The following is a 144179-nucleotide window of genomic DNA, read 5'->3' as shown; positions in this document are numbered from 1 at the left end:
AACATATCGGATCTTCCCAACGCGCAAGGCGCCAGTGACTACACACACATGGCATTGAGAGGGCAGTATACAACACTGCAGAATTCATTAACAGGAAAGGATTCCAACTGATCAATATTCAGCTGATCTGTAATCACTTTCACTGTTTCCTGGAGGTGGATCCCTGGCAGCTGCCACTACTCCTACATCCCGAAACACTCTCATATACCTTCTGTATTTGAGTGTTCAGGGGCATTATAGGACTGGTTGTTGGGGACAAGAACTACACACTATGACTATGGTTCATGTTATACTGGCACAACCTCTGACTGATACGGAAACATGATATAATGCTGCCCGTGTTTTGACTGGGGTTGTGGTGGAGCAGATAATAGCAATATACAATTGTCAACCTGGACGTTCCAGGAAGAGGGAGTGGTAGGATGTGGCTAGAATCAGGCAAGAGGGGTGCTATAGAGGCATGGTAGTGAGTTACAGCGTTGAGTTTGGTACTATGTGGTGAGAGATCTCGCTAAGCCTCATGGAGAGAAACTCTCTGCAAAACTTAACAAAACTGACACTTAGCCAAAAATTTCAGATTCAGCCCCATTGAATAAAGACTAGCTCATAATATATAGTTTGGAAAAATGATTACATGAAAAATAGTTACACATTGGACCTCTATCACTTTGCATTCAGGGTGAAAATTTGTTGGTATTGTTATAATAAAGAAGCAGTCTACCACACATTGTGTTCTGCAATCAGGGCTGTGAGCTAATACAGACATTGCCAAGATTCACAAAAGTTCATAAATCATGTGAAATAATTCCAACTCAGAGGAATTTATATTTTATCTGTTAAGTCATAATGCTTGCACGGCACAATGTTATGAATAAAGCATACCATTTTTCAAAATAATGTTGCAAAATCTGGAGTCACTGGCTTCATGACATTGCACTCAGACTGGAGGGGCACCAATATGCTTGTAGGGAGGTTTACTACTGCCACTCAGGAAGGTTTAAACCATTGTGCCAGAGGTTCTAGAACTAGAGCAGTAGGTCCACATGTGAGGTAATTGAGGAGAAGACAGGGGTTAAGTATGTAGGAAGAGTATCTGAAGTCAGGTTATTAAACAAAGTGGGACTGGCCGTCTGAAGTATTTATTTTAATGCAAGAAGTATACGAGATAAGGCAGATGAACTTAAAGTCTGAATTAGAACATAGAACTGCAATGCTGGAGACATTACAAAAACTTGGCTGAGAGAAGGGCAAGATGGACAGCTTGGTGTTCCGGGATTTAGATTTTTCAGGACTGATAGTGAAAGATGTAAAAGATGTGGGGGTGTTGCATTATTAATGAGGAATATGTCACAGCTGCATTAAGAGAAGACATCTTGGAGGGCTCATCCAGCAAGGCCGTTTGGGTAGAACTTAGGAATAAGAAAGGTGCAATCACAGTAATGGGGTTACACTATAGGTCTCCCAATAGCCATTTGGAGATAGAGGAACAGATACATAAGCAGATCACAGAAAGACGTAAAAATAACAAGGTTGCTGTTGTGGGTGAGTTAAATTTCCCCAGTGTTGACTGGGGGTCCTTTTGTGCCAGGAGCTTAGATGGGACAAAATTTGTTAGGTATGTCCAGGACGATGCATAAACAATGTACTAATAGTCCAACTAGGTAAGGGACCATACTAGTCCTTGTCCTGGGGACTGAACCTGGCTGGGTGATGGACGTTTCAGTTGGGGAACATTTTGAGAACAGTAATTCAGTAAGTTTAAACATAGTTATGGATAAAGATAAGACTGGTCCTCAGGTGAAAGTGCTAAATTGGGGAAAGACTAATTACAACAGTATTCATAGAGTCATAGAGATGTACAGCATGGAAACAGACCCTTTGGTCCAACCCATCCATGCCAACCAGATATCCCAACCCAATCTCGTCCCACCTGCCAGCACCCGGCTCCATATCCCTCCAAACCCTTCCTATTCATATATCCATCCAAATGCCTCTTAAATGTTGCAATTCTACCACCCTCCACAACTTCCTCTGGCAGCTCATTCCATACTCGTACCTCCCTCTGCATGAAAAATTGGCCCCTGAGATCTCTTTTATATCTTTCCCCTCCCACCTTAAACCTATGCTCTCTAGTTCTGGACTCTCCGACCCCAGGGAAAATACTTTGTCTATTTATTCTATCCATGCCCCTCATGATTTTGTAAACCTCTATAAGGTCACCCCTCAGCCTCCGACACTCCAGGGAAAACAGCCCCAGCCTGTTCAGCCTCTCCCTATAACTCAAATCCTCCAACCCTGGCAACATCCTTGTAAATCTTTTCTGAACCCTTTCAAGTTTCACAACATCTTTCCGATAGGAAGGAGACCAGAATTGCACGCAATATTCCAACAGTGGCCTAACCAATGTCCTGTACAGCCGCAACATGACCTCCCAACTCCTGTACTCAATACTCTGACCAATAAAGGAAAGCATACCAAACGCCTTCTTCACTATCCTATCTACCTGCGACTCCACTTTCAAGGAGCTATGAACCTGCACCCGAAGGTTTCTTTGTTCAGCAACACTCCCTAGGACCTTACCATTAAGTATATAAGTCTTGCTAAGATTTGCTTTCCCAAAATGCAGCACCTCACATTTATCTGAATTAAACTCCATCTGCCACTTCTCAACCCATTGGCCCATCTGATCAAGATCCCATTGTAATCTGAGGTAACCCTCTTCACTGTCCACTACACTTCCAATTTTGGTGTCATCTGCAAACTTACCAACTATACCTCTTATGTTCACATCCAAATCATTTATATAAGTGACAAAAAGTAGGGGGCCCAGCACCGATCCTTGTGGCATTCCACTGGCCACAGGCCTCCAGTTTGAAAAACAACACGCCATCACCACCCTCTGTCTTCTACCTCTGAGCCAGTTCTGTAACCAAATGGCTAGTTCTCCCTGTATTCCAAGAGATCTAACCTTGCTAATCAGTCTCCCATGGGGAACCTTGTCAAACACCTTACTGAAGTCCATATCGATCACATCTACTGCTCTGCCCTCATCAATCCTCTTTGTTACTTCTTCAAATAACTCAATCAAGTTTGTGAGACATGATTTCCCACGCACAAAGCCATGTTGACTATCCCTAATCAGTCCTTGCCTTTCCAAATATATGTACATCCTGTCCCTCAGGATTCCCTCCAACAACTTGCCCACCACTGACATCAGGCTCACTAGTTGATAGTTCACTGGCTTGTCCTTACCACCTTTCTTAAACAGTGGCACCACGTTAGCCAACATCTAGTCTTCCAGCAACTCACCTGTGACTATCGATGATACAAATATTACAAATATTTCAGTATTAGACAAGAACTGGAGAAATTAGATTGGAGGCAGCTGTTTGAGGGTAAATCCACATCTGACATCTGGGAGCCCTTTTAAAGGACAGTTAATCAGAGTTCAGGACCAGCGTATTCCTATGAGGATGAAAGGTAAGGATGGCAAGATACAAGAACCCTGGATGACAACAGATATTAAAAGTTCAGTCAAAAAGAAAAAGGAAGCATATGTAAGATATAAGAAAATGAAATTAGGCAAGGGTTTTGAGGAATAAAAGGGAAGCAGGAAAGATCTTAAAAAAAGAGTTAGAGGGGCTCAAAGAGGCCATGAAATATTCTTGGAAAGGAGGATTAAGGAGAATCCCAATGCATTTTATACATATATATAAGGAGCTAGAGAGAAACCAGGGATAGGTAGGTCCACTCAAGGATAAAGGAGGGAATTTATGTGTGAAACCAAAGGAAGTGGATGAAGTGCTTAATGAGAACTTCACATCAGTATTCACCAAGGGGAAGGACATGGTGGATGATAAGGGAGGGGTATGTTGATATTCTAGGTCATGCTGATATTAAGGAGAAAGAGGTGTTACATGCTTTGAAATATATGAAGTTAGATATGTCTACAGGGCCTGAGGATGGTAAGGGAAGCAAGGGAAAAGATTGATGAGGCCTTGACAATGAGCTTTTAAATTATCTTTCCTATCGTCAAGGTCCCTGAAGAACTGAAGATTGCTGATGTTTTTCCTTTGGTTAAAAAGCACAACAGGAATAATGCAGTAAATTATAGGCTGGGGACCCTTACATCATTGGTAGGAAATTTTTTTTTTAGATTAGATTAGATTCCCTACAGTGTGGAAACAAGCCCTTCGGCCCAACATGTCCACACCGACCCTCCGAAGAGTAACCCACCCAGACGCATTTCCCTTTGACTAATGCACCAAACACTATGGGCAATTTAGCATGGCCAATTCACCTGACCTGCACATGTTTGCGACTGTGGGAGGAAACTGGAGCACCCGGAGAAAACCTAAGCCGACACAGGAACAATGTGCAAACTCCACACAGACAGTCACCCGAGGCTGTAATCGAACCTGGGACGCTGGTGCTGTGAGGCAGCAGTGCTAACCACTGAGGCACCGTGCCACCCCCAGGTTGCTCCAGTTTCCTCCCACAATCCAAAGATGTGCAGGTTAAGTGAATTGGCCATGCTAAATTGCCCACAGTGTTCAGGGATGTGTATTAGTCAGGGGTAAATGTATAGTGATTTATTGGAGAAGGTTCTGAGGGACAGGATTTACTTGCATTTAGAAAAGAATATACTTATTAGAGATAGTCAGCATGTCTTTATGCGGGGGGGGAGGGGTCTGTCTCACAAATCTGAGTTTTGTTTGAGAAAGTGACAAAGTTGATTAATGAGGTGGAGCAATGGATTTTGTTAATATGGACTTTAGCAAAGCATTTGACATGTTCCTTCATGGTAGGCTGATCCAGATGATTAAGTCACATGGGATCCATGGTAAGTTAGAATCAAAATTGGCTTGGCCATTGGAAACAGAAGGTAGTTGTGGAGCGATGTTTTTCTGACTGAACGTCTGTGGCCAGTCGTGTTCCACAGGGATCAGGGCTGGGACCTCTGATATTTGTAATAGATATATAAATGATTTGGGTGAAAATGTATATGGCCTGTAAGTTTGCAGATGATGCAGAAATTGGTGAAGTTGTAGATAATGAGGAAGGTTCTTAAAGGATGCAACATAATATAGATCAATTTTAAAGTTGGGCAAGAGTGATAGATTAAGCTTAATACAGAAACATGTAAGGTGATGAATTCTGGAAGGTCAAATGCAAAAGGAAATTATACTGTTATATAGTGCCCTTAGGAGCATTGATATACAGAGGGATCTTGGCATGTGTCTATAGTTGCCTGGAAGTGGCAACACCAGTGGATAAGGTAATAAAGAAGACAGATGGCATGCTTGCCTTCATCAGTCAGAGCACTGAGTATAAAAGTTGGCAAGTCATGCTGCAACTGTATAAAACTTTAGTGGGACCACATTTGGAACATTGTGTGCAATTCCAGTCAGCACACTACATAAGGGTGTGGAGGCTTTGGAGAGGGTACAAAGAGGTTTACCAGGATGTTGCCTGGATTGGAGTTTATTAGCAATAGGAGAGGTTCAGTAGGCTTAGATTGTTTTCACTAGAATATTGGAGGCTAACAGCAATCTGATAGAAATATATAAAATCATCAGAGACATAAATAGGGCGGATAGATGAAGTATTTTTCCCAGGACAGAAGTGTCATATATAAGGAGGAGGACAACTCAAAGGGAATGTGCAAGGCAAGTTTTTTATACATCGGGTGGTAGGTGTCGGGGAGGTGATAGAATACAATAGCAACATTTAAAAGGCATTTAGACAGACACATGAACAGACAAGGAAGACAGGGATACATACCCTGTACAGGTAGATGGAGTTGGTTTTTAATGGACATCTTGGTCAGCACAGACATGGTGGGCCAAAGGACCTGTTCCTGTGCTATAACATTCTCGGCTGTATGTTCTAAGTAGTATTCTCAGTTCGCATGGTGAATTGTACTTACTTTCCATTCATTCTATTTCCCTCTGTGGTCACCCACTCAAACTGTACCAAACTGTGTTAAACCTGTATATCCTGTTGACCCTGAACTGAGCTTTAAATATTAGATTGCAGCCATGACCAAAACAAGTATTTCCAGTGATAAAACAGTCTCCACTGACTGCAGGCCCTCTCTTTCTGAAACGGTTACATTTGTCATTTCAAAGCTTAAATACTACAATGCACTCCTTTCTGGCCTCCTGCCCTTAAACTAAACTCCAATTCACAAATTCCAACATTCTCGTCTTAATGAAGAAAGGGAGATTTTCATTCATAATAACACTTTCAACAAGCAACAAACTTCTCAAAGTGCTTTACAGCCAATTAAGTACATTTGAAGCATAGTTGCTAGTGTAATTGAGCTTGTAAGTAGGTAATTAAATCACAGCAAACTCCCACAAACAGCGCTATGAGATTGACCAGATCATTTAATAATATCATCGCTAAACTATTAATCCAGAGACTCAAGCAATATTCTGGAGATCTAAGTTCAAATTCTGCTACAACAGATGATGGACTTTGGATTCAATAAAAATCTGGAATTATGTGTCTAATGATAACCATGAAACTATTGTTGACAATCTGGGAAACCCCGCATTTGGTTCACGAACGACCATTCGGGGTGGAAACTGCCTCTTTTCCTGGTCTGGCCTACATGTGATTCAAGACCCACAACAATGTGGTTGACCTTTAGCATTAATGTTGCCCTAGCCAATGATGCCCACATCCAAAAGAAAAATTGTGAGGTAAATGTTAGTCAACATAACATGAGAAAAAGGAACAGGATTAAAACATCTTACCCTTTGAGCCTGCTTTGCCATTCAAGTTGATAATGGCTTTTTTTTTACCTCAAAGATATTGTTTCACAGTATCTCCATTTAATGCATTTAATATCTAGAATCCATCAATTCCTGTCTACCAATGACCGAGCCTCCCTGGCCCTATATGGTAGAGAATTCCAAAGATTTTTCATTCACTGAATGAAGGAATGCCTTCTCACTTCAGTCTTAAATGGCCTGTCCTTATTTTGAGACTGTGTAATCTGATTCTAGACCTCTAATCAGGGGAGACATCCATCCTGCATCAACACTGTGGAAGACTGTAAAAATTCCAGATGTTTCAATTAGATCAATTCTCAGTTTTCCAAACTGTAAGTGTACAAGCCAAGTCTCCTCAGGCACTTCTTTTGATACAATCATACCGTTCCAGGAATCAGATTGGTAACCATTGCACCCCTACTATAGTAAATAGATCCTCCCGGAGATCAAGAGTTCAAACTGCAGTATACACAAAACTGCCATGCTCTTCTTCAAAACAGTGACATAGGATCTTTTGCAGACACACAAGCAAGCCAACATGACCTCAGTTTATTACTACATCCAAAACACTATCAACACTTCACCTATCTGTCAGACTTGATTTGCATGCATAAGCCCTAAAGTAGGCCTTGAGTCCCAACCTTTGTAACTCAGGAGACAGGACTGTCATGAACTGAGCTACAGCTGACTCACCAAGTTACTGAGTAATTTCATGTCAAACTACTTCTCAGGATTGTGGTAGCTGCAAAAGAAATGATTCTTGTCAATTTCCCTTTGTACAGCTGTATAGTTCCATCCTCTGTCAGGTAATGGCTCACATGAAAGAGAACTAAAGAATCTGTTATTGCTGACTCCTCAAATAATAGTATTTCTGCTCTTGCCAAAGTGAGTTTATTCTTGAACTTTAGATGCACCAACTTAATTTAGAAAGTGAAGGACATTTCAAAATTCACTTAATCTTCACAAGCACACCAGGCATAAAATTCATTTACCTCACTACCAGGAAACTATTGTATAAAATGACAAATTCTTTCCACATTGTGTATTGAAATCTCAGAAAAAAGGGCATTTGGCCAATTATGCTTTGTTTATCGTAGGAGAAAGTGAAGACTACAGATACTGGAGAGTCAGAGTCAAGAAGTGTGGTGCTGGAAAAGCTCAGCAGGTCAGGCAGCATCCAAGAAGCAGGAGAGCCAACGTTTATCAGGAATGTGGAGGGGGAAGGGGGCTGAGAGATATAGAAAGGTAGAAATGGGGCTTGGGAAGGTAGATGGGATGGTGGTAGGGGGATGCAGGTGAGAGGTAATTGTTTTAAGTTGGTGGGGAAGGTGGAGTGAATGGTGGGAAGAAAGATGGACAGGTAGGACGCCACATGTCACAGTTAATGACTTTAATCCCATTTCCTTTCCTTTCCTTCATGACTTTCTAGTATTTCTTCTCTGCGTTAGTTCACTTTTAAATGTTATGCTTGTCTGTAGTCATGGATCTCACATTCTAAGAATCATGTGTGTGAAAATATTTCCGCTGACCTCCTCTATGTTTCTAATACTAATCCACTTCGTTAGCAATGCACTAGCCAATGCACTCATTCATTACTTCCCCTTTCAACATTTTGAACTCTTCTTTTGGTGTTCTCTATTCTGTTGAAACTACCTGTTTTTTTGTTACAGCCAGACCCCAGACAATGTTCCCCAATTTATTGCGGTTCCCAAACTTATTACAGCTGGGTACACCAAGTTGTCCAGCTTCTGAGTGAGAAAGGATGAACTGGCTTCCCTTCTGTATTAATCACCACCTCAGTCAGTCACAAGATTCATTTGCAGAGGATTCATTCTCTTTTCTCTCAGACCAAAGGAATCTATGTTTTAAAAGGAGCCAGGCTTTCTTGAGCTAACAAAACAAAGAGTTGATTAGTTACTAAACATAAGAAAACATAATAATACATAAACACAGATGAGAAATGAGAAGTGAAACCAAAAAAAGATAAAGGTTAAAAGATAAACAGACCATCTCTGTGGGTCATCTGTTGAAGAGTAGATTGGGGAAAGTTGATAGTTAAGTGATCAATTTTGGAATTCTGGGCTTTGCAGGTTAATTGAAATTCCTTTGACCTGTTTCCCTTGATGGTGGTTAGCTGGCAGCCTGCAGAGTGAGGGAGAGAGAGCGTCTTGTCCTGTTTCATATCACTGGGGCTTGCTGGTTAGTTGACCTCCAACATTTTGAGCAAGCGAGTCATTTACCTACAATGCAGGGTAGTTAGTGGGTGGTTATTTTAAGTTATTCACAGCTCAATAGTACTTAAATGCAGGCTGGTACACACAATACCCAGTGCTTCAACAGAGGCAATGCCCGAACTCATTGGCATACACGAGCACTGCAGCACACTTATACAGACCAGAATTGAACTGGTATTTAATCCATGTTCTTGTGAATTCTTTAAAGAAGATATCAAACACGTATCTTGCCCAAACTGCTGCCTTTTTTTCCACCATGTTCACAGTCTGAGATAATTCCCAGGTGATTACAGATCATTTTGTATTGCATTACTCCATTTTAAGCAGATCCTATTAAATCTTCCTTAATACCTCTTCAGGTAGAACATGACATTCCAGGGTGTCTCTCCCAGGCAGCCACTGAATTTCAATCATTTAGGTTGTATCAGTTCTCTCATCTTCAATAAATCACATGTTGCTATTAAAGTTTGAGATGTCCATAGCTGATCCAGAGTAATGATCCATGGTCTTGACACTGCTCCTGCAGCATGAATGAAATAAAACTCATTTTCTCTGGATTCTGGACAGGGGGTCTCCAAACATCTTCATTTCCTAACAATGCAAGTGATTTTTTTGGTGGTATGGTTGAAGGATCAAATTCAAATAGAATGATCTCAAGATCTGGGTCATAAATCTTTCCACAAGAGTTAAAGAATTGTGGTCAGTATAGACTACCTGTAGTTGTAGTAGTCTATTTGTACACATTTCAGAAATAGATCTCAAAGTGTTTCAGAGCCAGAAATAAAGTTTTCTTCTCTACTGTGGAATAACATTTTGATGCTTATTTAGTTTTTTTGGAGAAAATACCTGATTGGTCTCTCTATCCCAGTTTCAACTTCCTGAAAGAGGACAACTCTACCCCAATGTTACTCGGTATTTTAAATGTTTGGTTCAAGTTTGGAGCTGCAAGAAAGAGGTAGCTTATTAAAATAGTCTTCGGCTTTTCCAAAAGCTGACTGACCTGTCCCAGTCCATGTTACTTTTGTGTTGCCTGTATTAGGTCTGTTAGTGGTGCAGCTATTCTGCTGAAACTTCAGGCAAAGTTTTACTACAATCTACAAATTCTCATGAACCTCACAATTTCCTGTTTTACTGTGGGAATGGGGAATTTTGCTACAGTTTTACTTTTACAGCCTTGACCACTACCCATCCTAGGTGGGTCTTTGCAAGATTGAGTACTAGGTCAGTTGACTGCATTGTCTAGAAAGGGACTTCCAGTTGTTCTCAGTGTGCTTCCCCATGTTTCATGATAGACAAGAGGCTGCCTAGGTATACTATCAATCGGGTAAGTCTGCCACTATCTTGTTGATCAGCATTTGAGTCTAGAATATTTGACAACAGACCTCCTACACTAACTAGCTCACTCTAATTCTTTTGTTTCATATGTAAGGTCAATTCACGGCCACAAGCATCCAATTTGTTATAATCAGACACAGGCTGAGGTTCCCACCTGATTATTGCTCCAGATGGGATACCCCAAATTGCCAAAATCCCAGGTGAGGGGGATTTAACTGACTCCCCTTCTTTATTCACCCAGCCCTCAGCTGGTCACAACCAGATTAATTCAATAGACAAGAGATGCAGGAGTAGGCCATTCAGCCCTTCGAGCCCGCACCGCCATTCAATATGATCATGGCTGATCATTCCTAATCAGTATCCTGATTCACAAGGGATTCCCCACTTGGGAACAGCTTGCTCCCACATCAATTCAATTTGTTTTTTTAAAAAGGAACAAATGTATTCAGGTTTTTCTTGAATTAACAAAAGACAGAGTTTATTAGATACTTCGACACTTACATACGGGCAGATTAGAATTGAGCAATGAGTCTAAAATGTTTACGAAGATACAAATTGCCATCTGAGTGATCATTTGTGAAAAGTGAACAGTGAAACAATGATAGCTGATCAATCATTTTCAGGACCTTGGCTCTGCAGGTTAGCTGAAATTCTTTCAACAGTAGCAGGCTGGCAGTATTGAAAGTGAGAGACAGTTCCTTGGTCCGGTTTCTTTTTCACTACCTTGCTGGCTAGCAAACTTCTGGCATTCAAAGCAAGACAGTCCTGCAACATCATGATGGCTAGGAGAGAATTATTAATACCTCAGCTCACTGGCACACTTTGTTCCACTAATACGCACAGATCTGGTTGAACTGGCTTTTAGCCTCTGCATATTCTTGAAAGGGGAAAGCACAAAACATGCCTCTTGTCCATACTGTAGTCTTTTCTCCCATTGTATTTACAGTATGAGATAATTGCCAAGATATTATAGTTTAGTTTGTAGTGTATTTCATCCTTTTTAATCCATCCCTTTGAAGCTTCCTTCACACCTCAGCATTCCAGGGTCTCTCTGGACAGCCAATTGTTTTACATCTGAAGTTATGTAATTGCGACCTAATTAGGTGAGAATAATTCTGCTAGAAATTTGAACCTAAAACAATTTAGCATAGAGATATATACTGCAAGGTCCTCATGTGTGTAGACAAATACTCTGAACAAACATCTTGAGAAATGGCCTAAGTTCATCAGAACAGATGAATCCAAACCAGCTCAGTTTGTTTTAATATATTGTGCACAGGTAGAGATGGAAAGAACATGCTAGTCTCTGTTGGGTTTGACAACATTCGCACTTTAAACAAATGTGTAGCTATATTTCTAGCTTCTGAGAATTCTTCTTCTTCTGTACCCAGGATTACTTGCTGTTTGCTTCTTGCATTTTGAAACAACGATTATTGACTTCAGCTGCTCAACAGCTTCTTCTCATGCCCTGCCCTTCGGTGAGAATTTATGGATTAATCTCATATTCCAGTGCTAGCTCCTGCGTTCCCACCACAGGTTTATTGGCTGCTCAGTATATCAGAATTTTATCCCATTTTTATCCTTCTACTCACATTTGGCACTTCTCTTCTGGCATAGTTTCATTTAGAATACAGACTTTGTCTTGATATAATTTAAAGCTTAAGATTACTACTGTTAGTGTCAGAGGATGAAAAGACTTAATTAACTGTTCAAAATAAAGAAAGTGCTTCCTTTGTAGGAACAAAGATGAATATTGACCTTTTTTTTGTAAGTCCTCCATTGTGGAATGCCATGTGCCACTCTCATGGATTTGTTTGATCCAGTATCGGAACATATGTACATAAGAACAGAACAGAAGAACAGAATATGATCAGAGTTGACCATTCAACTCACTACCCTGTTCTTACTTTATCCCTATAGCCTTTGATTGCTTTAATCCTAAGAAATATATCCGATTGCTTCTTGAAAATGTTTTGGCCCGACCACTTTCTGTGGCAAAGATTTCCACAGGCTTACCATTCTCTGGGTGAAGATGTTTCTCCTCATTTCAGTCCTAACTGACCTTAAACTGACACCTGGTTGATTGTCTGGTCATCAGGAACATCCTTCCTGTGTTTACCCTGTCTAGTCCTGTCAGAATTTTATAGGTTTCTAGGAGATCCTCCTCAGTCTTTTAAAGTGAATATAATCCCTACTGATCCAGTCACCCTTCATATGAGAGTCCTACCAATCTAGCCAAGTAAAGCTTTATCACATTTCCTCGATAGCCAGATTATTGTTCCTCAGTTAAGGAGACCAAAACCGCACACAATACAATTAGTTCTCAGATTTCATGCATTCTGGCAGTGCGATTTGCTTATAATGTCTCTGAGGAATTAAGGAACAGGAGTTTTGAGAATGCTCTCAAGAGTGTAATTCCAGTGATTGTTTCACATGCTTTGCTTTGCACATGGGCAGATGTCCACAAAGTCTTTGCACATGCACTGATGTCAGCTGCCAGAGCAGCTTTCTGTGAGAGTACTGTACAGAGAGCAGCTTTCTGAGCGAGATACATTGAGCATCCTGTGAAAGGTACACTACACCTAATTATCCCTTTCTAAAAAAAAATGAAGGGCATTTCAACAAGAATCTTAGCAAGAAGCATACTGGTGATAAAATTGCAGGAGGTGAATGCAGAAGAAAGACAATAACACTGGAAGAGAAGCTAGATATTGATTAGATTAGATTCTTTATAGTGTGGAAACAGGCCCTTCAGCCCAACAAGTCCACACCGACCCTCTCTAGAGTAACCCACCCAGACCCATTTCCCTCTGACTAATGTACCTAACAGTATGGGCAATTTAGCATGGCCAATTCACCTGACCTGCACATGTTTGGACTGTGGGAGGAAACCCACGCAGGCACAGGGAAAATGTGCGAACTCCACACAGTCACCTGAGGCTGGAATCGAACATGGGACCCTGGTGCTGAGGCAGCAGTGCTAACCCCTAGACCACCCTGCAGCCCAAAATATTAAGGATTTTGAGCATAAGGAGAGAATACACGATATAGCTCACTTAAACTGGAATGAGGGAGCCTACCATATGCACCATGATGATCCTCTGTCCCTGCATTAACAATATTTTTTAAATGTACTGTGTTAAATTTACTTTTGGTTCATTGATAAATATGATTTATACCTTCATTCAGGCTGTGCTATAACACTTGTTAGATTTGAGTGAGTGAGAGTAGTATATTTTGCTCGTCTGCCCCTAATCCCACATTTCCCATTGGCCCTGTTATTTATATTAAGCAATTTTGTTTTTGCTAGAATGAGACTACGGCTTTATAGAAGAATGCCTATACTCCAGGTATGGTCTTACTAAGGCTCTGGACAATTAAAGCAAGACATTCACTGCTCTTTCACTTGAATCTTTTTCACTATGAAGGCTAATATACCATTTGCCCTTTTTAACACCTGTGCACTTACTTTCAGTAACTGGTGTACAAAAGACATTCAGGTCTCGTTGCCACCTCTCTATTATCTGTTTAGAAAATAATCTGCCTTTGTTTTTGCTCCCAAAGTAGATAATATTTATAGATAGCATACGGCATTTGGCATGAATTTGCCCAATTACTCAACGTATCCAAATCACAGCAAAGTACCTCTATCCTCTTCACAGCTTATCCCCAGCCCAGCTTTGTCATATGCAACCTTGGATATATTACATTTAGTTCCCTAATTTAAATCATTAAAATAAATTATAAAAATCTGGGACCAGCACTGATCCCCACAGTCCCCCATCAGTCATTGCCTGCCACTCAGAAAAAAAGACCTAAACAGTTATTCTTGATAAGTCAACCACTTCATCCCAGGAATCATTTTAGTGAATCTGTTTTGAACTCTCTGCAAAGCCAATACATTCCTTGTTAAATATGTGAACTTCTTAAGATGCCTTGACCTCCCCAGAAATTAAGCAGTATTCTGTGCATATTTTGGTTTGATCTCCTGAGTAAGCCCCATTATGCCTTCACTGTAGTAGGTTGGAAACCTCCTCCTCCTTTCCAGTCTTTTGATTGCTACACAGGCTCTGCAAAAAAAAAACTGGTGTGTGTTTGACCAGGTTCATCTGTGCTACCTTTTGGGTTGGTGCAGGTGTAGTCTTCCATAAAACATTAAGATGTAGGAGCAGAAGTATGCACTTTGGGCCATCAAATCTGCTCCACCCTCCAACGGCTATGGTCATATTCACGATTAACCTAATATAACTCTCAACTCCATTTTCCCACCTTTCCCCATAACCCTTGATTACCTGGAATATACTCAATGACCCAGTCTCAACAGCTCTCAGGTAAAGAATTCCAGGGATTCACTATCCTCAAGAGATGAAATTCCACCTCATCTCTATCTTAAATGTGCAATCCCTCACAGAGATTACACCCTCTGGCCCTGGACTCTGCAACAAGAGGAAATAACCTCTCCATGTTTAACTTGTCAAGTCCCCGAAAAACCCTCTAGGTTTCAATAAGGTCACCTCTCATTCCACTATATTCTAACAAGTACAAGTCCAATATACTCAATTTCCCCCCCATAAAGACAGTCTCTCCATACCTGCTATCAGCCTGCCTCCAATTTTAGTCTATCTTTAGATAAGGGGCCCAAACCATTCAGTATTCCAGGTAAGGTTTGACTAATGGCTTCGGTCATTTTACCAAAACCTTCCTACTTTTATACTCCATTGCCTTTGAAATAAGGTCAACATTCCACTTACCTTTCCTATTACTTGATGAGCTTGGACACAGACTGCCAAATCTTTCGGTTCCATAGCTTTTTGCAGTCTTCTTGTTTAAAGTATTCCATGCTGCTATTCTTCCTGTCAATAGTGCAAAACCTAATTTCTTCACATCATATTACATCTACCACGTTTTTTTTTAAACCCACTCTCAACCTGTCAATATCCCTTTGCAGAATCTTCATGCAGTCTCTTTGTCTTTTGGAATGCTTGGCTGGATTTCACATTTAGTCATCTTCCAAACCTTCAGTTATTCTAATTCTTAGAGTCTCTGCTTTGACCTTGAACACTATCTGCAGCCCAGTTTGTTCCTAACATTCACTGGTTTGTTGTACTCCCCAGGACATCCATACTTGGGTCACTACCTAGATTGGAGAAGAATCAGAGAGAGTTATACAGCACAGAAATACACTGTTCAGTCTAACTCGTCCACCCTGAACAGATGTCTTAAATTGATCTGGGAGTCTACCTCCACTATGTTTGTCAGTTTAGATGATATTTTCTAACAAACCTGTTCAGAGATGCCATTACATAGCTCTGGGGCATGTGGGTCTTAAACCCAGGCCTCCTAGCTCAAAAGGAAGGGCAGTACTATACAAGTCTTTCAGAACTCAGCACTTTTTTTGTAAAGTCGTTACAAAAATCACCCATGTCTCACTGTAAATGAGCAATTATACACACTACTCACAAAAGGGCAGTGTAATTTCCTCTTTGTTCAAGTTACCACCCAATTATGCCTTTTGTTTATACTAATATCAGACATAACCTCAGAAGAAAGCAGTCAGGTCTAACACTTTCTGTGGCCTCATCCCTGGACTGTTTAATGATTACCTTGGTCAGGCCCAGGAGCAGACCCAAAAGCCAGCTCATCCCATCTTCCCACACCTTACTGTGTGGCCAAAGATTATGAACATGGGATTAAAGTGCAAAACCCAAGGAGCAACCCACAGAAAAATTTAAACAAGGGCTGCAACCTCATTGATGTATATGCACAAGAATGAATAATTAGAAGTAAGTTGCAGGAAGAGGAACCGGTTTCTTTATTTTTGCACACAAAATGAGGAATGTCATCACTGAGGAATGGAACATTGGTACTTGTATTAGCATCAAATGTTTCCCACAAGGTTTAACCCAGACCTGTTGTAAGTCTGACCCCATATACCCTAAAAAAAACACCCCTCCAAATTCAAGAACACATTTTCCACACCTACCATTCTATGATCTGATCGTATTTACCAATTAGCATTGAATTAGGGATAAACAGATACAGAAATTGTTGGAGGAACTCAGCAGAGCTGGCAGCATCTACAGAGAGAAAGCAGACTTAACATTTGAATCCAGAGACCCTTCTTCAAAGTTATGTGAACTAAAAATAACTTTCAAGCACTTAAGATTACAGCACAGAAAATTTAGATATTGATTTAGTGAGGACCAAAAGTTCATTCTTAGCTACATATAACTGGCAAATGGTTACTGCAAAAAACAGCTGTGTCCTTAAAAGGGATATTAGAGAGCAAATGTACCTGAAAACATTCAGAGTTGAAAATTTTGAATAATTTACAATAGTGCCAATATCGGATTTCATCACAAGAAACCTCTAACTTTTATTTTTCTTTCAGCCAGCCAAAGGTTATTTTCAGGCCTGCAATGCTTCCAGAAACCTTCTCAAAAGGAAGAGTTTAATAATTACTTTTCAATTCTCAAAAGATAGCTGTGCATGCTACTTATTTTTGTCATTAGGTCTGTACATGTGGTGATGGGATCGGCGGTGGGGGTGAAAGAGGGTGGGGGGTTGGTGGAAGATGAGGAATGGGTATTGTGTTTATTTGCTCAACACCAGAACAATTAACTCGGACTCCTTTCGATTTAACCATACTAGAAAGGCCGTTTTGCATCTGTTCTTGAAAGTTTAAACACTCCTCCTTAAAAATATCTATGTGGTTGCATGGTGGGTGGGTGGGGAAGAAAAGAAAATTCTCATATCTCTCCTGGGTATAATTTCTTTAGGTTTCTGCAAACAACCACCTCATGCCTTGAAACTTATAGCAAACACTCAGTGACTTTTAGAATAATGGTGCCACATAGTGCATGAAAAGGGTACTGTAAATAAATAAACTGTAATTCCCTTTTAACAGAAATCCTAAACAAAATTCAAACAGGCAATTTGCCAATCCGGTCTTAAAATTCAGCATTTTCTTAGTGGTTTGATCAGTTTCTGTATATGGAATTGAAACCTGTCAATGCGTATTTGGCTATTTGAGTTCACATATCCTAGGTCAAGTAATTCATTTAAAAAAAATTGTTGACTGGAAAATCTGGTAAGGCAACAAGATTACATTTTATGCAAATAAAACAATTAACTTAGGTTAATTTACAAATAAAATACAGCAGTATCAAAAACAAAGGCCAAATGTTAATGAACATGATACTTACCCTGAATAACTAACTATCAGCCTAAAATAGGTTATTATCACTAGAAACTGGGTTTTTGCATTTTCTCAAGAATGCAGCAGTCATTTAATCTATCTAGTTGTTTAGTTCTCTGATTTCAGTTAGGAATATAATATGGATTTTGACAGGCTATGGTTTTATAAGTGGTTGAAAACATTATATGTAACGACTAAGGAAGCTGCTAACATTTCAGCAAAATACTAAAGTCTTGTGCTCCAAAAATAGCCATTCAGCCACAAAAGCTCATTACAGTGCAACTACAAACTAGCTTTTACTAACAATGTTGAAAATTGCCTAGGTATGTCATGTTCACAAGAGCAAAGCAAATGCTATCTGGCCAATCACCCCCAGAATAGTCTACTCTCAAAACAGATTGAAAGGATTGTTGATGGTGGCACTTAGCAAAAAAAAACACTTGCTCACCAATGTGGAAGGTTACTCAGCTCCAGCCCTCACTACAGCCTAGTAAAAACATTGCCAAAAGAGATGAGGTGAGACAGACCCCCTATGATATTAAGGCAGCATTTGAACGAATGCGACAGAAAGGAGGCCTAGTAAAACTGAAGTTAATTAGAATCCAGGAAAAACACCTCCACTGACTATAGTCATACACAGCCCAGAGGAAGTTGGGTATGGTTCTTGAAAGCCAAGCATCTCAGCTGTGTGAATGACAGCTCCACTACTACCCCTAGTGGCTAATCATAGATAGTACACTTGGTGTGATTCTGCTCTTTAATAAGCACTGAGCTTTTCTAATCTGAACAATGATGAAATTATTAAAATCCTATGAAGACACTGATGTCTTATAACAGTTTTCTATGCTATGAAGGATAGGAATCATAACACACGAGACACAAGGTTATAATTACCGTAAAGCTCTATTCCAGTAAAGTGCATATCTTGGCTGACATTCTAGTCAGAATGAGTGTGGCACTGGAAAAGCACAGCCAGTCAGGCAGCATCCGAGGAGCAGGAGAGTCGATGCTTTGAGCAAAAGCTCTTCATCAGGCTGACACTGGGGCAACAAATTGTTTCAGTGTAGGAGCTGCCATCTTTCAGAAGTGACATCAAGTCAAAATCCTATTTAACCATGTTAAAAAATCCACAACACTGGAAGAACAACCAGTAACTTTCCCTTGCATCATAACTAATATTCATCCTTTGCAAGGTTTGTGAAGGTTTGTAGTTCAAGTTGAGGTTTAGGGTGTAGGTTTGCTCACTGAGCTGTAGGTTTGATATCCAGACGTTTCATTACCTGGCTAGATAACATCAGTGGCAACCTCCAAGTGAAGCGAAGCTGTTGTCTCCTGCTTTCTATTTATATCTATCTTTCTCCTGGATGGGGTTCCTGGGGTTTGTGGTGATGTCATTTCCTGTTCATTTTCTGAGGGGTTGATAGATGGTATCTAGATCTATGTGTTTGTTTATGGCGTTGTGGCTGGAGTACCAGACCTCTAGGAATTCCCTGGCATGTCTTTGCTTAGCCTGTCCCAGGATAGATGTGTTATCCCAGTCGAAATGGTGGTTTTTCTCATCCGTGTGTCAGGCTACAAGGGAGAGAGGGTCGTGTCTTTTTGTGGCTAGCTGGTGTTCGTGTATCCTGGTGGCTAACTTTCTTCCTGTTTGTCCTACGTAGTGTTTGTGGCAGTCCTTGCTTGGAATTTTGTAGATGACGTTGGTTTTGTCCATGGGTTGTACTGGGTCTTTCATCCTTTAAATATCATTAAACATATTTTCTGATCATTATCTTAACATTGTTTGTTGGTCTTTGCTGTGTAAATTGCCTCTTTTCAATTTTCAAACAATGACTATATTTCAGAAGTACCCTATTGGCTGCAAAGTATTTTAAGGATGCAAAGGCTTTTTTTTTTAAAAATAGTAATCTCTCAAAAATTGTGAATTTAAAAAAAATGTAAATTGAAACACATCTCTAACCTCATGTTCAGAAGGTTACTTTACAGCCCACTACATGCAATCTGGAGTCCAACAGTTTTAGAGATTGTAACCTCTGTCCAATTTTAGTTTCCTTTTCATTTGCTAGTTACTTTTTCCTTCTGGATCGCAACTGTTCGTGATCCTGCCATTCATACCTCTGCTAGGTTAATCTCTTCTTGTTCCATTCCACTCCACTGACCTTGGACCATAGTTATTCATTTTCTCTTGCTCTTCCACCCACTTAGTTGTTCCCTTTGTTATTTTCCCACCACTTTCAATTACATTGTCTAACATCATCTATTCTGAAGAAAGGTCACAGGACTGAATTTAATGCAGTTTCTCTACAGAAATGTGCAACAATGAAGTAAAAACACTGACTGACATCACAATCCCAACATTTACATTAATGACCTATCCAAACTGAAGCAGCACAAAGCAGTCATCATTTTGGATCCCAAAGATGCACACGGTACTGATAATACATGCGCCACATTGAACTTTCAAGCTTCTTTGATAAACATAAGTTGTCAGCACATGCTCTGACATAATTCTAATTGAAAATACAAGTATGTAGATCCAGATTAAAATAAATACTTTATTTATGGCATCACAATCTCTTGCTGATCTTAAAAGGTTAAACAGCAAGGACAAGTAAATATACTGTTCAAAGGAGAACATGAACTGATAAGACACAAACTTTTGTGCTGACAAAGTAAGAGCTCAGAAACAAAACATTAGGAGACTCGAAATTCTGCTACCACATCCATTGTTTCATTCACCTAAACTGATACCCACTGACAAACTATTTGTTTAACCAAAACTTTAACCTTAAAAGTCTCAGCCTTGTTTTCACATCTATTCTTATCCTGTAGTGTCCTCCAGTTCTACAAACCTTTCAAGATATATGTACTCCGCTATTTCTGGTCTCCAGTTCATCTGCAATTTAAATGCTCTGACATTGAGACAGGCCTTTAGTTTCCTAGGCTCTAAATCTGACATTTTCTTGAAGACTCTCAGCCTCAAAGCACTTTTAAAAAGGCTTTTAAATAAAAACTTTTCTTTCTGAACAAAATATTTCATGCAACTGCTAATTTTTGCTTAGTGACAGTGCTCTGAAGGAAACTGAAAAGGCTGCACCACATTAAAATGTGCTATTTCGAGAGAGAGAAAAAGTCTTGCATTTATATAGCAGTTTTCACAACCACAAAAGTACTCGTCACATGTAGACATTGTTGTAACCTATGAAATTCCCGTACACAGCAAAATGATAATGACCCAACAAACTGTTTTTGGTGTTAATTTGTGGATAAACACTCACCGTGACAATGGGAACAACTTTGACATACTTCAAAATAGTACCGTGGGATTTTTACAACCACTTAAGCATGCAGACTCTGTGTAGTATCTCACTTCAACAGTATTTCACTAGTATCAGCCTTGATTTTTCTGTTCAAGCCATTATAGGTGAGAAAGCTACCAACTGAACTATTGCTGAGACTCAGGATGAATATTTTGGGTTGTTTTATTATTTCATTTTCCTCCTTATTATAATATTCTCCAAACAGTATTGCTGCACATTAAACAGCATACAAAAAGAAGACTGCAAGCCTTTGAAATTTAAACAACATACCATAATTGTGGGTATGATCGCCGAGTTGGGAAGTCGATTTGCAGACTTCATCCCCTGTCCAGTTGACATCTTCAGTGCTTTGGAGCATCCTGTGAAGTGCTGCTGTACTTCAGTATATCGGGTATATACCGACCACTACAACAAACGACTGGAACCGGCAAACAGAAACAGCAGGAACAGAATCAAATAAATTTCCAGAAGAGACAGTAGAGCAGCACTTCACAGGAGGCTCCAAAGCACTGAAGATGTCACCTGGACAGGGAACAAAATGTCTGCAAATCAATTTCCCAGCTAAGCTAACATACCCACAACTACAGCAACAGACACCTGAGGTATAAATCGTAATGCAATCCTTGAATTTAAACAGCATCTTGTGAGTTCTCAATTCTTCAATAAATACTAGCAAATCCATTCTTCAACTTTCACTTCTCCCCAAAGTAGTTTTGGGATTGTAGTTACCTAAACACTTGATGCTTCCCATTTACATAGTAGAACTTCACTGCAATCAGCACTAAACAGTCAAATTAAAGTTAAAAAAATATGAACTGGCGTACTCTTTCTTGGAGCAAAAGAAAAACAATTCACTGATCCATAAATGCATTGCAATATATCTGCAATAAGAACGTTACAGAATAGTCTAGTTACAAATAAGAAACGGTGAAACCTAGCTGGAAAGAATCATTAGTAATAATTTTGACGGCAAAGTTGAGCCATTAAGATTTGATAGCAGTATCTCTTGATTTGTAGATCACACCTCGACTCTTCAATTCCCTTACAATACCTGTAAACACAGAGTGAGATGAAACTGTGAACGTGCGCAGATTCACAAGTCAAGCCACTAGAGAACAAGACAACAGGTTTATTGTATGATCAATTGCACCAACTGATATTTCAGATCTACTTCCAAACCTAGGTAGAATTACAGGAGTACATCACCAAAGGCGTCATTGTACTCCCCTATAAAAAAAGGTAGATGGTGACATACTAGAAATGTCACAGGAATAGGCCCAAGCTAATGCACAAAAGACATGGATTCAAATCCTATCAGGGCACCTGGCAGAAATTAAATGCAACTAATTAATTGATATAATTTTAAAAATTGGAATTTCTTTATTAATGCTGTGAAATGCTTCGATCGATCACTGGATATTAGGAATGAAAACAAAAAAAACAGCTTGGTTGAATAGATGCTCTTGTCCTTCTGTCACTGTGGAAGAAGAGCTCAAGCCCCACTCCAAGTCTGAGCTTCTGGTACGCATCAGGAGTGAGCACTGCTCTTATTATGGAATTTTTGCAACCTTTAATGATACTGGGTTCAGTGGCACTGGCAACAGTCTTCAGCAAACCCTGGATTTTTTTTTAACGAGCTGAAATCTAATCATGGACATCAAACTGGAAGTGCATTTCTTTGCTACACAAGCTAGAAATCAGACCTCATTTGTATTTCTCTAATCTTCTGGAAATGCGGAACCAGCAAACACATTAGGACACTGTAAAGTCAAAGTCATTTTGTTTAAGAATGTAAAAGTAAATTAACAATTTTAGACTTCTCTTAAAAAACCTTTTCCGGGTTATTTTTACAATTTGAAAAAGTTTCAAGATATTATTCCATTTTCATAGAAAAGTACAGCAGAGAACAGATGTTGTGCCAAGGAATAATCCTAATGAAAAATAAAATAACCTAACCTACACACCCCTCAATTCACTGCTGTCCATGTGCATGTCCAGCAGTCGCTTAAATGACCCTAATGACTCTGCTTCCACCACCACCACTGGCAACACATTCCATGTATTCACAACTCTCTGCGTAAAGAACCTACCTGCGATGTCCCCTCTATACCTACCTCCTAATATCTTAAAACTATGACCCCTTGTGCCAGTCAATCCTGCCCTGAGGAAATATGTCTGGCCATTGACTCTATCCATGCCTCTCATTATCTTGTATACCTCAATCAAGTCATCGCTCTTCCTCCTCCTCTCAGAGAGGAGCATCTGAGCTTAGTCAACCTCTCTTCAGAAGGCAAGCCCTTCAGTCCAGGCTGCATCTTGGTAAACCTTCTTTGCACCCTCTCCAAAGCCTCTGTATCTTTCCTATAGTAGGGTGACCTGAACTGGACACCATATTCCAAACGTGGTCTCATCAGGGACTTGTAGAGCTGTAGCAAAACCTCGCAGCTCTTAAACTCGATCCCCCTGTTAATGAAAATCAAAACATCATATGCTTTCTTAACAACCCTATCCACTTGTATGGCAACTCTGAGTATAGCAGCAGTTGGGACATTATGTTGCACATGTATTTCTGGTATAACACAATGGTTCCTGCAACTCTACTTAAGGCTGCCTTCCAACGAAACTTGGCAACAACCTTCTTGTACTGAGTAGATAACCCCATGCTATGCATGGAGTCAAAGAGTGTGGTGCTAGAGAAAGCACAGCAAATCAGGCAACATCTGAGGAACATAAGAACCAACGTTTCAGGCATAAGCCCTTCATCAGGATTGAGGCTTGTGGGCCAAGGGTATTGAGAGATAAATGGGAGGGGTTGGTCCTGGGGATGAAGGAAGCTGGGAATGTGATAGGTCGATGAAGGTGGGGATGAAGGTGATAGGTTGGACAGTTCAAACGGACAGGGACTGGCATAAGCTGGGGCTGGGGGAAGATATGAGGAAACTGGTGAAATCCACAATGATTGCAGGGTCCCAATGCGGAAGATGAAATGTTCTTCCTCCAGGTGTCAGGTGGTTGGGTTTACTGATGGAGGCGGCCCAGAACCTGCATGTTTATGTGGAGTGGGAGGGGGGAGTGTAGTGTTCAGCCACAGGGCAGTGGGGCTGGTCAGTGTCGGTGTCCCAAAGATGTTCTCTGAAACGACCTGCAAGTTGGCGTCCTCTCTCTCCAATGTAGAGGAGGCCACATTGGGTGCAACGGATGCAGTAGATGACATGTGGAAGTACAGGTAAATTTCTGTCAGGTGTGGAAGATTCCTTTGTGGGTCTTGGACAGAGGTGATGGGGGGGGGGGGGGAAGGGAGAAAAGAGATGTGGGCACAGGTTTTGCACTTCTTGCATTGGCAGGGGAAGGTGCGTTGGTAGGGGGCATGGACCTGACAAGGGAGTTGGAGGGAATGGAGGGGGAAATGCAGATGGGATGGAGGAGGAATATCTCTCTGGTGGTGGGGTCTGTTTGTAGGTGGCAAAAATGGCAGAGGATGATGTGGTGTATTTGGAGATTGTTGAGATGGAAGATGAGGACCGTGGCGTTCTGTCCTTGTTGCAATTGGAGAGGGTGGGGTTCAAGGACAGAGGTGCAGGAAGTGAAGGAGATAGATTGGAGGGCAGAGTTAACCATGTGGGAGTGGAAATTCCAGTCTTTCAAGAAGGAGGCCATCTAGGATACTCTATGGTGAAACTGGCCTTCCTGGGAACAGATACGGCAGAGACAGAGGAATTGGGAATAAAGGAAAGTGTTTTTACAGGAGGCAAGCTGGGAAGAGGTGTAGTCCAGGTAGCTGTGGGAGTCAGTGGGTTTGTAGTGGATGTCCGTGTTGAGTCAGTCACTGGAAATGGAGATGGAAAGATCTAGGAAGGGGAGGGAGGTGTCTAAGATACTCTAGGTGAACTGGAGGTCAGGATGGAAGGTGTTGGTGAAGTTGATGAACTTTTCAACCTCCTTGTGCTCGCACCAACACAGTCATTGATGTAGCGGAGGAAAAAGGTGGGGAATGGTGCCCAGGTAGTGGTGGAAGATGGACTTTCATGTACCCGATAAAGAGGCAGATATAGCTGGGGCCCATGCAGGTGCCCACGGCTACCCCTTTGGTCTGGAGGAAGTGAGAGGATTCAAAGGAGAAGCTGTTGAGGGCAAGGACCCGTTCAGTCAGTTAATGAGTGTCAGTGGAAGGGTACTGGTTCGGTTGGCGAGAGAGGAAGAAATGGAGGGCTTGGAGGCCTTTGTCATGGTGGATAGATGTGACCCGTTGCACCAGATGTGGTCTCCTCCACATTGGAGAGATAGGACACCAACTTGCAGATCATTTCAGAGAACATCACTGGGACACCCACACTGACCAACCCCACCACTCTGTGGCTGAAGACTTCAACTCCCTGTCCCACTCCACTAAGGACATGCAGGTCCTGGGCCTGCCAAACCCTAACCACCTGATGCCTGGAGGAAGAACACCTCATCTTCCACCTTGGAACCCTCCAGCCACACAGGGTCAATGTGGATTTCACTAGTTTCCCCATTCACCACCCCCTCCTTAGCCCAGTCCCAAGCTTCCAACTCAACACCACCCTTTTGAACTGTCCTACTTGTCCATCTTCCTTCCCAACCTCCTCTCTGACCTACAACTTTCACCCCACTTCATCTACCCAGGACATTCCCAGCTACCTTACACACACCACCCCCCCCCCCCAACCTTTCCATTTATCTCTCAGCCCCCTTGGCCCACAAGCCTCATTCCTGATGAAGGGCTTATACCTGAAACGTCAATTCTCTTGCTCCACAGATGCTGCCTGGCCCAGTTGTGCTTTTCCAGCACCACACCCTTCGACTCTGATTTCCGGTCCTCACTTTCTTCAAAGCTATGCACAGAGTAGAGCTTCTCTCACCACCACCTGGCTAAATTTCTGTTACAGGTGCCTGAAATTAAAAGTTACATACAGTACTATACTGTGTCTAATTGTTACAAAGTTGATGCAGAGTCCAGAATATAATTGCCACATTTTAGCTCTAATCCATGAGAAACAACAACTAATTGGAAGGGCCTCGTTTGAAATAAATTCCTCTAGGATTGCATGACATTCACAGCCTAGAAACAGGCCATTCATCCAATCGGGTGGAAACAAGCTGAATACATTGATATCTGTGAGGACCAAACAATAAAAAAATTTAACCATGACAATATCACATATAATCTCTTACCCTGAGGTAACCGTCCGGTCACTGATACTGCATATATGCCCGGCTTGAAGTTACCTGAAAAAGAAGTAGGTATACCTTTTATTAAGTAATAGATACAAGTTATCATACAGCAACTCAGGCAAAAGTAAGGTTATAGAAGACTGCCTTGTGTAAAATAGTTACGAGTGTTCCAGATGATGCATAAGTAAAGTTTCATCACTGTCATTTCCATTAGCTTAAAAATCAGATCGCGGTTACTAATTTCCAACAACTGTATTTTAGCTTGAACATTACAATTACAACATAAAAATAAATTATTTCCATTCTGACTGGTTCCTGTACAAATAAACTTAGATCTCAAACAATAAAACAAAAAGAGCTCTGGATACTAGAAATCTGAAACAAGAAATACAAATTGCTGGCAAATCTCAGTAGGTCTGGCAGCATCTGCGGAGAGTAAGCAGAGTTAACCTTTCGAGCCCAGTGACTCTTCACTTCTAGGGAAGTGAAACTACCATGTTTACTGCTCTAGCCTATACATGACTATAAACGGACCTGTGAAGTGCTCTCACAAGCTACTCAGTTGTATCAAACCACTACAGAGTCGCAAGAATGAAATCAAACAGAACACCTGGCATTGAACCAGGCTCAGTAACATCACAAAGACACCATTGTCTACCCTTCCTTATGAGAAAGTTGGGATGGTTGTCCTACAGCAGAGTCAAGCAACAGCCTGACAGTCATACATATGTTCCAATGTATCAGACATGACCACAATCATTCCTCTTTGGCAGCATAGTGATACAATGTCAAATAGGAGATGCTCTGGGAGTCTTCAGCAGAGTCTCTGGACCCCATGAAGTCTTTTGGCATCACCTCAAAACACTGAGGGCACAGCTGCACTAATGTGCAGTTCTGGACACTAGAAGGATGTGATTGCACTGGAAAAGGTGCAGAGGAGACTCACTAGCATGTCACTGGGGTGGAGCAGTTCAACTATGAAGAGAGGGTGAATGACCTTGGGTTGCTGCTTTAGTGTATAGAACACTGACAGGGAAGCTGATAGAGATCTAGAAGATTATAAAGAGGCATGGTCAGGGTGGATCAAAGTTGAAAGGTCAATAAAAATATGTGTAATTGTAATAAGGTGAAAAGCAGAAGGTTTAAAAGGAGATTTGAAAATAAATTACCCAAAGTGATGGGAATCAAGAACGCGCTACCTCAGAGTACTCGAGCTGGGAAACATCACAACTTTTAAAAGTAGTACTTGGATAAGCACTTTAAATGTCATTATATTCAAGGCTATGGGTTAAGTGCTGGAAAGTGAGACTAATGTAGATTTCAAGTAGTTTTTGTTGGTGCAGACTCAATGGACCGAAGGGCTTCTTCTGTATTCTATGATTCTGTGATTTTTACCTCCCATAAAGGACGATGGCTTGATTATTGAAGGTCAATCATTTCAGTCTCAGGACTTCACTGCACGAGTTCCACAGGGTAGTGTCCTAGACCTAATTGTTTTTGACTGTTTCAATGACCTTTCTTCCAACATATGCTCAAAAGGCAGAAGTTTGCTGTTAATTGGGATTGGTGCTGAATAGTCTGCAACACCTCAATAGATGCTGCAAGACTTGGACAAAATTAGGGCTTGGGCTGATCAGCAGCAAGTAACATTTTTACCAATAACTATCTCTAACAAGAGACAACATATCCCACGACGTTCAATTGTGTTGTTCCTGAATCCATCACTAATAGCATCGTCAGGGTTACTATTAACCAGAAACTGAACTGGACAGCCATATAAGTATTGCAGGTTACAAAAGCAGATCAGAGACTAGGAATTCGGAGAGGAGTAACTGATCTACTATGTCCCCAAGACCTGAACCATTCACAAGACAAGCCAGATTGGGATTTTTTAAAAAATTCATGGAATATGAGCATTGTTGTCTAAGCCAACATTTATTGCTTATCCCTTGCTGCCCTTGGAGAGATGTGAGCTGTTGTTCTTGAACTGCTGCAATCCCAGATAAAATTCAACAATGCCCATAGGGAAGGAGTTCAGGATTTTACCCAGTAACAATGAAAAAAAGCGATACAGTTCAAAGTAAGGAAGGTGAGTGGCTTGGAGGGGAACTTGAAAGTTTCCATGTATTTGCAATGCTTAGAACCCATTAAGGAATTTTAAAAGACACATTCTCCTCATAATAGCTGAACCATACAGAGCAGTAGGGCATCAAGTTTGTGCTGACCTTAAATGGACTGCAGTGTTTCAAACTGCCTCACTAGAGTAGCAAATTAGTCTCAGTTCTTGTTCATGGCTGCTAAGTGGTGACTCTTGTATATTACAATGATTCGAGGAGAAAGTGAGGACTGCAGCTGCTGGAGATCAGAGCTGAAAATGTGTTGCTGGAAAAGCGCAGCAGGTCAGGCAGCACCCAAGGAGTAGGAGAATCGACGTTTCGGGCGTGAGCCCTTCAGGAATGAGGAAAGTGTGCCCAACATGCTAAGATAAAAGGTAGGGAGGAAGGTGCTGGTAAAGTGGATGAACTGTTCAACCTCCTCGTGGGAGCATGAGGCAGCGCCAATACAGTCATCGATGTAGCGGAGATAAGGTGGTGCCAGTGTAGCTGCGGAAGATGGACTGTTCCACATATCCTAAGAGGCAGGCATAGCTGGGGCCCATGCGGGTGCCCATGGCTTTCACCCCGACCTCAAATTTACCTGGACCTTCTCAGACTCCTCCCTCCCCTTCCGAGACCTCTCCATTTCTAGCTCAGGCGACCGAATCAACACGGACATTTACTATAAACCGACCGACTCCCACAGCTACCTAGACTACACTCCTCCCACCCTGCCCCCTGTAAAAACGCCATCCCATATTCCCAATTCCTTCATCTCCGCCACATCTGCTCCCAGGAGGACCACTTCCAATACCGTACAACCCAGATGGCCTCCTTCTTCAAAGGCTGCAATTCCACCCCTAGACGTGATCGACGATGCTCTCCACTGCATCTCTCCACTTTCCGCTCCTCGCCCTTGAGCCCTGCCCCTCCAATCGCCACCAGGACAGAATCCCACTGGTCCTCACCTACCACCCCACCAACCTCCATATACATCATATTATCCGTCGTCATTTCTGCCACCTCCAAACGGATCCCACCACCAGGGATACATTTCCCTCCCCTCCCCTATTAGTGTTCTGAAAAGACCACTCCCTCCGTGATTCCCTCATCAGGTCCACACCCCCCACCACCAACCCAACCTCCACTCCCGGCACCTTCCCCTGCAACCGCAAGAAATGCAAAACTTGCGCCCACACCTCCCCCCTTACTTCCCTCCAAGGCCCCAAGGGATCCTTCCATATCAGCAACAAATTCACCTGCACCTCCACACACATCATTTACTGCATCCGCTGCACCCGATGTGGCTTCCTCTATATTGGGGAGACAGGCCGCCTACTTGCGGAACGTTTCAGAGAACTCCTCTGGGACACTCAGACCAACCAATCCAATCACCCCGTGGCTCAACACTTCAACTCCCCCTCCCACTCCACCAAGGACATGCAGGTTCTCTGACTCCTCCATCGCCAGACCATAGCAACACAATGGCTGGAGGAAGAGCGCCTCATCTTCCGCCTAGGAACTCTCCAACCATAAGGGATGAGCTCAGATTTCTCCAGTTTCCTCATTTCCCCTCCCCCCACCTTGTCTCAGTCCCAACCCTTGAACTCAGCACCACCTTCCTAACCTGCAATCTTCTTCCTGACCGCTCCGACCCCACCCCCACTCCGGCCTATCACCCTCACCTTAACCTCCTTCCACCTATCGCATTTCCAACGCCCCTCCCCCAAGTCCCTCCTCCCTACCTTTTATCTTAGCCTGCTGGGCACACTTTCCTCATTCCTGAAGAAGGGCTCATGCCCGAAACATCGATTCTCCTGCTCCTTGGATGCTGCCTGACCTGCTGCGCTTTTCCAGCAACACACTTTCAGCTATTACAATGATTCTCCTCTCAACTAGCCAGCCTTTCACATGCTCACACAGTCAAAGTTTATACATGAATAATAGTTATATCAGCTAACTACTTTATATCAGTAAAATAGTAGAGGAGACAATGGGAAAGATTAGACAAGAAAGAAAACAATGTCCTTTTAAACATCAGTGCTGTTCTCCTTATGGAGCTCAACAGCAGCCAAGTTTAGAGGATTGTGAGCAATAGAGTGAAGTGTTCTGGCATTTAAATGAGGCTTTAGAAAATTTAAAAAGCATAATGTAGTTCAAAGTCCAGCAGAATTTCTGTACATGGAATCTGAACTTTGAAGAATTATGGAACACTTAGCAAAAAGTAGGTAATGATTTGCATCTATTTTTAGATCTGCACTAATTGACTATTGCAAAGCATTACGTTCAACTGACAAACCAAGGCTGCTTACTAAAATCATATTTACAATTTCTAGGTAGGATAGAATGTTATTTACACACTTGCATAGGACACGATAATCAGTGATACACCATGAGAATGGTACATAATCTACTGTCGAGATAATTATTGCTCCACCCCACTAAAGTGATGCCTAAGTTTAATATTATTATATTTCAGCATGCCTAAGATCGCTCTAAACTTACTTATCCGCTGCCATTTAGAGACCCAACTGTCTTCAGGACTCATCATTGCAATAATCCTGGAAGAAACAAACAAATATATTTGAACAGTATGAATAGCTATATTCCACAACATCTACAAACAATGTTATCCACTTCCTCAAGAGTCAAAAGTAATTCAAAACCTTAGTTGTCCTTTAGATTCACACTACCATCAAGTGTGTCACAAAGCTTGTCCTTTTTCTTCTAAAAGCTGTTCCTTGGCTCAAGGATACTGTGTCCTTGATTTTTTTTCAGAGGGGTAATAAACCAGGCTGGGCTCCAAACAGTCTGGTTTGGTACAGAGATGAAAAGGATTTTGAGAGGCCTTTTGTTTATATGTAAACAGATGAGACTTCAGGCCAAAGTGGTCATGTTTTAGAAGTGATTTGTATAAATGAAAGGGGAGGGGTCAGCTTTCTAGCTGAGCTGAGCAGTTCAGTCCAGAACTGGTTGAATTCAATAGTGAGCTGTGTGAAACATCTCTCTCTCTCTCTCTCTCTCTTCTAACTTCAACCTGTAAGCACGTGTTCTATTTTTACTGGTTTTTCAGGGGGGTTGCTTATTGGGACTGTTGCGTATATTCCGAAGAGCATAATTAAATCTAGTTTGGCTAGACTAAGCTCTGTAGGGGTTCTTTTTTCTGTTCTGTGTGTTTCATTGGGTAATTTTGTGAATAACTTTTTGTCAGTTTTAAAATCTAGTAGTCAACTTAACTACCTCACTCTGGATGCAAGCCCAAGTTCTAGAGCCATTTACCAAAGAAAGCGTTCTATACCATTTCCAAAGCCTTTATGTCTTTCCTAAATTGCAGTATCCAGAATGGGATGCTGTCCTCCACTGGGGCCAAACTAACGGCTGATAACAGTTCAGTGCAAGGTTCCAGCTTTTTTTGCACTAATCTTCTTTTGGTAAAGACCAAGATCCCATTTTTTTGTGAACTACATTAATCTGCACCACCCCCCCACCCCCACCTCCAAATACTTGCAATGGTTCTTTTAATTAATGCAACAAGAACAGCTCTTAAAGACAGGTCTTCGCCTTTTCCAAATAAATGCCACACCCTCTTCCAACGCATTCCCCAAATTAAAAAAAAACTATTACTTGCCCTTCCCCACCTATAAAATTGTACAAATGTGAACTAACTTACCCATCAAAAGACGAACTGGTACAGTCATACACCATTTCTCGATTCCCCTTCATTTGTAGGTAGGAATCACAGTTATCACAACCATCATATTCAAACTGATCTATAGTCTTAAACAGAAGAAAAAAAAGACAAATACCATAAGACATAGGAGCAGAAATTAGGTCATTCAGCCCATCGAGTCTGCTCTGCCATGGCTGATATGTTTCTCAATCCCATTCTCCCACTTTCTCCTTGTAACCCTTAATACTTAAGAACCCACCTATCTCAGTCTTAAATATACTCAATCTGGCCTCCACAGCCTCTGTGGCAATTAATTCCATAGATTCATCACTCTGTGGCTGAAGAAGTTTCTCCTTATCTCCATTCTAAAAAAGGTTCTTCCCTTTACTCTAAGGCTCAGGGACTGGTCTCTCCTACCAATGGAGGCATCTTCCCAACATCCACTCTACACAGGCTATTCAGCATTCTGCATATTTCAATTGGGTCACCCTTCTTTTTCTGAATTCCATAGAAGAGGAGTCCTCAAAATGTTCCTCATATAGAGTAAGAGAGTCATAGAGATGTACAGCACAGAAACAGACCCTTCAGTCCAACTCATCCATGCCAACCAGCGATCCCAACCTAATCTAGTCCCACCTGCCAACACCCAGCCTATATCCCTCCAAACCCTTCCTATTCATATACCCATCCAGATGCCTTTTAAATGTTACAATTGTACTAGCCTCCACCACTTCCTCTGGCAGCTCATTCCATACACGTACCACCCTCTGCGTGAAAACGTTGCCCCTGAGGTCTCTTTTATATCTTACCCCCTCACCCTAAACCTATGCCCTCTAGTTCTGGACTCCCCCAGCCCAGGGAAAAGACTTTGTTGACTTATCCTATCCATTTCTCTCATAATCTTGTAAACCTCTATAAGGTCATACCTCAGCCTCAATGCTCCAGGCAAAACAGCCCTAGGCTATAGCTCAACCTCTCCCTATAGCTCAAATCCTCCAACCCTGGCAACATCCTTGTAAGTCTTTTCTGAATCTTTTCAAGTTTCACAACATCTTTCCGATAGGAAGCCAACCAGAATTGCACGCAATATTCCAACAGTGGACTAACCAATGTCCTGTACAGCCGCAACATGACCTCCCAACTCCTGTACTCAATAGATTAGGTTAGATTACTTAGTGTAGAAACAGGCCCTTCGGCCCAACAAGCCCACACCGACCAACGAACGACATAGGAAGGGAAAAGGTTGAGATTCTGAAGGGAGATTACAGAGAGTTAGGCAGAAATTTGAAAAAGGAGGCCCTCAAGCGTAGTAATATCTGGATTACTCCCAGTGCTACGAGCTAGTGAGGGCAGGAATAGGAGGATAGAGCAGATGAAGGCATGGCTGAGGAGCCGGTGTATGGGAGAAGGATCCAAGCTTTGGATCGTTGAAATCTCTTTTGGGGTAGAAGTGACCTGTACAAGAAGGACGGATTGCACCTAAATTGGAAGGGGACTAACATACTGGCAGGGAAATTTGCGAGAACTGCTTGGGAGGATTTAAACTAGTAAGGTCGGGGGCGGGGGAACCCAGGGAGATAGCGAGGAAAGAGATTGATCTGAGATGGGTACGGTTGAGAACAGAAGTGAGTTAAACAGTCAGGGCAGGCAGGGACAAGGTAGGACTAATAAATTAAACTGCATTTATTTCAATGCAAGGGGCCGAACAGGGAAGGCAGATGAACTCAGGGCATGGTTATGAACATGCGACTGGGATATGATAGCAATTACGGAAACGTGGCTCAGGGATGGGCAGGACTGGCAGCTTAATGTTCCAGGATACAAATGCTACAGGAAGGATAGAAAGGGAGGCAAGAGAGGACGGGGAGTGGCATTTTTGATAAGGGATAGCATTACAGCTGTGCTGAGGGAGGATATTCCCGGAAATACATCCAGGGAAATTATTTGGTTGGAATGGAGAAATAAGAAAGGGATGATCACCTTATTGGGATTGTATTATAGACCCCCCCCCCCCAATAGTCAGAGGGAAATTTAGAAACAAACTTGTAAGGAGATCTCAGCTATCTGTAAGAATAATAGGGTAGTTATGGTAGGGGATTTTAACTTTCCAAACATCGACTGGGACTGCCATAGTGTTAAAGGTTTAGATGGAGAGGAATTTGTTAAGTGTGTACAAGACAAATTTTCTGATTCAGTATGTAGATGTACCTACTAGAGAAGGTGCAAAACTTGACCTACTCGAGAAGGTGCAAAACTTGACCTACTCTTGGGGAAATAAGGCAGGGCAGGTGACTGAGGTGTCAGTGGGGGAGCACTTTGGGGCCAGCGAACATAATTCTATTCGTTTTAAAGTCGTGATGGAAAAGGATAGACCAGATCTAAAAGTTGAAGTTCTAAATTGGAGAAAGCCCAATTTTGACGGTATTAGGCAAGAACTTTCAAAAGCTGATTGGAGACAGATGTTCGCAGGTAAAGGGATGGCGAGAAAATGGGAAGCCTTCAGAAATGAGATAACAAGAATCCAGAGAAAGTATATCCCTGTCAGGGTGAAAGGGAAGGCTGGTAGGTATATGACTATGCTGGATGACTAAAGAAATTGAGGGTTTGGTTAAGAAAAAGAAGGAAGCATATGTCAGGTACAGTCAGGATAGATCGAGTGAGTCCTTAGAAGAGTATAAAGAAAGTAGGAGTATACTGAAGAGGGAAATCAGGAGGGCAAAAAGGGGACATAAGATAGCTTTGGCAAATAGAATTAAGGAGAATCCAAAGGGTTTTTACAAATATATTAAAGGACAAAAGGGTAACTAGGGAGAGAATAGGGCCCCTCAAAGATCAGCAAGGAAGTCTTCGCGTGGAGCCACAGAAAATGGGGGAGATACTGAATGAATATTTTGCATCAGTATTTACTGTGGAAAAGCATAAGGAAGGTATAGACTGTAGGAAAATAGATGGCGACATCTTGCAAAATGTCCAGATTACAGAGGAGGAAATGCTGGATGTCTTGAAACTGTTAAAGGTAGATAAATCCCCAGGACCTGATCAGGTGTGCCCAAGAATTCTGTGGGAAGCTCGAGAAGTGATTGCTGGGCCTCTTGCTGAGATATTTGTATCATCGATAGTCACAGGTGAGGTGCTGGAAGACTGGAGGTTGGCAAATGTGGTGCCACTGTTTAAGAAGGGCGGTAAAGACAAGCCAGGGAACTATAGACCAGTGAGCCTGAACTCGGTGGAGGGCAAGTCATTGGAGGGAATCCTGAGGGACAGGATGTACATGTATTTGGAAAGGCAAGGACTGATTCAGGATAGTCAACATGGCTGTGTGTGTGGGAAATCATGTCTCACAAACTTGATTGAGTTTTTTGAAGAAGTAACAAAGAGGATTGATGAGGGCAGAGCAGTAGATGTGATCTATATGGACTTCCGTAAGGCGTTCGACAAGGTTCCCCATGGGAGACGTATAAGCAAGGTTAGGTCTCACGGAGTACAGGGAGAACGAGCCATTTGGATACAGAACTGCCTCAAAGATAGAAGACAGAGTGGTGGAGGATTGTTTTTCAGACTGGAGGCCTGTGACCAGTGGAGTGCCACAAGGATCGGTGCTAGGACCTCGACTTTTTTGTCATTTACATAAGTGATTTGGATGTGAGCATAACAGGTACAGTTAGTAAGTTGGCAGATGACACCCAAATTGGAGGTGTAGTGGACAGCGAAGAGGGTTACCTCAGATTACAACAGGACCTGGACCAGATGGGCCAATGGGCTGAAAAGTGGCAGATGGAGTTTAATTCAAATAAATGCGAGGTGCTGCATTTTGGGAAAGCAAATCTTAGCAGGACTTATACACTTAATGGTAAGGTTCTAGGGAGTGTCGCTGAACAAAGAGACCTTGGAGTGCAGGTTCATAGCTCCTTGAAAGTGGAGTCGCAGGTAGGTACGATAGTGAAGGTGGTGTTTGGTATGCTTTCCTTTATTGGTCAGAGTATTGAGTACAGGAGTTGGGAGGTCATGTTGCGGCTGTACAGGACATTGGTTAGGCCACTATTGGAATATTGCGTGCAATTCTGGTCTCCTTCCTATCAGAAAGATGTTCAGAAACTTGAAAGGGTTCAGAAATGATTTACAAGGATGTTGCCAGGGTTGAAGGATCTGAGCTACAGAGAGAGGCTGAACAGGCTAGGGCTGTTTTCCCTGGGGCGTTGGAGGCTGAGGGGTGACCTTATAGAGGTTTACAAAATCATGAGGGGCATGGATAGGATAAATAGGCAAAGTCTTTTCCCTGGGGTTGGGGAGTCCAGAACTAGAAGGCATAGGTTTAGGGTGAGAGGGGAAAAGATATAAAAGAGACCTGAGAGGCAACTTTTTCCACGCAGAGGGTGGTGCGTGTATGGAATGAGCTGCCAGAGGATGTGGTGGAGGCTGGTACAATTCCAACATTTAAGAGGCATTTGGATGGTTATATGAATAGGAAGGGTTTGGAGGGATTTGGGCCAGGTGCTGGCAGGTGGGACTAGTTTGGATTGGGATATCTGGGCAGCATGCACGGGTTGGACCGAAGGGTCTGTTACCATGCTATACATCTCTATGACTCTATGACTCTATGACTCTATGACTCTATGACTCTATGACTCTATGACTCTATGACTCTATGACTCTATGACTCTATGACTCTATGACTCTATGACTCACCGAAACGCAATCCACCCAGACCCATTCCCCGACATTTACCCCTTCGCCTAACACTACAGGCAATTTAGCATGGGCAATTCACTTAACCTGCACATTTTTGAACTGTGGGAGGAAACCGGAGCACCCGGAGGAAACCCACGCAAACATGGGGAGAATGTGCAAACTGCACACAGACAGTTGCCTGAGGTGGGAATTGACTCGGGTCTCTGGCGCTGTGAGGCAGCTGTGCTAACCACTGTGCCACCCACTACTCTGACCAATAAACGAAAACATACCAAACGCCTTCTTCACTATCCTATCTACCTGTGACTCCACTTTCAAGGAGCTATGAACCTGCACTCCAAGATCTCTTTGTATGTTAAGTTGTTCGCTCCTGGGACAATTCTCATGAACCTCTCTGAACCTGCTCCAGGGCCGGTACATCCTTCCTGAGATATGGGGCCCAAACCTGCACACAATACTCCAAATGTGGTCTGACCAGAGCCTTACAGAGCCTCAGATATACATCCCTGCTTTTACATTCAAGTCCTCTCAAACTAAATGCCAACATTGCATTTGCCTTCTAACTACTGACTCAACCTGCAAGGTTACTTTACAGAATCCTGGACTAGAACTCCCAAGTCTCTTTGCAATTCAGATTTCTGAATTTTCTCCCCATTTAGAAAACAGTCCATGCCTTATTCTTCCTACCAAAGTGCATAACCTCACACTTTCCCACAGTGTACTCCATTTGCCACTTTTTTGCCCAGTCTCCTAGCCAGTCTAAATCCTTCTGCAGCCTCCCGTCTCCTCAATGCTAGCTGCCCCTCCACCAATCTGCAAACTTAGCCAGAGTGCCTTTTATTCCTTCATCTAGATCGTTAATGTATAAAAGTGAAAAGTTGTGGTCCTAACACTGAGCCTTGTAGAACACCACTTGTCATCGTCTGCCATCCTGAAAAGGACCCTTTTATCCCTACTTTTTACTTTCTACCAAACAGCTAGGCTTCTATTCACCTTAGCATTTTGCCCCTAACACCATGGACATTCATTTTACTCAGTAGCCTCCTGTGAAGCCACTTATTTAAAAGCCTTCTTAAATTCAAGGTAGATAACATCCACTGACTCTCCTTGGTCTAACCAGCTCATTAGTTCCTCAAACGAATTCTAGAAGATTTGTCAGGCATGACCACCCCTTGATGAACCCATGCTGACTTTGCCTTATTTTGCCATACACATCCACGTATTCAGAAATCTCATCTTTCACAATGGATTCCAGGATCTTACCCATGACTGAGATTAGGCTAATCGGTCTGTAATTTTCCATCTTTTGCCTTACTCTGTTTTTTAAAGAGAGGTATCATGCGAGCAATTTTCCAATCCTCTAGGACCTTCCTGATTCTAGCAATTCCTGAAAGATCACCACTTACCCCTCCACTATCTTTTCAGCTATCTCCCACAAAATTCCAGGGTGTAGTCCATTTGGTCTAGGTAATTTATCCACATTCAAGACATTAGATTAAAATGATCAAATGGTATTTATAGGGTCAAAGACATTGATGTGTCTCCTACTACGCATTCCATCCATCCTTTTAGGCATAAAATGGTCGATTTCAATTTTGACTGAAAAGCTGGTACTATCACTAAAAGGAACAGTTGCAACAAAGAGTACAATGAGAGAGATAATGAGAGCAGCATTTCAATTAATAGCAAGTTCATACACATTGCAATTCCATTCTATGCCATACACAAGGCGTTTGGCTTCAAATTTTCAAGGAGTAACGTACTCAACTACAGAATTTTTCTCCAATACTTAGTCAGGGAGTCATCGTCGCACACCATGGAAACAGAGCTTTTTGGTCAAACCAGTCCATGCCGACCATAATCCCAAAGTAAACTAGCTCCACTTGTCTATCTTTGGCCCATATCCCTCCAAACATTTAGTGACATTTACAGAGATGTTCAGCATGGAAGCAGACAAGTCAGTCTAACGCTGAGGAAAGGTTACCAGATTCAAAATGTTAACCGATTTCTCATCACAGATGCTGCCAGAGCTGCTGAACTTTTCCAACAATTTCTGGTTTTGTTTCTGATTTACAGCATCCATAATTCATTCAGTTGTATTATTTTCTTCAGTCCATGTGACCAGACATGCCTAAGTTAATCTAATTCCATTTGCCAGCATTTGGCCATATCCCTCTAAACCCTTCCTATTCATGTACCCATCCAGATGCTTTTTAAAAATGTTGTAAATTGTACTAGTTTCCACCACTTCCACTGGTAGTTCATCCTATTACACACACACACCATCTTCTGCATAAAAAAAGTTGCCCCTTAGGTCCCTTTTAAAATTTCCGCCCTCACCCCCTAGGTTTGGAGTCCCCTACCCTGGAGATAAGGCCTTGACTATTCACACAATCTATGCCCTCATGACTTTTATATACTTTTAAAGTCATCCCTCAACCTCCTACACACCAGTGAAAAAGCATTCCAGCATATCCAGCCTCTCCTTATAACTTAAGTCCTCCATTTCCAGCAACATCCTTATAAATCCTTTCTGAACCCTCTCTAGCTAAATAATATCCTTCCTATAACAAGGCAATCAAAATTGGACACCGTACTTCAGACGAGACCTCACTAATGTCCAGAACAACCTCAACATGACATCCCAACTCCTACACTCAAAGGTACGAGCAATGAAGTCAAGCGTGCTAAATACTTTCTTAACCACTCTGTCGGCATGCAACTTCAAAAGAGTAACTACACGAATCCAGAGGTCTCTCTGGTCTATAACAGTACCCAAGGCCCTACCTATTATTTGGAGGCAGTAGGTTTAACGTCAAACCCTCAATGGAGGTTAGTTTTCATTAGTACATTATTATTGGAGCTGAACTTTTTTTGGTACGCACAGAAGCCGTTTTGAATTCTGCCTTCTGACAGCATATGAACGGTACGGAAAGAAGTATAGTTAAAAACGCCCCCATATAACTCACAATGGAAGCTGCAAGCAACCGAGCCTCACCAAAAAAATCAGCCCTCGCTGAGGACATTAAAGCTTCACTCACTCAGAATACGAGTTAGCGCGATCTAAATGAAGTAGTGAGCACCATACCCTCTATCCACACTTACTTTAACCAACGAACACAACAGACAAGCTCGCAAATGCCGTAAATCTTTAGGCACTGTCTCTAACGTTGCCATCACTGATGTAAAAATTTTGCCAATCTCTCCCAAAAAACTTCCGTCTACGCGATATTGTTAACGTCACTTCCGTAGACTTGACGCACCGTTGCGTCAAATACCTGCACCGACCGCAATATAGAGTGGCGCTGTCATTAACTAACGTTGACTCAGAACTCGTAATACGTATTGTCAACACAGCGATACCGTTAGCAGCGCATTTCTCATTTAAAAGGAATAAATATTACAGCCATTTTCAATTTACACCTTTCATTTATATATGCATTTTCTTATATTGCAATACACCTTCCTTAAGATACTAAACTAGGAAAATTTACTCAGTATTGGAAGTGACCCGTAAAACAATTACTATACTTATTGAAGTAATAGTTCTTTGAATTTTTATTTACATGCTAGTTCATGCTTAATTGCAATCCTTCTGACCTCAAAACTGTGCCATTTCTTTCAGTTCTACCATTCCCATCCCCTCCATTTCACTCCCACTTTCATTTGCAACCCCACTCCAAATTTCCATCCCTTTAATGCGTCCCGTGCAACCCCTTATTACCATTTTTTCCAAATTCCATCATTAAAGTCAATGTTTTGCATGCAATCTCCCCACTTACCATACAATTGTCCCTCCTCATGCTGTCTCCATACCATCTAAACCTACCCTTGTGTCTTTCACTCCAAACATGCAGCTCCTCCTCCCATCTTATCCCCATGTATTTCACCTCTACACATAATATCGAATTACATACAATCTTTTACATGTCTAACTGCATGCCATCTCTCTGATACTGCCCCACCCCTCCCATGACAGCCACCCGGACCCTTCCATACCAATCCTTCCTCATTCATTTACTTCCTCTTACATCAGGGAGAAAAAAGTGAGGACTGAAAATGCTGGAGATTAGAGTCGTGAGTGTGGTGTTGGAAAAACACAGCAGGTCAGGCAGCATCTGAAGAGCAAGAGAATCAACGTTTCGGACATAAGCCCTTCATTAGGAACGCCTGACCTACTGTGCTTTTCCAGCACCACACTCCACTTCCGCTTCATCAGCTCCATATGTCATAGCCCTCTAGGGTACTGACTTTACCCAAGCATTCCGTTACGTCCTACGCACCATGTTGTCCCACATTCCCTCCTATGAGATTTCTCCTTTCTCTGATGATCCACTATGCAGATCCTGTCCTATGCCATTCCTCCCAATTCTGTCCAATCCCAATTCTCCCATTCAGTTTCCCTACCATCCCTAATCTCCCAAACTATTCAAACCTCCATCTCCATCCCAATTCCAAAAACCAGGATAATCTTGTTGGACTCCCCTAAAGTTCTGTACTCGCCCCCCCCCCCCAAGCAATCTGCCAATCACCATAAAACCTATTGTCACTGCCACCCCGCCAAAAACAATTAGCAAATGTATATTACGCATATGCCTCAGGGTGTTCCAAACTCCTGCCATTAAATCAACCGACTGACCGGTTTAAAAAGTGCAGGTAGACAAAAAAACCTTGCATATTATTGTAATTAAATAAACAGTATAATAATAATATGACTATCAGTCTTAATTTTATCATGCAACGATCATTTAAATGTCTTGACAGTTAAATTAATAAATTAACATCGTCTTTAATAAAGGATGCAACCACTTAGGTATATTTAAAAGATTACTGTCATTTCAGACAGTTATGAGCTCCTTCATCCGAATGCTCCTCAGGTGACTGCTTCATCATTTCCTGAGGAAGTGGTTAATCCATCTCACTTCTTCCCAAAAGTGTCCACTTATTATTGTTGTTTCTGAAGATTTTCTGTCGGATTATACCAGGAAGAAGTGGATAAAAAAATTACTGTTGATTTGTAAAGGAAACCGCTCAGCTTTAACAAGATGCTCGACTAACCAGGTATCTCTATGATTGAAAATCAATTTAAACATCTCACTTAAATAGCCTTCCATTGAATTTCCTGTGGAAAACTACCACCTTTTTAGACTTTCCAGTGCAAGTTAAATTTTAAGTGACAACTTGAGACATCGTTTTGTTCCCGTTCTCTTAAAAACTGACGTCTGAGATGTCTGGGTTTGTCATCAATTTTGTCTTTCAATCGTCTATTTCTTAAGTTATGGGAACGAACTTCCCATACTCGAACTACACATCGAAATACTTATTATGCGTCTACTTATTACAAATTATCCTGCCATTACAGACAATACAGTAACAAGAGATTGTTCAATGAACATCAGCTATTTGTCCTTGTGGATCCTCAATCGGAAGATACTTTTGTCTAATGTCCACCTCGTGTTGTGTGTTCAGAAGGATACCCTTCTGGTGAAGAAAGTTAAAAATCACACAACACCAGGTTATAGTCCAACAGGTTTAATTGGAAGCTTCTAATTAAACCTGTTGGACTATAACCTGGTGTTGTGTGATTTTTAACCTTGTACACCCCAGTCCAACACCGGCATCTCCAAATCATGACTTCTGGTGAAGGGATGCGACCCATCAACTGGTGCACATGCTCCACCGGTCACTGCACGCACGAGGGATTGGGGGGGGGGGGGGGGGGGGCGTTGAACACCTGGCGCATGCGCTTTGGTGGATGGGGATAACGCAGCTCCCACATGATCGCGCAGCTTTGCCGCCGGGCGCATGCGCTGTGGGCCGAGCTGGTGTTTGGGGGCTGCGTGCGACGGCGCGTGCGGCGGGCGTTTGGACCGCGTGTGCCGGGCGCGAGCGTGAGCTCGGAAACTGATTGGCCGAATTGGAATTTAAACAGCAGTTCGGGAACGCGCACTAACGGTTCCATGGAAGGGATCGATCGGCATCGGAACCCGACAGTGTTTGGCATCGATCGATATCTACGTTAGAAGGAGTGCTCGGTTTCCAACCAGCTCCTCCAGTTCCTCTTTATGCTTCATCAATCAGTCGGATCGATTCCCCCGATGAGCCCCGTAGTGAGCCATGAAATGGAGGAGTTCCTACTCTCCACTCCCATCAATCCCAACAACTTCCCGGCCAAGCTGTGGCGTATTGTCAACAGCCCCCGGTACCGCTCGATCCGCTGGGACCCCCGCGGAGAAGGGCTCATCGTCGACCAGCAACTCTTCGAATCCGAGCTGCTCACCCCCATCAAGAACGTCAGCAACGGGGCCAACCTGGAGCCCGACACCGACTTGCTCTTCAAAACCACCAACTTCACCAGCTTCATCCGCCAGCTTAACCTGTACGGTTTCCGAAAGATGGGGCAGGGCAGCGGCGAGCACCCGGTGCCGGGCGAGTTGGGGGCAGGAGATGGGCTGCTTCACCATTTTCACAACCCCAGCTTCAAGCAGGACCACCCGGAGCTGCTGATCAACATGAAAAGGCTAACCAGCGCCAATAAAGCCAAGCTAGCAGCTGGGCTCCAGGTCAACACCAGACCACCCAACCGTTTCCAGAGATATCTCACCAACTCCATGGACTCCATTGGCCAGACTAAAGGGGACCGACATGGTAGGGATGGAGTCATTGCTACAGACTCTGATAGTTTGGGTAGGATGGGAAATTGTTGTCAACAACAGCTTGTATGTAGATGTCTTTGAAACGCCCCAGGGAACATCCCAGAGAAATTAAGTTGTTCGCCCCACAGAAGATATTAGGACAGATAATTTTGAGAGGACACTATAGGGAGAATGGTGCAGCAGTTCACAAATAAGCAATTGTATATAATCCCTGGCTCTGGTTAGCTAGCTAAGCATGAGGCCAGCAGAGTGCAGTCTCACCAACTGGATGATGGAGAACCATTAACAGAAGATGATATAATCAACTATGTCAAAGATTACAAGCAGCTTAAAAAGGATGGGAAGGAATTATTTACCTTTGTTATGTTCATTAAGCATAATATTGTGATTTTGGTTAATTGCAACAACCCTGGAAACCTAATTGGAGAAATTCAAATATGGAGTTTTTGGCAAGATGATGCACTGCAAAATTGGGAGAGAAAAGGAAGTTTGAAGATGGGCCGTAGTTTACAAAGACAATAGACCCATTGGTTAGTCTTTGAGGAGAGCAGTGACAACAAGATTTGAAGGAGATGGAGCCAGTATATGAAGAAAGAGACCTTTTAATGATAACAGCTGACAAAGGGAATGAAGAAGGGTGTTCAGATGTTTATTGGGACTAGAGTTGAGAGATCAGGAGGTGGGAGTCATGGTCAACATGAACTTTAAAACATCATGAGACATAGGAGAGAAGCCAGTTAAAGGTGTAAGGTCAGGGGTGGAGCAGAGAAATCTATAAAGGAAGTTTAGCCAATCTGGTAGGCTGGGGGAGTGGAAGAAAAAGGCAGAGACAGCTTATTTGATGGTGACAATCTTAGGGACAATTCTATTGACAAGAAAGTAATTTATTTTGAGGTGGCTTTTTGCATTGTGGCTAAGACTATGCTGCAAAGGTTAGCAAGCAAGGGAGGTCAGCTTTGGGATAATAGAATAGAAAATTGGGTTTGCACTCTCGTATAGCAGTTTGATGACTCGATTCCTGAAGAAGGGCTTATGCCCGAAACGTCGATTTTCCTGCTCCCTGCATGCTGCCTGACCTGCTGCGCTTTTCCAGCAACACATTTTCAGACTTAATCATAGGCAACCTAGCCAGAAGGAAGATCAGCTGATTGTATCTGGAGGCAAGGGCTGTTCGTCATGGTGGTGTAAGTGTGCACCTTGCCTAATTTGTGGCATGTGCTCAGATGAGTACAGTAGAGCTTCTCCAGAGAGACGAGGCATTAGGTCTATTGATTATGATCTCCAAACTCACTTACATTTTCGTGAAAGCATGAGTCTTTTGTTCTGAAGACAAGGAAGTTCAGTGAGAAGAAACTTCTAGTTTGTGAAAAAGCCTGATCTAACATCAATCAGCCAACCGATTGGCTGCCAGAAGGCTTTCTATCAGAATACGAATCTGGCCTAGGAAGTCTTGCCAGTCAGAGGCCAGCATCTTCAGAACAAAGTCTGTGGCTAATGTCAGGTTAGGACAACATTGTTGGTATCCCCAGGTGGAAGATCAGAGATGAGAAAGTTAAATGTTGGGAGTTTAAATTTCTGGGGATGTGAGAGACAGGCAGGAGGTCAGAAGCAAGGTAAGGGGCTTGGTCTCTGAGGCCACACACCTGCTCTTGGCTGAACCTGATGATATTGCAAAATTAGTGCAGATTGAGGGAACACTCCAAACTAATAGCCTATCCATCCTGGTTTACCAGTCAGACAATCTGTGACTCTATGACTCTATTTTTCATATCTATAATCTAAGATAATTGCAGCTCAATATGTAGCTAATGCATCACTGAAGGATCTTAATTGATGGTGGTTTGGAAGTATTTGCCGTGAGCATTCCCATCCAGACCTTAATTTCTGAGGTGGTGGGACAAGGGTATGTATCTCCCTGGTGATAACCCATCCAATTATTTGCCCTTCCCAACACCCCTACCACTTCCACAGAGAGAAGAATCCTGATCATGGCTTTTGTTATACGTATATGATCCTACATCAATGCAACATGTTGAGTTATATGGCTAGCAGATATTCTTTATTGCCCAATGTCCACCTATCAATTTTCCAGTAGTTCTAATGCAGATGGGACAGTGGACTCCCTGAATATCAGTTATGTTCAGCATGGACTGGTTGGAATGAAGGTTGTAAAAACAATGTCTGCAGATGCTGGAAACCAGATTCTGGATTAGTGGTGCTGGAAGAACAGCAGTTCAGGCAGCATCCAAGTAGCTTCGAAATCGATGTTTTGGGCAAAAGCCCTTCATCAGGAATAAAGATGAAGGGCTTTTGCCTGAAACGTCGATTTCGAAGCTACTTGGATGCTGCCTGAACTGCTGTGCTCTTTCAGCACCACTAATCCAGAATCTGGTTGGAATGAAGGGTCTGTTTCAATGCTGTCTAACTCTATGATACCAGGCATTGACCTGCATGGTTCCCTGATTAAGTTACACATCAAATGAATATTAAAGAAGTGACACATTTGTAGGATAACAATCTCAACTTTTACATTTAAAGTAGTGCCCCAGCCCAAAAGGGTTGCCTACAATCCTGATGCAGTATGTGCTTTCTCTCTGAATACAAAGCCTCAATGGACTTCCTTATGTCCAGTGGAAAAGAACTGGGAGGTTTTGAAATTCTCACTTGCTCCAGCTGGATGAAGCCCAACACACAAAGATTAACAGACAAGATCACCTTTCCAGCCACTGGTTATCCCTTCTTGAACTCCACTGTGGCTGAAGCTTTGAAGCTCCAGTGGGTGGTAGATTTCAGTGAACACCTCTCACAGTTGACAACCTGATGCATGATTTTGTGCTGAGGTGAAGGAGAAAAATTGCTCCCTCAATACCCTTACATTTATATAGTCCATTACAGAGCGCCTTTCCCTCCTTCTCCTTTTTTGAGCAGTTTTTCCTTTTCTATATCACCTGTGTGTCATCCTCCCTGCCAAGCAGCAAGGTAAAGGAAATAGAAATTATGTCCACGAAGACTGAGCACCCTGTGATGGGCATGAGAGGAGTAGGTGAGATGAAGACTCAAGGTAGGTAGTCAGCATCTCTGAGATAAGTAGACAAAGTAAGGATCCTCGCAGTAGACAACCAGTGGCAGATCTCCATGGGACTTGGAAGAAATAGAACAAAAAAGAATAAGATTTTTCTAGTTTATACCCAAGTAGCAGCAAGAATAAAATAAAAGCAAAGGATCAATACTGCATTTAATTAAGGTATGCCTGGGGAGCTCAGCCTTGTAATTTGCCCATCTGTCCTATGAGAAATCCTCGATGTTTGATGGGATGCAATGGCCAGAGACCCAGGTAATGTTCTTGGGATCGGTTTCAAATCCCACTGTGGCAGATAGTCGAAAAAGAAATCAATAAAAATCTGGAATTAAGAAAATCCACTATCAATCATTGGAAAAACCCATCTGGTTCACTAATGTCATTTATGGAAGGAAACTGCCATTCTAACCTCATCTTGCTTACATGTGACCTCAGATGTACAGCAATGTGGTTGACTCCTAACTGCCCTCTAGGCAATTAAGGAGTGGCAGTAAATGCTAACCTAGCCAGTAATGCCTTTATCCCAAGAATGATTTTTTTAAAAGTGTATTGGAGATGCCACTCTATGGCAACTCAAAATGCAGGTTTTGGAGCTTGAGAGGCAGCTGGGGACACAACATACATTTGTGAGGCTGCGAGTTTTGTGAATAGCACATTTCAGGATGCAATTAACCTGCAGCTTAAGGAATTGCAGGGATTGAGAGAATGGTTAATGACCAGATAGAAGATCAGAACCAGACAGACACTGAGGGATTCACCGTTTTGCATCTTATTTGCGAATCATTTTTCAGCCTTGTAAAACAATGTGAATGACAGTTCCTATGTAAAGCCAGCTAGAGTCAAGGCCATGGCACTCTGAGGGTCAAACTGCTCGGGGGGAAGAAGAAATTAGAAAAAGCAAGAGTGTTCAGGGATTTATTAGTGAGAGGAGTAGACAGGCACTTCTGCAGCCAAAGAACTGTCGCCTAGGTGGTATGTTGTCTTCAAATTGCCAACTTTAAGAATATCACAGAATGAATTTGGGGTATTTTGAAGGGGGAGGTGAGTAGCCAGAGGCCATGGACCATTCTGGGACCATTGACATGGGATGAAATAGAAATCCAGACCTAGAAGCACACTTGAGAGAATTAGGTACGAAATTGAAAAGCAAGAGCTCAAAGGTAATCATATCTGTGTTACTCCAGATTCCACACAGTAATGAGCAAAAGAATGGAATGAGAAAGCAGATAAATTTGGCTGGAGAGATAGTGCAAGAGAGGGAATTTTATATTCCTTAGACATTGAGATTTTTTCTGGTGGAGGTGGGATCTGTATAAATTGGATAAATCAGGCAATATCTGACAGGAAAAGGACTAATATCCTAATGGATAGGTTTGCCAGTGCTGTTGGGCAGGTTTAAACTAGATTGGCAGGGGGATGGGATTCACAATGTAGTTCAGAGGGGAGAGAAGCTAAGGTGGAATTAGAAGTTAAAATGGGAGTAAGTGAATTTGGAAGACAGGCTAACATATGAGAGAAATGAGTTTAGCAAGGCTAAATAGAATGTGTGTTGAATATAATTTTATAAGAGTCCAAGGAATAAGATAGATGAACTGAGAGCAAAGATAAGCATGTGGAATATTCTATCATATTCCAAGAAATGACATCACCAACCCAAAGAAAGCCAAGCATATAAATAGAAAGCAGGAATTTTCAGCATTGCTTCACATGAGGTCCACTGAAGATGTTACCTAGAAAGGTAACAAAACATCTGGAAATGAACCTGTCAGCTCAGCAAGCAAACGTACATCCAAAACCTCAACCTGAGCTACAAATCTTCTCAAAACTCACTATGTAATCAAATTTCAGAGAAGTGTAAGAATTGTAGGGAATTTTAACTACCCAGATATTAACTGTATGACCTATAAGGTACAAGTTAGGGAGGAAATAACATTTTTAATTTACATATAGGTGAACATTTTAGTTGGTGTGTAGAAAGTCCATCAAGGGTGGAGACAGTTCTGAACATAATCAGAAATGAGCCCAGGCAGGTAGAAGGTGAAATAGTAGAGGAATATGTTGGAGATGATGACCTTTCATCACATAAATTTAAGTTAAATGTGATAATGGATTAGGATGGTCAAAAATAAAAGTTCTAAAATAGCAAAAGGCTGGTTTTGCTAAGATAATATAAGAACCATGAACTTTTATTTTTATATCTTTAAAAAAAAACCTATGGAATGAGAAAGAACTGTTTTTAAAAACATGTATTTTCCAGAAAGGTTTTTTTTGCTTTAAAATACAGCCAGTCAGAATTCTGATTTTGTGGCAGATGATCAGGAGCTGAAGAATTGTTTACAAATGAAGTAGATAAATTCTTAGCCACCTGAGGAGATAGGAACTCTAAACTAATAAAGAGACATAGACACAGAGAAAGAAAAACAGATAAGTATGTCCAGCTGTTCTCTGCAGTAAAAAAAGATTAAGCTTGAAACTTGAATTCCTGCAGCAATTATTTTAAAACGTAACTTTTGAATTAATAAATAGGACTCATTTTATAAGTGAACCATTTACTCTATGCTTCTTACATTCCTTTGTGGAACCCTTCAGATAAACACAACAGAAGGTTCCCCATGGTAGGCTTATGCAGAAAGTCAGGAGGCATGGGATAGAGGGAAATTTGGCCAATTGGATAGAAAACTGGCTAACCGGTCAAAGGCAGAGAGTGGTGGTAGGTGGTAAATATTCAGCCTGGAGCCCAGTTACAAGTGGAGTTCCGCAGGGATCAGTTCTGGGTCCTCTGCTGTTTGTAATTTTTATTAATGACTTAGATGAGGGAGTCGAAGGGTGGGTCAGTAAATTTGCAGATGATACGAAGATAGGTTGAGTTGTGGACAGTGAGGAGGGCTGTTGTCGGCTGCAGAGGGACTTAGATATGATGCAGAGCTGGGCTGAGGAGTGGCAGATGGAGTTCAACCCTGCCAAGTGTGAGGTTGTCCATTTTGGAAGAACAAATAAGAATGCGGAATACAGGGTTAATGGTAGGGTTCTTAGTCAGGTGGAGGAACAGAGGGATCTTGGGGTCTATGTACATAGATCTTTGAAGGTTGCCACTCAGGTGGATAGAGTTTGTAAGAAGGCCTATGGAGTATTATCGTTCATTAGCAGAGGGATTGAATTCAAGAGTCGTGAAGTGATGTTGCAGCTGTACAGGACTTTGGTTAGGCCACAGTTGGAGTACTGTGTGCAGTTCTGGTCGCCTCACTTTAGGAAAGATGTGGAAGCTTTGGAGAGGGTGCAGAGAAGATTTACCAGGACGTTGCCTGGAATGGAGAGTAGGTCGTACGAGGATAGGTTGAGAGTTCTCGGCCTTTTCTCGTTGGAACGGCGAAGGATGAGGGGTGACTTGATAGAGGTTTATAAGATGATCAGAGGAATAGATAGAGTAGACAGTCAGAAACTTTTTCCCTGGGTACAACAGAGTGTTACAAGGGGACATAAATTTAAGGTGAAGGGTGGAAGGTATAGGGGAGATGTCAGGGGTGGGTTCTTTACCCAGAGAGTGGTGGGGGCATGGAATGCACTGCCCATGGGAGTGGTAGAGTCAGAATCATTGGCGACCTTTAAGCGGCATTTGGATAGGTACATGGATGGGTGCTTAATCTAGGTTAGAAGTTCGGCACAACATCGTGGCCGAAGGGCCTGTTCTGTGCTGTATTGTTCTATGTTCTATGTTCTAGAAGACCATTGGCCTGGCTAAGAAGAATCATCTCAATATTAGAACCAGGAAGTAAAGACTACTGAACTGACTTTCCAGTTAGTCCAGTGGAGCTAATTGAATAATTACCAGCAGAACTACCCTGAAATTAGTTATAAAGTCATAGAGATGTACAGCAAGAAACAGACCCTTTCGTCCAACTTATCCATGCCGACCAGATATCCTAAATTAATCTAGTCCCATTTGCCAGCACTTGGCCCACACCTCTCTAAACCCTTCCTATTCATAAATGCATCCAGATGCCTTTTGAATGTTGTAATTGTCCCAGGCTCCACTCCTTCCTCTGATAGCTCATTACATAAATGCACCACTCTCTCTAAAAAATGACCTTTTTTTAATAGTTCTGGTGAGGATCTTTATTGCTGATTAATAAATGTTGAGTTGTGTAAGGTTAAGAAAGGACATTAGCTGCAACATTCAGATTGAGAATAGCACAGATAGCATCAAACCAATGTTACACACTTGCTGTCATCACAATTTGCCCATTCAACATACTGTCAGTTTCCCTCATATTACCATCCTTACCACATTTGTACCTTGTGTTGTCAGAAGGAGAACTATGTAGACATCACTTTGGACTGAAAATGACATTAGTAACTGAAAATACAGTCAAATTTTGGAGCCAAATCTTTTAGCCACCCTTTACAAGGCAAATAACAGGCAATTTGCAATGCTGATCAGACTTAGTAAGTTTGAAATTCTCACCCCTTCTTCTCAGTTGAGATTCAGCATCATAGTGACTGTCTGGGCATGAAAGAATGATAGTTTACTGGCCTCTACAAGTACACAGGGGCATTAATGGGATCCAAACTAGCTAAATGACCTAGACTTGAAGACCAAAACATTTAAAGATCAGCCTTCTTTCTCATGTGAGTAAAAAGCTATGTCCTGGATTTGGGAGAACTAAACAACATGATCCTACCCCAAACACCACACCAGAGTTATCAGCTGATGATTTCAGTGTTACTTCCAAAATGTCTATGCACACTTGCCTGAAGTAATTGAGATTCCTCAGTGATTTCAGCTGAATCATTCTTGTACCAAGACTGTATAAAAACACTAAATATTTTGGGGCCATGATCTCCAAAGATTGTAATTTTCATTAACTTTTCTAATGCAGAATACAGAACCATATGTAATTTTATTGCACTGTATCTGAAATTAAAGGCAAAATCCCTGTGTTTCCCAATCCCATGTTTAATTTAGTTATGACACTAGTTATATAAAATACTGTGGACCTGTCAGTGCTTAGTGGATGTAAAATGAGATGCTAAAATATCTCTGATTTTAGGGTTGTCACAAAAGCGGAATCTTCAATCAACAGTCATAAATTCCATTTTGAAATATATGGATCAGTCAATGATAGACCTTTATAGCTTCTCTATAAAGCTAAAATCTATCAAATTTTATGGCAGTCCACATGATTTAGCATTCTGCTTACTCCTGACACTTTAGTGAATTGAATTGTTGATTATTTTAATGGTAGAAAGTATTTAACACAATATAGTATAATCTAGAAATTAAATGAGTATGTTTGTAAATGAATGCTTAATACCTCTGTACTCTATTGTCAGTTATTTCAGTACAGATATTAATCCATTTATGACTTCATTGACATAGTGAAGATGGAATGTTAAAATTCAGCAATGATTTCTTATTTGTCTGTAAGTATTGGGCAACCATATAATATGTCTCCTTTGTTATGCTTTATTCAGGACCTGTGACAGTTGGACAACTTCAACGAACATTTCGCAGAGATAGCTTGTCCCCATACCCATTTATGTCACCTTCCCACAATCAAAGTCCCTTACATACAGTATCAATTAAAAGTTTGTCAAGTTCTAATACTGGAGGTCTAGATCGAACCCCTATTCCACCACGTACATGGCATAGCTCAATTGGACTGGTAGCTGGACAGATGGATACAACCTCTTCATCTCCATTTACTGAGAAAGCAATTCCATTTTCTGTCATACAACGATTTCCAACTGAAGTCACCTATACACTGCAACCTAATCCAAATAATGTCCATGTTCAGCAAGGATCACAAGAGATTGGAGCTACTGGTCAGAAATATGCTGGTTACCTTACCTCTCCACCACAGTATCATCAAGCTTTCTATCCAACAGGTACATGTTTTTGATTCCTTGGTTATTTTGTTTTTATTTCAGTTTTCACTCATTTCATTTTTAAATGTGTTCTTGGGGTCCCCAGCAACATCTAGCATTCTGACAGAGAATGATCAGTAACCTCATTAAGAACTAGATCATATACGTTTTGACTCTATAACAAGTTTTATACAGAATCCATTATTTTGGTTTCTATGTTCATGTGAGATAGATGTCTTAAAGTAAATTTAAATTGCACTGATTCCTGCTGATGGATGATATTTAGCTCAGAATGCTCAATGAAACTAGCAAATAGATTTAAAAGACATTGACAGATATTATGAGGAAATCATTGGGTTCAGAGACATACTGGTAATTTGACTGCAGGCTATCATTGTTATCCACGTTGAAAAAGAGTGACAAAAGGAAATTTTATCTAAATTCCATCCAAAATAATGGAATTTGTTTATTGGAATAAATTTGAGGAATGTGGATATAACGTAGTGTACAGGAATTAGTATGGCTTCAGAAGAGACAATCTCCTGGATTGGTCAGCTTAACATCTTTAATGATATGATATCTGTGAAGCAATACCAAGTTGTGCCTAATCAAGAAAAAATAATAAGATATTATCCAAAGTGTGAAGCTTTAAAGACAATCCTGGAAGTGGATTAAAAACCTGGCTGAAGAATAGAAAACAATGTCTACTTCTTTGAGATGTTAGGCCAGGGCGAAGACCATTAATAAGCAGAATAACTTGGTGATTGGAATTACTTTTTTTTAACAATGTTAGTGACTTGATTAGAAATTCAAATAGATTGGTCTAATTTGCGAATGATATCAAACTAGGAGGATCAATGGAATAAAAGAATAGATAGATCATTCAGCTGCTAGGTCTGTTCCACTATTTAGTTTGATCATTGCTGATCTGTGCCTCAACTCAGTTTACCCACCTTTAATTCCTTCATAGATTTAGACAAGAAAAATCTAAACATCTAAGCTTTGAAAATGTGAATTAATCAAACAACTACAAACATTACATTATTCCTTGACTGAAAGAAATGCTTCTGAATTTCATGTCATAATGGCTTAACTCCAGTGGGAATGAAGGTGGCCATTCAGAATAGAAAATTAATTGATCTTAATGTAGCAATGGGTAGAGAGTAATTTAAAGATGTAAAATACATGGAAGGAAAAATAAGCAATACATGATACTCTGAATCATATTGAAATAGCAAAGACATAAATTCAAACAGAATTAGGTAATTTAGTAAGATCAACATTCAACATATTTAACCAGTTCAAAGCAGTAACTATGGAGCCAGAACATTCACATGATCAGGACACCTAGTAAATCTGTAAAAGATATTGTTCTCTTCCCACTTGCCTGTTTCACATTATATGTAAGTAGCATCTCAGTATTACTTAGCACAGGTTGCAGTTTGAATGGAATGTTGGGAGTTTGGTGAGCTGAAGGAGTAATGTGAGCAAGGAAAGGAACTGTTACTTTGCTTGTTTTACTTTTTCACCCTATAGGATTTGGTTCTTACCCTTAAGTATGCATTTTACAGGCACAGGAGAAGGAGCTGATTGGTGAGTAATTCTACTCACTACTCTCTAATTTCCAATTTAGCCTAAATAGTCCAGAAGTAAGCATAAGATAGAGTAGGCAGTTTGGCCAAGCAGATTGTCATTCTGTAGTGTATGGGGAATCTTGGACACTTTGTGACTGGGCAAACAGGGTGCAGGAAGCGTCACTAGCAACAGAAATTTGAGCTCCAGGTTTCGCACTTCGGTGGAGGTTAGGGTTCGGGTGCATCCATGAGGCAAATAACTACCTGGATAGCACATTTAAGGAGATGGTTACATCAAAACATAGAGCATACAATGAATAGGTGACAACCAGTCAGCCCAAGAAAACCAGGCACACAGTGCAAGAGTTCTCTGAGATGATTTTTCTTGTTAAATGGTTTTCCATCATGGATACTGATAAGGGCAATGTCTCCTCAGAGAGTATGATGGAGCAAGTCCATTGCACCACAGGTGGCTCAGCTGTACAGGAGGAAAGGAAGAAAATGGGAAGAGCAGTAGTGATAGGGGATTTGTTATCTAGCAAAAACAGACAGGTGTTTCTGCAATTATAGATATAGTTCAAGGATGGTATGTTGTTAAGGTCAAGGATTTCAAAGAGTAGTTGCAAGACACTCTTCTGGGGGAGAATGATCATCCACATTGGTACTAACAACAGAGATTACAAGGGGGATGTGGTCCTGCAGTCAGAATTTAGTACATTAGGTGGAAATTTAGCAAGCAGCACCTGAAATGTAGTGGCCTCTAGACTACCCCCAATATCATGCACAACTGAGCCCAGAAACTGGAATATAAGACAAGATGAAGCAGGAGGGAAAGGTTTAGGTTACTGAGATGTTGAAACTGGATGTGGGGTTAGATCATATCTGTACAAGTTAGAGTGGTTACATATGAATAAAGCTGGGATTGAGTTCCTTGCGGGGTGCTTTTCCAGTACTGTTGGAGAGGGTTTAAACTAAATTGGAAGGGTATAGGAACCAAGAGAGATATCATATAAGATGCACAAAAATACCAGGAGAGATATTAGAATAGAGATAGCAAATGAAAAGATTGACTCAAAATACAGGAGAAATTAAAGCACATACATGAATGCACAGATATAGTAAATAAGATTGATGAGTTACAGGTGCTGATTGTCATGTAGAAGTGTAGTGTCATGACTATAACAGAGATCTGGCTCTGGAAAGGCAGAATGTATGCTAAATAGACCTGGATGCAAGATTTTCAGGAAAGGTAGAAAAAGGAGGGCTGGTGATATTAGTTAAGGAGAGCATTGCTATGATGGAGAGAGAAAATGCCACAGAGGGATCAACGACAGAATCAATTTGGCTAAATCTAAGGAACAAAAAAAGGAGCAAATACATTGCTCAGCCTAAACTAACTAGTGGGAAAGATTTAGAGGAACAAATCTGCAAGGAAATTATAGGGAGGTGGAAACATTATTGAGTAATTATACTGGGGGAACCTTAATTCTCCAAATGAGGTTGAGGATAGTAGTAGTGTGAAGGGTAGAGAAGGCTACATGTTCCTAGTTGAAGTAGAAATTTTTACAACAGCATATGTCCAGTCCAACAAGAAAGGCAGTGTAAACATGGTTCTTGGGAATGAAGTGGGCTAAGTAGATCAAGTGTCAGTAGGAGAAAATTTAGGGAAAAGTGATTATTGTATATTAAGCTTTAGGATGATGGTGAAATAGAGCAATGAACAGTCTAGAGCAATAATAATTAACTGAGGGTGTGTTAACATATATATGGTGCAAGACCTGGACTGGATAAAGTAGAGTGAGAGGTTATTAGGAAGAACAGGTGGCATCCTGAAAAAAGAGATGATTTTGGCATATTCAAGATACTCTCTGAAATGGAAATGGAAATTAATACAAAGAAGATAATGTTAATGGTAAGTATCAGGTACACAATAGAATTGAAAACTAGGCTGAATATAGGAGATTCAGATAGAGGATACGAAAGCAAATAAGAGAAGCCGAAAAGGAATTATGAAAATACACTGGAAGATAATATTAAAGAAAATTCCCCAAACCTTTTGTAATAGTAAAAGTGTGGTTAAAGAAGGAGTAAGGATAGGTAGGGACCACAAAGGGGATTTAAACAAATTTCTCCCAAATTTCTTGGCATTCCACATACATCTCAACAGCTGGGAAAATTCCACCATATGTCTTGTTGAGAGGAAAGGTGTAAGGATAAGCCAGTAATTATGCAACAGTCTGTTTAATTATAGTAGCGGGAAAACTTCTGGAAGCACTCATTTGGAATAGAATTAAGCAAACATAAGCGTGGGTTAATTAAGGACAGTGATCATAGACTCCTTAAGGGAACAGGTTGTTGATTTGCTTGCTGAGCTGGTGGGTTTGTTTTCAGACATTTCATTACCATGCTAGGTAACATCATCAGTGAGCCTCCAGAGAAACACTGGTTTTCTGTCCCGCTTGCTGTTTATGTGTCTTGGTTTGTTGTGATGGGTAATATCATTTCCAGTTCTGTCTTTGAGAAGTTGGTAAATGGGGTGCAAATCTAAGTGTTTGTTAATGGAGTTCCAGTCTGAATGCCAGGCCTCTATGAATTCCCATGCGTGTCTTTGTTTGGCCTGTCCCAGGATGGATGCATTGTCCCAGTTGAACAAGTGTCCCTCTTATCTGTGAGTAGGGAAACCAGTGATAATTGGTCATGTCAATTGGTGGCAAGTTGGTGCTCATATTTCCTGGTGGCTAGTTTCCTGCTGGTTTGTCCAATGTAACTACACTAAAACAGCCACTGATGAATTTAAAGGACCCCGTACCCACAGACAGCAGAACAAAGGTAATATACAAATACTCTGCAGGAATGAACAAACATTAGATTCCCCACAGTGTGGAAACAGGCCACTTTGCTCAACAAGTCCACACTGACCCTCCAAAGAGCAACCCACTCAGACCCATTTCCCTCACCCTATGTTCACCCCTGACTAATGCACCAAACATTATGGACAATTTTGCATGACCAATGCACATCTTTGGATTGTAGGAGGAAACCAGAGTACCTGAAGGAAACCCATGCAGAGACAAGGAGAACATGCAAACTCCACACAGTCACCCAAGACAAAAATCAAACCCGGGTCCTTGGCGCTGTGAGACAGCAGTGTTAACCATCGAGCCACCATGCCACCCTTGAAACGACGAGTTAAAACTCATACAGACCTAAAATATACCTTGTCATTATGGCTGAGAGAATAAAAAAATTGTGGAAATAATTCTGTGTCTCCAGTCTTCACAATTTGATGGGATATTCTTATTGTTTCCCAAGTCCTTCAGATCTTTTCCTTTGGTTCTTTCAATTCTTCATTGAAGGCACAAATTATAAAGTCTCTAACTTATTGGCTAAAAATAGCAGGTTGTAGAAACTGATGGCAGAAAATATTTTGCTTCTTTAGCTTCATGTGTTTTACTGGAGAAGAAGGACAACACATCCCCCTCCAGAAGTCCAAAGGCTTCCCCATGTATTATTTGCACCTACAAGCTGTTCACCTATGCAGAAGTTCATCAAACAGTTTGATGATCGTTGACATCTACAACTGGCTAGAATTTCAGAAACCAATCAACTACTTGTTGTGGCCCAAATCTCACTCTGTGTACATGGCGCTGTGTTGTCTAGTTATCCCTTCCCCTCTCTAACTGAAAGCAGTAGTGTAAACTAAATTTACAATGGGTTTCATTAAGTTGCTTTTTAAAAGTACAGCAGTTCTTTGTTGTAAAATTCATTTTTTCAATTCAGTCCATTTAAAAAAAAGATGAAATATGGTTAACATATTTAGGAGTTTACATATTGACATGGCTAGATGATTGGCTAATCAGCAGAAAACAGAGAGTAGGCATAGGTAAGTCATTTTAGTTAATGGTTTTTGCCCACATTAGCAAATGATGTGCCATGGGGATCATTGCTGAGGTTTGATCTTCTAACAAGTTAGAAACTGCTGGAAAAACTCAGCAGATCTATCAGCACCTATGGAGAATAAACAGAGTTAACATTCCAGTTCTAGTGACTCTTCTTCAGAACTGGACTCAAAATGTTAACTTTACTTTCTCACCACAGGTGTTACCAGATCTGCTGAGTTTTTGCAATAATATCTGATTTTGTTTCTGATTTCCTGCTTCCACAGTTCTTTGGGCTTTTTCTTTTCTTCTATCAATTTGCTTGGATGAATGGACTAAAGTTGCTAAATTTGCAGATGACATAAAGAAAGGTGGGAAAGTAGGTTGTGAAGAGGACAAAAAGAGGATAAAGTTAAGAGACTAGAGAAATATTTGGCTAATGGAATGTAATGTGGAAAAATGTGAAATTGTCTGTATTGGCTAGAAAAGTAAAGCAGTAGCATCATGGTGAGAAACTGCAAAGCTTTGAGGTGCAGAGCGATCTGGGTATCAATCATAAAAGATTAGTATCCAGCTTCAGCAAGCAAGTTGGAAAGCTGATAGAATCTAATAACTTGTGATAGAAATTGAACAGAAAAGTCAGGATGTTATGCTTCAATTTTACAGGACATCGGTGAGACCACATCTAGGGTACTATGTGTAGTATTGGTTACTTGTTTAACAAAGAATGGATGTACATTGGAGCTTTGATGCACCAACACCTAGAATAGGAAGGTTAAAGGTAAAGGTTATTGGGTAAAGGTTATACAAACCAGGTTTGTAGCACTGTAGTTTAGATTAGATATTTTCTGATTAACCTGTTTGGAGACATTATTATACATGTCTGGAGTAGGTGGGACTTGCACCCAGGTTGCTTGGTCCAGAAGTAGGGACACTATCACTGGCCTATAAGAGTCCCCGGTGTTTCATAAAGTGTGGAAAAGTTGTTTTCTCTTGTGGTACAATTGAGAACTAGGCATCACAGTTTAAAATTAAGTGGTCACTCATTTAAGATGTTGAGAACTTTTTTCTTTTAAGGGCTGTGAGTCGTTGAAATGCCTCCTCAGAAGGCAATGATGTGGGGTTTAACAATATTTTTAAAACAGTAGTAGATAAATTCAAGATAAACAAGGTGTTAAAAAGTTATTGAAAGATAGTTAAGAACTTAGAAAAAACAGATCAACTGTGATCTTATTGAATAGTGCAGGAGGCTGGAGGGGTAAGTGGCCTAGTTCTGCTTGTAATTTATTTGTTAATATGGATGTGTTTGTATGATTTGACTGAAATTTACACTCACTCTAAAAGCTGATCGTTACTAGCGTTGATTGTTGGCCCACATCAGGAAATGACCAGTTCTTATTCTTCATCTGACTGCATGACCATACTTTAACATCGTCCTTCCTTATAGTGTCCCAGCTATACTGTCATATAGCCGGCCCCAGGTATGAATTCAGTTAACAGCCTGTTGGATTTCCTCTCTTCTTGTATTTTTTTTTGTTGGTTGTTCAATCTCCAAAGTTCTACAGAACTACAAAGTTATCTCTTCCTTTAAAAGATAATGTGATTACTCCCACTGTATGCATTTAGTTCATAATCTGTTCAGGAGTTCATTCTCATTCCATTCTTGACATCCTGATCATGAATCATAATTGCAGTTAATTTGTGGTTTTGCTCTGTTGTTAAGCCATAGAGTCATAGAGTTATTCAACACAGAAACAATTCAGTTCAACTCATCCTATTTGCCAGTATTTGGCCCATTTTTCTCTAAATCCTTGCTACTCGGATACCTTTTAAATGTTGTAACTGTACCAATCTCCATTATCTCCTCCAACAGCTCATTCCATACATGCACCACCCTCTGTCTGAAAACGTTTTCCCTCAGATCCCTTTTAAATCTTTCCGCTCTCACCTTAAGCCAAATTTATTCAAATCCAAATCCATCATGGATTTCACTTGATTCATTCATTCTGTGCATTGAAGTTAACTGTTTCCTGTCCTTCACATCTTAAGTTTTTTTGGTAATTGAGTCACAAATGAGTAGTCAAGGAATGGAAGAAATACAGGGAGTCGTCAAAAGTCTGATTCCAGACGTCAGATTTCTAGGTTATAAAGAAACATTGAATGAACCTGGAATTTTCAACTTTGAAAGACAGGTCTAAGAGGCAATCTGAGTGCAGTACATGAAAACTATGTGAAAAATGTGAAGAAGTCTTCATGGATTACAAAACTAGAATGCAATAAATAGACTTGAAAAAAGAGACATTTCATATGGCATGAGAATAGAGTGCTGATTGATTCAACCATCATAGGCTTGGAGGTGCTTGTTGATAAGGGTGATAACCTGCCTGGTGATACATATGATAGGATTTGTCCTTACAACTCACTTTGTGCACACATATGTTGGCTACCCAAGATACATAGAGAGAGTGAGGACTGCAGATACTGGAGATCAGAGTCGAGATTCATCATTCCTGATGAAGGGCTGATCCCCGAAACATTGATTCTCCTGCTCCTTGGATGCTGCCTGACCTGCTGTGATTTTCCAGGACTACACTCTTGACTACCTAAGATACACAAAAGTGATGTCCCCTTAGGTCTTATTCTATGTATGACTGGCACTACATAAAATAAATTGGCCAAATGGTTTGTGATCTGTTGCCATTAGTTTTAACTTAGATTTCCACATAAACAGTGAAGGGTTCCTTCATGAGCTGTATGTTGAGAGCAATATCATGTCCATGTGCTGATTCAACATTGTCAATTTATCGACAAACATATCACTCAAAGAAGTCATTGGTATCTGTATTGTGTCACTATATCATGAATCTAGGCATATCACCTGTATCTAAATCAATGTCCCATACCTCATGAACCTCAACTTGCGCAGTTGAGTTTGGTTTCCATAACACTCTTTAAGCCCAAATAAATGATATTGCCATGGGATCCCCTCTAGGCCAAGCTGTTAATTGAGGACACAGTACTGAGGTGAAAGAAATGAAAGATTTCCCGGGGAGGTGGAGGAATTAGTCAACCATGACTGGTGAAGGAATTCAGCAAGTGTATCACAGAAAACGAGAGAGCCTATAAAGTGGCCAAGAGCACTGGGAAATCAGAAGATTGGGAAAAGTACAAAATTAAACAGAGGATAACAAAGAGAGAAATAAGGAAGGAGAGGATCAAATATGAAGGTAAGCTAGCCAGTAATATTAGAAATGATAGTAAAAGTTTCTTTCAATACATAAGAAACAAACAAGAGGCAAAAGTAAAGATTGGGCCACTCCAAATTGATGCAGGAAGACTAGTGATGGGAGATAAGGAAATAGCTGAAGAACTTACTTTGAGTCAGTCTTCACAGTGGAAGACATGAGTAATATCTCAAAAATTAAGGAGAGTCAAGGGGCAGAGTTGAGTATAGTGGCCTACAAAGGAGAAAGTACTTGGTAAGCTAAAAGGTCTAAAAATTGGTAAATCTCCTGGCCCGGATGGGCTTTATCCTAGAGTTCTGAGGGAGGTGGCTGAAGAAATAGCGGGGGGCGTTGATTGTAATCTTTCAAAAATCACTGGAGTCAGGCAAAGTCCCAGGTGATTGGAAAATTGCTGTTGTGACCCCCTTGTTTAAAAAGGATCAAGACAAAAGATGGAAAATTATAGCCCAATTAGCCGAACCTTGTTTGTAAGTAAAATTCTAGAATCCATTGTTAAGGATGAGATTTCTAAATTCTTGGAAGTGCAGGGTTGAATTGCAATAAGTCAGCATGGATTTAGTAAGAGAGGTCGTGCCTGACAAACCAGTTAGAATTCTTTGAAGAGTTAACAAGTAGATTAGACCATGGAAACCCAGTGGATGTTATCTACCTAGGCTTCCAAAAGACCTTTGATACAATGTCTTATGGGAGGCTGCTGAGTAAGGGAGGGCCCATGGTGTTTGAGGTGAGCTATTGGCATGGATTGAGGATTGGCTGTCTAACAGAATGCAGAAAGTTGTGATAAAAGGTTCTTTTTCGGAATGGCAGCTCGTGACAAGTGGTGTCCTACAGGGTTTAGTGTTGGGGCCGCAGCTGTTCACTTTATATGTAAATGCTCTGGATAAAGAGACTTGGGGGCATTCTGGTGAAGTTCACCAATGATACGGAGTTAGGTGGACAGGCAGTAGTTCTGAGGAGGTGGGGAGGCTACAGAATAATGTAGACAGTTTAGGAGAGTGATCCAAGAAATACCTGATGAAATTTGATGTGAGCAAATGCTAGGTCTTTCACTTTGGAAAAAAGAACGCAGGCATGGACTATTTTATAAACGGGTGAGAAAATTCATAAAGCCAAAATACAAAGGGATCTGGGAGTCCTAGTCCAGGATTCTCTAAAGGTTGACTTGCAGGTTGAGTCCGTGGTTAAGAAAGCAAATGTAATGTCATTTATCTCAAGAGGGTTGGAATGTAAAAATAGTGATGTGCTACTGAGATTTTATAAAGCTCTGGTTAGGCCCCATTTGGAATACTGTGTCCAGTTTTGGGCCCCACACCTCAGGAACGACATACTAGCACTGGAGCACGTCCAGCAGAGATTTGCACGGCTGATCCCTGGAATGGTAGCCCTAATGGCTTATTATCCTGGGATTGTATTCATTAGAGTTTAGAAGGTTGAGGGGAGATCTAATAGAAATGTACATGATAATGCATGGCTTAGAAAGGGTGGATGCCGGGAAATTGTTTCCATCACGCGGGGATACTAGGACTCGTGGGCACAGCCTTTGAATTAGAGGGGGTCAATTTAGAACAGAAATGAGACATTTCTTCAGCCAGAGAGTGGTGGGCCTATGGGATTCACTGCCATGGAGTGCAGTGGAGGTCAGGATGTTAAATGTCTTCAAGGCAGAGATTGATAAGTTCTTAATCTCGCAAGGAATTAAGGGATACGGGGAGAGTGCGGGTAAGTGACGTTGAAATGCCCATCAGCCATGATTAAATGGCGGAGTGGACTCAATGGGCTGAATGGCCTTACGTCTGCTCCTATTTCTTATGGTCTCATGGTCTTATCTTTGTTGATTACCATGAGCAGCGCCTCTTTAATGGAAATACCACTAAGGACCTGTCATTTGCTTACATCCAATATGTGGATGACATGTTTACAATATTTCAATCTGCAGCTGTTTTAAAGTATTTCTTCACATAGCTTAATAAAATCCATCCTCCAGTCAAATTTAACTTTGAAATGGAGCAACCAAATTTTGGCACTGGAAGGGGAAAGTATCTTAAAACTTAGAACCATAGGTGAAGGGAGTTATTTTAGATTAGATTCCCTACAGTGTGGAAACAGGCCCTTCGTCCCAACAATTCCACACCAACCCTCCAAAGAGCAGCCCACCCAGACGCATTCCCCTACATTTACCCCAGACTAATGCACCTAACACTATGGGAAATTCATCTAACCTGCATATCTTTGTGGGAGGAAACCCACGCAGACACAGGAAGAATGTGCAAACTCTACACAGACAGTTGCACGAGATGAGAATTGAACCCGGGTCCCTGGTGCTGTGAGGCAGCAGTGCTAACCACTGAGCCACTGTGCCACCCATTATCTCACACTGCAACTATGAAGTTAATCCTTAAGTGATTTTCTTCAGAAACAGGAGGTTGTCATCAAAGAAATGCTGAAGTAAGCAGTACCTTGTTTTATATAGGCAAATGAAATTTGTATCTTCATAGCACCATTTTGAAAATAGGGCTCATGGAGACTCCTGAATTTTGCTGCATCCCAGTAGCAATGCCCTGATTAATCAGAATGTACCTCCTTGTCTTAAATTTAAGATTGATGGTTCTTGCTGTACCTCCACAGTAATTATGACTCAGCCGATCTGCACCCTCTTCTCATGCTGCATAAAACGTTATAGACTTAAAATGTTTTAAGTTTATTTGTTGCATCTTAGTTTGATGAATGCAAGACAGAAATCTTCAACTACTGGTCTCCTTTTAGCAATATTTAATTTGAATAAGATTAATAAAGCAAAGGGGTACAATTGCATCTCAGTAAAAGTTAATTTAGTGTCAATAAGACGTAAGATGCAGAAGCAGAAGTAGCCCATTAGACCCATCAAGCTTTTCCACCATTCATTGTGACCAAAGCTGATCTGATAATTCTCATTTACTGCCTTATCTCCATAGCCTTTGATTCCCTTACTGAGTGAAAATCTGTCTCAGCCTTGAGTGTACTTTCTGGCCCAGTCTCGATAGCCCTTTGAGAGAAAACAAACCTTGTCATCTCTGTTTCAAATAGACAACCCCTTACTCTGATCTTAAACTCTCCCATGAGGTGAAGCAGCCCAATCAAACCTCCCAAGAATCTTAAATGTTTCAATAAGACTTCTCATTCTTCCAATAAGTACACACAAACCAACTACTCAACCTTTTCTCATAACAATATCCCTGTTATACCTGGGATCAACGTAGTCAATTTTCTCTGCATTGCCTCCCCTGCCACTATATCTTTCCTTAGCTAAGGAGACCAAGACTGTTCACAGTGTTCCCAATATGCCTTGTGTAGTTTTATCAAGACTTCCCTATTTTTAAATTCAGTTCCATTTGAAATAAAAGACAACAATTCATTTTCCTAGTCATGGTGTGCAGCTACAACACACTCAAGAAACTCAATATAGTCCAGGATAAAACAGCATTGACACCCCATACCCACAAACATTGACTCCCCCCACCATAAATGGTCAGGAACAGTAGTGTGTACATCCAAAAGATATGCTGCAAAATTCATCAAAGCTCCTGACATACCACCTTCCCAACCCACAACCACTAACATTTAGCAGGACAAGGATAGCTGATATCTGGGAATCTGCAAGATCCCATTCAAACCACTCCCACCCTATTTGGAAGTATCTCACTATTCCCTCAGTGTTGCTGAGTCAAAGTCCTGGAACTCCTTCCCTAATGGCATTGTGGTTTTACCTACTCCAAATGTACTGCAGCAGTTAAAGAAGACAGTCCACCATCAATCAAGGGCGATAAATCCTGACCTATCTCTAGAATAAATTTTAAAAAGTGGATTAAAATTATCCATGATTATCACCATCTGATAATTACTGATTCTAATAATAATTCCTGTTGCCTACTCTTTCCATTGATGATTCACTTCTTACGTCACCCCATCCACCTAACATAATTTTCGATGAATAACAATTTCCATTATCTTAAATGTGTTATTTGAAAGATATCTGGGACTAAGGCCAAAAGGACATTTTATTATACTTTAAAATGATCAAGTAGCTGAGGATGATGTTGCTCTGTAGTCTCAAGGAATAGACAATTAGTTTCCAGTTCCTCTCACTCAGTCCCTACTCAGAACTCATTTCTAAGTTCTGGTTTACAATTCCCTACTTAAACATCTTGAATTTTAATCATGTGTAAAATCTATTGAATATTCATATCACTGAACTTTCCAAAGGTCAACAGTGCAGCAAGTCTTCCCATTCTATTTGAACTGAGTATTATATGATCAGTGGTCATTTACAATGTGTGCTGTGTCTTTTTCTAAAGAAATTTCACTCCTATTAAAAAGCAGTATATCATGTCAATACATGGAGATACACAACACATTTTACATTGATCTTTGATGCTGGTGAATGCAGCCCTGGTCTTCTACACATTCTGGTCAGAATGAGGGATAAAACTGGAAGAAATGTTTAGGCAGGTGGCTAGGAAGAACCAATTATTTTCCCTTGCTGTTCAATCTTTTAATTTGTCTAATTGTGGCCAGTAAAAACAAATTGCCAAAAAAAAAAGCAATGGTAGCGGGATCTTTGTAAACTTGAAACATAGAGCGGACAAAGTAATTATCGAAAAGTATTTGCTTTCAGTTAGAAGGATCAGGAATCTTTTTCACTTAGAGAAATACCCATAGTTTGGAAGGCTTTTCAGTTCAGTTCAGGGAGTCCTGGTGAAAGTTGGATGTGTAAAAATGTTTCAACTGGAAATAAAGGACACAATTTATGATTGTTAAGAAATAGGTTACCCCAGTGTTATGAGATTAGTTTGGAGGTTCCAAACCAGAAAGTGCTTGAATAGAACCTTGGATGTGACGTTTAAAGCTGTGCAAGTCTAAGCTCAGTCATACTGTAGGAAGAGGCTAGTAAACTCTCAAGATTGGGATTTGAAAGCAACAGGCCAAACCTAGATGTGATAGAAAAGGGCTTCTCTCTGATGTTTGAGTTAAATAGGTGCTGTTGAGATAAATGTAGTTATATTTTAAAATTTTTAACTTTTTTTATAAATAATTTGGTTTATCGTATTTAGTCTTCATTTCCTTTGCATGATAAACTTATTTTTCCTTGTTGAAACCAGATCTGCAGCATTGTGTGCTTGTGTCCCATTGAAAGATCATCTTGTTGAAAAAAAAGAAATAATTTATTAATCCAGACTTCAGATCTGATTTGTCCAGCAATAATATCAGCTTGGATCATAGCAATGTACATTGCTATGTTTACATTGCTATGCTAAGTCCAGTGTTTAGAACTATGTCTGTTCTCAGCACTTTGTGTTTGAGAGGATGTTGGTGGTCTAATTTAGGACCCCTTAATCTGGTAAATTTAAACTTTTAGCTTATCTGTCAGGTGGCTGTCTTCACCAGTCCATTTAAATGGCTGTTCACTAAAGTTCTTCAGACCTTTTTTTTGCTAAACACCTAAAAAATGTATTTAGAGCACATATGGAGCATGCCAATCATTCGCAGTCTAACTTGGCAATGGGCTATATCTAGTAGGCTTCTATCCTGGAATATCTTGCATTGACGCAGTCATGTCGTGGGACCACTCTTTATGATAATCAAAAGTAGCCAATAGCTCGAGACCTTTAATCACCTGCTTAGCTCCAATATTTTTTACATGATTGAAATTTAAATTTTAAACAGAAACTTGCTATAAATGAAATTTTTGTGTGTTGAAATCAAAAAATTGTAGCACTGCAGTAACCAACCAACTAACCCCCCCACCAATGGCTAAGGAAGGGAATTGCTATGACATGATTAATTGTGGAAGAAGGAATTTATAAAGGAAAAGAAGTTGATACAAAATTGTTCTACTACAATGAAACAAGAAAGAAACATATTGGAGACGTTGCATGACAATGTAACATTTTCAGTACACTTGCAGATAATATTTGTTTCAATTCTTTATTTACAACTTTATTATCTAATTATGTTTACATCATGTTTACAACATACAAACAATCTATTTGGTCTAACAAGTCCCTGTAATTGTAATATTGTAATAATCCTGCTTCTACTAACGCCACTGATATCTTTCTGTTGCTTTCTCCCTGTGCCATTTTACTTGTTTCTCATTAACCTCAACTACTCCTTGTGGTAATTCCACATCCTAACTACTTTTTGAGTAAAGAGCTTTTCCCTAAATTCTCTATTGGACTAATTAGTGAGTGTCATGTATTTATGGTTCTGGTTCTGTTCCACCAACCTGTGAACATCTTCTCCAAATCTACACCAACAAACCCTTGCACAATCTTTAAGACTTTTTTAATGTCATTCATCAGTCTTTTCTAGAGAAAAGAGTTCCCACCTGTTCAATCTCCCCCCAGGTTTAGCTTTTCAGTTTTGATATAATTCAAATAATTATTTCGCACCTTTGTCAATACTGCTATCACCTTTTTTTAAAATATGAAAATCACAGCACTGTAAATTTGATATAACCAATATTCTACAGAAGCTGATCATCACAGTTTTTCATCCTATCCTTCCAAAGATTAGTCATAGTGCAAAACTTTGCTTGCTTTCTTTATGGCCTTTTAATTTTTGTTGTTACTACACTAGACCTAAACTTTGGTCTATATCTTAGAACCAAGCTGGCTTTGCGGCAGTTACTCAGGAAATCCCATCTCAGAACCTGGAACCTGGATTGGGAAAGAATGGTGGTAGGTCATGATTTACACATCTCTGGTCATGTAGGTGACTGCACATGATGGGCGGCACGGTGGCACAGTGGTTAGCGCTGTTGCCTCACAGTGCCAGAAACCTGGGTTCAATTCCCATCTCAGGCGACTGTCTGTGTGGAGTTTGCCCATTCTCCCTCTGTCGGTGTGGGTTTCCTCCGGGTGCTCCAGTTTCCTCCCACAATCTAAAAATATGCAGGTTAGGTGAATTGGCCATGCTAAATTGCCCGTAGTGTTAGGTGAAGGGGTAAATGTAGGGAAATGGGTCTGGGTGGGTTGCGCTTTGGCGGGTCGGTGTGGACTTGTTGGGCCGAAGGGCCTGTTTCCACGCTGGGCCTGTTTAAACTGTGGGTGTTGTCTAATAGATCCAGTGAGTTTTGAGAAGATTTTTGATCCAGTTTTTGGCATAGGGATCAGAGAGAAGATTGCATTGCTCAAAGACCAATGAGGTTGAAGTGGGTTCCAATTTGAAACTGAGATTTGTACTGATGGAACAGAATCCACTTGAACTATGCTCGGATTGCTGTTTTTGCCAACCACATTTCTGAGAAGTAGAAGGGATTTTAAACTATATAGTGGGGGCCAGGAATCAAATTTGGAAAAATGTGGTCAATCAAGAGCAGAGTCAAGGCCAAAGAGAAAAGTACTGATATGGTGAATGATAACCACACCATGACAGAAAGGCAGAAAAAGTATGAATCTTAAGAGACAACCAACGGTTATGACCCAAATTTATAGTGAGAGTAAAAGAATAAAACTAAAAGCTAAAAGCAACTGAGAGATGAAAACAGTGTGGGTAAAAATTAGAAATGATAGGAGAGACGTCTATGCATGTGTCCTGACGGAGAGAGAGAGAGAGAGATCTATGTATTCTGAAAGAGAGAGACATTACATCAGGGTAGCTGCAGCAAGTAACGTACCTCCTGATCCCAAATCTGTCCACTATCTACCAGGTTCAGGTGAGGAATGTGAAAGAAAACTCCACACTTGCCTGAATGCGTGAAGTCTCAACAACAGTCAATAAGTTTCACACCATCTATTAAAAAGCAGCCCATTTGACATCTACAAACATTCAGTCACTGCACCACCCCCACTCAGCAGCAGTATTGTGTACTATCTACAAGGTGCATTGCACAAATTTGTCAAAGATGCTTAGCACCTTCCTAATTCATGACCACTGAAATTTGTACTGATGGAACAGAATCCACTTGAACTATGCCGGAGTTGCTGTTCTTGCCAACATTGTTTCTGAGATATAGAAGGGATTTTAAAGTATATAGTGGGGGCCAGGGATTAAATTTGGAAAAATGTGGTCAATCAAGAGCAGAGTCAAGGCCAAAGAGAAAAGTACTGATATGGTGAATGATAATCACACCGTGACAGAAAGGCAGAGAAACTATGAATCTTAAGAGACAACCAACAGTTATGACTCAAATTTGTAGTGAGGGTAAAAGGATAAAACTAAAAGCTAAAACCAACTGAGAATTAAAACAGAAGGTAACAGATGGTAAATGCATAGGAACATCACCTAAAAATTCCCCTCCCAGCCACCACAAAATATATAGTCGTACTTTCACTGTTGTTGGATAAAAATCCTGCAATCTCCTCCCTAATGGCAATGTGGTTTTACCTGCTCCAAATGTACTGCAGTAGTTAAAGAAGGCAGCTCACCACCACGTTCTCAAGGATACCTTAGGACAGACAATAAATGCTAACCAGAGATGCCCATGTTCCACGTGTGAATACATAAAAGAAGTACGTATATTCTTGTTCAGCAAGGGGGAGGTATGTTTCTGGATTTGAGTGTTACAACTAGATTAGCCATGATATTATTGAATAGCAGATCTTGCTTTAAATGTTTAAATTTGTTTTGTTACTTAATCTTCAGGTACATTGTCTAATGAGCGTTTGAAATAGCAACTGGTATGAATTTATTTATTCAATCCCAATTTCATAAACAATTATATCTAGGCTTGGTGATTTTAAATGGAGCTTTTATGTTGGAGATGCAACTAATCACAGTCAGATGTTTATGGTGGCACAGAGTTACTGTTGCTAATGCTGACAAGCTTCGATTTCTGAGGAGTGAGCGCTTGGGCTCTTGAGAGCGATGTGAGGCTATTGGCTTTACACCAATGAAGAACAGATTAGGCTGCTGAGATGGGAGCGGACCTCTCCATATTACAGAAAGTAGCAAGGAGAAACATCAGTAAATGCCTTATTCTAATCAGGTGAAGCAGAGTGAAGCAAGCGAAGAAAGTATTGCATACAACATAGGGTTTAGAGGTTAGATTAGATTACTTACAGTGTGGAAACAGGCCCTTCAGCCCAATAAGTCCACACCGACCTGCCGAAGCGCAACCCACCCAGACCCATTCCCCTACATTTACCCCTTCACCTAACACTACGGGCAATTTAGCATGGCCATTTCACGTAACCTGCACATCTTTGGACTGTGGGAGGAAACCGGAGCATCCGAAGGAAACCCACGCAGACACGGGGAGAATGTGCAAACTCCATGCAGAGAGTCACCTGACGCGCGAATTGAACCCAGGTCTCTGGTGCTGTGAGGCAGCAGTGCTAACCACTGTGCCATGCCGGTTTGCCACCTAAGAATCAGCTACAAAATGATAGAGTGCTTGTGCTGTAGGAAAATTGACTTTCCAGATATTTGTGCTCTGGACCACATTGACTTGAGGTTTTACAGTTAATGTTGTAGTCCCCCATTTGCAGTCGTCAGCGTCATTGTGATGCTGAATGTCTGTGCATCCTAATTGTTCCAAAGATCAGCTGTAGATCAGGTTGGTATCTTGTGTTCAGACAGTGCATCATATGGTCAGGTGGGTTAATTACATCCTAATTCAAACGGCAGGGACTGCAAATATTTTAAGACAAATGAGCCAATGCAAAATAGAGGGTATTACATTTGCGATGGTTAATAGCAGTTCAAAGTGCCAACAAATCAGTCAGCTTCCTGAATGGGAAATACTTCCACTCAATGAATGTCAAGCTAATATGTTTCAAAGGAAGTGTATGTTTCAAGCCTGCATTCTACTTTACAGCCGTCATTGTTGCTGTAGCCTCCAAGAGACTTGCTGCTGTAAGTCTTCAGGTTCATGTTCATGTGCAAGTAACTGTTAAACTCAATAAAGAAATGGCTTCTGACTCTGTTCCAGTACTCAAGAACAGATGCAGAAAGGTACTTCAACCAAAGTTATTTACTAACAACTGAAAATACTATTGGCAACTTGAAATTACACTTCCATTACATTGACCAGTTGATGGTGACCTAGAATGAGCTAACTGGGATGTCTCATATAATAGCCATTGCTGTACATTGGACAATGAGTATTCAAAAAGGCATTGAGCTGAGAGAATAAGAGGACCTGGTATGCTCTTCTTCTTCAGAGATGGACAGACAGGACAAAGAATAGGAGGATGAAGTAGGTTCTCTAGTCATTGAGGATGGTCAGCCAAGCCGTCCAAGGATTCATGGTGATCAGCAAGCTAGTATGCTTGCAAAGGTTGCAACATTTCATCTGAGCTGTTCCCAACCATCATGACAAATGACTGTTTCCTTCACCTTCTAATTGAAATTATCCATTCGATGCATAGCATAATTCTACTGCCACCCAGTTTAAATGAAACCCAGGGTACCACTGCCAATAGTTTCCCCCAGCATAGACTTTGATATCCCATGAAACCCAAATCCTAACCTTTCACTCCATGGCCCATTTGACTTCATTTAATTATAGTACACTAAGTCTGCTCATTGACATAATCATTAATATAATAAAGGAAAAGGCAGTGAACAAACTCCACAAATATTAACAAGTGATCCATAAAGTGCATTTAATTACGTTATCCAGGATTCCCCATTCCCAGTAGTTGAGGATGAGGTGGAGGCAGCTAGCTTTTTGTTGCTTCTGTTTGTGAGGCTTCTTCTGTTACAGCCATGCAGTTTGAATTGTTTGCTGAGTGAGAATGACAAAGAACACATGGTGCCTGCTTACAAGTGACCACCTTATCTTCCTCTTCAACTGCCTCAGTCCTCTTAATGTCCTTCATATCTGATAAGGCTATGTTTTTAATTTTCCTGTATTTCGAGTTGTGTAAGGAATGAGAAAAGAACTGTCTTAAAAAGCAGAATTGTTGAAGGGTACTGCATGTTTTGAAATCAAGTAATCTGACATTCATTGTAAGCACCATTTGCACAGCTGCTTATTCAGACTGATTTAAGTGTGATTGCAGATCACAGGATTTGTGTATAAATGGATTTTTGGTTGGTACAAGTAGCTGATTGTTTTGTGGACTAGTGACAATAATCACTGGCAAAGCTTTCTACTTGCTAACAACTATGTGATTGGTTCGTAGGTAGCTGAACAAGATGTAGAGGTCATTAGGATCTCTACCAGCTCAGGAGGTCTCTCTGTTCTCTGCAATAAAAACTACCCCAAGCTTGAAGAACATCTGTTTACCTTTCCCTCAGCTGTTGCTGTAAGCTGGAACTTTCAGTTGTTAAGTCTTTTATAAGTGAATCAGACACTGTACTCTTTACAAACCAGTGGAAGCACCCAGACAAGGATAACCGAGAAACGATGTTCTGACCAGCAGAAGAGTCAAATGATTTATCACAAGAACCACTGAACTCCTAGACTTTCCTCCAATCATAACACTAATTTATTTTATCACTGTCTGTGTTTTTCTGTGTAAGGAGAGTTTATATGGAGAATAAAGTTTCAATTAGTAGACTTATATGCTAATGAATCATAATTGTATGCCTTTTAGTAGAGCCTAATTACTTGTAATTTCATCCTTAACTTTTGTGATGACTTTGGGGATGACGGGGCTTGATTTCCAGTACAATACCCTCATGAGCTAAAACAATATATTTCAGCTCAATGCTCCGACAACTATTTAGACTGGAGCTGCATGTGATTCTCCAAAAGGTTTGCCACTCACTCAGTGGAGGAACTCGTGTACAAAACATGACATTTATTGGCATTTGTGCTACATGGATTGTTCTATTATCTGCCCATGACTCTGCAACATCTCAAATATCACTGAAATGGGATGCCTTTGATGCTTCATGCATACTTTCGTTGAGTGTGACAGCCAAGATTCATTCTCCTCTCTTTTCAAAAGGATTATGTCCACAGTTGACTCCACGTTTTCTCATGCTCATAATTTGTGCTTCACACAAGACATCCCTGTTCTAAATTTGACTAAGGCCCAGCTGAGCTAATTTGTCTCTGCTTATAGGTAGTATAGAGAGATGATGTGACTGTGCAGCCTAATTCATATCTCTGCCCACTAAAGCAGCAGGCAGTGATTGAGCTGGTCCAGCTACTTGTGGACCAATGCTTGTCAAGTAGGAAACAGTGGAGATGCAGTATTCTTAACCTATGACCTACACGTGTAGCCACTGTATTTATGTGGCTACTCTAATGCAGCTTCTGGTCAATGATGATCCCAAGGATGTTGTTGGAGGACAATATAGTAATGGTTATGAGAACACTGAATGGTTACAAATGTCAATGTGCCATAGTTAGATTGTCTCTCACTGGACATGGTCTTTGCCTAGCATTTGTGTGACACAAATGGTTTTCAATCCAAGCCTGGGTATTGTCCAGATCTTGATGCATTTAGATATGGTCTGCTTCAGTATCAGTTGCAAATAGTGCTGATCATTGTACATTCGTTGGTGAACATGCCCACTTCTGACCTTATATTCGAGGAAAGGTCATTGATGAAGCAACTGAAGATTATGGGCCTAGGACATTACCCTGAGGAGCTCCTGCAGAGATGTCCTGGAGCTGAGACCTCCAACAGCCATAACCATCTTCCTGTTTGCCAGGTATGACTCCAATCAGTGGAGAGTTCCCCTCACTCCAATCCATTAGCTCCAGTTTTGCTAGGGTTCCTTGATGCACATTCATGGCCTTGATGTCAAAGCCAGTCACCTCACCTATCAACCTTTGTTCTGGATGACCTCCTATCTTTCAATCACCATTTGTCTAGGACTGTCTTTATCATAGGCTCGTTGTAGCAAGCTGTAGGACACTCTAATTCACATCAACCATCCAGGACAAAGTGATCCACTTAATTGACATTCCATAAGTTGTCTTAAGCATTCATCTATTCATCATTAGCTTGTAGTGTTTATGAGTACCATCTACAAGATGTACTGCAATAGCTCACCAAGGCTTCATATCACAGTACCACCTTCCAAAATCCTAAAGTAACTTAGAAGAATGCGAACAGCAACAATATGTAAATACCAGCAACTAAATCTTCCCCTTCTAATTATATGCTATCCTTATTTGAAAATATATTGTCATTGCTTTATCCTTGCAATTCAAAGCCTAATTAATTTCCTTTTGATTATGAACTCCTTTCTCCTACAGGATAAGAGCAAAAGATTTCAGAAGGCTCTCTTCCTTCATCTAATGCAACATGACATTTACATGATATGTTGCACTCCTCAGTGATGCCCCTGCTTAATTGTGCTCTATATGTGACCACTGCTGATGATTCAATGATGCAACTGTTTATTTGACATAATAACGTTCAAGAGAACTATAGACATTCAGTCTATTCAGGTTGTGTATATACTGTTGTATACACAGTTAGAAGCCTGCTACCTTGGTGTCTGTTGTCACTCACCTTGAAAATCTTAGTAGATTACTAAAATGCTTTCAGTGTCACGGAATTGTTATAGTGCAGTCGGAGGCCATTTGGCCCATTATGAATTAGCAGTTTGAGCATTTTAACTTTGTTCCCATCACCTGCCTTTTCCCTGTAACCCTGCACATTATTATTTAAGTAGAACCAACCTAATGCTATATTGCCTGAATTGAACCTGCTTCCACCACACTTCCAGGCTTTGCATGCCAGATCCTAGGGACTTGTGCGTGAAAATGTTTTCTCTCACCGCACATTTGCTTCCTTCTGGTACTTGATCCTTTTATGAGCAGGAACAGTTTATTCTGTCCAGACCCTTCATCATTTTGAAAATGTCAAGAGAACCTCCCCTTAACTTTCCCATCTCCCAGAAAAAGTCTCAACTTCTTCAAATTTTCCTTGTAACTGAAGTATCTCATCTCTGGAATTATTCTCACAAACCTCTTTCCATTCTCCAATGCATTCACATCCTTCCTTTCGTGTGGCATCTATAACTGCACAATACTCCAGCTAAGGTCTAACCAATGTCTTATATAAGTTCCTCATACTTTCCCTGACATTGTATTGTATGCTCCTATTAATGAAGCTACAGCACTTTTAACAGCTCTCTCTACCTGTCCTGCAACTTTAATGACTTAATTACTCATGTCTTCTGAATGAGAGGACTTGATCAGTTAGAACTATATTCACTGGAGTTTCGAAGAATGAGGGAGAACTCTCATAGAAACCTTTACAATTCTAACAGGACTATATATGGTAAATGTAGGAAAGATGTTATCAATGATTAGAGCTTCCAGAACCAGAGCTCATAGTTTAAGAATAGAGGATAGTCCATTTAGGACTGAGGTTGGGAGAAATTTCTTCACCCAGAGAATGGCGAGCCTGTGAAATTCTCTGCAAAACACTGAGAGGTTGAGAGCAAAATATTTAATGTTTTCAAGAGAGGTTAGATATGGTCTTTAGAGCTAAAGGAGTCAAAGGATGTGAGTGAGAAGGAATAGGGTACTGAATTGAATGATCAGCTATGATCATACTGAATAGCAGAATAGGCTGAAAGAGGCACATGGCCTATCCCTATTGTCTATGTTTCTGTGGATGACTCCCCACCTACTGACAACATACAGCTGTGCCTCTGAAAAGGTGTTTTCTTGCAGAAAGACGTAAGAGCACAACTCTCCTCTTTGCAATAACATTCATCAGTGCTTCGAGGGAGACACTGAAGAAACATGAGTACAAGGTAACAGGCATTCAGTCAATTTCAAATTCAAGGCTGAGAACATCAAATTGCAAAGAAATTGCTGTTCACTTTACAAAATACTTAGATTCCAAAAATGCAAAGCCAAAGTAATGTAACTTGACATTATAGGGGCTAATTGCATCAATGTGTAATACTGAGAAATAGGCATTTACGAATACATGAAATAGGAGCAGAAGTAGACCATTCGGCCCACGAGTCTGCACAGCCATTCAATAACATCATGGTTGATCTGTTTTTGTTTCAAATTCCACATTTCAATCTACCACAAAAACCCTTGATTCCCCGGCTTATCAAGAATCTATCACTGTCGTCTTGAAAATACTCAAGGACCCTTAATCCATTGGCTTTTGAGGCAGAGTTCCAAGGTTTCTCTCTCTTCAGAGAAAAACATTCTCATCTCTATGCTAAATCAGTGACCTCTATTTGTATAACAGTTACTACTAGTTCTGAATTGACCCACTAGAGGAAACATCCTTTCAACGTCAAGCTTATAAAGGCAGTTCAAAATCTTGCTCACATCAATCAAGTAACCTCTTACACTTCTAAACACCAGTAGAGACAAGTCCAGCCTGTCCAACCCAGGAGAGAAAGCAGAGTTAACATTTTGAGTCCAGTGGCCCTTCTTCAGAACTGAGAATCTAACTTTGAAATTTCATGGCATAATTGTAATCTAATTTTCTCATTATTAATATTTTTGGGGTCACATTGATATGAAATTTACTGGACCAATTACTTAGATTCTGTGGCCAAAATATCAGGTCAGAGACTAAGCATAAATTGGGAGTGTGATGCCTGGATGAAGTGTACCTTCAACCAATTTTTAAAAACCCAGCCATCCAGGACAAAGTGATCCACTTAATTGACATTCCATAAGTTGTCTTATGCAGTAATCTATTCATCATTAGCTTGTATAGAGACATATAGTGTCTATATGTATCATCTATAAGGTGTACTGCAATAGCTCACCAAGGCTTCATTTCACAGTACCACCTTCCAAAATCCTAAAGTAACTTAGAAGAACACAAACAGCAACAATATGTAAATACCAGCAACTAAATCTTCTCCTTCTAATTATATGCCATCCTTATTTGAAAATATATTGTCATTGTTTCATCCTTGCGATTCAAAATTCTGTAGAACCCCCAAGTAACAGTGTTGCCAAAGTATCCTTGACACAATGATTATTTTAGTTTAAGATGGTAGCTTGCCACCAACTTCTCAAGAGCAATTTTAGATCAGCAACCACCCCCCAAGATTGGGTGAAAGGTCTTGAGGAGATGACAAATTGTGTCATTGAATGAATTAATTTTATTGTGTATGAATATATACATGTTACAACTTCTTAGTGTTCTATCCTACCAGAATCTCTAAATCTTTGCAGAAATGGCCAAATTCCTTGGGTATTATCCTGGCATTTTTCTGTAATCCCCAAATGAGCATGTGAATATCAGCATGTTATTGCGATGTTTCTCTCAGTGTCTGTTAAATTGTTTCACAAATAACTCTGATACCCACACTTTTTTCATTATGATCTATGAAAATAATCTTTATTTAATTTTTTTAAGCTTTACTTGTTGAATTATACTCTTATGAAAACTGTCACATGACATTTTTACAGCATTTTACTGATCTGGGTTTTCTTTTTCTAGCTGTCTTGCAATGCTGTCCTCCTAACTCCCATCTGGATCCAATGACAGGTTGTCCTAACACAAACACTTCTTCTTATCCTAACTACAACTATTATCAGGTGCGTTTAGTCAGTGAAAATTCTGTAGTTTACGCAGTATTAGATCAGAAGTGGTTGTAAATTATGTAATACAATGAATAATGCACATTTCTTGTGATTACTTCGTTTTACTTGTTCTGCTTTTTGAGTAATTAACTTATTTACTTTTAATTGCTTAATGTATCCATTTAAGTGGTGATGGAGGAATTTGATTCAAATATATTAAACATTAATATATTTACAGAGATACAGATCTACTGATTTATGGAATTCCCAAATTTGTGTCAAGACCTAGTTTCACAATTAATATAATAGCATAAGTTTTGCTTAAAACTTGTCAGATCATTCTTGTACAGTACAATATTGGATTAGATGATATTCTTATCAATACTTCATGGATATGCAGACAGAACTGCTTGCAATATAATTCTTCCTGTTTCCACTTACATCACTTTTAATTGGCGGACAGTGTTATGTTAATGATAATGATGTAATAATCAATTGCTCATCAGAGGTTAATTAACTCTTTTTTTGACATTAAGCCTCATTACAAATTATGAAGCAGATATTACAACACACTAACTGATTTCTGTCTAGACAGCTTGCAAACCCAAAGCAGTCTAACTCACAGGCAAGATAACAACATTGCAGGCAAACAGCAAATGGAATCCTCAAAAGCAATATACGCAAAAAACATCCTCCTCCTTTGATTAAATTAGATTTGATTCCTGACAGTATGGAGACAGGCCCTCTGTCCAGCAAGTCCACACTGACCCTCCAAAGAGTCACCCACCCAGACCCGTATTTACCCCTGACTAATGCACCTCACACTATGGGCAATTTAGCATAGCCAATTCACCTGACCTGCACATCTTTGGATTGTGGGAGGAAACCGGAGCAACCAGAGGAAACCGACGCAGACACGGGAAGAATGTGCAAACTCCACAGAGACAGCCCCCCAAGGTGGAAATTGAACTCGGGTCCCTGGTGCTATGAAACAGCAGTGCTAACCACTGAGCCACCATGCAGGCTTATTGCAAAGTAACATTTAACTATTTACAATTGACACCATTCAGGACAAAGCAGTCCACTTGAGTGGTACTGCTTCAACAAACAGCCTGTCGGTCCACGACCAATGCACAAGAGATCTACAGTAGATGCTCCACAAGATGCTGCACTACAGAAATTCACCAAAGCTCTTTAGAGAGCACTTGCTAAAAACATAACCACTTCCACCTCAAAGGATAGGGGTAGCAGATACATGGGAACACTACCACTTGCAAGGTTCTGTCCAATCCACTACCATCACCACATGGAAATGTATTGCTGTTCCTTCAGTGTGTCTGGATCAAAATCCTGGAACTCCCTTCCTAACAAAATTGTTGGTGTATCTACAACACACATACAGCAGCATTTGAAGAAAACAGCTCATCATCACCTTCTCAAGGGCAAGAAGGGATGGCAATAAGTACTCGTTCTACAAGTGATGCCCCAATTCCATGAGTCATTTTCTAAAAAAAAATTAACAAGTGTTTTATTGAGCCTGTATAAGTAGTTATTAATATGCCCAAATTATGTAATGATGACTTTGTCTGGAGGTGCTGTTGATTTCCACAGTCATCAGTGATGTTGCCTGATGTTCCTATTTCTGTCAAGATTTTCTTTCATGGACTTAATGCAGGTGCTGTTCCAGAATTGCTTATCCTGATGCGCTACAGCAAACATCTGTTCCAGGTTAGATACAGAATGATCTAGCTGCTCAAGCTGTTTCAAATGTATCAAATCTTCTTGGCATTTATTGTTTTGTTCCTTAATAGCTTCCAGCTCATTTTAAAGTTTCTAATTTTACACCTTGCATTTTTAAAAATTCTACCAAATTGGTACGTTCTGTTAGATATGTTTATTTTCTTGTTCATAACCTGCTGTAATAACTGTACAGCTTCTCCAACTCTTTCTTCTCCTCTGAAGCCTGGATCACTTCTTCATGCTTCTTCAGTGATTGTTTTATTTCCTTTATATTCCGCTTGAGCTCTTTCTGAAGAGTATAATTATTAACATTTATTTCTCAAAAGAACTGTGTCATGAATGATTTGCAGCTCCTTGTTATGAGCACTGTGCATTTCCATCTGATTTTGCAGGTCTGTCATTTTCTATAGTATTGCTTGGAGTTCAAACCAACATTTCTGTAGCTGTCCCTGCTGAGCCTGATCTGTTCTATGTTACTCTAGACTTTTCAACACATAGGCAATCTTGTGATATGATTGATTATACAGAGCTGGTAGTTAATTCTGTTCTTTTTATTTCCCTTTCAGCTCTTTAGTCATATCTATGAGCTAAGTGAATGTACCCCCCAAAAATGGCATTCTCAACTTTGCATTTATCCTGAGTTAGTTGTGCAGCCTTTTCTAGACAAATTTTCATTTTTTTCTCCAAAGTAGAGAGCTGAGATTTTAGCTTCATGAATTCAGAGAAAGTTGAAGTGTTTTGTTCTTCATGTTTGCTGCAGTTGTACTTATGACCTGGAAGCTTTGTAGACCAATAATGATCAATTTGTAAGCACATCAATCCTTTAGCTCTGAGACAATAAATGTTTAGTGTATCTAGCAAATATTTCTTGAAAACTTCATGGGTTTGAATGAGATCACAGTTTAGCAATTCAATTTGTTAGTTCCCCACTTGAAAAGTCACAAAATGAGCTCTTTTTCCTGTCTCTGCACATGAAGTGGTTTATGAATTCTATGGGCTTCTGTCTAAATTACATAAATTGTAGTCAATAAATACAAAGTTTAACCTGACACTGAATTGGTTTCCTAATATATTCCAAATCTTTTTGAGGTCTTTTCTACCTTTAGCTCATAATGCTCACGTGTTAAGTCCATGTAAATCTTTGTTCCCAATGTTTCTGCACTGAACACTCCCAAATCTACAATACTGGTTAAAAATTTTGAATTCCATTATGTGGTATTCAGTATCCCGATTTAAATTTGGGAATTTTTGTCGGCATTCTGACAAGATGCTAGTGTGGTTATTTGCTATCAATATGGCACACATATTGATCACTTACCTTTCCCCATGTGAGTTAACCTGACCTTTCAATAAGGATTTTTCTGCTTTCAAACAGTCTGTGTTTATGATATTCTTCAGTGCCATCATGAGCATTGATGATTATCTCATGCAGTGTAGCATGATGTTGACTTGTGTTCTATCTGTAGACTAACTTGCTTGCTGACTATTCAATCATGATAGACCTCAGCAGTACAATGTTCTCAACCAACTCCATCTTAGCACCACTGATACAGACAGGGGTATCTCCTGCATGCTACTTCCTCAAGTTGATGACCAGCTCCTTCATTTTGCTGACATTGAGCCAGAGATTGTTGTCTTTACACCATGCTATTAAACTATCTATCTCTTTCATGTACTCTGTCTTGTTGTTGTTTGAGATCCAACCCTCTATGGCGGTGTCATCAGCAAATTTATAAATGGAATTACAGCTGAATTTGGCCATAGAGTCATGTGTATGAGCAGTATAATAAGGGACCGAGTATGCAGCCTTATGGAGCACCAGTGTTGACGATAATTGTTGACGTATTTTCGCCTGTCCTTACTGATTGTGGTCTGTGGGTCAGGAAGTTGAGGATCCAGATGCAGAGGGGAAAGCAGAGTCTTAGGTCTCAGATTTTGGAGATGAGCTTGGGTGGAATTGTGGTGGTGAAGGCGGAGCTAAAGTCAACATTAGAAGTCTGATATCAGTTTCCTTGTTATCCAACTATTCCAGTGAGTAGTATAGGGCCAGGAGAAGATGTCTGCCTGACATTTGGCTCTTTGCCCCTTACAAAAAGAGGATCCTGATCCCTGCTGCCTCAAATTGTAGTATCCAAGCCCTGAACTGGTATCAGAGATTGCGCTTGACTTATTGTGCAAAACCCCCTGACTGAAGAGACTGTAGACTGCTGACAGCGATGACAAATTTTACGGCTTTATGTCTGCAGTGAATGGTATGGCAATGCAGCAGTACTTTAAGACTGATATTTTAAAGAGAAGACTAAGGTTAAAAAAAAAGATAAAACCAAAGAAAGTAGGGATGCTGTGAGCCTCCAGATAGGCTCCAAGTGAGTGAATGCTAAGATAACAAGAAACAGCCCAGTGACACAAGCTGGTCCCTCCATGAGCTGGGTGTATGTCCTACATACAAAGTGTCCTTGCTGAAGCATTACAATGATAGTTGCTATTGTCTCCCAAGGTGCAGGATTGAAATGCAGAAGCATACTGTATGTAGATTGGAGATGTGGCATAAGGGTTCTTAAGGCTGGCACATCAGACGGCAATGGCAGAAGTGGGTACTGCAGATGCTGGAGATTAGAGTGGTGCTGGAAAAGCACAGTAGGTTAGGCAGCATCCTCGGAGCAGGAAAATTGAAGTTTCAGGCAAAAGCTTTTCTTCAGGAATGATTCCTGATGAAGGGCTTTTGCCCGAAATGTCAATTTTCCTGCTCCTCGAATGCTGCCTGATCTGTTGTGTTTTTCCAGCACCACTCTAATCTTGACATCAGATGACAATGTCCATGGCTGGTTTCCCTGAAACCTGTACCAAAATGTTGAGGTCCAACGTTGAAGTCCAATGTGGAGGTACTTTGGAGTGAGCAGCAAGCTGAGTACCCACACTGATATCAATGTCTAGAGTTCTGACCATCTAGTTTGCTCATGACAGTCTGATAAAAAGCTGAAAATTAATGAGGTGAGATGTGCAGTTTATAAGGTGGTTAACAAGCAATAATCCCCCTGCTTCTAAGTCTTATGGTCTTATAGCTAACCACAACCCAATGACAATCTCACCAGAACTCAGTTAAAATATCCAGTGAGTTGTTTAATGACAAGATGGACCTTGCAGTACTTCTCACATTATTCTGCCATACTTCTCCCATAATAGGCATCATTCAAGACTTTAAAAGATTCTATCTAACACCTTTAAATTTTGCTGATCTATTAATGTTGTATGTGCAGTATCATTGGCTAATATCTGGGTGATCTTCCTGCCATAGGGATTATTATTCCCATGGTATTGACTTGCCGTTGTTCCTGATGTTCCATTTCCATAGTTAGGATCTGTGGACCTCAGGACTGTTGGTCAAACTGTGGTCTGTAAGGAAGTGAGTTCACCAATTCTGATGAGATACATAAAACTGAGTAATAGCTTCTCTACTTTTGCACATGTGCCTAAAGTTAAGCTGGTTTATCTGGCTGTTCACTTAAACTATAGAGGTGAAAATTGCTATGTGTAGGTTCCAAGTTGCCACGTGGGCTGACTGTTGCTCAGATGAAAATATTTTGTATCCTGACTAGGTCGACAATGCTCAATTCTGACAATGGTCTTACAGTCTTGTCAAAACGATATGTAGTTTTCTGCCATTCACCTGTTTTTATCCCTCATTCCTGTTACTGCTTCTGGCTTTGTAGCTTTTTAGCTATTCAAAGGGTACTTTGGGTATGTGACATTAATCTCTGCACTGGATTACTTTTCATCATGTCTGGTGTGTTTCTCTACCAAAGAATTGCCTTGTATAGATTTGTACTGCATTTGCTTAATTTCTTTAATTCCTTGACGATTTTCACTTCCATCTCAGTCTTTACATTTGGCTGTGGACAAGGTGAAGATGATGTACAATGTTCAATTGTCCAATCATTTATGATGCAGCTGATTTCTTCACTTGTGTAGCTGAGGGTTGTTATTGACCATCATAATATTGAGAATGCTATAATGACTGAACTGTGCTTTCAGGTATTTTACAATCCCATTTGTAGTGTTGTAGTCTGCTGTTCTATTTCCCATAGTTAGAATAATAGTCTATGACAATAATATAAGTAGTTTCTGTGAGAATGAAGAGGTTTGTACTTGAATTCATCCATAATCTTTTAAGGTTGTCATATACTTTCTAGCTTACTTCATTATGAGCACTGCACTGGCTGATGTGACCTTTGATTTCATTCTTCTTGTTTGTCTCATTAAGTACATCTCTTGCCTCTCTCAGGTTTGACTCAATTCCTTGGTGGCTTGCATGGATGTACTTTAACATCTTTCTTCTCAACTCTTTAGGAATAATGAGTCTACTCCTTCTGAATAACAGGACACTGATTCTCTTATAGCAACTCTCGATGTTTTTGTGCCATCCTTTCATCCATAATTCTTGCAACATTTGGAGAATTCTATCTTGATGTGTAGTTCACTTGATTTGAGTAAAGCCCTTATTTGTTATATTTAATGTCCCTGTTGGGTTGATAGCTTCCAGCACATTTTGAGCTGCTGATTCATGGTGGATCTGGAAAGAGTTCACGCTTAGTCATGGCATTCTTTACTTTCTGCAATGAGAGTGCAGCTCCTATCAGGATGTCAACAATATATACCTGCATCCCTTTCTTGTATATTATACCTAAGTGGTGTATCTGTACCAAAGTAACAATATTTTTAGACACTTTGAAGCAGATGCTCGTGGATTGAGGAAAATGTTTTGATGTGGTTTGTTGTTAGACCTGCCTGATTTTGTCTCTTCCAAGTAGGTATTGGAGAAACCGCACAAATAATAACAATGGCCAATCACTCTTTCAATCAGAGCATAGTTTTGTTCTATTTGCGGTAATGCCTTGGTTGAAAATGCAACTGCATGTCTTTGCTGTATCTGGATTACTCAAAACCTGTCTTTCTGGCATCGTGCTGCATTTCAGCACAGATGTTGTCATTGCTATTTGCTGGATTTCAGCAAACAGTGCTTTTCATCTGTGTTCCAATATTCCAGGTCCTTCGCAATGATTTGACATAATAGTTCCCATGCCAACAATAAACTGGAAATCAACAAATGGTTACACTGCTTTTATATCTGTTGTTTGCTAAATTAAAAGTGCAGCTCTCAGCTTTTCAGAATGTGGGGGAAGACCTTCTGCTGTTAGTATGTGACATCTATACCTCACTTCTAATTGCAGTATTTTATTGTTCAGAATGAGGTCCATCTGGCCAGCTCTCTCTGGTTGTTATACTAGATTGTGATCATGGTCAACAATGACTTCTTTCACTGTGTCTCCACATTCATAAATGTGCAGATCATCCATTATAATTCCCAACTTTTTTTATTGTCCGTATAGGTAATTCTTTGGAGCCATGGGATTGTCAAAAAGCATGTGAAACCAGCTGTATCTCCAAATGGTGATGAGAATGTATTTAGAATGCTGGTATTTACATCCAGTTTCACTTGCCAGTAACCATCCTCTGCATCTGAGTAGTTAAAGGCTTTCGTATCTGCAAAATGTAGCAAATTAGTTTCAGATGGCTGGCGTGGACTAATGAGAAATCTTCAGCATTTTATTTAATTCCTTTGAGCTGTTGCACATTCACAACTTTTCAGGTTGTTTCACTGTTGCTATTTTGCTAATCCACGCTGTAAGAGTTTAATTTTCTTAATTACTCCTTTATTTTGCAGCTGCTCAATTTCACCATTCAGGCTAGCCTGGAGAGCAGTTGGAACTTTCCTCAGTAGATGCTGAATTCATCATGCACTCTCATTTACTTCAGGAAGTATATTCTCCAGGAAGACAGTCTAACTCTCTAAACATATGGTTGCACACCTCTTGATTTGTTCTGTGGTCAAAGGTTTAAAATGTTGTGACATGCTGCATGTGCTTTTGGCATATTATGTGTTGTCTTCCAAGCTTTGGACTTGCTGCAACTGAGACAAGTGGCATTCATGATCTGGAACTCCAGATTTTTGTTCTTGTCATTGTTATTGGGTTGAGAGATTAATCTATCCTCTCAGCAGAAGTATGATACCATTGCATAGCTTCAAAGTTACTCTGAGGGCTTCATTTTTGGATCACCAATTAGCACAAGTCAGTGGCGGTCATGATGTTGGTTCATGCACCATTACTGATCTGACACCTGTTGTTCTCCCACTACAAACATCATTCCAACAGTTTGTTGCCTGTAGATCTGACGGAATGAACCTGTTGTATGGTGTAGACTGATTCATCAGAATCTTTGGCTTATATGTATCCACTGATCACCATTGTACCTATGGTCTCTTTTTTTGAGCCAATATATATGTGTGCATAATTACTCAGATACCTGCAGTTTCCTCACACTGAACGTGTCTTCATTTGAGTGATATCCTCTACAGTACTTCCAACCTGGTCTTTATCATTGATTGTTCTTCTATTTATGCCAGGATTATCTATCATCATATACAAGACCTGCTCTGTTCTGCCATTAACATGCTCTAGTTGCTGATTTACATACTCAGTACTTCTGTACATGCGGACGGTTTTCCCAAGGGTCATTTTCTCCTCTCTTTGTAGACATATGTCACTGTTCGATCTCTTATGCCTAATACAATATTGTCCTCAATTAGATACTTTAGTTACATGAATCATGGGATTCTGTGAGCTGTATTAATAAAGTTACATAATGACAAAAGCAATCTTCTTCATCTTGGGCCCTAACATGTAACATGCACCTTCAATAAGTTATGTTCACTTGGGATTCAGAGCTTTCTTTCAAGGCTTTCAAAATTACTGAAGAAATGGTAGTACAGTTTGAAGAAAGGGCAGTAAGAGACTTAGAGAGGAACTTCCAGGTGGCGTCGCTTCTGCAAACTTGGTACTTTTTTCTTTATAGGTAAGGACACAGATTTGGAAGGTAAAGAAACCTTGGTGAGTTGCTGCAGTGCATCTTTTAGATAGTACATACTGCTTCCTTTGTGCATCAGAGATGGAAGAAGTGAATGTTTCAAGTTCTGAATATGTTAACAATTAAGCGCTGTGGGTCATATCAATATTTTTGACTGTTGCCAGAGTTGTATTCATACAAGCAAGTGGAGAACATGTCATCACAATTCACACTTCAAATTTGTAGATGATGGACAAGTTTTGGAGCAGTCTGGAATGAGTTCCTCACTGACGAATTCCCAAAGTCTGATCTGTTTTTGTAGACATAGTATTTATGTAGTTGATCCAGTTAAGCTTCTTGTCAGTAGTTATCCCCAGGATGTTGATGGTGGGAGGGTTCAGTGATAGTAATGTGATTGAATATCAAGGGAAGATCCATTCTGAAGATAGTCATTGCCTGGAAATTCTGTGGCATGAATGTCACTTGCCACTTGTCGTCAGCCCAACCCTGTGTGTTGTCCAAGGCTTTCTGCATGCAGAAACATGCAGTTGAGGAATATGATTCGGGTTAGCTGAAAAATGTGTTGCTGGAAAAGCGCAGCAGGTCAGGCAGCATCCAAGGAGCAGGAGAATTGACGTTTCGGGCATAAGCCCTTCTTCAGGATTCGGGATAGTCAACATGGTTTTGTGCATGGGAAATCATGTCTCACAAACTTGATTGAATTTTTTGATGCAGTAACAAAGAAGATTGATGAGGGCAGAGCAAGAGATGTGATCTGTATGGACTTCAGTAAGGCATTCGACAAGGTTCCCCATGGGAGACTGATTAGCAAGGTTAGATCTCATGGAATTCTGGGAGAACTAGCCATTTGGATACAGAACTGACTCAAAGGTAGAAGACAGAGGGTGGTGGTGGAGGATTGTTTTTCAGACTGGAGGCCTGTGACCAGTGGATCGGTGCTGGGCCCTATACTTTTTGTCATTTACATAAATGATTTGGATGCAAGCTTAAGAGGTACAGTTAGTAAGTTTGCAGATGACACCAAAGTTAGAGGTGTAGTGGACAGCGAAGAAGGTTACCTCAGATTACAACAGGATCTGGACCAGATGGGCCAATGGGCTGAGAAGTGGCAGATGGAGTTTAATTCAGATAAATACGAGATGCTGCAATTTGGGAAAGCAAATCTTAGCAGGACTCATACACTTAATGGTAAGGTCCTAGGGAGTGTTGCTGAACAAAGAGACCTTGGAGTGCAGGTTCATAGCTCCTTGAAAGTGGAGTCGCAGGTAGATAGGATAGTGAAGGTGGCATTTGGTGTGCTTTCCTTTATTGGTCAGAGTACTGAGTACAGGAGTTGGGAGGTCATGTTGCGGCTGGACAGGACATTGGTTAGGCCACTGTTGGAATATTGCATGCAATTCTGGTCTCCTTCCTATCGGAAAGATGTTGTGAAACTTGAAAGGGTTCAGAAAAGATTTACAAGGATGTTGCCAGGGTTGGAGGATCTGAGCTACAGGGAGAGGCTGAACAGGCTGGGGCTGTTTTCCCTGGAGTGTCGGAGGCTGAGGGGTGACCTTATAGAGGTTTACAAAATTATGAGGGGCATATATAGGATAAATAGGCAAAGTCTTTTCCCTGGGGTCGGGGAGTCCAGAACTAGAGGGCATAGGTTTAGGGTGAGAGGGGAAAGATATAAAAGAGACCTAAGGGGCAACTTTTTCATGCAGAGGGTGGTACGTGTATGGAATGAGCTGCCAGAGGATGTGGTGGAGGCTGGTACAATTGCAACATTTAAGAAGCATTTGGATAGGGATATGAATAGGAAGGGTTTGGAGGGATTTGGGTTAGGTGCTGGCAGGTGGGACTAGATTGGGTTGGGATATCTGGTCGGCATGGACGGGTTGGACCAAAGGGTCTGTTTCCATGCTGTACATCTCTATGACTCTAAATAGCTAAAAGAGAAAGATCAGGCCTATATCTTCAGACCTATCGGTTGAGAGATGTAATGATTGGAACCAGTGGATCTCGATGACAATGAGGTCCTTGATTGGGATTGTTAACCTGGGCCAATCAGGAGGCACTGTCTAATCAATATTAACAGGAAACGAAGGGCACTGCTTGTCACTGGCCACTCGGGTGTTTGCCTATCTTGAGAGTTGGATCAGTGTATGACCGTGTGTGCACATGAAAAAAAATTAAAAAATAAACAGTAGTTAAAAAAAAAGAAACAGGAGTGACAGCATCGCCCTTTGATGTGAAGGGCCCTGCTTTTTCCTGGTGGTGGAAATTGAATAAAGATTCATACACCTTGTGTCTCTCACTGTGTCTCTCACCCTGCACACACACACCATGGGTGCTGGGGAAAAAATAAGCACTACCGCAGTTAGGCGGTAGTGTGGGGGTTAAGAAAAAAGAAAAAGAAAAAAAAAAGAAAACAAAATTAACAGGAAACTTTAAAAAAGAGAAAAAAAGAAAAGGGAAAAAACAGAATGATCAGAGGTTCTGTTCACTCTGAGAGCTGGCTCTGAGGGAGCTGGACCAGTGTTGAAGGACTCTTCAGTTTGTGTTAAGAAGGGGATTGACCTTTGCGCTGTCTGTACCACACAGTGTGTTATTACTGCTGTTGGGTTTCCTACTGAGGAGGAGAGTTTACTTTGTTCTCTTCCCCCTGTTCCAAGAAGACTTAAACAAAAAATTAACAGGAAATTTGGAATTTCCTCAGTTCAGGAATTGGTTATGAGCTGGCTGGCCATAGCCAGTGTACTGTGAACAAGTACATAAAGTACCAGGTAACAAAGTACTGGCCTGTATGCAGTTATTTCAATATGGAAGCAGCCAGTCACATGGAATTGTATAATATGATAGCACCAATTGACTTGGTGTACAGTTAGGCTTAAATATGGGATAAATGCCTAAAAGTCCTGGCAGTAGAAAATACATCTGCTGCTGGTAACTGCACAATAGCAAGAGCACAGTGTCACAGAGGAGCAATGTGTACAAAATGAGGTGAGCAGTGGAAAATTGCATGAGATAACTTGCTAGAACTTGTAAAGAAACTGTCTATTAAACTTTCTGAAATTGACAATAACTCAACTTTTTAGTAAGATTTAGTCTAGAGTCATTAAATCTCTAAAAGAAATTTAACAATCATTAAATTTACAATTGGTGAATAACAAAAACATTGAAAAATTAAAGAAACAGAGGAAAAATATTAAAATTGATGTAATGCTGAGAAATACAACTGAACTTTCTTTAAAATATGACCTTGCAGTTTGCTGCCCTTAAGGGGGATTCTCAGCTCCTTATGCATCATGGGCTTCATTTCCCCTGTGCTGTGTTGCAGCCTACCCATCTTTGCATGTTAGAAGTTTCAGGGAGAGGTCAACATTCGAAGTTGGTCCATAAGATGCAGCTATCTGTAATGGGTAACTAAGTGGGTAGTTTTTTGGCACTGGTCTGGTCAGAACTGACACTAAACAGAAATACTGAAACATGGCATCATCAAAACATTCTTCCGTCTCACTGAAAACCAAATGAAAAATTGTGGCTTGAGTGCAGGTACCCATGGAGTGCCACTAGTCTTATCCTGGCGATTGAAGTACATATCAGATAGCTTTATTGTTGTTTCCTAGATCCCATCTAATTACCTAATCATATCAATAAGTTACCTCTAGTTCCATTGCTTTCACATTTAAGGATAAATAGTTTGTAACTAAATTTATATTTTATGCAATTTTACAAAATTGATACACAATGCAATGATTAGAGTACCTTTTTGTTGAGTCAGTTGAGGGATTTTCATGTCAGAGCTATAAAATAATGTGGTGTCATCAATTGTAGCCAAGACCTTGGGAAGGACCTCAATGCAATAAAATTGATGGCCCCACCATTTGCAATGATTCCAATGATGATGAATACAGAGTGTGCCAGTCATTTGACATTATTCCTATGCTATATCCTGACTGATATTCAAGGATCCACATAGCTGCCCGGAGTAAATATTATGGTAATGGTAAAAAAAAGATAATTAATTTTTGATTTCTATCATACAATTTTAATAACAAGGGCTTTTCCTTGACCATGTTGAGCCAAGTTCATGAAATAAATAATAATTAAGACCTAGTCTGAAATTAACATGTCATTAAAAGTATTTAACCTCTTCATTCTCATCTGTATCTTCTGTTTAATTTGTACCTTACTGGAAATTTCACATTTTGGGATCTAAGTTGCCAGCAGGTTGTCCAATTTAGGGACGACAGTAAAACTAGACATGCATAAATGAGATATTTCAGGCAACTGTTTTGAGGACACAGCAGAAGGAAAAAATGGATTTGTAACAACAGAACTAGAAAGCTTTTTCTCTCACTGTTTCCCTTAGTCTCTCTCAAACTGTTCCCAAATATGAAGCAAATTGGAAAAACATCCAGTCAGCAAGAACTCAACAGATATCATCATATTTGTGCAATGCTAAGGATTCAAGATATCAAGATGTGGTATGATGTAAAAAGCTAACATTTTCAGGACTTTAATGACTTATTTTGCAAATTGTCTACTTTCATCCACCTTTTTGTACGAGACACTTCCCTTTTTAAACTTTACATCTGTGATTATGTGCATGTTTAATGTCACGTTAATTATAATTCCTAGGGATGGCAAGTAATTTCCGTTTCTTTCATGCAAGGATTGAGTAATTGGATTCTTAATTATGATGAATATTATGTTTTAATCGAAGGGTTATTATAGTTGTGTGCTAAAAATTATTAAAAATCTTTGTTATAGCCAACCAAGTGGGGAAGGAGTTAAAAAGGGAACCAATTTGTCCTTCCTCAGCTGGTCACACTTGGTAGTCAAAGTTGAAGACACTTGTCAACTTCATCGCCACAGAGAAAGAGAAAGGGAGAGAGAGCTGTAGACAGATGTGACTGCAGGTCCTCATCAATTGGTGACAGAACTTCCCTAACTACTTCTTTGTGAACCATAGACATCTTATACTTAGCTTCAAATGAGTGTGTTTGTATAAACAGCATTATTTGTATGGTCTGCTGAAGGTAATATCTGATGGAGTCAATCCACCTGAAATGTCACTGTACTAATCTGTCCTCCATTCTGTCCTGTTCATTTTCCTTTTATGATGACAAGCCTGCTCCAGGAAAATCTTACCTGTGTGTTTGAATCATACTAATGTGCTCCTGGCGTAAAGTGACCATTTGACCATGTCAAGTTGCAGATATTGCAGAGAAACCATGTGGGGAAAACACTTAACTTTAGAAATCTAAACCACTTTTCACCAAATATTTAGCTGAGAAGAAGAAAAGCCTGCCAAGATATTTGTCACAGGTGTCAGACAATGATTCCAGCTCATCTAGTGTAGATACTAAAATATTGGATGAAAATTTCAACCTACAGTATATTGACAGTATAAAGGAGAAAATTAATTTGTGATTGTTGCAATGATGACAGTAGAACAACAATATCAAAGAATATGAAGTGCCAGAGATATGAATGTTTCCTTTCAATGGTATGAGCTTCACAGACGTTAGCGAGTTTTGAGAAGGTTTGCAGCTCAGGTTGAGGATCTAGATGTAAGTTTGCTCACTGAGCTAGAAGGTTCGTTTTCAGAGGTTTCATCACCTTGCTAAGTAGCATCATCAGTGAGGCAAAATTGACGACTGCAGGTGCTAGAGGTTAAAGTCGAGAGTGTGGTGCTAGAAAAGTACAGCAGGTCAGACAGCATCCGAGGATCAGAGGAATCGACATCTCAGGCAAAAGCCCTTCATCAGGAATGAGGCTGTGAGCCAAAGGGCGGTGGGGCTGGGGGGAGGGTAGCTGAGAGTGTGACAGGTGGGGGAAAAGGTGATAGGTCAGAGAGGAGGATGGAGCGGATAGATGGCAAGGAAGATGAACAGGTAGGACAAGTCATGACAGCAGTGCTGAGTTAAGAAGATTAGAACTGGGATAAGTTTGGGGAGGGGAAATGAGGAAACTGGTGATATCCATATTGATGCCATGGGGTTGGAGGGTCTCGAGGCAGAAGAGACGTTCTTCCCCCAGGCATCGGGTGGTTAGGGAGTGGTGATGGAGAAGGGGGAGTTGAAGTGTTTGGCCAATGAGGCGGTGGGGTTGCTTAGAGCAGGTGTCCCAGAGATGTTCATTGAAGCGCTCTGTGAGTAGGCATCCAGTCTCCCCTATGTAGAGAAGACCACATTAGAAGCAATGGATACAGTAAATGACATGTGGAAGTGCAGGTAAAACTTTGATGGATGTGCAAGGCTCCTTTGGGGCCTTGGACAGGGGTGAAGGGGGAGGTGTGGGCGCAGGTTTTGCAATTCTTACAGTGGCAAGGGAAGGTGTCGGGGGCAGGGGGGGTGTGCATCTGACGAGGGAGTCGCGAAAGGAATAGTCTTTGCGGAAAGCGGATAGGGTTAGGGAGGGAAATATATTCCTTGTGGTGGTGCCTGTTTGTAGGTGGAGGAAATGGCAGAGGATGATGCTGTGTATATGGAGGTTGGTGGGGTGGCAGGTGAGGCCGGGGGGGGGTTCTGTACTTGTTGCGATTGGAAGGGTGGAGTTCAAGGGTGGAGGTGCGGGAAGTGGATAAGCTGCACTGGAGGGCATCATCAGCCAAGTGGTCTTTAAAGAAGGTCTTTAAAGCGGTCTTTAAAGAAGGAGGCTATCTAGTGTTTTCTTTGGTGGAACTGGTCCTCCTGGGAGCAGATGCAGTGGAGGCGGAGGAATTGGGAATAAATGATAGCATTTTTACAGGAGGCAGGGTGGGAGGATGTGTAGTCCAGATAGCTATGGGAGTCAGTGAGTTTGTAGAAGATGTCAGTGTTGAGTTAGTCACCGTTGATGGAGATGGAGAGGTCCAGGAAGTGAAGGGAGGTGTCTGAGATGGTCCAGGTGAATTAAGGTCTGGATGGAATGTGTTAGTGAAGTTGATGAACTGTTCAACCTTCTCATGGAAGCATGAGGTGGCGCCGATACAGTCATCAGTGTAGCGGAGGAAAGGTTGGGGAATGGTGCTGGTGTAACTGCTGAAGATGGACTGTTCCACAGGCAAAGCTGGGTCCAATGTGGGTGTCCATGGCTACCCCTTTCATCTGGAAGAAGTGGGAGGATTCAAAGGAGAAATTATTGAGGATGAGGACCAATTCAACCAAATGAATGAGAGTGTCAGTGGAAAGGTACTGGTGAGGACATCGGGAGAGGAAGAAACAGATGACTTAGAAGCCCTCATCATGGCAGATGGAGGTGTACAGGGACTGGATGTCCACGGTGAAGAGGAGGCGTTGTGGGCCAGGGAAATAAAAGTCTTGGAGGAGGTGGAGGGTGTGGGTGGTGTTCCTGAACAAATGTGGCGACCTGCTGTATTAGTGTGTTGGTGAGTTCGTGGACCACCATGATGCCAAGAGGTCTGAGTAGTCTGGCAGTCATTTCCGAGGTGTCTTTGTTGTAGAGGAGAGTGGCTTGGGCTTCTGGGTGTGTTGTGTCTGCTTGTTTGGGTTTGTTGCTGAGAAATTGGCAGACTGTGTTCATTGGTACCCGTTTATTTTGAATGCGCTGTATAGGTGATTCTCTTCTGCTCTTCGTAGTTCCTCTGTGCTGCAGTGTATGGCAGCTCATTGAAATAACGTTCTAATGTCTGCTAGACTACTCAGACCTCTTGGCATCATGGTAATCAGCAACTAATGATTTGAAGGACCCTATACAGACAACAAGCAAAACTAATGTCATTTACAAAATACCTTGCAAGAACTGTAACAAACACTGCATTGGACAAACGGGCAGTAAACCAGCCACCAGGATACATGAACATCAACTTGCCACAAAAAGACATGACCCACTCTCACGAGTATCCTTACGTACAGATGAGGAAGGACATCACTTCAACTGGGACAACACATCCATCCTAAGACAAGCCAAATAGAGACGAGTACAAGAATTTCTAGAAGCATAGCATTCCAACTGGAACTTTATCAACAAACATATTGACTCAGACCCCATTTACCAACCTCTGAGAAAAAGAAACGGAAATGACATCACCACAGGAAATGATGTCACCAACCCAAGGAAACCTGAACACATAAATAGAAAGCAGGTCACTAACACCAGTGTTTCACCAGAAGCTCGCTGATGGTGTTACTTAGTATGGTGATGAACCGTCGGAAAATGAACCTTCCAGCTCAGCGAGCAAACTTGCACCCTTCATAGACTTGTTTAAGCTTACAGTATACCAGATCTCTATCCAAAAGTGGAACCCTCAGAGATATATTTAAGGTCTGAGAGGACAAATTAGTTCTTGCACAATGAAAAGACAGGACTGAAAATCTGACATTCTTGTTAATTGTAACTAGTCAAAAGGGACTCAGAAAAAAACAAGATAAAGCCTGACTAGTGACCCTGTTTATGCCAGTTGAGACCTATAATGTTTCGCAAGCCACTTCAATTGACAAACAAACAAATAAAGATTGCTAGACAGGAAGTGTCTGACTGCAGGATTAAAAAGGAACTTGATACAAAGTTAAAAAATAAAATGATTACTTTGCTGAGCATGGCTAATACTGGACAGCTAAAGAAAATAAAGGGAAGAACATAAGTCAGCAGAATCAACTGAGAAAATTTCAAAACAGAACCAAACACCACATCATTCCACCCAGACGATATTGAAGGAAAAAACTGCTTACCACACACAAGCCACAAGTGTAAAGAGACTGATTTTTAAAAAGTGACTAACAGGAAAAACTGTGTGGCAAGGCAGGCACGGTGGCACAGTGGTTAGCACTGCTGCCTCACAGCGCCAGAGACCTGGGTTCAATTCCTGCCTCAGGCGACTGACTGTGTGGAGTTTGCACATTCTCCCCGTGTCTGCGTGGGTTTCCTCCGGGTGCTCCGGTTTCCTCCCACAGTCCAAAGATGTGCAGGTCAGGTGAATTGGCCATGCTAAATTGCCCCTAGTGTTAGGTAAGGGGTAGATGTAGGGGTATGGGTGGGTTGCGCTTCGGCGGGGCGGTGTGGACTTGTTGGGCCGAAGGGCCTGTTTCCACACTGTAAGTAATCTAATCTAATCTAATCAAATGCATGAGAAGATTTGTTTGCATAATGGGTAACTTTTGATGTAAATGATAGTGCATGTTTTTTTACGAAGAGTGGGGTTGTTTGATGAAAATTGTACCAATGTGCAGCTGGCTTGCTATGGCCATGTGACCTCTGCTATTATGCACTCATTGCAGACAGCCATCTCACAAGCAGTTTTAATAAAGACTCAGTACAAGCCACATTGAACATGTAACAGTATGGTGAAAACAGAAATTGTTGGAAAAACTCAGCAAATCCGGCAGCCTCTGTGGGGAGAAAAGAGTTCCGGTGGCTCTTCATTAGAACAAGTTTCTAGTTTCTCTGCTAAAATCAGTGAGCAGTAAGTCCACATTTTGTAAGCAATTTATTAAAATTATAACTGAGAAAAGTTGTTCCCATTGCAGAAAACAAGTTAAAATTCTCAATTTTCTTTAGATTCATCAAGTTTATCTTTATGCTAGCAGTGAGAAGATGGTGGATTGGAGTGTTTAGTGGTGGTAGCAAATTGGGAAGAGAAACCACTTACATGTCTCTAGCTGCAAAAACACATTTTCATTGATTAAATGTGGCAGTTACACCAAAAATGGTGTAAAAATTCTAATTAATTTTCGTTAGCATGAACACTGTCTCATTTTGCCTGCTTATAAATATGAATATATTAGAATAAATGGTACAAGAGTTTCTAACATACCCACCTCTTCAGCTACTCACTTCCACATCTTGTAATTTTGGAGATCTCTTCTGTACCCTCTGTTGTGCAATTACATCCTGTCTGTAATGAGGTGTCCAGACTCTGCACAGTACTCAATGTGTTCAAGGTAATGATTTATATAGATCTATCCTACCACATTGCTCTTGGATTATTCTTGTACCTCAATTAATAAAGTTAAAAATCATACAATACCAGGTTATAATCCAAAAAGTTTATTTGGAAGTACAAACTTTCGGAGTGCTGTTCCTTCATCAAGTAGCTAGTGGGGCAGGATCATAGGACATAATTTATAGTAAAAGATCAGAGTGTCATACAACTGATGTGATGTATTGAATAAACCCAGGCTGCTGCCCTGGGCTTGACATGATTGCTCAAACTGTCAGAAAATGTGTAAATGCCAGATTCATCAACAGCACTTTCAAGTTAGAGCAAAATATCACCTGGTCACAACGCAATGCCATCTAAGCTCTCAAGACCAATCGCAACATCATCATCAAACCAGCAGACCAAAGAGGAGCTATTGTCATTCAGAATAGAATAGCCTACTGCAAGGAAGTATACTGACAACTGAACAACCAGGGGCACTCCAGGCAATTACCAGCTGATCCAACCCAAGAACACACCTGTGAACTAAACACATTGATCAAGACTTCTAATCCAGTCCTTCAAAGTACCCTATGCACTCTCATCCCATGTACTTCTTACGTAGGGGACTTCTACTACCTTCTGAACATGCGCAAAGCCGACACACCTGGACGTCCCATCGTATCAGGCAGTGGGACCCTGTGTGAGAACCTCTCTGGCTATGTCGAGGATATCTTGAAACCCATTGACCCATTGTACAGAGGACCTCCAGCTTCTGTCGCGACACTACAGAATTCTTACAGAGACTCAGCACCCACGGACTGGTCAACCCAGGAACATTCCTTGTCACAATGGATGTTTTGGCACTCTACACAAGCATCCCCCATGACAAAGGCATCGCTGCAACAGTCTGAGCACTCAGTACCAACAATTGCCAATCTCTAGGCACCATCCTACAATTCATCCACTTCATCCTCGACCACAACGTCATCATCTTTGACAACCAGTTCCTCATCGAGAAAAGACGGAATAGCCATGGGGACCAAATTTGCATCTCAATATGCCAACATTCTCATGCACAAGTTTGAACAAGAATTCTTTGCTGCACAGCACCTCCAACCAATACTAAACAGAAGAACCTCGATTATCTGAATTTCAGATTATCCGAAGACGATCTCAAGGTCTGTATAGAAACATTACATCAAAGAGGTGTTTCAACTCTGATTGAGTCTTTTGTTTACAATGATTAAAAATAAACTCGGTTTACTGAAATGCTACAGAGAACAGTCCTGGACATCAATGGAAGCCCAGGCAACCGTCAAATGACTGACTACCCGCTCTCACTCTCTCTCTCGCTCTTCTTCTCTGTTCCAACACTTTCCCTGCAGTTCTACAAAGGGGTGTACCCTAAACTCCCCTTCCCAGATAATCTCTCCAACAAAAGGTGGAACTTGTCAAGAAGTTGCAATGAAAGGTTGTGTGTGTGGCTGCATATGTGTGTGCTGTTTTGAGACTCACCTCCCAAAGACAGCAGCAGTCTTACTGTTGGTGTCCAGTCCAGCTGCCCCGGAGAGGGGTTGGGGGCAGAAGGGGAAAGCTCACGGGGGCAGGAGAAGATGGCGGGGTGGGGGGGGGGGGTGGTGGGCAGTGTTGGGCGGGGTTGGGAGGGCGGATGGGGTGGGGTGGGTTGGTCAGGGGGAAAGGATGGAGGCGGTCAAGGGGGCAGGGTCTCATGCGCTGTGTGCTGCTGCCTAGTCTCCTAAACGGGGAGCGGACTTAGCAAGTGCTTACTGTGTCAATCCCATTCAACTGATGGGGTTGGGGAGGTGCGGGGGGAGCGGGAGGCTTTAGCAATCCTGCAGGTCCCTTACACACAAGTGTGTGTCTACTCAGAAACAAACCCTGAGACAGAGAGAGGGAACAAGGCAGGCAGAGCAAGGAGAAAGGAAACTTCAGAAAACTCAAAGACCTAGAGGAGAGGCATTGAATCAATTAACCGAATAATGAAAAATCCGAACGAAATACTGCCCGTCCATCTTGTTTGGATAATCAAGGTTCCTCTGTACTCCAGATATATTGACTAAACTTTCTTCCTCTGGACCCATGGTGAGGAGTCACTGAAACAACTACACAGTGATATTAACAAGTTTCATCCCACCATCAGACGTACCAGGGACTACTCTTTAGAATCAGTCTCATTCTTGGACACACACATCTCCATCAAGGACGGGCACCGCAGTACCTCACTCTACCGCAAGCCCACGGATAACCCTATGATACTTCACTTCTCTAGTTTCCATCTTAAACATATTAAAATAGCCATCCCCTAGGGACAAGCCCTACACACACACACACACACACACAGGATCTGTTCAGATTAGGAAGAACACGACAGACACCTGAAGGTGCTGAAGGACACCCTGATTAGAACAGAATATGATGCTCAACTCATCAATCACCAGTTCCAATGTGCCACAGTGAGAAACTGTATGACCTCCTCAGGAGACAGACACAGGATACGATCAATAGGGTACCCTTCGTTGTTCAATACTTCCCAGGGGCGGAGAAACTACACCATGTTCTTCGCAGCCTGCAACACATTATTGATGAGGATAAGCACCTCACCAAGATCTTCCTACTCTTCCACTTCTCGCCTTTAAATAACCGCCAAACCTTAGACTGACCATTGTTATCAGCAAATTGCCCAGCCTTCAGAACAACATCAATCATAACACCATAAACCCTGTCATGGCAACCACTGCTAGACATGTAAGATTGTTGACTTGCAAACTACCATTACACATGGGGACACCATCCACCATGTGTGTGGCAGGTACTCTTGTGACTCAGCCAACCTTGTCGATCTCGTACACTGCAGGCAAGGATGCCCTGAGGCACAGTATGTTGACAAGACCAAGCAGACACTACGACAATGGATGAATAGACACCACACAACAATCACCAGATAAGATGTTCCCACCCACTGGGGAACACTTCAGTGGTCAAGGACTTTAGGCAACTCACTACTCGCTTCAATGAGTGCAGTTTCAACAACATTCAGGACAAAATATCTATCACACTTGATTGGTTTCCTATCCACCACTTTGTATATTCACCCCCTTCAGCATAAGACCATAAGACATAGGAGTGGAAGTAAGGCCATTCGGCCAATCGAGTCCACTCCGCCATTCAATCATGGCTGATGTGCATTTCAGCTCCACTTGCCAGCGTTCTCCCCGTAGCCCTTAATTCCTCTAGACAACAAGAACCTATCAATCTCGGCCTTGAAGACATTTAGCGTCCCGGCTTCCACTGCACTCCGTGGCAATGAATTCCACAGGCCCACCACTCTCTGGCTGAAGAAATGTCTCCGCATTTCCGTTCTGAAATGACCCCCTCTAATTCTAAGGCTGTGTCCACGGGTCCTAGTCTCCTCGCCTAACAGAAACAATTTTCTAGCATGCACCTTTTCAAAGCCATGTATTATTTTGTACGTCTCTATTAGATCTCCCCTTAATCTTCTAAACTCCAACGAATACAATCCCAGTATCCTCAGCCGTTCCTCATATGCTAGACCTGTCATTCCAGGGATCATCCGTGTGAATCTCCGCTGGACACGTTCCAGTGCCAGTATGTCCTTCCTGAGGTGTGGGGACCAAAACTGGACACAGTACTCCAAATGGGGCCTAACCAGAGCTTTATAAAGTCTTAGTAGTACATCTCTGCTTTTATATTCCAACCCTCTTGAGATAAGAGACAACATTGCATTCGCTTTCTTAATCACAGACTCAACCTGCATGTTTACCTTTAGAGAATCCTCGACTAGCACTCCCAGATCCCTTTGTGCTTTGGCTTTATTAAGTTTCTCACCATTTAGAAAGTAGTCCATTCCTATATTCTTTTTGCCAAAGTGCAAGACCTCGCACTTGCTCACGTTAAATTCCATCAGCCATTTCCTGGACCACTCTCCCAACCTGTCTAGATCCTTCTATAGCCTCCCCACTTCCTCAGTACTACCTGCCTGTCTACCTAACTTTGTATCATCGGCAAACTTCGCTAGAATGCCCCCGGTTCCCTCATCCAAATCATTAATATATAATGCGAACAGCTGTGGCCCCAGCACCGAACCCTGCGGGACACCGCTCGTCACCGGCTGCCATTCTGAAAAAGAACCTTTTATCCCAACTCTCTGCCTTCTGTTAGATAGCAGCAATGTACACTATCCATAAGTTGCACTGCTTTAACTCACTAAGGCTCCTCCAACAGTACCTTCCAAACTCACGTAAAAGGACAAAGGTATCACCATCACCACCAGAAAGTTGTCCTTCAAGCCACACTCCACCATGACTTAGAACTATAGAGCCAGTCTTCCACTGTTGCTGATTCAAATCGTGGAACTCCCCTTTTAATAGCACTGTGGGTGTGTCCCAGCACCTGAAGGACTGCAGCAGTTCATCAAAGCAGCTCATCATGCCGACAAGCCTTGATTAATCTAATTCTCTAATGTAAGCTGTTTTAGTATTGCTGCTGGACCAGTAATCCAGATACCAGGTTGTTGGGCTGGCAATACACATTTGCAACTCGAAAGCAGCTAATGAAATTTAAATTCAGTTAATATATTTGGACTATAAGGCTAAGATCTGAGATTTTCTCCCCAAGTCCATTTCCTGGGTTTGAGCAAGGGGCATTATCAGGCAGGATCCATATGTCCCAGGACGCAGATTATGACAGATGCTGGCACCTGAGGCCATCCTCCCCTGGTGCCTCCCCAAATGCTATCTGTGCAAGATCACATTGGTTCATTTTGTTTCCCATGATGAGGTCAGTACTGTAGCTCATCAGTAGGATTCAGAAGCCTGCACATCACTTCATTGAAGTGAATTGCCAATTTCCTAGTAGTTGCCATAATTCCTACATCCTGTAGCACTCTCTCATACCTGGTGTTTTTGAGGTTTGGACTCTTATAAGGCTGATTATCGAGAGACAAGGGCTACTTAGTGCAACCACGGCTGATCACACGATTGCACAATGCTCTGGCTGATGCAGGGCGTAGATGTAATGCATCCCACGTTTCAGTCACAGCTGTGGTGGGGCAGACGGTAGGGCTGCTGATGATGCTGTTCAAGTACATGGTTCAGCTGGGCAATGTGCCACAAATCTTAGTGTGCTATGCTCTGCACAATTGAAGCAAGCACTGAGGCAATGTCTTGAATACAGAGGAACTGCAGAATGGGGGCAATCTTTCAAGGAGGAGAATGCGTACACTGAGGAGGAGAAAACTCTTGTACTTGGCAGAGCTAGGTTGAGTAGGATGCTTCAAAGTAATCAGGAGGTGATTTAACACCCAGTTTCATCAGGTATGAGCTGGATTCTGCAAGCAACTGTGGACTGTAAAATAGTCATTGGTCATCATGCTAATATTTGATTTGCATTGTGGGGTCAAACTACAGCATCAATTTGTTTTGTTGTGTTCTCTTTTGTTGTCTGTAAATAAAGGCCCATCTTTGGAATTATCCAGTTGGAAGCCTGTATGTGATATTCCCCTACTGTCCATTGATAAGGTGCAGGCACCCAATGGGCATGAGGAGAGAATAGCTGTGACTTAGAGGTAGTGGTTACACAGGGTATAGCTAAAGACAAGTAACTGTGTGACTTGGTTGTTAAACAGATACTAGGATAAGAGAATGGAGTTTTTTTTGTGTAATGAAGTGTCAGCTGTGCCAGCTATGAGTTACATGGTGTTGTGGCTGCTTTGCCATTATGTTGCCATTGAAAAGCAACGTCGAAGTGCCATCATTTGTCTGAATGCATAGTAGCCTTTTAAAGATGGAATGCTGGCCTTTTGGCAGATATCTCACAAATGGCAAGTAGGGGTGAGGCGTGTTTGATAAGATGTAGCAAGAAATCTCATGAGGCTTCATAGAGAGAAATCCTCCATGAAAACCACTGGAAACTGTCATTTAACCAAAAAAGTATGTTTCAGGCCATTGAGTTTACAATGTCAAACAACAGCTTTTCTTTCCTGATTTGTCTTATCCTGTAAGTCTCTTTACATCCAGGGCCACTAGATTTGGCTGTTTGAGCCTTTCTGTTTGTGGGAACATGTTTACTCTGAACACCTTGAATCTCCCCCTTGAATGCTTCTCAGTGTGCTGACACCCATTTACATTCAAGTTGCTGGTGCCAGTCCATTTTTGCAGAAACTCTCCTTATCTTACTTAGTAAATTAACTTTACCCCAATCTTTAGTCCAGTTATAACTTTTGTTTTTTTCCCGAATCATGTTAAAACTAACTGAATTATGAGCTCCACCACAAAAATGCTAACCCGCTGCCAGTCCTTCCATCTGCCCAGTTTCATTTCCTACTCATAAACAGATATCAAGAATTTTGCTCCTTCAATTTCTTTTACACTGAGATTATCTCAGGATAGGAGGAGTAAACATCTTGTACTATTACTGCCCTGTTGGTTTGCAGTTCAGCGATTTGCCTATGCATTTGCTCTTCTTTCTCCCTCTGACCATGTCTAGCAGTGTGACTGCCCTCTTTTTGTTCCTTAGCTGAATCCATATGACCTCATTTGACGATCCTTCGAACATATCATTTATTCCTCAAAACTGTTATTTTTTCTGTGACTAAAATTACTCCTCCTTTCTTTGCCACTGTCTATCTTCTCTGAAAATCCTATTTGGAAAAAATGTTAAGCTTCCACTTCTGTACTTTTTTAAACCATGTTTCGGTAAAAACTGATACTATACTATCACATTCTATCTGAGCTGTCGCTATATCTGCCTAATTGGCTATATTCCTTGCAATTAAGCAAATACCTGGAGTACTACGAATTTGTTTCCAATCTAGTTTTTGTTTCCTTTGTGTTTCAGTCTCGTGAGCTAATTTTCTGCTTTCCGTTTTCATTCCTGATTTTATCCCAACTGAATTCATCATTTGGCCCTTGCCCAAATTAGTTTAAATACTCCCCAACAGTACGAGCTAAACATCCCATAAGCCAAACACGTTTTGGCTGTTTCAACTGAAATCTACCCTCCCTGTACAGGTCACATCTCTCCCAGTCCGAAAACCTACTCTCCTACATGCAACAAAATTCTAGTCATCTGTTATAGTTTTAATTTCCTGCCCCTTACTCACTTGCAGGTGACAGTGGAAGTAATTTGGAAATTACTACTTTTGAAGTCCTACCTGCTAATTTCCATATAGATCCCTAAAATCTGACTGTAGGACTACATTTTTGTTTTTTCAAATGTTCATAGTCCCAATGTGAATAATAGTTGCTGTAGTTGAAGCAGCCCCAACATTTCTTTATTTATTAGTCAATTGTTCTGCTGTTGAAAACACTACAGTATTAGCAAGTTTTGAGAAGATTTGTAGCTCAGGTTGAGGTTCGGGATGTAGGTTTGCTCACTGAGCTGGAGATTCATTTTCAGATGTTTCGTCACCATACTAGGTATCTGTGACCAAAGTCTGTGACCAAAATTACTCCTCACTGAACCTCCGGACGAAGCACTGCTGATGATTCCTGCTTTCTATTTATATGTTTGGGTTTCTTTCGGTTGGTGATGTCATTTCCTGAGGTGATGTCATTTCCTATGGTGATGTCATTTTCTGTTCTTTTTCTCAGGGGTTGGTAAATCAGGTCCAAGTCAATGCGTTTGTTGATAGAGTTCCAGTTGGAATGCCATGCTTCTAGGAATTCTCATGCATGTCTCTGTTTGGCTTGTCCTAGGATGAATGTGTTGTCCCAGTCAAAGTGGTGTCATTCCTTATCTGTATGTAAGGATACTAGTGAGAGAGAGTCATGTTTTGTGGCTAGTTGATGTTCATGTATCCTAGTGGCTAGTTTTCTGCCTGTTTGTCCAATGTAGTGTTTATTGCAATCCTTGCATGGTATTTTGTAAATGACATTAGTTTTGCTTGTTGTCTGTATAGAGTCCTTCAAGTTCACTAGCTGCTTTTTTTAGTGTGTAGGTGGGTTTGTGGGCTACCATGATGCCACGAGGTCTGAGTAGTCTGGCAGTCGTTTCCATCCTAGTACAAGCCAAACAGAGACATGCACGAGAATTCCTAGAAGCATGGCATTCCAACTGGAACTCTATCAACAAACACATTGAGTTGGACCCCATTTACCACCCCTGAGGAAATAAACAAGAAATGACATCACCATAGGAAATGACATTACCAACCCAAAGAAACCCAAACATATAAATAGAAAGCAGGAATCATCAGCAGTGCTTCATCCAGAGGTACACTGAAGATGTTACCCAGTATGGTGATGAAACGTCTGCAAAGGAACCTACCAGCTAAGCGAGCAAATCTACATCCAGTTACCAGTATGAATAGATCCAGCCAATAAATTTTGTTGATACTGATACATCCTACTAAATTTATTTAATTAGTTAATGATTTAATAGTTTATACATGAAAGTAAAGTAATAGAAATGTGCAATTCCCTAGCTGACAAATAAAACATTAATACTGGAGATTGATTTTAAAAGAAAGATTGAGCCCCTCTTACCACTATGCACTGAATTTCCTAATGAATGAATTATCTAATTCCACATTCTGTCTACATCTCACTCAGGTATAGGCTCCTGACCATGTGCCACTTACTGAACTTATGAAATAAAAGCTGTACTTCTTATATAGAACTTCTGCTGACTCGCTAACTACTTTAGCTTCTGCTACAATAATAAACAGCAATTGAACCAACTACTTTCAAGTGATTGTCAGACAACTACCATTACAAGACAACTCCTTCTTTAATCTGAATATTTAATTCACTTCAGAATTTTTAGTAATTTGAAAGTTGTTAGTTCTATGGTCAGAATCTGATCCATAATCCATACTTAAATTAGAAAAATACATATCAGACTTGACACATGAAACAAGTTACCAATTCAGCACTCCATCTGCATGTCATGCAAGCATAGTTTTCTGAACATGTGCCCTTTACTGACTGGGTGATTTGAAAAACCACTTACCCAGAGCCTTTGATGAATATTGTCCTCTTGTTCTTCTTCAAGTAATCTTTGTGAACAACAAGTTGAAACTGTTTGAAAACAATAAATATTATGAATATAAAATGTTGAATAGTATTGATATCAAGTTAGGAAAATTAAATACATTACACATGCTGTCCCCACATTCAGCTCACAATTTCACAGCATTGAACAGAAATATCAAATCTTATTTTGGGGGAAAGAGCTTTAAGTACAAGCATTGATGAAGGCATTAAAAGGCATTAAATTACTTAAATGGATGCATTCCATTATTTTATAAGATGCATTTATTATAGTTTGTTTAAAATCTCATTTGAAGTTAGGGATAAAGGAATTAAAACAAATTTGGAGAGCATTTTGCACCATTTGGAGGAACCAAGTGATCCTACCGATCATTTGCAGTAGAACAAGTTTACTTGATTAAAATTTGGTAAAAGTGACAAGATAAATGTTTATAATACAAAAATACTGATATAAAACTTGACAACAGTGGATAACAGAATATTAAATTATGCAGACTGGAAATGCACACAAATGTAAGGTTTATAATCATGTACATTAATAGAGAGAAATATATTGATGGAAAAACACATTTTTGGAGGCTTTTCAGCATGTAGATGACAAGGCACAAGAATACCATTCAAGGGAAAAAAACAACATTTATACTGCATGAGAGGAGATTACTGTTGGTTGGCAAATGCAAAAAGAATCATGTAAATCTTGACAGAAGTTTGACAACAGGAAGTCAGGTTATGCACACAAGAAATGTGCACATACGAATGTATTGCGAAGGCAAATGTATGTCTTAGATGTGCAGAGAATTATACTGGCAAATAATTTAGGATTGTCCGTTGGCCTTGGTGCACATGCATGTGCTGGAAACTACATATATTAATACACAGGGCCTGATTCTGTGTGTATAGAAATAACATACATGCACTGTGCCTGTTCCAACTCACCAAAATACGTCAGAAGTCACCTGACACCAGGTTGTAGTGCAACAGGTTTATTTGAAATTCTAGGCTTTTGGAGCACTGCTCCTTTGTCAGGTAAAGTGACAAAATAGGAGACTGCCAATTTCTGGTTCATTCTTTGGATAATGCCTTGTCCAATCAGAATCAGCCTGCCTGATTTAAATTTTAAACCAAGCTTGATGGCTGACTGTCATTCAACAATAGTGGGTTCATTTGCTATGGCAACATTTCTCCCAATTACAATCCACTTGCCAATCAATCATCACAGACCTCTCATTCTGCATAAATGTTGATTTTAAACTTGAATTTGTAATCTTCTGAATTGTTCTCAGAGTGCAAGATGCAAGGCTTCAACAAAATTTGTCATTTAGCAGCAATACTCAAGTTCTATGCTTTAAAATGACTAGTCATATTATCAGAGAAATATGTACAAATCTAGTTAGTGAGAAACTTCTTCAGTTTGCTTTAAAGAAATATGGAAACAGTATTTTTGGTACCAAATTTATATTGCATACAGACTTAGAAATTTCAACTTTCTTACTCTTCAGAATGCTGCCATGCAGTCTTCATACCCTGTTGATGTTCTACACAGCAATGCAGCAGCCTGGCACTGCACTGCTACAGATGAATCCAAAAAGTCTGAAGTTAACTTGGAAACTGTCTTTCAGATAGTGGATGAATTAAGGGCATCTCCAAAACTTCAGTTGGTGAAAATGGATACTGTAGAGAATCCGACACAAATTCAACAGTCGCAGGGCACTCATCAGGCTACCAGCACTCCAACATATACAGACAATGCAGCAGCCACCGTTCAGTCTATTGAAATTGAGTCTCTCACCTCTACAGTCTCAGAGATTAAGTCATTTGTGGTAGCAGGAAACCGGCCGCTTACTTGTGCACTGCCTTCAGCAGCTGATGGTGTACACTCGTCTACCAAACAGCCATCTGAAAGTACAACCACTATGAGCATTGTTCCAGAATCACTTCCTTCTGAGCAGTGCCCACCAGAGGGAGAGATGCACAAGCTGTGTCACAATACATCTCTCCATCCTATAGTGTTTGTTGAGGATGGGCCGGAATCCAATTCTGAAAGAGTAAGTTTAACAATAAACATATATTTATAATTGATAGATAAAATAAGTCATATAGTGTAGCTAGCAAAATAATGAACAGCTTTTATCATGTTCGGCAGCAGTAGATAGTCTAATAGTTAACATCCATACAGTGGTAAACTTTATCATCACAAGATATCATGAGAAAGCTATAAACACAGTCATCTTTCATAATAAATGTTAATCTTGACGTTTTTGTTTGAAAAGATGAATATAGTGCAAATACTAATCTGACCAAAAAATCGTGTGGGACATCATGAGAAATTGATAATCACTATGGTATTGAAGTCTGAAAGGACAGGATTAAATGACTGCATCTTTATTGGTATTAGCAAAACTCAATGAAATACAAAAATAAAGTATCACATTAACAGTGAAACAAAGTTGGCATTTAATTTCCCTCATTCAAGTTCTCACTCAACGTTTTCTTTGTAAGCCTAATTTATGGTTGTTGTGGTTCCAGTAATTAAGCAGGAAATAACATCCAAGAGAGTACCTTCAGCTCATTCTACAGATCAACATAATTAGGGTTAAAATAATTATCAGAAATAGTAGATGAACAATTATTGTATTCATATGATTCACTCATTTACCAAATGGAGGCATTCATCTATTCCATGTAAATTGGTAAGGTGATGTAAAAATGACTTCCCTTGACAGCAAGGCAATATATAACTAAAAGTGTGGCTTAGCTATCCTGAAGTAAATGGTAAGAGCCTCCACTTGTTGGAATCAAATTCAACACAAAGATAGTTTATTGTTTTTGTTAGAGGCCAATCATCTCATCCTGTGACATTGCTACAGGGAACCCTCAGTAATATTCTGGCCCAACCATCTTCGGCTGTTTTACCAATGACTTTCCCACTATAATAAGATCATATGTGAAGCTGTTTTATATACAGTAGTACCATTTATGAATCTGCAGACATTGGAGATTTCACTAGAAGTTAATAATTACCTTGCTGTCAAAACCTCAAAGGATAAGATTAAGTGTCTTTCCATTCTATTCTTCAGTAATAAAAGCAGATAATAGCCTTGACACCTCAGCACATGCAGCAAAAACCAAAATAACATCCAGGTTTGGGATGATGGGTGGCAAGCAAAATTCACATCACACAAGTACCAGAGAATGACTATCATCAGCAAGAGAAAAATCATTATAATTGTTCATTCTTCTACCATCATCATCGTACTATTGACTTGAAACAGGCCAGAAATTGGTCATATTAATATTCTGGGTAAAAACAAGGGCTGCAGCTGCTGGAAACCAGAGTCTAGATCAGCGTGATGCTGGAAAAGCACAGCGGGTCAGGCAGCATCCAAGGAGCAGGAAAATCGATGTTTCGGGCAAAAGCCCTTCATCATAATATTGGGCCTCTATTCCCAATATTAATATTCTGCCTGACTACCCAAAGTCTATTCACACAAAGGCACAAATTATGAGTGTGATGGTTCTCCACTCACTGAGTGCAGCTCAGACAGTGCTCAACCAGCTCAGCACTATCCAGGAAAAGGCAGCCCACCTGATCAGCATGCCATCTGCCATCTTAAAAGTTCACTCCCTCCAAAACTGAGGCACAGGGGCAGTGGTGTGTATCATCTCCAAGACACTGCAACAACTCACCAAAGCTCCTTAGATAACACCATCCAAACTTCACAACTACTACCCCTTAGATGGCAGAGAACAGCAGAAACATTGGGACCCATCACCTACAAATCCCCTCCAAAATACACACCAACTAAACGTGAAAATATAATTTCATACCTTCGCATCTTCCTTCTTTAAAGACTTTGGATCTACCTACACTTCAGTATAGGGACTGCAACAGCGCAAAAAGATAACTCGCCATCACATTCACAAAGTCAATTAGGGATAGGGAACAAATGCTGACTTCGCTACTGATGTTTACTATGCATGAAGAAACTTAGTTCCATTACAAACAGAGTATTGTCACAGGTGTAATATGTGTTCATCACTATCATAGTGAACAGTAAAATTAAAAGAGGTGCAAATATTGAAAAACTGAATGATAGTTAGATGCAGGAGCATTGAATCAAACACAGCTATGTTACAGGTACATACCCTGCCCCAGAAATAAAACTAAAAATAATCCAATGTATATTTTCTACTTTTATTATCTCCATCTCTGAATATGGATTTCATTGAAACTCTTGTACAAATAGCACATGGCTCAAAAAGACCTGATCTTTGATGAAAAGCTGAATCCAGAGTAGGTAACTAACAACTTTAGCTAGCCTCTAGCTCTGAATGACCTTCATGTTGGACACTGAGCACCAACATCACAGCACACTGGCCATACACATACAGTCATATCCAAGGAATTTGGCATCTGAAAATTGCCAGGTGTTAACTATCGCACATCTCTGATCTATGCACAGGATTCTTTTGCACTTCAGTGCTGCATCTCAGGCTGTACCAGCAAGATTCATTATAATTCTGCAGTAATGTCACCAGCTCATGGACTGGACCAAGTTGTATCTCTGGGCTGTTTGCTTTTTGTCAAAATGCACAGTTATTCTGAGCTTACCTGGATGCTCACAACATCCCTGCCATGCACTGCTTTGCCTTTTTATATTTGTCCCCTAAGCCAGACATACTAGGCTCATCTTACTTGTATGTTGCTTTGTGCATACATAAATTAAGGAAACTCATAGTGGTTATTAGCAGCAGTCAAGTCAAGTGGGATAGCCTTTGCTTAGGGGATCTTGGAATAGAAAGTCTAGTCAAGTCTGACTCCAGTGTAGGGACTTAGAAATGATGCTCACAGTCAAATGCTCACCATGTGGAAAAGCTCAGCAGGTTTGGTAGCATCACTGTGCTTGAAACCCTTTTACAGCAATTTCTGTTTTTGATTCAGCTCTTCACTCCTCATATGATGAGCATCTTGATTGTGATCATCATCAGAAACTTAACCAATAATTGCTGGAAAAGCTCAGCAGGTTTGGGAGCATCACAGAGCTTGAAACCCTTCTCCAGCAATTTCTGTTTTTGTTTCTGATTTCTAGCGTCTGCAGTCCTTTTGATTTTTACTGGGCAGCTGAACGTTGGGCAGTCCATCACCCATCTTGACTTTTCCTGCCCTATTTTGGTCTGCTTTCTTTGTTGAATAAGTGAGAGGTAGGTATTAGGGAGATGAAAGTCCCATTACTTCTGGTGCAGGCGGGAGGTTTCCTGAGTGAGGAGTTTGGCACCATTGAGGTGTGCAGAATTCGTGATGTCAAGGATTGGTATGGGTAACAGCAAGTGAGGGAAAATATTGCAGGGATTAAAGTGAGTAGTAAAGCATGAGCCTTGGTAGGTGGTGGATATAGGAGCAGAGATAGAGTGTGAGGTATTGGAGAAGATGCTAATGAGGTGGAGAAGATCAGTGACCTTTTTTTTAGATTAGATTCCTTACAGTGTGGAAACCAGCCCTTCGGCTCAACAAGTCCACACCGACCCGCCAAAGCACAACCCACCCAGACCCATTCCCTTACATTTACCCCTCCACCTAACACTACAGGCAATTTAGCATGGCCAATTCACCTAACCTGCACATTTTTGGACTGTGGGAGGAAACCAGAGCACCCAGAGGAAACCCACGCAGACACGGGGAGAATGTGCAAACTCCACACAGCCAAGTCACCTGAGGCGGGAATTGAACCCATGTCTCTGGCGCTGTGAGGCAACAGTGCTAACCACAGTGCCACCTTCTTCTTAAAGTGCAGTGAATTCCTTAAAGTGCTTGATGTAACGTAGATAAGGAAAAGTCTCAAGAAAGAGCTATTATCTGTAATAATGTTGAGTTAACTGTATGGCAGACTTTTTTTTTCTGAGTTCCATCTTCACTTTTCAAAATGTCTTTCCCTTATATTTCCCACTTTAATTTGTTGTGCTTAATTTACAAATATGGCCTTCTGAGCTTATATTCTGTACAGGACAGCAAAACAGTTCAAATCTATTTTCACAATCCAAAACATTGCTTGCCTATAATTTCTTCACAGATTTGATAGATATATAGTGTAGTTCCCACAGTTTCCATTTTATTTCACTGTAGTCACTGAAATCTTAGTAACATACCGACTCAAACAGAAGAAAACTTCTGTATGAAGTACCACTGCATAAGTTGTACTTTAAGCCTGCATAAACACAGTGTTTACTTAATGCATTTCTAACAACACTAAATTTGATTAGTTGACAACTAATTGACAACAAGTTGAAGGAGGACAATCAGTCCATAAAATTGAAGCAAGTACCTGCTTGTTCAAAAAAAATGTAGTAGAGTCATTACCTCATTCATTTAATATTAATACAATATTTTCTGCTTCAAATATTTATCCAATATCAGTTTAAAGGTTGCTGTTGATTCTATATTAATTTGCATCTCCTATAAGATGGTACAAAGCAAATCCTGTGCACTCGTTGTTAGCTGTGACATCATTAGCATTCTAACATCCATCGCATTCATTCTGCATTTCAATCAATCTTTTCTTCTCAAATCCCAAATGTGGATGTTACTATCTCAGTGAGCATTTGTTGCCCATTCCTAATTTCCCTTGAGAAGGTGGTGAGCTGCCTTCTTAAATGTTTCAGTCCATGTAGTATTAGTACACCCACAATACTATTATGGAGAGTGTTTCAGGATTTTGGCCGAGCAGTGAAGGAATGACAGTATAATTTCAAGTGAGGATGGTGTGTGGCTTGGGAGTGGAACTTGCATGGTGATGTTCCCTTATCTTTCTAGGTGGTGGAAATCACAGCTATTCTGATGGCTTGTTGCAGTGCATCTTGTAGGTTACATGTATTGCTACTGATTCATATCAGCGATGGAGGAAGTGAATGTTGCAGATGTTGGATAGGGTGCCAGGCAATGGGCTTCTTTGACCTGGATAATATCAAACTTCTAAATTGTCATTGGAGCTACATTTATCCAAGCAAACTGAGAGTATTCCATTGCACAACATGCCTTGGTTAATGCCAGTTGGGTTAATTCCTTTTATCAGGTTTTGTGGACATTCATACAACTGACAGCTTTGGAAGGCCATTACAGAAGGCACTCAAGAGTCAAGCACATTTTTGTGGGCCTGGAATCGCATATTGTATAAACCAAGAAAGTGCATCAGACTTTCTTCCCTAAAGAGCATTCATCTACCAAATGGATTTGTAACCATAATCAATGTTATCTGTCATGATCACCATTATCAAGACTAGTTTTATATTCCAGATTTATTAATTGAATATAAGTTGCCATGATGGAATTTGAACCCATGTACTAAAATCTTTAGACTGGATGTCATGGTTACAAGTCTAAGGCATTGCCACTGCCACTCCTTCTCTCCTACCATGCCACTCATATAGTTAGATTTCCAGTGATTCAATTGAAATGATATTGTTTTATTGAAAATACTCAACTAGGTGTTGACACATGTGAATACAACAGCATAATCATGGACTTCTTTGTCACCAACACTAAAATCATCCATCCAACTACCTCTGCCACGTAGTACATTTTCTTTGTACATCTAGCCATACCAATGCAATGATTTCTTCTTCCTCATGTTTTTCCCCTATTCTGACTCTTCCCGATCCTTTGTTTATTTTTAATAACTCCCCATGTCCCTTTTGAAGCTCATCTTGTTCATGAGTCAGTCATACAACATGGAAACAGGCCCTTTACAGGCCGCTGCACACTGCTGCTACTGCCCATTGATGGTGGAGGGAGTGAATATTTGTTTATGTGAAGCCAGTGAAGCAAGATTTGTCCTGGGATGATGCCAGGCTTCTTGAGTGTTGTTGAATGCACCTGATTTGTGGAGTCAGAAGGTGACTCCATAGTCAGTTAATCTAATTCAGCTTCTGGTCAGTGGTTAGCTTCAGAATGTTGATAGGAGGGGACTCAATGATGGTGATGCCATTGGCATTCAATGGGAAATAATTAGATTCTCTCTTGTTAGAGACGGTCATTTTCAACTAGGAGAAAGTGAGAACTGCACTTGCCAGACATCGGTGTCATAATGTGTGGGACCCTCAAACCACACAGTTTCAATGTTGATTTCACCACTTTCCTCAAATCCCCTCCTCCCACCCTATCCCAGATTCAAAACTCCAACTTGGCTCTGTCTTCTTGAACTGTCCATCTTCTTTCCCACCTATCCACTCCACCCTCTGCTCCAATCTATCACCATCACACCCCATCTTCATCTACCTATCTGATGCCCAGCTACCTACCCCCCAGCCCCATCTCCTTCCTATTTATCTCTCAACCCCCTTGGACCTGCCCCACATTCCTGATGAAGAGCTTATGCTCGAAACATCGACTCTCCTGCTTCTTGGATGCTGCCTCACTGGCTGTGCTTTTCCAGCACCACACTTTTTGACTATGGTCATTTTCAACCCAAGCCAGATATTATCCAGGTCTTACTGCATTTGGGATGGACTATTTCTGAAGGGTCACGAATGGCATTGAACACTGTGTAATCATTAACAAATATCCTCACTTCTGACCTTTTAATTGGGGGAAGGTCATTGATAAAACTTTCTGCTCTCTTGGACCTATTCCCACTAAACTGGTGACTATCTGTGGTGAAAAGTGTGATTTATGTATTAATAAATATTTGAAAATTAACTTGGTCAGTCTTTTCAAAATCACGATTTCAAACTAATATGTATCAGAGACCAATTGATTGCATGGACTCCTGGAAGGATAATGATAGTTAATTTATATTGTGGAGTCTTATGACAAGAGAGAGAAAACATTGGCTTTACCAGAATCTAAGATGAACAATTTGTTTAAGTTAGTTAGTTTGCAAGATTTCAGTTTGAAGAAATCTTGACCGAAGCCAAATACAAGTATAGTCTTTCCTAGGAAAGGAGTTTATTAGACACAATTAAAGAAATAAGTTACTTTAGTGAAAGAGTTCAGTTTGTGAAACTTTCAGACCAGGAGTGTATGGTTAGAACTCTGCAAGTTATTATAAAACAGAGAAGGTCTAAGCTATCAGTTGAGTGATGAGTCAGGGAAATGGCCTCATGGTTCAAAGGACTAAAACTGAGAAGAGGTAGTTACATCAAACCTACAGATATGATACAGAAGGGAAATTTCTCTGGATTTTGATTAATTGAAAAATGATGGTGTTGAGGAGTAGATGAGATTTTGTTTTGCCTCAGGTTTTGAATTTTTTCAAACTGTTATATTTCATTAGTTTGTTTTAATTTATTATACTTTTATTTATTTTGTGTAATAAATTTTGTTTTATTGCTAAAACTAAATCTGCAGCTGTGTGTGCTTATACTTCATTGAAATGCCACCATATTGAATAAAAATAAAAACAAGGTATGAACTATCTATATTTCACTCAGAGATCTGAATTGTCTAGTATTAACTGTAACTGGGCTCATAACATTCCCAAGTTCCCTTCCTAATCAGTATGGTGGCTAATATTTTTAATAGTTTAATGTTGTGAGTTAGGAACTGATAGTCAGCAAGTACCATAAGGTAGAGCTAAAAAGAACTTTGAAGAGAGAGTTCAAGAGGGCATGATATCTCCTCTGAACCAGCTCCATTGCACTTATATTCTTCCATAAATAGGAGAACAACGCTGCTTATGGTGTTTGAGATGTAGTTTCAAAAATGTCGTCTGTAACTGAAGCATAACATGCATTTTTTAATGTTAAATTCCTTCTTTAAGAGCAGATAGCATTCCATTAGCCTTCTTAGAGCATAAAGATGTACAGCACATTAACAGACCCTTCAGTCCAACTCATCCATGCTGACCAGATATCCTCACCCAATCTAGTCCCATTTGCCAGCACTTGGCCCATATCCCTGTAAACCCTTCAAATTCATATACCCATCCAGATGCCTTTTAAATGTTGTAATTGTAACAACCTCCACCACTTCCTCTGGCAGCTCATTCCATACATGCATCACCCTCTGCTTGAAAAGTTGCCCCTTAGGTCCGTTTTAATTTTTTCCCCTCTCACCCTAAACCACATCCTCTAGTTCTGGACTCCCCATCCTAGGAAAGAGGCATTGTTTATTTATCCTATCCATGCCCCTAATATGCCACCTGCATATTAGCTTTTTTTTGATTCATGCAGTAGAATTCATAAATCCCTCTGCAATTTAGAGTTTCACACTTGTTCTCTCAGTAATTATCTGCATTTTTCTTTTTTCAGTCAAAGTAAACAACTTCACATTTTCCCAGTTATTCTGTATCTGCCAGATGTTTGCTCACTTATTCTACATCTGTCAACTCCTAAATCTTCTTCATAACATATTTTCTTACCTATCTGTGTCATTCACAAATTCAATTACTGTGCTTTTAATCTCCTCACTCACATCATTGATGTAAATTGTTAAAAACTGAGACACAGCAAAGGTATCTGCAGGATTTCACTGATCACATTTTGCCACCTATACACACTTTATTTTCTGCCAACCAACCATTTTTCCATCCTTGCTAATATGTTAATCCCTGCACTTTACTCAATAGCCTTAGATGTCCCATTAGACTGCATTTGGCCCCTATCTTGCTAAACCTTTCCTATCAATGTACCTGTCCAAGTGTCTTTTAAATATTGTAATTGAACTCACCTCTACCACTTAGTCTGGCAGCTTGTTCCATACATGCGTCACCCTATGTGAAAAAGTTGCAGCTCAGGTCTCATTTAAATCTTTCCCCTCTCACCTTAAACCTATGCCCTGTAGTTTTGGAATCCCTATCCTGGGGAAAAGACCTCAATTATTCATCTTATCTGTATCCGTCATGATTTTACAAACCTCTAATAATGTCACCCCTAAGCTTCCTATGCTCCAGGGAAAATATTCCCAACCAATCAATCTTCTGCCTATAATTCAAACCTTCCTCGGTAACATTCTTGCAAATCTTTCTCACATCCTTTCCAGTTTAATACCATCCTCCCTATAGCAGGGTGACCAGAATTGTACATAGTAGTCCAAACGTGGCCTCACCAATGACTTGCACAGCTGTAACATGATATCCCAACTTCTGTGCTTAACGTTCCTCTGACTGATGAAGGCAAGCATGCCAAATGCCTTCTTCATCACTCTGTCTACCTGTGACCCAATTTTCAATGAACATTGTATTTGCACCTCTAGGTCAGTATGCTTAACAATACTCCCCAGGACCCCACCATTAATTGTGTAAATCCTGTCCTGGTTTGCCTTATAAACATGCAACACTTTGCATTTATCAGCATTAAACTCCATCTGCCATTCCTCAGTCCACTGGCCCAGTTGATCAAGATCCTTTTAGATAACCTTCTTCAGTGTCCAGTATACCACCAATTTTGGTATCACCCACAAACTTACTAACTAAGCCTCATCGAAATCATTCATATCATAGAATCCCAATAGTATGGAAGCAGGCCAATTGGCCCAATGAGTCCACACTGACTATCCAGAGAGCATCCCACCCCGACACACCCCTTTTTCCCTGTAACCCTACATTGGCTATATCCAATTCACCTAGCCTGCACATCTTTGGACTGTGGGAGGAAACCAGAACACCTGGCGAAAACCAGAACACCTGGAGGAAACCCATACCGACATGGGGAGAATGTGCAAACTCCACATAGACAGTTGCCCAAGGGTAGAATTGAACTTGGGTCCCTGGCACTGTGAGGTAGCAGTGCTGATCACTAAGCCACCTAGCCTTCCAGCCACCAGATAGAAACTAAACAGGGGAATTCCTGGCATGGATGTCAGAGTGGTTGCCTGGTGATTCCAGCTTGCTGCTTACTTCTTTGAACTTCCATCTTTGACACCTGGCATTAACATCTGAAGGCACAATTCAAGAGTGACACCTGCATAAACATCACGTCTGCAGATATTAATATCTAACACGTATCAGCCTCACTACATCATGGCACATCTCTGATCCATTTACAGCACACTTCTGCCCCTCAGTGTGACATTTTGAAGCATATCAGAACTCCTGACAGCAGTGCTAGGACAATGCAGAAACAAGCATAAACAACCTCATGGTTCGGACTAGGGTGCATCACAGGATTCCTCACTCGCTTTCTTAGTAGTCCTCATTTTGTGCCTACTTTGATGCTCACAGCATTCCTGTCTTGCCCTGCTGTGCCTTGTCTTTTGCATTTGCCCACTGAGTCAGAGCTTAAAGGCTCATAATACTTCTATCCTGACTTGACTTCTGGTGCCAACACAAAGCCAAGCAGCTTGCTATGATTGTCACCAGTCATTAGTCAATGGAGTAGACATATTGCTGTTCAATACCATGTTATGTCCGTTTTACAGCTTTACCACATGCAGTCACATAAACTATGTACACATCACATGTTCTTTAAGCAACAGTTATGTCTCAAAGTCCTCAGTTAAATCCAGGGAGGCAGTCATCCTGGCACACTAAGTCAAAGGCATTTTCCAATTTCACTACTGTGACTTAGACACAGTCAGTCTCCTGCTCATTGCAGTTGTTGTCAAGGGGTCTGCACCTATATAATCTGGACAGTTGTGCAACCAGTCCAGGGAGTCCGTTGAAGAATTAGGCAGATATCAGTCAAAAGTCTGGTTGTTTATCATTTAGGGCTTTCGGCTATGTTACTCAAGGGAATGGGCCATGGACAGTCCTAGAGGCACAGCCACTAAAAGGCAAGGGATGATTACCAAGGCACTGTTGTAGCAAGAAAATTGGGGAAATTAAGTGTGGTGATTGTAAGCAGTATCCTGGGATACAGAGAGAATTACATTTATCCAGTGGACAACTCAACACAAAATAAGAGGTAAACGATAGAGCATTGAAGAGAAAGGGATAATGCGAAGGGGGTTTATCATCAACAGCAAGCAGCACCTTGTCTTCATTGGGTGGGGGGGGGGCAGCTAACTACTAAATCTGGCATGTTTATTTGAATATGCATGGGGCTGGGCAGTTAAAGTGGCTTAATGAAAACCTAGATAATTTTGGGTGGGGAGATGGGTTAACTCCAGGAAGGGTAAGAGAGGTTGGCACCTAGGGCAGGAGTCTTTTGTGGATATACACATTCCAAACAGGTATGCTGTTTTGGAAAATGTAGGGGATGATGGATTCTCAGGGGAACGTAGCACGAACAGCCAAGTTTCTGATATTGAGACTGGCTCTAATGCAACGAGGGGTACATCGGCTTCCAAGAGATCAATTGTGTTAGGGGATTCTGCAGTCCGAGGGAAAAGGTTGAGATTCTGAAGGGAGATTACAGCGAGTTAGGCAGAAATTTAAAAAGGAGATGCTCAAGAGTAGTAATATCTGGATTACTCCCAGTCCTATGAGCTAGTGAGGACAGGAATAGGAGGATAGAGCAGATGACTGCATGGCTGAGGAGCTGGTATATGGGAGAAGGATTCACATCTTTGGATCTTTGGAATCTCTTTTGGTGTAGAGGTGACTTGTATAAGAAGGACGGATTGCACCTAAATTGGAAGGGGACTAATACACTGGCAGGAAAATTTGCTAGAACTGCTCGGGAGGATTTAAACTAGTAAGGTGGGAGGTGGGACCCAAGGAGATAGTGAGGAAAGAAATCAATCTGAGACTGGTACAGTTGAGAACAGAAGTGAATCAAACAGTCAGGGCAGGCAGGGACAAAATAGGACTAATAAATTAAACTGAATTTATTTCAATGCAAGGGGCCGAACAGGGAAGGCAGATGAACTCAGGGCATGGTTAGGAACACAGGACTGGGATATCATAGCAATTACAGAAACATGGCTCAGGGATGGGCAGGACTGGCAGTTTAATGTTCCAGATACAAATGCTACAGGAAGGATAGAAAGGGAGGCAAGAGAGGAAGGGGATTTTTGATAAGGGATAGCATTACAGCTGTGCTGAGGGAGGATATTCCTGGAAATACATTCAGGGAAGTTATTTGGGTGGAACTGAGAAATAAGAAAGGGATGATCACCTTATTGGGATTGTATTATAGACCTCCTAATAGTCAGAGGGAAATTGAGAAACAAACTTGTAAGGAGATCTCATCTGTAAGAATAATAGGTTAGTTATAGTAGGGGATTTTAACTTTCCAAACATCGACTGGGACTGCCATAGTGTTAAAAGTTTAGATGGAGAGGAATTTCTTAAGTGCGTACAAGACAATTTTCTAATTCAGTATGTGGATGTACCTACGAGAGAAGATGCAAAACTTGACCTACTCTTGGGAAATAAGGCAGGGCAGGTGACTGAGGTGTCAGTGGGGGAGCACTTTGGGGCCAGCGAACATAATTCTATTCATTTTAAAATCGTGATGGAAAAGGATAGACCAGATCTAAAAGTTGAAGTTCTAAATTGGAGAAAGGCCAATTTTGACGGTATGAGGCAAGAACTTTCGAAAGCTGATTGGAGGCAGATGTTCGCAGGTGAAGGGACGGCTGGAAAATGGGAAGCCTTCAGAAATGAGATAACAAGAACCCAGAGAAAGTACATTCCTGTCAGGGTGAAAGGGAAAACTGGTCATTATAGGGAATGCTGGATGACTAAAGAAATTGAGGGTTTGGTTAAGAAAAAGAAGGAAGCATATGTCAGGTACAGTCAGGATAGATCGAGTGAGTCCTTAGAAGAGTATAAAGGAAGTAGGAGTATACTGAAGAGGGAAATCAGGAGGGCAAAAAGGGGACATGACATAGCGTTGGCATATAGAATTAAGTAAATCCAAAGGGTTTTTACAAATATATTAAGGACAAAAGGGTAAGTAGGGAGAGAATAGGGCCTCATAAAGATCAGCCTTTGTGGGAGCCACAGAAAATGGGGGAGATACTAAATGAATATTTTGCATCAGTATTTACTGTGGAAAAGGATAAGGAAAGTATAGACTGTAGGGAAATAGATGGTGACATCTTGCAAAATGTCCAGATTACAGAGGAGGAAATGCTGGATGTTTTGAAACGGTTAAAGGTAGATAAATCCCCAGGACCTGATCAGGTGTGCCCGAGAATTCTATGGGAAGCTAGAGAAGTGATTGCTGGGCCTCTTGCTGAGATATTTGTATCATCGACAGTCACAGGTGAGGTGCCAGAAGGCTGGAGGTTGGCAAATGTGGTGCCACTGTTTAAGAAGGGCAGTAAAGACAAGCCAGGGAACGATAGACCAGTGAGCCTGACCTCGGTGGTGGGCAAGTCGTTGGAGGGAATCCTGAGGGACAGGATGTACATGTATTTGGAAAGGCAACGACTGATTAGGGATCGTCAGCATGGCTGTGTGTGTGGGAAATCATGTCTCACAAACTTGATTGAGTTTTTTGAAGAAGTAACAAAGAAGTTTGATGAGGGGAGAGCAGTATGGACTTCAGTAAAGCGTTCAACAAGATTCCCCATGGGAGACTGATTAGCAAGGTTAGGTCTTACAGAATAAACGGAGAACTAGCCATTTGGATACAGAACTGGCTCAAAGGTAGAAGACAGAGGTGGTGGTGGAGGGTTGTTTTTCAGACTGGAGGCCTGTGACCAGTGGAGTGCCACAAGGATCGGTACTTTTTGTCATTTACATAAATGATTTGGATGCGAGCATAAGAGGTACAGTTAATAAGTTTGCAGATGACACCAAAATTGGAGGTGTCGTGGACAGCAAAGAGGGTTACCTCAGATTACAACAGGATCTGGACCAGATGGGCCAATGGGCTGAGAAGTACCAGATGGAGTTTAATTCAGGTAAATGCGAGGTGCTGCATTTTGGGAAAGCAAATCTTAGCAGGACTTATACACTTAATGGTAAGGTCCTAGGGAGTGTTGCTGAACAAAGAGACCTTGGAGTACAGGTTCATTGCTCCTTGAAAGTGGAGTCGCAGGTAGATAGGATCGTGAAGAAGGTGTTTGGTAAGCTTTCCTTTATTGGTCAGAGTATTGCGTACAGGAGTTGGGAGGTCATGTTGCGGCTGTACAGGACATTGGTTAGGCCACTGTTGGAATATTGCATGCAATCGTGTTCTCCTTCGTATCGGAAAGATGTTATGAAACTTGAAAGGGTTCAGAAAAGATTTACAAGGATGTTTCCAGAGTTGGAGGATTTGAGCTATAGGGAGAGGCTGAACAGGCTGGGGCTGTTTTTCCTGGAGCATCGGAGGCTGAGGGGTGACCTTATAGAGGTTTACAAAATTATGAGGGACATGGATAAGATAAATTGGCAAAGTCTTTTCCCTGGGATCGGGCAGTCCAGAACTAGAGGGCTTAGGTTTAGGGTGAGAGGGGAAAGATATAACAGAGACCTAAGGGGCAACGTTTTCATGCAGAGGGTGGTACGTGTGTGGAATGAGCTGCCAGAGGCTGTGGTGGAGGCTGGTACAATTGCAACATTTAAGAGGCATTTGGATGGGTATATGAATAGGAAGGGTTTGGAGGGATATGGGCTGGATGCTGGCAGGTGAGACTAGATTGGGTTGGGATATCTGGTCAGCGTGGACAGGTTGGACCGAAGGGTCTATTTCCATGCTATACATCTCTATGACTCTATCTATGACTTGAAGTTCAAAACCAATGGGGTTGATAGGGAGGGCTACAAAGAAAGGAATATTCACATTTTGGGATCTGTTAATGTTAAGAGGCTGATCCTGAAACTCACTGCTTGAGGAGTTATTGCTGTTTCCTTCTGTTGTGCAGAAAATAACAGTGGAGGTGGAAATGATTGTGACCACACCTGGAATATATGGGATAAACGTTTTGATCCATGAGGGACTAGCTTCAATTTCAAGCAATCTAGCATCCATCAACAATCGGCACCATTACACAGACACACCTATATTAAAGCTGAGACTTGTGGATATTGTATGCTATTCAATTCTTAGGCATGACTGGCCCCAAGCACCCACATTCCATATCACCATTTCCTACCAAAAGGAAACTGGGCAATATAGTAACATTATATAGTAACACAATATAGTAACAATAAAGGCCAAACTCCTGGAAAATGCTGAATAACAGCAACTTTATTTAGTTCTTTTGAAGTAATAACAAATCCCAAGAAGCATCACAGGAGATTTATAAAGCAAAAATTGATACCAGGCTAACAAAGGAGATACTAAGAATTAACAAAACTTGGTCAAAGAGCCATATATGAGGAAGTATCTTAGAGATGGCTAGAGCAATCTCAAGAGAGAATTCAAAACACAGGACTTTTTAGCAACAGATAACACAACTGCCAACGTACAATGAATAAACTTAGGAATTCCCAAATATCTGGAATTAGAAGAAAGCAGATTAAAACTGGGATATTATTTAACCAGGAGGTATTCTAAGTCTGCTCGCACATGGATGATGAATGAATGGGATTTGATGCAATTAAAGATGTGGGCAGCACAGTTTTGCATGACTTCAGGTTTATGGAAAGTAGAGTGGTGGATGCCAGGTAGAAGTACTTTAGAATAACGAAGAATCAATTTAATAAAGGTACAATGAGTGTTTACAACAAGAGGTTAAAGTAAGGCTGGATCTGAGATGATGTTATTGAGGTAGAATGTTGAGTTATGCTGGAGTATGTCAAGAATCTCAGAATTATAAAGTATCTTGTTTGAGCACACATTCAGCTACATTTAAACAGTTGAAGAAAATAAAGAAGTCAGTGTAAGAGTGCAACAGAGAATTGAAAGCTGCACATATTGAGGAAATATGAGCGTTTGAGGAAGATGCCATAATCTGTATTTTGGTGTGGTGCAACTGCAATACATTAAGTTCAGACAAGTATTTGACATATTGTACAGTGATGTACGAGGAGGTAAATGGATAGGGAATATACTTTGCATGCTTGGACTGGAAAATATTGGGAGAAAGAGCAAAAGTAGAGGTGATGGGGGACAATCCAGTGACTGCAGCCATACCTGCCACAGTGTACATTGAGAAGAATTATCTCAATTTCTACTATATCTCTGCAGCAGTTCCTCTGGACAGTGTCATAGGCTATCTATTATCAGTTGCTTCACAATAATCTTCCCTATATCAGAAAGTAAGAAGTGAGTCTGTTCACTAATAATTGCAGCGTTCAGCTTTAGACTGTGGTCTATCCTTCAGGTCTGGTGAAACCAGTCTGGGATTATAGGTGGGGAGACATCAGTCCAGGAGATGTGCAGATCAGGTGAATTGGCCATGCTAAATTGCCTGTAGTGTTAGGTAAGGGGTAGATGTAGGGGTATGGGTGGGTTGCGCTTCGGCGGGGCGGTGTGGACTTGTTGGGCCGAAGAGCCTGTTTCCACACTGTAAGTAATCTAATCTAATCTAAAAAAAATGGACTGCGGTCAGTCATGGCTGTCTTGCTAAAATGTCCTGTGTTTTGAATTCTCTCTTGTGATTGTCTAGCCATCTCTAAAATACTTCCTCATGTATGGCTCCTTGACGAAGTTTTGTCAATTCTTAGTATCTCCTTTGTTAGCCTGGTATCAATTTTTGCTTTATAAATCTCCTGTGATGCTTCTTGGGATTTGTTATTACTTTAAAAGGGGTGGGTCATGATCAGTCTAGGAGATTTGTTCACTAATTGTCAAGAAGCAGGCCATAAGCAGTGAGCAACTTTAAATCTGAGGATTGGCTTCATTGTACTGGGTCACTGAGGGAATGGTGATAGTGGACAATTGGGGATTATAAGGTAGGAGCTCACAGTGAATGAGAGGGGATGGAAAGTTCTGGAAGTGAAGTTCACACAGGTCATGGTGACTGTGAACTGTACTTAGGTAGTGTGTAGAGGCTACAAGGACATAGGTCCTTATACTTATAGGTGCAAGGGATAATGTTGGGACATTGATTCAGACATGAATGAATAATAGTAACTGAAACAGAGGTAAGATTGAAAGGTCATAGGGGCCACAGGGACAGCCACTTGAAAGGGAACGTAAAAGTTAGGGGGGGGAGTTTTGTTCATGACAGGCAATGTCTGCAAAGTCATTCATACAAGCAAAGTTGGAATCTTGATCTGTTGAATCAAAACTGAAAACTGTGTTGCTGGAAAAGCGCAGCAGGTCAGGCAGCATCCAAGGAGCAGGAGAATTGATGTTTTGGGCATAAGCCCTTCTTCGGGAATGATCTCCAGCATCTGCAGTCCTCACTTTCTCCCTGTTGAATCAAAAGTAAACTTTGCATAACTAGACAAACTGGCTGATATAACATGAAAACTAGATTGAGTACGTTTCTATTTTTTTTCCTCTGGGAGCAGTGTAAAACTTTTGGAATTCATGTCTCTGCTAGGAGCAGTTGCAGTATTCAGGCCTCCACTGATCCAGCAATGTCATTCATTTTGCTCAATTTGCATTTCATCCATACTTCGTTGAAAAATTACATGAAAAATTGTGGCCTCAGGCATTTGTAAACATTACATTGTGTGCACTAATTTCCTCCTTGTCATGTCAAATATGCCAACGTAATCAGATAAAGGCATTAAAAAGTAGCACCTGGTCTTTTTATTTCACAAACACATTCCATAGGTAGCATTGGAAGCCAACACTTTTTAGCTACCCCATTTACACACTGGCCTATAAGTCTGTAATAACATGGCATGTAATATCGAAGTGAGCTTTTTCTTTGGGGTTGGTAGAAGGGTAGCATTATTACTTACTGACAGAATTCTACTGCCCCAACGTAGCATAAAAGCTGATTGTGCTACATACATTTGAATAAGATGATGACATATCTCAAAGCTCCTTCTTGAGGAATGACAGTGACATCCTTCGGAACTCTCCATGCCACACCGTGTGAGGGCATAACATATGATTTTATTTTGATGGATGTGAGAACTCCTAAATTCCTTAAATAAAATTGTTATCTTTTTGACACTCCCCATGGATTATCTGCTTACACATGTCGCATGTGGCTGGAGTGCTGCTAGCTTTAATGCAACTACAAATCCATGAAGATAGCAATTACTACTACTCAGCAAGACCAAGAAGAACAGCAACCTCCAGCAACTGCCACACAGCCTCTAGAGGGAAAAGCAGCTGGCAAAAATCTACCAAGGAGGCTGAGGAGATTGATGAGACTCAGCATCTGCACACCTTGTTATCATTTTCGTCAACTTTCTGAAAAGAGCTCAGGTATTGACTAAGGAAAGGACAGGCCATCATCTCCAAAATGTGTAACCTGCAAGATCAGATGGATACAGAGGACTGGGTGACAATTCTATCCCAGTGGCTATTAAGGTTACAGGTTTCTCCAGCTCCACAGGAGCAGTTGTGTTCTTCTCAGGCGAAATTGAATATTTGCTCCTCATAAGCCAGTTGTGGGCCAATATTTTCGCAAACAAATCAAAGGTAGGGACAAGTATGAAGAAAGAGGATGAAAAAGCAGTTAGTGGTAATATGGGAGCAGAGGTGGTGTGTCCCAGTGAATAGAGAGAACAGAGGGTAGAAAGGGTTATGAGTTTGGAGGATGAGGTGAGTTAAAAATTAAGGGGTCATAATGCATGCTATTGTGAGAGTTGTCATCCATGAGCCTCAGTGAAATACATGCAGTGTTATGAGTCAGAGTGGTTGCACATGTTGTCATGAGCCACAGTATCAATGGGCCTTGTCAGGCCTCAGACCCTCAAATGCATCAGGTAGACAAGAGTGCCCCACATTTTATAAGTCATGGCAGCTACCAGTGTAGCAGACATGCAACTCCAGGAAGTGGTTATAGTGATCACAGATCACCTATATATTAATTGAATAGACCCTCTCCTATTAATGAGCTTTACAGCACTGTGATATGGTCCTCTCAGTGCCAAGTGTGTGCAAACAACAGCACCCCATACCTAGAAAAAAAACAGCTAGGTTTCCAAATCATGCTGCTTGGGTTGAGGCACTAACTTTACACTGGGGGAGGGCAAAAAAAAACCTTATGACACAGGTGATGGAATTGTGGCCATGTACGGATGAGGCCTCCTCAATAGATGTTCAGTGCTGAGTGACCTCCACAGCCATCGGGGGAGGGTTGTCTCCCACTCCATGGGAGTCACCTTACTCCAGGGCTTACATTCATCATACTAAGGAAATGAGGGGGAACAGAAAATTCTGGGCTCCAGCACATCCCACATATCCTAAGGAGGCCTGCAATAGCAATTTTTCCCTAAGATGAATGCTCCTTGTCTTCAGTGGCACTGCAATGAGACAAAGGTCCCCTGGTACACCTGTTGCTGAAAGTAATCGTGCAGGTGCAGAAACCAAATGGTACGTTGGCCTTCATAGCAAAAAGATGAGTATAGGAATAGGAATGTCTTGCTGCAGAGGCTTGGTGAAACCAGCCTGAGGAAGGGTCACTTGTCCCAAGACATTAGCTCTGATCTCTGTCCAGATTTTGCTGCCAGATCTGCTGAGCTTTTTCCAGCAATTTCTGTTTTTGTTTCTGGAGTGTTGTGCGATTTTGAATTCTTTATCTGAGGAGGATGTTCTGGCTATGGGAAGGAGTACAACAAAGATATACCAGTCCAATTACTGAGATAGCAGGATGGATACATGAAGAGAGACTGAATAGGTTAGGACTACATTCACTGCAGTTTAGAAGAATGAGGGAGGATTTAATAGAAACCTATAAAATTCAAACAGGATTAGACAGGGAAAACTTGGGAAGGATGTTCCCGATGACTGGAGGAGTCCAAAGCCACAAATCACAGTTTAAGAAAACAGATAGACCATTTAGAACTAAGAGGAGGAGAAATTACGTGACCTAGAGAGAGTCACAGAAAGCTGGTTAGGCCAAACGTTGAATGTTTTCAAGAAGGAGTTAGTTATATAGTTCTTAGGATTAAAGAAATCAAAAGAACTGGGGAGAAAGCAGAACAGGGCAAGGAGTTGATGAGCCATGATCATAATGAACAGTGGAACTGGCTCAAAGGGTTGATTATCCAACTTCAGTTCCTATTTTCTATGAAAAGGCCTAAATTGGACACAAAAGGAGCAAAAGCATTTCTTAAATCTCTGAACAGCAATCGGTAGCATTCCCTGCAAATGAGGGCTGAACACGCTTCACCACACAGTGAGACATACTGCACATGACTGACCAAAGACATGTCTGCATTGGAAATCCACATTCCATCTCAGCATGAGCAGTAGTAACTTGCTAAAGGTGCCAAACCAGCTAAGTGAGCATCTCCCAACAGCAAAAAAGGAGCACAACTCCATCCCTCCAATCTCATACTTGCATCAAACACTGAACTTCAAACTGCATTCAGCACAGATAATTGGTGCACTTATATGACAAATGAGGACTCAAACTCACGTGGCTCACATAATAAATGAGGACGTAAACTTGTGTGGCTCACATAAGACTGTTGGAGTTGAAACAAATAGTGGTTTCCATTTGCCCAGCGCTGGTGTTTTGTACCTTGATGCTAATTTCAATATTATTGAAACACCTGGATCAATTTGCAAGTATGTAGTAACTCACCTTTGACGAGCATCTGCCCCCTAATCATCCTCAATCTGAATGCACATGAAATGGGTGATGTAATGATTGGAAATCCAATATAACTGTACTTCATAAATAGATACTTCAAGTTTTTTATTGGTACAAATTATTGTTGTTCAGCTAATATGAATTCCATACTTACAATCATCAAACTGACATACTGTCCATCCTGAGCACTGTTCTAGCCATTTCCTAGGAACACCTCACATCTAGAGAAGGGAACACTATGGCTGGCAATGCAGATTGCACAGGACACCATTAGCACCAGGCCTCAGCTGATCCCAAGTAACAGCCTATATGTCTCCTATTACCTCACCTTCTGCCAAAAGACCATTTAAACCCACTCCCCAGTGTGGAGACCACCATATTGAACTTTGTTTCCAATTTTGTCTGTCCTTGCTTCCCGAAGCACAGCATTACTGACGCCTATCCTGTTCTTTTATGCTCCCCCTATGGTGGTCACAATGGTGGTTACAATCAAACCTTCGCCCATTGCCTACCATGCCCTCTGATGCTGTTTTAAACTCCCCAGTCAACTTGAGTCTCCCCCATTACATTTTTTTGTCCATTATTATAAATGCATCTGCTTGCTTTCACCTCCTTGCCACAGCCACCCCTCTGTCATGGATCCCCTTGATGTCCCTACAGGCCACCTCTAGAACTGTACTGGAAGATCAATGAACAGATATCCAGGATGTATTCATACCAGATCACTCACTAACTTTGAACAGCCCATAGACATGAATGAGCAAACCCTGACTACTGCATTTGCAGTTCCTTGAGAGTATCCTGACTTGTGCTGGCCCTACAGGACTGACCGCTGAAAACTTCCCCAGACTGTATTGGGACAGATACCCTGACTATGAAAGTATAAGCAGACAACTGACTATGTTGGAGTCCCTTGCCTTCATGCAACTAAGACAGTTGGTACTGGGACCCCCTGACTAACAGAAGCCCCCACTTTGACTTATTGAAGAACTATCCTCCACCAATTTCCAAATTAGCCATTGGTTCAATTAACATGAAGTGTGTTTGTCATGTAGGCAGCTAGCACATGCTGCATTGCACTTTGTATGTTATTCACCATTATGTTTCCACATCCCCCAGGATCTTTCAGTACTGATGAGTGTAAGGACCATGTCTTTTTGTCTCTATGCTTTTAAAAACTGAAATGAGAAAGAGCTGTTTTAAATAAAAAGTGTTTGAAAGAGTGGGTGCAGTTTAGAAAGTAAGCAAATTGACTCCTATTGCAGCCAACATTCAAACAGTTGTTAGAACAAGCAGTAATTACAATATAGTTGTCGATGATTTTTAGCCAAGGAGGCTTACTAATGCAGCTTTTACTAGCAACAAGAAGTTGACTAGTTTATGGACAAATGACATAGACCTTTATGCTTGCCAATAGCAATCTAATTATACCTCAGGTAACATCAGCTTGGAGCTGGGAACAAATTACAGAGTTTAGTTTATTTCCCAGCTCAGGAGCAACCTGCCCGTTCTGAAGAAAACCAGTTTACATGTTTTGCAACAGTTGTTGAAAAGTGTAACTTTTAACTGATAAGTCAAAGAGTTTTTATAAGGGAACTAGCCATCCTGTTTCTCTCACCAACCAGTGGAAGCAACCATAGAAAGACTACTTATGTAACATGCTGACCAGCAAAAGAGTTATAAAGATAATCTTAACAACTTTAGCTGGAAAGAAAGACTTTCTCCTCTGTCCAGAATCTGTCTGTTCTCCTCTGTCTGTTCGTCTGTGTGTGTGTGTATGTCAGAGTTTCTATCTGTTATACTTATTTAACTGTCACTAGAATCCAATAATGTTAAATAAATCATAGCTCTTGTTCGGTTCTTCCTACATTTTCTATTAACTTCGGGTGGAAAATCAGATAAATTGGGAACGTTTAAAATCTTTAACTGATGAGATGACTCTGGAAATAGCAGGGCCTGTTTTCCAACACTCTTCTCCAGTGAGTTGTAGCACTAGCATGACAAGCAACCCATCTGTGTTTTTGTGCTACAATGCCTCTTAAACACCAGTAGTGAAAGCCTTTGGCTCTGGCTGAGGAGCCAATGCATGGCAAGGCAAGGTAAGTTTTGGCATGGGTGGTGCAAGCATGCAAGTTTTCACAAATGAAAGAGCACTAAAAGAGCATATGAGCAGCCCTGAATTGCAGCCTGGTCCATTTCTTGAGCTTGATTCTTGTCCATATGCATAAAGTATCTCTGCTGCAACTTTCTCAATGTTGGTTGCTGATGTGTCCTCCAATGCAAGTTTGTGCCTTATGAGCAGCCTCCAAATATACTGGAAAGGTGCCAAGATGGTAGTGATGGGTAAGATGGAAGGCTGAACATTAATGACGCAAATTGTGGCATTAACAAGATATTTCACAAGTGTTAGTCCTTGTCAACTGATATCTCACCACTGCCTACCAAACATTTCACCACATTGCTTGTCAAAAGTACAAAAGACAGAGCAAGGTGATCTTGGCATAGAGTTAGGCCTCGCTGCAGTTGTCACCTGACTGTGCCACTCATCTCAGCACTGCTCACATTGCTTAGATCACTATAAGATTCCACCCATTATCTCAACCAGCTATGGTAACAATTTCCAGGTAAGTTACAGGTAGGTATTACTTTCTAATAATACAGAAAAGCTACAATAGGCTAAGATGACAGTCAATATTTTCCTGGGTACATCCTACTATTAAAGGCAATGGAGAACTTGAAACAAACATACGCCAAATCTGATAGGTGTGCAGCTACATTAGTGAATGAGCTGGACCTTTGTAGTACTTCGACAGTTTTAATGGTTAGTTTTATGGTGCCAGCCCAATTTTGCATATTTTTGTCTATATGTAGGAGTAGGCATCTTTAGGGGTGAGACAGCCTCCTGACCCACCAAGTCACCAGTTAAAGTGCTAATATACAAGTATTAGCTTTGAATACATCTTGAACAATCAAATCCCAAAACATCAAATCAGAAGCCAGCAGACACTGTGAGGAGCAATGCAGTAACACCTTTAAGGCAGTGGGACAGCAAGTAATTTTGTTGAGGGGGAAGGTCGTGGGGAGATGACGATTCACAGCTTGGGCGTCACAAGAAAAGGAGAGAGGCAAGGGAAAGAGTTGGCTTTCAGTAGCAACCCTGTTTCCCACCTCCATGCTAAACAGGGGTAAATCACCCCATCCCAAACTCAGTAGATAGGTCATCCCGTTTTGCTGGTTGGGTGATTTCCTCTTGCTCATTTGGTACAAGTTTAGTTATGCCAGTGACAGGTTGAGGCCATTAAATAATTGATGATTGATCACTTAAGGGCCTTAATTGGCAGCAAATCAGGAAGGTCTATCATCAGTTTTCATGCTCACAATTGAATTATCAAAGTGGCAGCAAGTGGCAGGTATTTTCCTTTTACTGACCCACTTCATTATTTGCACTTCCAGCCATGGTTCTCGCCACTTCCAAGAAGGTGAAAATTCTTTTGATTGAGTTTAATTCACAATTCGTCAGGGTTGAATTTAAACAGATAGCTGACTCAAAACTCTGTTGTAACTTACTATTTACCAAAAACAACAGTATTATCACATTATCAAAGAGAAAGAACTGGAAAGAACCCAGAGTTTTAAAGTTAATTTGCTCATGGGATTTTGACATCGCTGATGAGTCCAGCACCTATTACCCAAACCTAATTTCCTTTGATAAGTACCCCGCAGAGGTGTTAGGAGAGGGAGTTCCAGATTTTGACATAATGACACTGAAGGAACAGCAATATAGTGCCAGGTCTGGAACATATATGACTTAGAGGAGAACCTGAGAGTGATGGTGCTCTCACACATCTGCTGTTCAGTAGAGTCCTGATATCTTGATAATGCAATAGAATCATACCTAGATGCAGAAGTTAACCAGAAAATTTTCCTTCCTCTCCTATTCTATTCACACTGTTTTACCTCACTGGAACCTAAAATCAAGTTTTGCTATTTTCAGATTCAGCACAAAATTTAAGGATTTTGCAGAAGTACACAAAATTTTATAGTATAACTGACAAACAGCACCAGGTTAAGAATTACTTAAGAATTACTACTTTGGTCAAGTAGTACTTTTGAGCAAAGTACTACTTTTGAAGTACTACTTTTGTACTTTGCTCAAAAACTGCACGCATTCATGTATAACTCTGGGCTCAAAAACTGCATGAATTTATGTAAAACTCCGTTATCTCACTTTTTAGATTAGAATCAATCTAAACATTATGGCATAGACAGAGAACACAGGGGGCCAGCACCTTCAACATATTGTCTAGCTATCACCATTGTTAACAGCTAACCCGAGAATGAAACTTTTTTAAAAAAAGGTTTCGTGATTTACACATGAAAGAAGTGAAACTATCACTGTATTCTAACAGATGAAAGGCTTAACAGACAATGAATTTTTCAATGTATAATTTCAGTTACATCACACTGTAAATTTTTGCTATAAATTCTGTGTGTTAGGATGGAGCCCTCCACTATCACCTGATGATGGAGCGTCGCTCCAAAGGCTAGTGTGCTTCCAATTAAACCTGTTGGACTATAACCTGGTGTTGTGTGGTTTTTAACTTTGTACACCTCAGTCCAACACCGGCATCTCCAAATCAAGAATTACTGTTAGTTACAAGTAAATAGACTCTAGCTGTACGAAAACAACAATGAACCATATGAATTATGAACATAAGTTGAAACTCTAACCCCCTTATGAACTCCCCTTTACACATATACGCAGACAGAAAACAAAATAATGGGTGTTACAGATAGAGGGAAAATTGAGAAAGCAGTTCAGAGGGTGGTCTCAATTTAGAGAATGTGCTGAGATGATTCTTGTGCTAATCAGAACACTGCTGCTTGACCTTCCATCTCTGGACACTTTTGCTGATTTGCAGGAGACACCAGATGGTTGCTTCACATGTATAAAAGAGCTCTGACCAATTAATTAAAAGTTACAGTTTACAGCAACTGCTAATGAAAAAGAACTGGTTTTCTTCAAGTTTAAAGTAGCTTTTACTACAGAGAACAGAGAGATCTCCTAAGTTGGTGGAGGTCTGATAGGTTCTCACTGCCCTGTTCACAGTCCCCCACTGTTCAGCTTCCTGAGAATTAATTATCTATTTGTTTACAGGCTGATGGCTTTTGTCATCAATACTTGGTCACTCGTCCACGTGTCAATCAGCAACTTGTTGCTGGCTGAAATTTGTACACAATCGTCAGCTTCAGCTTATCTGCAAACTACATTTCAAATACTGCCTGAACAAATAGGTGTGTAAATGGTGCTTTGACATGAAAAAGAAGAAAATGGCACTTAGAATGAATGTCAGGTTATTTGCTTTTTAAATCTGCAGTAATCCTTCAGCAAGCCTTCATTGTTAAGACCGTTCTTTTCCCATTGCCCACAATTGACAGTACAGAAAAACGAAATGACAATCTTTCAACCTGCCCCACATTACTTTCAATTAGTGCCTGATTTAGTGCCCTTTCATCAAGGTGGCTAATATCTTGCACTGGGGTGTTAATAACCACGTGTTAGGAGGAAGCACTTACTAAAGTACTATAATTTGCAATGTTGTTGAGGCACAGTGCACAGGAAGATCATGCTGAGACAACCACAGGGAAAGTTAAAAGCCAGCATATTAAGAAAAATAAGAAATAATGTTTTGTGAAACTCTGATTTTTTCCATAGGAAAATGTAGTACCAGAAAAGTAGGATAATGTTGAATATGAGGAAGATCTCAAAAACTTAGATTAATTGCTATTTCGCCAATCTCAGTCATATCAATATCTTTTACTGTTTCACAATAAATTGAACAAGAATCAAGAACCAAAGCCTTGTGTGAAGTTATAAAGTCACACATGACCTGGTGTTCTTAACAATAACGATGTACACTGTTAGTGTGCAAACAGAGTATCATAGCACGAACTCAAAAATATTTTAAACAATTCACTTATATTCCTCCCACTCTAAAACAAATACTTTTCCAAGAGGATTGCTAAATCATTATGGAGGCACTGCACAGTTAGAGCGGAACTTTTGCCTCCCTGCAGTTGTGTTCGCCACCCGATAAGGAAATATTTTCTTCTCATCCTGTAACCGAGAAGAAAATGTTGTGCACTATATATTTTGTGGTGAAAAAAAGTCAGCTTATGCAGAAGAGATGCCTGAAAAATTTTGCATATTTGCTATCTTCTATTTGGATTGCAATGTAAGTATTGATGTGGTGTTGTATAGTATGACCTCCAGGGGATCCTCTTGAAGGGATTTGAAATAGTATACCCAAATCACCCCTTAAAGAGCTGTCCACCAGGATCAGAAGTACTTCCTAATGTGATAATACATGTACACAAAGCAACTTCTCAGCCTTCCGTTTTATATATGTTAGATGTTAGCCTTTAGATGTTGCTAAATTGTTTATGGCTAAGAAGTATTGTGTACTGACAGCTGCTTGCGTGTACAATATTTAAAGTTACATGGAAAGTTTTATTTGGTCTTTGAAATTCCTGATAGTTGTTTAATATTAAGGTGAATTGAAATGAACTTTAAAACTGATTATAATGAAGAGTGCAATTAAAACAGTCAATTAACACTTAAATAGTGGAGACCATTTGGTAGATAAGGACACTGTTTCATGTTTTAATGGTGTTAGGCTTTCTAAATTAACATCTTCATTCTTGCAGACAGTACAGAGCACTGACTATCAGACTGGCTCTTTGGACTCTATCCAGACTACTGACCGATCAAGAACCATTATTTCAGCATTACTTTCTGACTATGATATACCTAAAGATACAATTGCAGTGAATACTACTTCCTCTACCCCTATCAAATCCAGGCAACGAAGAAGCAGTGGCCAGCAGACCAAGTCTCCAGGTAAGAAATTTTGAATTGTAAGCTATGCACAAATATGTCATGTTTCCGAATTTTTAAAGGCAACTGAAATTTTTTTAAAAAGAGGTAAACCATCAAAATAAAAAAATTGTTACAGTATTCATGATGTTCTTGATATTTTTGGTTTCAGGGTTAAGCACAGGAATAGAAGATAATAAGATATTTTTTGCCATTATAAAACCTAATCAGAGCTTAGAATAATTAGTTGAAGTCCCACATGTTGTACTTCTGACCTGTGTTACTCTTGTTTTCATGGATTGGGCTTCCCCACAATCTACACTTAACTTCCCTTTCTGTTCCTTAAATAACAAGCAAGATTTTACAAAGAAATTACAAATTTATGCCATATTGTCAGAGCAGCACTTCATTGTGCTCTCTATATGCCAAATGTAAATTAAGTTATTATCCCAAACAGTATATTAATGATTTTATCTGAACTACTTGAAAGCTAGAGGACACCCCCATCCTATCTGCCCCCGCCCACACCGCAACCCCATCCACCCCCAACCACCCTGCAACCGCCCCACCAACCTCCAACGCCATCTGCTCCCAGGAGAGAAACATAAAATTTCTATTGGCGCAATACCCTAAAGCTGGCCCGAAAATGGGAAATGAACACCATCCGACAGAGCAATACCTGCAAAAAGCTGTACTTCCTGCACGAATGCCTACGAAAACAGGTACTACTTAAATGTCTCAAATACAAACCTCCCCTTAACACTCCACTAACCAAATGAATAGCAGAGCAAAACAGCCAGAAAATGCTTAGAGAAATGATTTATGATGCCCACAACAGACTCCATAAATACAACCGGGAAATTTTGCACCAAAATATTTACTCACTTATGCAACAGACCATGAATGGACAAACCAAAGATGCAACAAACCAAAGATTTTAGACAGTGACAAACACAGAAAATGTAAAATCTGCAGAAAACAAAACTAGACAAACTTAGACAAAGTAACAACACTGACAACATAGAAGCAGGGATAAAAAAACTTATCTGACCGAGCCTTAACAGACACTGAAAAGGCCATCTTCATAAGAAGATTAAATTACAACTTCCAGGATGCAGACAAGAAAGATTTCTTAGCAGCTTTAGAAATAACACTAAAAGACAACCAACTTACAGAAGAAACCCAGCAAACTATCAGATAGGTAGTCATAGAGTCATTGAGATGTACAGCATGGAAACAGACCGTTCGGTCCAACTCATCCATGCCAACCAGATATCCCAACTCAATCTAGTCCCACTTGCCAGCACACGGCCCATATCCCTCCAAACCATTCCTACTCATATACCCATCCAAATGCCTCTTAAATGTTGCAATTGTACCACTGTCTCTGGCAGCTCATTCCATACACGTACCACCCTCTGTGTGAAAAAGTTGTCCCTTAGGTCTCTTTTATATCTTTCCCCTCTCACCCTAAACCTTTGCCCTTTAGTTCTGGACTCCCCCACCCCAGGGAAAAGACTTTGCCTATTTACACTATCCATACCCCTCATAATTTTGTAAACCTCTATAAGGTCACCCCTCCAGGAAAACAGCCCCAGCCTGTTCAGCCTCTCCCTATAGCTCAAATCCTCCAACCCTGACAACATCCTTGAAAATCTTTTCTGAACCCTTTCAGGTTTCACAACATCTTTCCGATAGGAAGGAAACCAGGTCTGCACGCAATATCCCAACAGTGACCTAGCCAATGTCCTGCACAGCTGCAACATGACCTCCCAACTCCTGTACTCAGTACTCTGACCAATAAACGAAAGCATACCAAACGTCTTCTTAACTCTCCTATCTACCTGCGACTCCACTTTCAAGGAGCTATGAACCTGCACTCCAAGGTCTCTTTGTTCAGCAACACTCCCTAGGACCTTACCATTAAGTGTATAAGTCTTGCTAAGATTTGCTTTCCCAAAATGCAGCATCTCGCATTTATCTGAATTAAACTCCATCTGCCACTTCTCAGCCCATTGGCCCATCTGGTCAAGATCCAGTTGTAATCTGAGGTTACCCGCTTCGATGTCCACGACACCTCCAATTTTCGTGTCATATGAAAACTTACTAACTGTACCTCTTATGCTCGCATCCAAATCGTTTATGTAAACGACATAAAGTAGAGGACCCAGCACCAATCCTTGTGGCACTCCACTGGTCACATGCCTCCAGTCTGAAAAACAACCCTCCACACCACCCTCTGTCTTCTACCTTCGTGCCAGTTCTGTATCCAAATGGCTAGTTCTCCCTGTATTCCGTGAGATCTAACCTTGCTAATCAGTCTCTCATGGGGAGCCTTACTGAAGTCCTTATAGATCACATCTACCGCTTTGCCCTCATCAATCCTCTTTGTTACTTCCTCAAAAAACTCAATCAAGTTTGTGAGACATGATTTCCCATACGCAAAGCAATGTTGACTATCCCTAATCAGTCCTTGCCTTTCCAAATACATCATTTCCCTCAGGATTCCCTCCAACAACTTGCACACTACCGATGTCAGGCTCACTGGTCTATAGTTCCCTGGCTTGTCCTTACCACCCTTCTTAAACAGTGGCACCACATTAGCCAACCTCCAGTCTTCCGGCACCTCACCTGTGATTATCGATGATACAAATATATCAGCAAGAGGCCAAGCAATCACTTCTCTAGCTTCCCACAGAATTCTAGGGTACACCTGTATCAGGTCCTGGGAATTTATCCACCTTTACCCGTTTCAAGACATCCAGCACTTCCTCCTTGGTAATATGGACATTTTTCAAGATGTCACCATCTATTTCCCTACAGTCTATATCTTCCATATCCTTCTCCACAGTAAATACTGATGCAAAATACTCATTTAGTATCTCCCCCATATTAAGCAGGAAAAAGGCAATACACTCAATACACAAGAAAGGAAAGCACTAGAAAGACTATAAAAAATCCTACCTGCAGACAAAGGACGCTTGACAGTTTTAAATCAAAGAGACTACAGTGAAGAAGTGAATGCACTACTTGCAGATACCAACACTTACCAACAAGTGGCGATTGACCCAACCTCATAACTAGAGAACCGAATCACAGCCTACTCAAAAAACTTCAGAAATCTGGAGAAATAAATAAGACCAACTTCCAAAAAATGAAACCAGACGGATACAACACACCGCGCTTCTACGGATTACCCAAAATACACAAACCAGGAGCCCCCCCTCAGACCCATTGTCTTGCTACTTGGAGCACCAACTTACAGATTGGCCAAAGAGTTATGCCAAAGACTAAAACACTTAGTAGAAGACTCACACCACTCCATCCACTCCACCCAAGAATTCCTGAAGACCATCAAAGACACCAAGATAGAAGAGAATGAAATAATGGTCTCCTTTGAAATAACAGCCCTGTTCACATCCATCAACATCAACCTGATCAAGGAAACACTGACTACATTACTAGAAGACCCAAAGATACATACACCAAACACCACCAACTTTATCAGCAAGGACATTATCGTCAAGCTAGTGGACCTATGACTTACCACCCACTTCATCTTCATCAACAAAACTTACAGACAAACCAATGGCTCACTCATGGGATCTCTGATATCAGGATTCTTAGCAGAGGCAGTAATGCAGAGACTTGAACAAACAGCTCTGCCAACTATACAACGACATCTTTGTCGTCACTAAACAGAAACAAATTAGAGAAAACCTTCAAAACCATCAATAATACCCTTACTGTCATAAAATTCACTAAAGAGGAGGAAAACAACAACAAACTGCCATTCCTAGATGTCACAGTAGAGCGAACAGCCAACATGGAACTTCAAACCGGCGCCTACAGGAAAAGAACACATACAGACCAAATATTGAACTACAGAAGCAATCATCCCAACATCCACAAATGAAGCTCCATCAGAACATTACTTCAACTAACTACCACACACTGCAGCACAGAGGAACTACACAAAGGCAGAGAAAAATTACCTATACAGTGTATTCAAAAAGAATGGGTACCCAATGAACACAGTCTGATGATTTCTCAGCAACAAACCCAAGCAAGCAGACAAAATGCATTCAGAAACCCTAGCCACTTTCCCCTACATCAAATACATTTCGGAAATGACTGCTAGACTACTCAGACCTATTGGTATCATGGTCACCCACCAACACACTAAAACAGCAGCTAATGAACTTGAAATAATCTATACTGACAACAAGCAAAACTAATGTAATTTACAAAATATCATGGAAGAACTGTAACAAACAGTATTTTGGACAAACAGACAGAAAACTAGCCACCAGGATACATGAACATCAACTAGCCACAAAACGACTTGACCCTCTCACTAGTATCCTTACATACAGATAAGGAAGGACACCACTTCGACTAGGGCAACACATCCATCCTAGGACAAGACAAACAGAGACATGCACGAGAATTCCTAGAAGCATGACATTCCAACCGGGACTCTATCAACAAATACGTTGACTTGGATCCCATCTATCACTCCCTGAGAAAAAGAACCGGAAATGACATCACCATAGGAATGATGTCACCACAGGAAATGACATCACCGACCCACGGAAACCCAAACAAATAAATAGAAAGCAGGAATCATCAGCAGTGCTTCATCTGGAGGCTCACTGCAGGTGTTACCTTGTATGGTGACGAAACGTCTATAAATGAATCTTTCAGCTCAGTGAGCAAACCAACATCCAGAACCTCAACCTGAGCTACAAATCTTCTCAAAACATGGTACAATTTCTAGGGCATGTTCCTAACTGTCTACTTAAGTTTGTAAAACTATAAACTATGTCAAAACGAATAGCTAGGCTACCATTAACATAGAACGTACCCTTAATCTTTTTAAACCTGGTTCACCAGTAATTAAGGGCCTTAAACCCCATCTCTTACCTCATTGAAAGATTTGCTTGCCTTTTCTCCAAAGTCACTTATTTCTTTTGATAAAGAAAAGGTGGCTTAGAGCACAAAATAAGCTATTGGTTTCATCCCTTGTCAAAACCAAAACATAAATCCTATTCAATCCAGAAAATGCCCACAGAAGCTTTTGGCACACCACTTTATGTTGGCTGCCAGTCTTTTTCTCATAGTTTCTCTTCACATTATCACATCCCGTCTGAACTATTGATATTCTTAATCCTTATTTTCCACCTGACACTCATCATAAGCACATTTTTCTTTCTTTACCTTCATTTATATCTCCTTTAGCATCCATAGAATTATGTTTTTGTTCAACCTTCCCTTTAAAAAAAAATCTGCAAGTTACATTGATGGGATTTGAATCAGTGTCCACAAACCATAAATTTGGGCTTCTGAATTACTAGCCCAGTGACATTATCACTGCAGCACTGCCTCTCGCCTCCATAAGTAAAACTGTTTCCAGTGGTGTCCACACAGTATTGTACCAAAAACTTCTGCTTTTTGTGATATGTATTAACATTTTGGAGGGACCTTAGAGTGAATATCCATGGATCCCTGAAGGTAGCAGTACAAATCAATAACGTGGTCAAGAAGATATATGGAATTCTTTACTTTATTAGCGAAGGGGCTTTAGAAAGATTATTGTTAAATCATTATCATTAGTAAGATTGCAATGTCAGTCCTATGTGAAGTACATGTACAGAAATGTCGTCATTTAACTTATGAATATAAGGAAGTTAAAAGGATTGCTTAAAGTACATTAGCTCCTGAAACACTGGCTACAGTGGAAGCAATATATATAGTGACATCCTGAAAAGATATGCACTAAAGTTATGCAGAGTAGATCATTCTTTATTTTGAAATATATGCACAATGAAAGTGTGAATGAGAATAGATCATAGGTTGACTTTGTTGGCTTTTAACCTTGCTCTAGAGAATGGAAATGTCTAAAGTAAATGAATAGATGTAAATAGTTAATATTCTGATTTTTAAAAAATTAAGAGCATATAAAGGAATTTGTCAGAGGAATAGTGTCTTGTAATTCAATGTTTTGTACAGCATGTGAAGATTTGAAAATTTTGGTTGTACATAATTCAAATATCAAGACATATTGGAATCTATTAATTATAAATTAATTGTGTTTAACTGAATGCATGTGTTGAACTTTAACTAGGATTGACTGAGCACTTTGAAGTGACACAGACTAAACTTTGGTTGTTGGGTTAGTAGGTGAATACTTGTAATGACTTTGTAAAGAAATATAGCATTGTGCAAATTTTGGCTTGATTTCTATCTTTCATCACTGCTGTGGCATAACTCTTTCCCTTTCCTCCCAGCCTCTACTGTGACTGCCCAGTAGGCCAGTTTCTGTATATCTGAAAACAAAATATCACAAGTGTTGGGGTGGGGAAGTTGGAAAGCAAAATGTCCATGATCATACCATCTGCAGCTTGAAAAAGATGGTGCAATACGTATGAAGTGGGAATTCAGAAGAAGGATAAGAAAGTAACATCCTCAATATGTGATTATTCCAAATGCTATCGACTAGGTTACAACTGCCCCTCTGATATGGAGTATCAGCTTCATTGACTCAGGGGTAAAGTTATGTCTTGTTGCTGCCAGTTATACACTACTACACATAGAAACATTGAGAATGAAGAAACAGCATGCAAATATTGTGTGCTCTCTGCCTCAATTAGGTGGCCACAGACAAAGCATGAATCTTGACCCCAGAACCAAAAATGGGTAAGAATTCATTTTTAGCTGATTGTTATGATTTATTTTAATCTTAAACTGAATGAAGATAAATGCCAGGTTCAGAAGACCTAGCTATGTACAGAGGAAGAAAGAAAGTAAAATGGTCAAAAACAGTGCATAAGAATTCATTAGCCAGCAACAAAGAAGGAACCTCAAAAATGTATTCCATACATATAAATTGTAAATGAGTAGTCAAAGGAAGAATTGGGCCATCCAAGAATCAAATAAATGTTCTTGTGAAGGCAAAAGGAATTGTACAGATATTAAATATTTAATATCTACCTTAAGTAAAGAAGAGCATGCTGCCAATATCAATAAAGATATAGTTGGAAAATATAAGTGATGTGGAAGTACTTCCAAGTAGTAAGTTCACCTGTTAGGATGTGACGTGTCCGAGGTCACTGATGGAAATAAAGTTGAAATTGTGCAGGTTTTTACAGCAGGGGAACCTTTGAAGGCAATAATCTGGTACAAAATTGATCAACACTGCAAAATTGAATTAATAAATGGAAGCTAAGCACAGATTTGAGAAAGACAAAACACATTGGACTAACTTAAGTTCTTTGCAAAGTAACAGAGTGGGCTGACGTAAGTCAAGGAATTAATATGAATTTAAAGAAAATACATTTGGTCGTGTACCACAAATAAAAGGTTACATTTATGTGTAATACATTTCGGTTCACTTGTATAAAAGGAGTAAGAGTAGCACATGATTAATATAAGTCTCCACCGACCACCCTTTGCCCTCAATCATCTACTTGCCATCCTACTCCATTATCCACTGTCACCTTAACTCCCCCCCATTCAACTGCCATCCTACAACCTCACCATCCATCTGTCAAAGTACTTCCTTATCCACCTACTACCACACTCAATCACCCACTTACCTGACAAATTTGCCTGCTGTCTGAATCTTCTAAATGAGATTTTGGACACTTAAACTCTTTAATTACTGGAATATGGCAACTATTGTCAAAAATAGTGTTGCTTCCATGAAAGTTCTTTTTACTGCCCTCTATGAGAATTCCTGTGCTATGTGAGTTCTGCAGGATCCTTGATTGGAAGATGGCATGATAAATCAGATGGAAGTATGTAACCTTTTGGCCTAGATTGATTGGAATTAGGGATTCTGTCCCAGATTTGTAGGATGTGAACCAATATCACTTTCTTACTTCTGACTTTCATCCCATTCTGTCAGTCCACGTCTTTACTTCTTGCCCATCATCTTCAATAATTAACCAAAATTTAAACATATCAGTAGCTATTTTTGTTCATCCTACAACTATCACATCTTTCAATTCATGAGTCCCATCTAGAACATGTTACCACTGTGCCTAATGTGGGTGATTGTTCTATGGATGGGATCATTCTATTCCTTAGGACGCTGGTCACAGAAGAAAAGTATTATGATGCCTTGTACACTTCCAAGGGCTATTCAAAGTCCACGACTTTAGAATTAAATCTAATTAATTATGAAGACTAAACTTTGTCATGTTTGGTACTTAATGCCTTGCCATTATAACCTATTTGTTACCAGGGCCATTTCAATCTCAATAATTCTTTTTTTTGGTATACCTGTCAGCTGAATTGATTCCATTAATATGATGTCTCAGCTCCCTGCAAATTTTCTGATTCTTCAGCTTTACAAAAAGCCAGTATTACTGTATGCAACATATTTTAAATGTTCAGAAAAATGGCATGAAGAATGTACAAAATAGAAGCAGGAGTAGACAATTGAGCTCATCGAGCCTGCTAACACTTTGTGAAATAACTTCTGGAAAAGGATCATAATCACAAAGAATAGCAGATAATTTGGGAATGTATGAGTAAACTGGTAAGGTGAATATCCTCCAATCGTCAGAAGATAATTCCTTGCCTAACTGTCCATGCAAAAGCAGTTAATAGTTTGTACAGCTTACACTTTGGTTGATCATCCACCATTTTATGTACTATATCATTAATTACAGCATGATTAATTTTCATAAGGGTGTTCCTGAATGGACTGCAGGTTCCCGCATTCAAGTTAACCATTTCTCAACTGTTAGCAAATTCACCTCCATTTTCAGTCAAAATCTTTGATGGTGTTCTACGTCCAACCCATTTTTTCCCAAAAGTTTATGTAAAATTTTTATCCACATTCTAATTACAGTCATCTTTAGCCTCGTCATCAAAATGATTAGATTTTGTCCAATGCTTTTTGATTTATTTGAATCACTTTGATGTGTGCCAGTATGGAAAGGTTACTATAGACACAGGAACAAATTGACTATAGACATAGGTCATGCTTCTTCTATCACATCTTACATCTTTCAGAATTTTCACTGGAATCTTGGAGATGGACAGCGTGGAAACAGACCCTTCAGTCCAACTCGCCCATTCCAACCAGATATTCTTAATTATTCTAATCTCATTAGCCAGCATTTGGCCGATATCCCACTGAATCCTTCCTATTCATACACTCGTTAGATGCCTGTTAAATGTTGCAATTATACCAGCCTCCACCACCTCCTCTGGCAGCTCATTCCATACTCGCACCACGCTCTATGAAAAAATTTCCCCTTAGGTTCCTTTTAAATCTTTCCCCCCCTCACCTTAAACCTATGCCCTCTACTTTTGGACTCTTATACCCTGAGGAAAAGACCTTGACTTTTCACCCCACCTTATAATCTTCTATAAGGTCACCCACATCCCTGATGCTCCAGGGAAAATAGCCCCAGCCTATTCAGCCTCCCCCTAAAGCTCAAACCCTTCAACTCTGGCAACATCCTTGTAAATCTTTTCTGAATCCTTTCAAATTTCACAACATCTTTCCTATAGAAGGGAGACCAGAATTGAAAGCAGTATTTCAAAAGTGGCCTAAACAAAATCTGTACATCCACAACATAACCTCCCAACTCCTATACTTAATGCACTGACCAATAGTGGCAAGTATACCAAACATCTTCTTCACTACCCTCTACTTGTGACTCTGCTTTCAAGGAACTATGAGTCTGCACTTCAAGGTATCTTTGTTTGGCAGCAATCCCCAGGACCTTATCATTAAGTGTTTACGTGCTGCCTTGATTTGCCCTACCAAAATGCAGCACCTCACATTTAATTTCTATTAGCCTCACAAATGCCATACTCATAATCATACGCTTAAGGACAATTTTTATTTAGCAAAAGGTCAAGTGGAGAAATTGTCCATGGACATCATGAGACATTTCTTTCTCTTATCTTTGCACATGATACTCTTAATAACTTGTCAATCATTCTGAAGAGAAACATCAGGTTTTCTTAAGAAACTACAATAACAAGTTGCTGGGAAAATTCAATAGGTTCTGGCAGTATCTGTAGAGAAAAAGCAGAGTTAACGTTTCGAGACCAGTGACCCTTCATTGGAACTGATAGTAGCTGG

The 144179-nt window shown here is 40.8% G+C and overlaps 2 protein-coding genes across 2 annotated transcripts; one reads left to right on the top strand and one right to left on the bottom strand.

Moving 5' to 3' along the window:
- Window positions 1–20084: 20084 nt before the first annotated feature.
- Window positions 20085–39751, bottom strand: supt4h1 (SPT4 homolog, DSIF elongation factor subunit). Its single transcript, XM_072589513.1, has 5 exons — window positions 39623–39751; window positions 31829–31935; window positions 30664–30719; window positions 26063–26116; window positions 20085–21920 (listed from the first exon to the last, which is right to left on the bottom strand). Exons 1-5 carry the CDS (start codon window positions 39692–39694, stop codon window positions 21853–21855), a joined length of 357 nt encoding a protein of 118 aa, XP_072445614.1. The 5' UTR covers window positions 39695–39751; the 3' UTR covers window positions 20085–21852.
- Window positions 39752–42639: 2888 nt separating this feature from the next.
- hsf5 (heat shock transcription factor family member 5) lies at window positions 42640–134314 on the top strand. Its single transcript, XM_072589172.1, has 6 exons — window positions 42640–43204; window positions 51725–52138; window positions 77140–77237; window positions 106271–106816; window positions 133903–134095; window positions 134244–134314. The coding sequence occupies exons 1-6, from the start codon at window positions 42640–42642 to the stop codon at window positions 134312–134314; spliced, it is 1887 nt and encodes a 628-aa protein (XP_072445273.1).
- The last annotated feature ends 9865 nt before the right edge of the window (window positions 134315–144179 follow it).

The sequence above is a fragment of the Chiloscyllium punctatum genome, chromosome 19, assembly GCF_047496795.1.
Source record: "Chiloscyllium punctatum isolate Juve2018m chromosome 19, sChiPun1.3, whole genome shotgun sequence".
Lineage (NCBI taxonomy): Eukaryota > Metazoa > Chordata > Chondrichthyes > Orectolobiformes > Hemiscylliidae > Chiloscyllium > Chiloscyllium punctatum.
Note: the sequence above shows the minus strand (reverse complement) of the source record. Positions and strands in the feature narration are given on the sequence as shown.

Excerpts from the sequence above, each read along its gene's own strand:
- supt4h1 (XM_072589513.1), bottom strand. The coding sequence starts at position 39,694 with ATGGCAACGTTAGAGACAGTGCCTAAAGATTTACGGCATTTGCGAGCT. Across the intron at positions 31,936-39,622 it reads TGTTGTGTTCGTTGGTTAAA|ACTATAGATCAGTTTGAATA; the intron begins GTAAGTGTGGAT and ends CTTCTGTTTAAG. Across the intron at positions 21,921-26,062 it reads GACCGGACGGTTACCTCAGG|GTATTGTAAGGGAATTGAAG; the intron begins GTAAGAGATTAT and ends CTGTGTTTACAG.
- hsf5 (XM_072589172.1), top strand. The coding sequence starts at position 42,640 with ATGGAGGAGTTCCTACTCTCCACTCCCATCAATCCCAACAACTTCCCG. Across the intron at positions 106,817-133,902 it reads CGGAATCCAATTCTGAAAGA|ACAGTACAGAGCACTGACTA; the intron begins GTAAGTTTAACA and ends TCATTCTTGCAG. Across the intron at positions 134,096-134,243 it reads CCAGCAGACCAAGTCTCCAG|GGTTAAGCACAGGAATAGAA; the intron begins GTAAGAAATTTT and ends TTTTGGTTTCAG.